Source organism: Saccostrea echinata, unplaced genomic scaffold (assembly GCF_033153115.1).
Source record: "Saccostrea echinata isolate AGI-Se365-2 ecotype Australia unplaced genomic scaffold, CSIRO_AGI_Sech_v1 ptg000006l, whole genome shotgun sequence".
Taxonomy (NCBI): domain Eukaryota; kingdom Metazoa; phylum Mollusca; class Bivalvia; order Ostreida; family Ostreidae; genus Saccostrea; species Saccostrea echinata.
The window spans coordinates 1,039,552-1,183,730 of NW_026889755.1; the positions used below are offsets into that span (position 1 = coordinate 1,039,552).

General features: G+C 32.8%; 1 protein-coding gene and 1 pseudogene across 1 annotated transcript; one reads left to right on the forward strand and one right to left on the reverse strand.

The window, feature by feature from the left end:
• Positions 1–29,089: 29,089 nt before the first annotated feature.
• Positions 29,090–74,808, forward strand: LOC133180134 (receptor-type tyrosine-protein phosphatase epsilon-like). The gene is made up of 25 exons (XM_061314709.1): positions 29,090–29,111; positions 29,874–30,095; positions 42,369–42,608; positions 42,926–43,066; positions 47,116–47,256; positions 47,434–47,574; positions 47,955–48,092; positions 48,301–48,415; positions 48,567–48,658; positions 49,245–49,429; positions 49,582–49,669; positions 49,762–49,835; positions 50,167–50,203; positions 58,613–58,710; positions 60,689–60,814; positions 67,900–68,048; positions 69,516–69,651; positions 71,295–71,453; positions 71,987–72,080; positions 72,257–72,327; positions 73,298–73,432; positions 73,570–73,689; positions 73,953–74,101; positions 74,320–74,455; positions 74,737–74,808. The coding sequence occupies exons 1-25, from the start codon at positions 29,090–29,092 to the stop codon at positions 74,806–74,808; spliced, it is 3,081 nt and encodes a 1,026-aa protein (XP_061170693.1).
• Positions 74,809–105,743: 30,935 nt separating this feature from the next.
• LOC133180215 (uncharacterized) lies at positions 105,744–107,103 on the reverse strand (annotated as a pseudogene).
• Positions 107,104–144,179: the final 37,076 nt, after the last annotated feature.

A 144,179-nucleotide genomic window follows, 5' to 3' on the forward strand; every position in this document is an offset into this window, starting at 1 on the left:
AAGACTTATAAAGATAGTGAATTACTATAAAAAAAAAATTACTATGTACAAGAAAAAAATTAATTAAAATATTATAATGGCTAGACGAAAGTGTGCCTTTCTCTCAAATACAGTGCTCTTTGCTTAGTGCTGTTTCTGATTCATTGTTGTTTTACGTCCCTTACGAGACTTCTTAACTTCCTCTATATGAGACGCCATCAGCTGTCGGTGATGGGCTCTACATTTAGACACTTACTTTATTCCTTAATAATAATTTTTTTTTAAATCTCTAAATACAGGTATATATTATACAAATTATCAAATTAATCAAAGTCATCGAAGTTAATTAAATCAGCGCATAAATGTGGTGTGAACTGTAAGTAAACCATACATCCAACCCGAGACTCTCTAGATTAAAGAGTTTATTAGCTACATATATGGGGCAATCTTTATTCCATGATCCCTTCAACTTCAGGGTGCACGGTTTTCAACCTCCTAAATACACCGTTGATTGAATCTTGATAATAATATAACAAACTAAAGTGATTGATTGCTGTGTTATGTCCCTTGAGAATTTTTTTTTAATTCATACGAGAAGTCACCTAACACCGGTAAGCGGTTTCAAATTATGATCTATATTAATTCATAAATAAATGTTTCGTTTAAATCAAACTTTGAATTTAGTAAAATATATTTACAATTGCAAATTTTCCCCTTATATTACGGTATCTGTCATTGGATAGATACAGGTTCTGCATGCCATAACTGTTAGATGTATTTTTCAGTGGCGTCATAAAGGGTCGATGCGCGTTCAAAAGATCAAACTTTGAGTTGAGTTTTGAAAATGAATACATTTCATGCGTAAAACATTATAGTCATGCAGATACATATCGTAAATCTGTCAAAATGTACAGATAAGTAATAAGGTATCGTTTGAAAAATCTATCGCACTTTATGAGATTTGATAATGTGACCAACTCGTATTTATATCCGGGTGATGCTTGAAAATGACACATTATTTCCATAATATCAATACAGATTTTCAAATTTAACAAAATCATTGAAGTGAAGTAAAATCAGCGTTCAGAAATGATATGGCCAGCATGTAAATGTCGCATTAAATTTGACACTCTCTAAACGTGTACATGTATATAATGAATTTATCAATTACATCTGAAATAATTTCGTTATTCCATAGGCCCTTCGGCTTTACAAATCGGGATAGATTCCCGTATCATATTGAACTAATACTACCTTGAGACAAAGAAAAATTGTTTTGTGAAAATTCTGAGATTTTATCATTGTAACAGTTTTGTTTCATATTAACCAGTTTTCAAATTCATTATTTCAGAAAACACATTGCACAGATCTGGAATGGAAAAAGAGGGGACTCAGAAGCGTATATGAACAGAATCCAAAACAGCTCAACACAACCTGATGATATACATAATTATCAAGAGCTTGATTTATCTGCAAATAACGAAAAAAAATATATCAATTTCGAATTAAAAAGAGTGTAAATTTTTTATGATAATAAATTCTTCCATCTAGCTAATTTGCTGAATTACGTTCATTTAAATATTTAGGACATGCACTTTTTTCTTCTTCCATTGGAAAATCTGTCGTTTGTAAGACTCAAAATTTCGTTTGCACAACACATTGTGTTGTTCATGCCTTAAAGTAAATCGCTTGCACGACTCAATATGTCTTCAATTTCTCAGGAGTTATTATTTATTTGCACAATATATTTTGTCTTTCATAGGACTTATTTTGTCTTTTGCAGAGATATATATAATAATATTGTTCGAAAGACTAAATATCCAGAGCACACGAAATAATATTTTGTTTGCAAGATATAACTTTCACAAGGTTATTCTGTTTTTTCTTAGATCTGTGATCCTTATTTAATAACCATTACTGTTTATAATTTTTTCTCGTATGATAATTTACGGTGGAAATGTTATTTAATAATATGCAAAAAAAAAAAAAAAAAATAAAATAATTTTCAGATTTTATTTGACAAAATTAAATATGTCAGAAAGGATAATACGTTGAAAGATGAAGAAAGCTTTCGATTCTATATTACATTGAATTAACTATAAGTAAAATTACCAGAAGCTTACTGATACACTTTAAACATTTGTCATCCAGAGATTTACTATTTTAATCCTTTTAATTACGAGTTCCATAAAAAAAAGAACTTTCTAAAGTTGAATTACATATACCTTGTACGTCATATCCATCGTCAAGCATATGAATGTAGATTATATCCATATAGATCTTTGATTAAGTAATAATATTTTCAAAACTGCTCAAATAATAATTATTTCAAAAAATAATAGGGGTAGTTAATGTTATAAATTTATGTTGGTCTGATATCGTTCATTTTTGTGGAACCATCCGTAACCGTCACGGTAGCTCAGTCGGTAGAGCGCTCGCCCCGTGATCGGGTGCCATGAGTTCGAATCTCGGCCGCGACTGACCTAAGTCGATAAAAAATAGGAAGCAACTGTGCCTTCGCCAAGCGTTCGGCACTTTGAAGTGAAAGTTGCGGGTCCTTCAGATGTGACCTTAAAAACCGAGGCCCCGTGTCAAGGTAGGCGTTGGCACGATAAAGATCCCTTACTGCTCATTGGCCCTGAGTGCCGAGTAAAAGTCTAATTTTGAAGCCCTTCACCGGTAAATGGTGACGTCTCTATATGAGTGAAAAATTCTCGAATGGGACGTTAAACAACATACAAATCAAACAATCCGTTTTGTCCATGTTGAAATTCTAGGAAGAATACTCCATTTTGTTTTTTTTTGTTCTTTGTGTTCAAATTAAAGAAAAGCAAGTAGTCTTTCACCTGTGTATTCAGTGTTACACGTAATACATGCACCAATAATACAATAACCTCTCAGATAAACTTTCATTGTGTTGAAAGTGTGAATTAGTCAGAAATCAATTTTTAAAAATATATATTCCATATAGCTTTCCATAAAGGGATTATTGCATTTTTGGCGATGAAACTGTTAGAGTCCATTACGCTAAAATTGATAGGAAAGATAAAAATAATGTAGAAAGTACTCTGGTAGAATGCAAACGTTGTTATCTTGTATATTAAAATAATTTTTGTATGTTCAGAAAAAGGCATTCAATATTACTGTGTCGTATATTTTACAAGTTGCAAGGTTATTTAATCTAAAGGACTGTCTTTCTGCAGTGCTGAAAAAATACAATAAAAATATGAGTATGAGATGATTTTGACTGGATTTATAAACCCTGTTTAAAACATATTTACTTTTGCACAAAATGTATCCATGGATTGAAAATACTTACAAGTAACATCATATAAAAATTAAGTTGACTTTCCTTCTATTGTGTACCTAAGCTTTTACCCATTTGACAAATATGGCTGCTAGAATGTTGTTCAGGTGCTATTTTGCAAACGGTAGAGGCATCAGTGAATCTTCAGACATTTTCTTTTAAATTCATTTGGACGACGATGAAGTTGGAATAGGAAAAAGCTTTTCTTAATTGACAGCAGTATCCGATGCACTTACTGTCAGAATCGGGATCCGAACAAGTATGTTCAGCTAAACAACTAAACCTTTTTTTTCAACTCCCAACGAGAGTGAGAGGATCCATCAATAGCAATACCAATTGGAGGTGATAAAACTATCCATTTGACATTGATATTATCTAGGTATCAACCATTTTTTCTCAGAAATTTGCATTTTCAAAAACACGTGCTACCTAGCTCGAATTTCCTCGACCACATACAATGTCGAGTACAACTAAAGAAGAACTTGCGTCTCTTAAAGACTTATCTAATGTTGATTTATCAATAACAAACCTTTACAATGAATACCCAGAGAACTGTATTCCTAATAAGCTCCGCCCGCCTACTGGCTCTAAAGCAAGACAGGCGGCATACGAAGAAATTAATCCACACCTTTATGAAGAACAAGCCAGAATGGTAGCATTTCGAACAAAACGGGAACGTGTATTTCCGTGGATAAGAGCTTTCCAAATTATCTACATAGAAAAGATGAAAATGTGTAACTCTGTCGAAGTCAAATGGTATAACAACCTAGAAAATTGGGATAGTAACAATACCCTAGCAACAAACTCTATTTGCAGAGATATTGGGAATGACTCTAGCCTACACTACAAGATAACATTCTTTGTTTCAAATGGTAGTATCCAAGTCCAAGGTATGAAAAAGATACATTTGTTACCAATTTCTTCCCACTGCTGAAAGAATTAGTGAATAGAATTAGTGAGTCAATCGAGAAAGAAGAAACCGTTCCAAAATCTGTAATTGAAAATCTACAAGGCCCAAACTCTGTCAGTTACTCGAACCAAGAACAATTGCTACACAGTGAACAAAGGCAAATTGTATCAGCCTCAATGCATGACTTTTAGAGATTTCAAGAAAGTATGGTCCTGGCTTTAGAGGAATTAAGCAAATCACACTCTGGGCTTGTGAAAACGTTAGAAACAAGACTCTTAAAAGGCCTGGAATCGCTTCAAACTACAGTTAGTACTCTTACTTCAGCCGTTGAAAACTTGAACAGCCAGAACAGTAAAATGTCAACAACACCGAGTAAATCGAAAAACCCTGAAAATTTAAATAAACTCAATAAAAAATAAGCTTAAGAAGTCAGATGAAATCAGGAATGACCTTCAAATAAAAGTTGCAAATCAACAACTTGAATTAAAAAACAAGGAGGCACAACTTAAAAATGAAAAAAAATCATGCATAATACATGCATACACCAACTCCTTGACATGTTAGAAGCAAACAAGTCAGAAAGCTCTACATTAGTGGAAAAACTGAAAAGCAAAAATGGGGAGTTACTTACCATGGCCATGGAAAATGAAAACAAACATCTCAAAGAAAAAAAAAAAGAGGCACTTTTTAAGGAGATTCTAGGTTTGAAGATGCATATTTCCAGTATGGAATCCAACAATGAGAAGTTTACACAGGTAGGAGATAAGAAAATTGAAGAAAATCACTCTTCACCATACGAGCTTCATAAGGGAAATCAAACTTCTCCTAAAACAAAACCCCCTAAACCCAAAGTCCTGTTGGGGGGGGGGGACTTCTAATACGAAGAAGATTAATCCAGACATTCTTAGTTCATCATTCAAAACGACAAAAAAACTTGCTTATACAATTGAAGAAACTAAGGATACCATATTAAGATATGAGGAAGCAGCACCAGATGTTGTCGTTCTTCATCACCTCACTAATGATGTAAAGACAAAAAGTCCTGAGATTTGTGTTAACGAGACAGAAGAAATTGTCAGCACCATCACTCAAAAAGTGTCAGCCAAAGTGGTTCTGTCGCTATGTACTCCTCGTAAAGATGACGAATTACACAGTGCAAATAGTGCTCCGATCAATGCCCTTCTAAAGAAAAAATACAAAGATGACTCATTTGTGTATATTAGTGATAACATAAACATGTCTACTAGGCATGCCAAAGTCCTAGAAAGAGACAATGTCCGTTTTACACAAGATGGTGTTGCCATGTTAGCCTCCAACATAAAAAGATCAACCCTTCTAGCATTAGGAATTGAGCAGTCTTCAATTCAGATAGAAAAAGACCAAGATTCTCGCCGTGCTTCACCAAAGAAGATGTACACGTACCATCGGAGATCGCGAAACTACCAGTACGCACCATCTGGACCATGGGAAAGGAGATCTTACCAACCTGCCAGCTATGGCTTTAACTATAATTACTAACTTTTTTAAAATCATCTTTTTAGGTTTTACCTATCAGTTACACAGATGATATATATAAACAGTGTTATGTGTTCTACTCCAGTATATGAATTATAGTAATACACTTGAATACTGCACCACCTCCACTTATCGGTGCAGCTGTACTCATGACCACCATGTTTATTTGCAGCTCCCTTTTTTCTCACATAATGTTGCTAGAATATATATTGTTTTATATGTATTGAAGGATGTTGTACCTTTTCTCTTGATTTGGGTTTGGAAATTTGGTAGTTTTTATCTAGAATGTATCAGATGTACAGCAAGACAAATGTTAAATGTGCTTTTTGGAATATTGGAGGATTGATATCAAAAGGTATGAACAAAATGGATGATGAGCTTTTTCTATCAAGAATTATAGATAAAGATTTAGTATTTCTTGTGGAAACACACATTGGACCAGATACAATTGTTGTACATGATGATTTTTACTGCCATACAATATGTAGAAGTAGATCTAATAATGGCAGATACTATGGAGGAATATCAATATTAATTAAGCATGAGATTAAAGATCATGTCTCTGTAGTTAAAAATACATGTTGTGAATACCAGTGGATCAAATTAGAGAAAACTTTTTTTTAAATTTTGATAGAGATTTGTATATATGTACTGTAAACAATCCCCCTGAAGGATCACCTGCAATTACAAAAAATAATATTGATATTTTGGAGCTTGTACAGAAAGATATTTTTCATTTTAAAGATTTAGGAAATATAATGCTTTGAGGAGATTTTAATGCTAGAACAGGAAGCGCAGTTGACTATATATTTGATGATAACATTCAATATTTACCTTTATTTGAAACATATAAAATTGATAATGATATTTCCAACAGAGTTAATAGGGACACTTGCATGGTTAAAAGAGGAAAAGAACTAGTAGATTTTTGTATTGCAAACCAACTCCGTATTATGAATGGAAGATGTTTTGGTGACATCTTTGGAAATTTCACTTGCCATAATTATCACGGTAGTAGTGTTGTTGATTATCTTTTAACTGATGAAGAAACTGTACAAAATATTTTGTTTTTTGAAGTATTAGATTTTATTTCCACATTATCTGACTGCCACTGTATGTTGTCATGGAATATTTTTTCTCAATATGGTTCTACTAATAGAGAAAATAGTATAGATAATAATCAATGCAAGACCCATTCATCCTTTAAATTGGGAGAAGACTCTGCTATACAATTTATAGAAGCATTACAGTCCCAAAAAATAAAAGACAATTTTGACAACTCCATGAGCATCAATGACATAGAGTCTATAGAATCAAGGGTAAAAAGTTTAAAAGATTCCCTGGAGGCTGCAGCCATTATGTCATTAAAACCAAATTTACCTAAAAATAAAACATGTAAAAGTAATAAAAGCCCTGCTAAACATAAAAATAAATGGTTTGATAATGAGCTGATACATATGCGTTCAAAACTAGTAAGGAAGGGAACTTTATTTGGCCACAAACCTAGAAATATTTATGTTAAGAATCAGTATTATAGAGCGTATAGAATTTATAACAAACTTACGAAAACAAAAATTTAGAACATACCATTGTAATATTATTAACAAGCTAAATACTTTAGGTTCAACTGATCCAAAAAAATATTGGAAACTTATAGGGGAATTAAGAAATGGAAACAAAGGCACAATTGATACATCAATCTCTAACAAGCATTCTGAGAGTATTGCATTAGCAATACTAGTCCCCTACCGGCAAGTGTAATCTGCTTCCCGTTAAGAATTGAAAATGCCATAATTCCGTCAAAAATTAATGAAGTGGGACGAAATGCAAACTAGGTCTATAACTAATCAAGGTAAAGCCACATCCCAAAAATCAACTCAATATCTACAAGCGTTTAGAAGAAAATTGCGGAAAACCCTTAAAAATTGAAAAGGCCGTAATTCCGTCAAAAATCAATGAAGCGGAACGAAAGGCAAACTTGATCTGTAACTCATCATGATACACCTACATACCAAAAATCAGCTCCATATCTGCAAGCGTTTAAGAAAAAAGTGCGGAAAACCAAGTGGGACAGACTGACAGACAGACAGACGGACAGACTCAGAGGAAACCTATAGTCCCCTCCGGTCTCACCGGTGGGGGACTAATAATGATTGGATAAACCACTTCAAAAAATTGAATAAAACTCATGAGGATTTCCATGATCAAGATCAGTTTCTCAAAGACCAACTAAAACAAACTGAGGAAACATCAACACCCATTTTTAATGAACTTGACTACAAAATATCTTTGAATGAAATAAATAAAGCAATCAGCAAACTAAAAAATGGTAAGGCAGCTGGGCCTGACAGAATTTGTAATGAAATGCTGAAACATGGTCAAATGTTTCTTATACCAGTCTTACTGAAAATCTTTAATGCTTGCTTATCTCTTGGCTATTATCCTTCTTCATGGTGTGAAGGATACATATCACTCGAGTATACAAATCTAACAGCACTAATGATCCCAACAATTATAGAGGAATCACAATTACCAGCACAATTGGCAAACTTTTTAATTATATTCTTAACTCAAGACTAGATAAATATTTACAATGTAAAAAAAAATCAATCCTTGTCAGATAGGATTTACAAAACAAGCTAGAACTTCAGATCATGTTTTTGTTTTGAAAACACTTATTGAAAAATATTGCAAATCAAAACAAGGGAAACTATATGCTTGCTTTGTTGACTTTCACAAGGCCTTTGATAGTATAAACCATGCTGGTTTGAAACTTAAACTATTAAAAGCAGGTATCAGCACAAAATTTTACTCAGTTGTTAAGGAAATGTATTCTAAAAGCTATTCGTCAATTAAACTGGGTAACAAATTAATTGGTCACTTTCTTATGTCGATACGATATATCCTGGTGAACTTGAGATAAAAGATACCACAGAGTCCGACACATCTGTTTCATATTTGGATATTTTACTTGAAAAAGACGTTAATGGTAATCTAACAACAAAGCTTTATGATAAACGTGATGACTTTAACTTTTCAATCGTCAACTTCCCTTACTTATGCAGCAATATACCTTCATCACCTGCATACAGGGTATATATCTCTCAGTTGATTCGATACGCAAGAGCATGTTCTACGTATGTACAATTTCTAAAACGAGATGAATTATTGACAAACAAGTTGATGAAACAAGAATATCAGCTCTCTCGTTTAAAGTCATCATTTCGTAAGTTCTATGGTCGATGCAATGACCTTATCAGCAAATACAATTTATCATTGAGTCAAATGCTGACTGACGTTTTTCATACTAATTGTTAGGCCATTATTTACACACTGAATTGTCGACGGATTTTTCCGTTATTTCCCGGTCATGACAAGGAGCACACGGCGGGTGTGACCGGTCGGCAGAGGATGCTCACTCCTCCATGGCACCTGATCCCACCTCTGATGTTTGGAGGTCCGTGTTTGCTCTGCTCCTATTTTGTATTGTATAATGGACTTTTGAGCATGAATACTGTTCGTTATCTCCATATATTTCATTTCACACATACATTGGGGTTAGACAAGGCGATAACTTGAGTCCAAACTTATTCAAGATTTACCTTAATGATCTACTTAATTATCTATCAAATTCTGAAAGTTTTGTAAAATTAAACAATGATTCATCTACATCTATTCATTGTCTCATGTATGCTGGTGACATGGTGCTTCTCTCCCCCACTGCTGAAGGTCTACAAGAAAAACTCAATATACTAAATACATACTGCAAGGACTGGTGTCTCAAAGTTAATTAACAGAAAACAAAAATTATAGTCTTCAATTCATCTGGCAAGCACATTAAAATCCCCTTCCATCTGAATAACAACAATATCGAATGTGTTAAACAGTACAAGTATTTGGATCTGACAGTTAATGCATCTGGAACATAACTAGCGCTAAAAATGATTGTTGTAATAAAGCAAAAAAAGCCTATTTCAAACTTCAAAAAGACTTTCTCACATTTAATCCATCAGTTAAAACTGCTTTAAATGTATTTGACCACACTATTAAACCCATTATCCTGTACTGTTCAGAGTTAAGGTTTTTTTTTTTTTTTGACCCATCAACTTCCAAATTTAAGAGAAATCCAAATATAACATTAGATAAAATATACCAAAGTTTAGAAGGCGAAAGTTTGCATCTTAAATTTTACAAACATTTATTAGTGGTTCATGGTAAAAGCAGCAACTTTGCTGTAAGATCTGAGCTAGGATGATTGAATGTACACTTTGATGTCATTAAAAATATGTTGTTATATTGGCATAGATTAGGTAATCTAGATGGGGATTTTCCCTTACTTAGTGAGGCTTATAAATGTTCCAAAACACTACACCAAAATGGAGTTACTTCATGGTATTCTTGTATTAACTTCTTACTTAACCATATTGATATTAAACTTAGTGATGTTTTAGGTATGTCACTCCCACGGTTTAAAATAAGCTTGAAAAAAATATTACTTAACTTCTATAAAATAACATGGGAAAAAGACAGGAATTTGCATAAAGATGGTAAATTATCTACCTTCACATGCCTAAAGACTAAATTTTGTTTTGAACCCTATCTAGATATTTTAACAAACAATCAACATAGATCAGTCATAACTAGGTTACGAATATCAGCTCACAGGCTTAAAATTGAAATTGGACGATATCAAAAAGTACCTGAAGATGAACGATTTTGTTCCCTTTGTGATCACAAGGAGATTCAGGATGAAATTCATTTTCTCCTTGTATGTCCTCATTTTAGAGTACAAAGACTTGAACTCATAAATATTTGTAATAATAAATGTAAAAATTTTCAGTCCCTATCATATGATAATCAATTTCTTTGGCTCATGACTAATGAAGACCCTGAGATCCTAAGATCACTTGCTAGATTCCTTGATAATCTACCTTAACTGAAAAATTTAAATATATTTATATACATGTAGGAATGGTAATATATCATCTCTTCTGTTCTTTGATATGCATATATGTATCTTTCCAGCTATTTGACTATATATTATTATTATATTACAATATGTATACTCGTATATATCTCTTGTAGATGCATTTATCAATGATTATACAATTAAGCACTGCTCATTATATTTAAGATCATGTTTGTTCTATCAATTGGATCTTCCTCCTTCTTTGTTTCATGTTTGTAAATCTTTTTTGCTCCTCCGGGGGCCCAAATTGGACTAATAAATCTTGTATCTTGTATAACATCTATAGATGAAGGAATACAAAAATTGTGAATAACATGGTCCTGCCCCTCTAGATCCATAGAGGTAGGGGCTACATGTAAAACATCAAAATAAGTGTTAACTTTAAAATCTTCTTATAAACTCCTGGACATCAAGCAGTCATCAAGCAGTCAAATTGTTGGCATGATTGTAATAAGCATTCATCGCTCTACCAAAACTGTGAAATTCATGCCCCAGGGTCAAGGGTTCTGGAGTTAGTGCAGGGTTCTGATGAAATTTAGTGAAAACGCATTAATTCTTTAAAAATTCTTCTCTCCCCCTGTACATTTAGCATATGAACTAGATGCATGGTTATAATGAGCAAGGGTGCCTCTTCCAAAACTATGAATTACATGACCCCTTGGTCAGGGGTTCTGATATTAGGGTGGGGCTCTATTAATCATAAGGTAAAAATGCATATATATGTGGCTCCAGGCTCAGAGGTTCTGGAAGGGGGTCTATTTATTATACAGTGAAATTGCTTTATTTCCTTGGAAATCATCTTCTCTGCTCCTTGTTTAAGCAAACAAACTAAGTGAATGGCTATGATGAGCAAGGGTGTCTATTCAAAAATTGTAAATTTCATAGCCCTTGGGTCAGGGAGTTTGGTGTTTTGGTAGGATTCTATTGATTATATATAGAAAATGCATTATTTCTTTGAAAATCTCCTCTGCTCTTTGATATTAATCAGATAACTTTAATGCATGGTTATAATGAGGAAGGATGTCTCCTCAAAAATAATGAAATTTGTGGTCCCAAGGTCAAAGGTTCTAGTGGGATGGGGCGGACTCTGTATAGTAGTAAAGTGTTATATAGTGAAAATGCATTATTTCTTTGATTTTTTCCCCCCTCTATTCCTTGGTATTAAGCAAACAAATTAAAATCAATAATATAAATGTAACTGTATAAATTTAAATGAATGTGCCTCTTCTCTGTTCCTTGGTATCTAGAAGGCAAACAGGCTACAAAATTGTAATAAGTGAAGGGAATGAAAGTTACTCCTCTTTGCTTAAATCGTATTAATCAAGAAATCTTTATATATAATGTAATTAAGGGGTTATTTGATTGAATGAGAATACAAGAAAGAATGTCATATATATATATATATATATATATATATATATATATATATATATATATATATATATATATATATATATATATATATATATATATATATATATATATATATATATAGAAACAAATAAAAATGAATGTTTGGCTTAAAAGAACAGAGCATGCTCAAAGTCAGATTCTTTAAGCATTAAGCATTAGAGATGACTGACAAAGATTATTTATATAGCAAAATGGCCAATTGCACAGAGTGTGTGTGCACCATGTAGTCTTGTTTAAAAATTTGACGAGTTATTGTCAGGTAGAGTCATGGAGTCCATAGTCTAGATGGTAAGAGACTGAAAGAAGTTGTTCTACATTTAATCAAAGTGACTTAGTGAACACAGAGATCCATGCTGACGAATGGAATTTTTAAAATTCTTTGACAACAAAGCTTCATCTATCCGTTATTTTGTTTTATAATTCTATTGATCCTTTACAATGAGAGACAAGTAAATTAATTCAGGTAGAAAAAAGGCATTTTCGACAAACTTAATATATCGTTGGTGAATAAGTGTCTTAATTTCAATTATATTTAGTATAAAAAATATCATCCAACTTACATGAAACACAAGATATTAACAATATTGTAACATTCAATAGGTAGGCTGTAGCTTAAACAAGAATTTTGGCAAAGAGTCCTGAAGTTCGTCTTAATTTTCCTCACCTAACTTTTTTTTCATTAACTTTTAGCAAATATAGTACTCCTTAGATATGATTTATATATTTTCCTCAGGTTAAGCTTCCTGATCAGTCATTTTCCTTTCTTTGAACTCTTATTTTCATTGATTCAAGAGAAATCAGTATGATTCTTCCCAGGAAAATCATTCTTTGGATACTTTTTGGTTTCAACAGCTTTATTCCATTATCTGGATACGGTATGTGATTTAATTAACTTGTTAAAATGTTTAAGTATGTTCGCGGTGAAAATAAGGGAAACGCGCACCATTACGTATTTGTTAATGGGTATTTTTAAATTTTTATGCTTAAAATTGCTCTAGACAATTAAGGATAATTTGCTACACTTCTATGGTATGACATTTAATGATTTCTATGATATTGTATTATACCCTGGATCCTATGATATGACATTCTTTAAATGAAAGAAAGATGTGTATAGTTTTTATAGCATTTCATGGTATCACACGAGACTGAAAATACATAGTCATGTTTCTGTTAATGATACTAGTAATTGTGAAAAAAAAAAGTTTTGTTAAAAAAATAATTTTTAAAATAATGTCAATTGAATTGCTGCATCAATGGTTTGCTTGTTTTTCTTCCTCAACAAAAATACGAGATATTTTCTCCGTTTACTATTTATAAACCATCTTTACTTTGTGCGAACTGTGTATATTAAATTGTAAATGACGATTACATGTAGTTAACGTAGGTCGCGGGTTTGCTGACGTCATTAAAACTGGGTACGCAATCTATATGGTTTGGGCGACTTTCTTGTGCACATTTGATTATGTCGTCACAATGAAAAAGAAATTTCATTACATCATTATCTAGCTATAACTTTTGTTGGAAATGGTAGTTTAGTGTAATATTATTTATAGAACAAACTGAAGTTATCAAATATGATGAAGGCTTATTACGATTCGAATCCAACACTGGAAGTATTAGAAAGCGTTTCATTATGTGTTATCAATCGCATCCCGGAGAGCTCGGAATTTTCGGCTTGTCGGAAAGGTCCGCGAAATTGCGATTGATTAGATATCACATGATATCGCGAAACGATATGGGCATAAGTTTCAACTGACCTCTTTTCCTTTGAACGTATCTAAATTAACAGTTTATTTAATTAATAAAGAAATCATTATATAAACAATCGCAAATACACCTATTACAATAAAAGTTTAACCTTTATTTTTAAAAAAGACATTTCAAAAATATATTTTAAGGTTTATCACAAATTAAAAACTGCTAAGGTACTATGAAACATAAACTAATACATTTTTTGAGCGACACTGACCTCCTGTAAGTAAACACAGGGACTTGGGATATGGATTCCCCCTTTCCATTTTTTCTCTTTAAATCTGGGGTCGAGTCACCTTTTTCCTATTTTTGTATTCTTAAACCGACAATTTACCCTTAGGCCGTAAAGATGCCCTTAGATGCGGGTGATTTAATCGAAATATTTACTGATCGGGGGCACATGAAAATTAAATGGAAATATGAAACGGAAGAAGAATGTGTAAAAAAAAAATATTGATGTCTGCATATTTCATGTTTTATTATGCTTTAGATAAATAATCATGCGAAGTTTAAGTTTAAGAAGTGAGTTAAACGACGAGAAAATCTCTCTTTTTATGTATCAGTCGAAACGATATATTTAGATACAGCTAAATTAAAGAGACAGAAGGTGTTACATTGTCGATAGCATATAGTACATGTTAGAATACAAAAATAGGAAAAAGGTGACTCGACCCAAGATTTAAAAAGACAAAAAAGGGGGGCATTTTATGTATCAGTCGAAAACGATATATTTAAGAACAGCTTAAAGAGACAAAAGGGTTACATTATTGATAACATATAGTACATATTAGAATTCAAACATAAGAAAAAGGTGATTCAACCCCAGATTTAAAAAGAAAAAATGGAAGGGGGCATTTTTATGTATCAGTCGAAAACCAAATATTTAAAAACAGCTTATAGAGACAAAAGGGTTACATTATTGATAACATATAGTACATATTAGAATTCAAAAATATGAAAAGGGTGACTCGACCCCAGATTTAAAAAGAAAAAAAATGGAAGGGGGGCGGTCGATTCCCCAAGTGCCTGTGTAAGTAACGGCTTACAATGCTGTTATCTACAGATTTTATTCGCTACTTTGCTTTCCATGTCCAACCAGTCGAATTAATGTTATATACATTGAACGTCTTTTGACCCCCCCCCCCCCCCGAAAAAAAAGATTTGCCTGTTGATTACGTCATGATCAGATAAAATTAATTTTTAGATTCTCGTCCCATTTACCCCTCTAAAAATGTCTCGTTCGTTTGGGTTTTTTTCTATTCTTATACGTAAAATCATAAAATCAAGTTCAGATTTTTTTTTAGTTATCCCCTGTCTGTATGTAAAAATAAATAAAAACATTTTTTTTTAATATATACTGAAAATACAATGTATTTAGCCGGGACAATATTTGGCTGAAATTCATTCATTTAGAAGTTATCGTAGCTATGAGCGCATTGCTGAAAATTCTAAATAAAAACATTTCATATGTATACTTGAATAAGAGGATAACCGTTTTCCGCCAGCACGCTGAAAAAATACACAGCCAAATGTAGGATACTTATCTACGAAAAAGAAAACAAAACAAAACAAAAAGAAAAGAAACGGTAAGAAAACAACACATAAAGAAAATACATTGAAAGAAAGAAACTAAAGGACTGATTGTCGTTTTACGTCCCTTGAGATAATTTTCACTAATATGAGACGTACAAAGAATATTAGAAGAGACACATGTCTAATAATCATCTCATTGCTATTGAATTATTATGAAACGATTCGTGGGTCATATGAAAGCAGATAGACGTGAATTATAAATATTTTAATTTGTTTTTCTGCTCTGTATACTGGATCGATATTCACGACGTCAAGCTTGACGTCGCGATATTTTATGACGTAGTTCTTAAAAATGTTAAATTTTGCGATATAAAAGCAATTATCCACATTTAAATTACGAGAAAACAAACCCGTAGACATTTTAATTTTTTCATATAGATTTATTTCAAATCAATTCTATTTTAAGATACTAAAGGGGGGACAATTTCGTCTGCACCATTTAAAAGTTAATGATATTTTTTGAGAAAAAATCTTGCCTAAAAACGAGCCGAAATCGACGTTTTTCCTATATAATTCAATACAATAACGTTGAAAATGTTACTACAACAATGACATCTTTGGGATTTAATTACATAGAAACGAAGCAGACGAATTTTATAAAATTTTCAGAGAATGTTAAACAAAGGTAGAGGAATCATATAACTAATTTTCATGGTATGTTTTCGGACACTTTTAAAAGGCCTGCAAACCCGCGACCTACGTTAAATCATGTGTATAATGAGTATTGATTTTAGACTATAAGTCACATAAAAATTACCGTTTTCTCTCCCGAGCATGAAAGCTTATAACTAAAAAAACTTTTTTTTAAAAATGGGAGAACATTCAAAAAAGCATTATTATACGATGGAAAAGTAATCAGACGTAATCGATCACTTTTTTTAATGGTTGTAATTAAAGATTAGTTTCAAAATCCTATGTAAATGTAATTTCATAGATTTCTTTTAAAAGTGATCGACTCCATACCTGGCCAGGGGCTATGAACTTCACAACTTTGAGAGAGAATTAAATGATTAATATAATCATGCCAACAGATTGACTGTTTGATGTCCAGGGAAAAAAAAAAGATTTTTAAAGATTGCATTAATTTTGATGGACATCCTTCAGGCCCAAGGGGGATAGAGACCATTGAATTCATATTTTTTGTTTCCTTTTACCCGTAGATGCTTTATTCCCAAGCTTTTTGGAATTGGTTAAGCAGTATCAGAGAAGTAGCTGAATATGCTAATGTAAACAAACACAGGTCTAACAAAAATGGATATATAGCAATAGATTCACATGAGTGACTCCGGTGGCGTAAAATATTAAATCTGCACTATCTTAGAATGCGTGCATATTTAAATGATTAATCTTTTTTGTTCCTGAGAATATGACTTTTAAAGACATGTTTTTATTTATTCAAACCTAACACCATGCCCCTTAATGTAACCCCATCCTACCTACTGAGGTGAAAAAAACCACAACACTTTAAACTGATTGACTAAACAATTTTGCATTAGATATTGACATATCTGTATGTTTTTGTTCTGTTGTTGTTGTTTTTTACAATGACATTCTAAGTCTTTGTCTAGTGGAAAATATTCGTGATAATGAAGGTGATATTTTATGGCATCAGATAAATGATCTGTTTATGATTAACAGAAATATTGTGTATTGGTTACTGTTATGTAATTTTACATCACTGTTCAACAGACCTGTTTTGAGTGAGGAAGGAAATTTAAAAACCTTTATTAGCCAGATCTTACAGTAATTGTATGAAAGCATATAGGCTTGTCAATTCAGTTTGCTAGATAATATCTTTCATAAATTCGGACATAGTTGCACTGATGGAAAGTACTTTCTTTTGTTTACCCGATATTATGGTTCTGAATATATTATACAATTAAGAACTTCAGTGTAGGTCGATATGTGGTTATAATGACCCATTTCAATTGATATTGCCCGAAGACACTTAACGTGATAACGACCGAGCTTGCAAGGTCGCTATCATTTTCTGTGTTTGAGGTCAATATCACTTGACATGGGTCCTTATGACCAAATATTGACCGTTCACTGAAGTCCATAAAAGCTATACTATATAATTACTCAAAGCGAATAATCTGAAACAGTCCTAAGTGCACAGACTTGGCTGTCACACACACACACACACACACACACACACACACACACACACACACACACACACACACATATATATATATATATATATATATATATATATATATATATATATATATATATAAAGCACTAAAAACCAACAACACTGTATATCCTAAGTGTCGGATCTACTTAAAAGATACAAGGTCACGGATGGAAATTTATATAAAGCACTAAAAATGACCAACGACACGAACAATAATAATTGTCAAATTTTCGGGACAACCTGTCCCTTCCTCAGGACAAAGAAAAAAGTTAAGAAGTCATAAAAAGAAGTCTGGGATAGTAAATCCATACAAATTCCTTCTACCGAGTCCCTTGCCAAGCTCCTTGAACATGTTGACAAGTATAACAACTTCATGTTTAATGGAGAACATTACCTGAAGGTTAATGGCACTGCTATGGGTACGAAAATGGCACCATCTTATGCCAATATTTTCATGGGCAGACTGGAACGCAACTTGCTACTTCAAGCACCATTTAGGCCCCTTAGCTGGTTGCGTTTCATTGACGATATAGAGATGAAGTGGGTGGAATGTCGCGAGAGCCTCGAGGCATTCATTTCGTTTGCCAACACCTTTCATCAGTCTATCAAATTTACAGTATACGTATTTAATTCGAAAAACATATTCCTAGATACTACATCTACCCTGACTGATGGTGAAATCGAGTTCAGTCTCCACACGAAACCCACAGATTCCCATCTGTATCTTATGCCAACTAGCTGTCATCCCCCACACACATTTAAGGGTGTGCCTAAGGGTCTATCCACCAGAATTCGGCGCATCTGTTCATCCCCTGCCTTATATCAAGAACAAAGCGGTCTCCTTAAGTCCCACTTATGCAAGAGAGGCTACAATGCCCGCACCGTACAAACAGCTATTGATGAGATGGCGGGACATGACAGGCAAAACCTATTACGCTACAAGGAAAAAGACAATAGCGGCAGGGTCCCTCTGGTAACCACATACCATCCCGTCCTTAAGAACCTCAGCGGTATCCTTCAAAAGAATCTGCCAATTCTCCACTCAAATAAACGAATGGCAGAGGTCTTTAAGGAGCCCCCATTGGCTGCAAACAGACGCCCGAGGAACCTGAATGACATGGTAGTAAGAACCAGATTGGACAATCCATTACCTAACGGGGGCTTTAAAACTTGCTCTGACAGAAGATGTCTTCTCTGTAAGTACAGCTCTGACACAGACAGTTTTAACAGCCCCGTTACAGGCCGCAGCTACAAAATACTAGGGAATATGTCCTGTCAAACAGACAACTGCATTTATCTCATCAGTTGCAAAGTTTGCTCCAAACAGTATGTTGGTGAAACAGGAGATCTCCGCAGGAGAGTCAATAATCACCGTTCTACCATTAGGACCAAAAAACTCAATGAACCCGTTGGGGATCATTTCAACCTTGAAGGTCACAAATGGGAGGACATGACAGTAGTGGTTATTGACCATAATCCAAGAAGGACAGACGCGCAGAGAAAAGACAAGGAAAAGTTCTGGATGCACAGGCTGAAGTCATTCCGCCCTAATGGTATTAACAAACTTAATGACTTCACCAGGATGAACATGAACTAGACCCAATCCCGGATTGTAACAAACAAGTCCATTCTCTCTATATAGTGTAAACTTCACCGTTAATTCGTATTAGTAATCCTGGAACAACCTACCCAAATATTTACATCTCACATTTTTGTTTATTTCTTTTTTCCGATTTCCAAATTTATAATATATCCAAATTCATATTTCAAAATTGTCCTTCCATATTATCTTTCTTTATTTTCTTTTTATCATGTAGAGTTACGCTATTTTGAGAGAATAAGACAATGTACGACTTACTGTTGGCCGTAATTAATTAGCGATAATTAATTCGTTCAATTATGTAAATCACACTTCACCAGACTACACCCGATAGACCGGACGCAATTCATAGCGCTCCGGATTTCTTTGTTCACAACTGTTTATAAACTCCAAATGAAACATGTAACACTGTAAATATTTAGTGTTTGGTAGTTTAGTAGTAGTGCTAGTTGTTTTTGCTTCTCTATTTCCTTTGTTTTTATGACTTCTTAACTTTTTTCTTTGTCCTGAGGAAGGGACAGGTTGTCCCGAAAATTTGACAATTATTATTGTTCGTGTCGTTGGTCATTTTTAGTACTTTATATATATATATATATATATATATATATATATATATATATATATATATATATATATATATATATATATATATATATATATATACGAGAGGTGATCAAAAAGTTCGCGAACTATTTGGATAACTTACATAATATTATTCAAAATGGGATTTTGAGTTTACTCTTTTTCAAAGTAGGCCCCTCTTGCTTTTATGCACTTTTGCCATCGGTCTGCCCATGCCCGAAACACGTCATCCAAGCCATCACGTGACATGCTTCTTAGCGCCTTGTTCACAGCAGTACCAAGATCTTCTCGGGACTCATATTTCTCTCCCCGTAGGTTATCTTTCAAAACTGGAAATAGCCAGAAGTCACAAATTGCAAAATCTGGGCTGTAAGGGGAGTGAGTTAGGTTTTCTATGCCCAGTGTTTCCATGGTGTCCATCACAACCCGACTTTTATGGCTAGGCGCGTTATCCTGGTGCAAAATGAATCCAGCTCGTATCAGATCAGGGCGCTTTCTCTTTACTGCTTTCATCAAATCTGATTTGATAACCCGCGCATAGTAATCTCCAGTAACTGAAGTTTTAGGTGGTACCATATGATTTAGAATAATTCCGTTGATGTCACAGAAAACAATGAGCATAACCTTCCCTGCAGACTTCGTTACACGTGCTTTCAATAGTGATGGAGAGGAAGAATGCTTCCAAATTGAACTTTGTTGTTTACTTTCTGGTTCATAGAAATGTACCCATGTTTCATCACACGTTATAATTCTATTCATGAAAAAATTTCCTTCTTTTGCATATCTACTGACGTATGACTTGCAAACATTTACCCGCATCTTCATTTGTTCTGGCAGCAGGAGGCGAGGAACCCACCTTGCACAAACTCGCCGCATTTTAAGCTTACTCGTTAAAATCTCCTGAACAGTTCCATAAGACATGCTAAGATCATCAGCTATTTCTCTAATAGTAACTCTTCTATCTTCCATCACAAACTGTTCAACCTGAGATACATTTGTCTCTGTACTAACGTTCAGTGGGCACCCAGATCGATCATCATCTTTCACAGTCTCCCTTCCCTCAATAAAACGTTTCATCCACTTACTTATTGAACTTTTTGCAAGCCCACTATCCCCATATACTTTATGTAAATCATTGTAAATTTCCGTGAAGAATTTTCCGAGTTTTACGTAAAACTTTATTATTGTTCTCTGCTCAAGTATGACTGACTCATCCATTTTGTAACAGTCGCCTCTATATTGACGTCATTTTTACATCATGACGTCATAAATATGATGCAAATTACAACATAACTCATGCTACATCAAGCACATTTTTAGGACTATATGTGTGCCAAAATTCATTCTGCTCTGAACTATGGATAGATAGATATGGAGTTAGTTCGCGAACTTTTTGATCACCCTCGTATATATATATATATATATATATATATATATATATATATATATATATATATATATATATATATATATATATATATATATCCAAAATTGAAATAAAGTCTCAGTAATCGGATTACAATATTAAACAAATATAAAAAGAAAACACAAGAATCCTCCGTAAAGCTTTAGCGCTTTCATTAAAAATCCTCAGAAGCTTTACATTACAAAAATGTATACAACGGTAACATAGTAACAATGATTATGACGTTAAACTAAGCGGAACGTTTAATGTCTATATTGTGACGTCATAGATAAAATACTGCAATGATGATGAAAAAGTTCGGGAAAATCATAGGTAGTTTATAAGAGACTATTAAGTTTTGGCTTTAGAATACAAATAAAATGTTTTTCTTTTTCCCGTCTCTGGATATCACTGGCACATCTGAGTTTATAAAAAGGGAAAATGTTAAATCGTTTTTTTCCACAAGTTTCCAGGTGTGCACTTAACTGGATTTGTCTATATTCAGGTGTACTGATGTGTTGCTTATGTACACGTACACGGGCACGGAGACTGTTGCCAGTTTCACCAATATAATATTCTTTGCATCCAGGACATATGATGGCGTATATGACATCTTTCGTATCACATGACATGTTGGCATTAACTTTAAATTCACGCCCGTTAAAACTATAACTCGTCCCTTCTGTAATGTAGTCACATGTGCCGCAGCGAGGGTCCGTACACTTTGACACTGTATAATTATGGTCAGCGAATTGGGAGGAACAAAGTATTCTCTTAAGGTTTTTAGGCTGACGTTTACTGCTGATAAAACGACAGTTTTTGTATGTAGTTTTCGTTTGTTCATCCTCTCTAAGTAAGCTATTTAATTCATAAACAATTGAATTGATGTTTTTATTTCTCGGATTGTACGTGTGAACAAAGGGTATAGTTTCTCCGTCCTTCGCACGTCGTGTGTTTGAAAGTAATTGTGTTCTATCACACTCCTTGGCTTTCATAATACTATTATCTACCAGTTGCTCTGGGTATTTTTGGCTCAATAAATACAATTTTAATTCCTCCAAACGGATATCCCTTATATCAAAAGATAATACCAGGTTAAATACGGATATATACTATAAGCCGACAGATACACACCAATATCTGCATTTCGGATCGTGCCATCCCCACCATACTAAAACGGCTATACCATATAATCTCGCAAGAAGGATCTGTACCATTGTGAGCAATATTAATACGAGGGATATCCGTTTGGAGGAATTAAAATTGTATTTATTGAGCCAAAAATACCCAGAGCAACTGGTAGATAATAGTATTATGAAAGCCAAGGAGTGTGATAGAACACAATTACTTTCAAACACACGACGTGCGAAGGACGGAGAAACTATACCCTTTGTTCACACGTACAATCCGAGAAATAAAAACATCAATTCAATTGTTTATGAATTAAATAGCTTACTTAGAGAGGATGAACAAACGAAAACTACATACAAAAACTGTCGTTTTATCAGCAGTAAACGTCAGCCTAAAAACCTTAAGAGAATACTTTGTTCCTCCCAATTCGCTGACCATAATTATACAGTGTCAAAGTGTACGGACCCTCGCTGCGGCACATGTGACTACATTACAGAAGGGACGAGTTATAGTTTTAACGGGCGTGAATTTAAAGTTAATGCCAACATGTCATGTGATACGAAAGATGTCATATACGCCATCATATGTCCTGGATGCAAAGAATATTATATTGGTGAAACTGGCAACAGTCTCCGTGCCCGTGTACGTGTACATAAGCAACACATCAGTACACCTGAATATAGACAAATCCAGTTAAGTGCACACCTGGAAACTTGTGGAAAAAAACGATTTAACATTTTCCCTTTTTATAAACTCAGATGTGCCAGTGATATCCAGAGACGGGAAAAAGAAAAACATTTTATTTGTATTCTAAAGCCAAAACTTAATAGTCTCTTATAAACTACCTATGATTTTCCCGAACTTTTTCATCATCATTGCAGTATTTTATCTATGACGTCACAATATAGACATTAAACGTTCCGCTTAGTTTAACGTCATAATCATTGTTACTATGTTACCGTTGTATACATTTTTGTAATGTAAAGCTTCTGAAGATTTTTAATGAAAGCGCTAAAGCTTTACGGAGGATTCTTGTGTTTTCTTTTTATATTTGTTTAATATATATATATATATATATATATATATATTGAATTACTCGGATTGTAAATTATTGCATTTAAAGATCAAGTCAATTTTTTCTCATCAAACATAGCTAGTGAATGACGTCTTTGACAGCCAAGGGCTTTACTATTCTTCTCATAATCCCTTGTGTTCAAAAGTCATATTTTTTTCTGGAGCTGTGACTGGAGTTTAGTGACATCATTTGGCCAGTCAGCAAGTGCCATAGTTTATGACGATATCTTCATTCAGGATATTTCTTTACTCTATAGTTTCTGATATAAAAAAATAAAAGGTGTAAACAATAATTCATAGATAAAATTCCATTCTTTAAACCTGAACAAAATTCGAAAAAGGACTCTGTCCGCCTTATTTGTCACATGCTGTCGTTCTATCTGAGACCCATATTAGCCATACACTTTGACATGGTTCAGTATAATCAGTGATCACCTGTGTAGACGGACATATTCTACATAACTGCTGTGAAACACACGGTAGCGACAAAAGTAACTGTGTGCTTCTTCCACCGCAGGAAGGAAAGTTGCTCAAAAAACAACAATTGAACAGTTCAGTGCAGTACAAACAAACACAAAAACACGTAAATGCATGCAGTAAAATGTAACCAAAGCTAATGTACGAGGGGTGATCAAAAAGTTCGCGAACTAATTGAATAACTTCTTTAAAAGAAATAGAACGAAGTTTCAGTGTTTATTATTTATTTAAAGTAGTCCTCTCCAATTTTAATGCACATCTGCTATTGTTCTGCCCTAGCGCGAATCACGTGATCCAGCCAGTCACGTGACATGCTCCGAAGCAGTCTGTTCAGAGAAGCAAAACGATCTTTCCGAGTCTTATATTTCTTACCATGCAAGTTATTTTTTTATAACAAAAACAATCCATCTCTCAGAAATGGCCAAATCTCGGCAATAGGATGGGTGGATAAGGGTATCCCTTCCCACAATTAGTATGGTGACCCATCACAACCCGAGTCCTATGTCTCGGGAGAGTCGTTTTTCCAATGTGGATAAAGTATGGGCGCCTTCTTTTTATCATATCTCATATGTTTAAAGTCTAAAGTAAACAATATTTTAGAGATTGAATAATTATGTTATTGTTAAGATATACAACCATTTTTTCTAATTGTTACTTGACGATGTTTCATAAAAAAATTGTTCAACTAAGGACACATCTTTTGCCCGGCTTGCTTTCGCTGGGCAACAGAACAAACATCATTTTTAACAGTCTCCCTGTCTTTACTTAAACAATCAATCCAATTAATGATTGAACTTCTGGTAAGTCTTTTGTCTTCATAAACCTTGTACAAATTATCATTTTTCTACTGCAAAGGAATTTCCAAGATATACGTTAAACTTTACAGCCGTTCGTTGCTCGAGTATGACTGAGTCAACCATTTTTTGTCACAAGTGACCTACATATTGACGTCATTGTCACATTGTGACGTCACAAACACGGAACAAAACATTATTTAACATATGTTGTTTATAGAACATGTGTATGACTATTTGTGTGCCAAATTTCATTCTGATCTGAATTGTGGTTTTGTAAATATAGAGATAGTTCGCGAACTTTTTGATCACCCCTCGTAAAATAACCAATACGAGCACGTGTGGTCCATTCCAAGAAAGCAAGTGTAACGAATGCAAATGTTATACCCAAATTTTGATGTAGGAGATAATAAACTAATATGACGTATGCCTATTTACGGGGAGTGCTCAGTTTGCATCATCCACTTTGAAGACTATGTGCATTTAATCATAATCTATATTGCAGATATAGACTTGCAAACTTACTAACAAAAGAACCTATCTGTTTGTTAAATATTCTTCAGATACTTCATGTCATATTTTTATTTTTATCAATGTTGCAAGCTGTGATTCGAGATCATGTGACGTATACATTTCTGATTGTACTTAACTGTATACATTATGAAGATTGCCTTTTCTAAACCATATTAAATTAATAGTATATGTCACTAAGATTGAAGTACATGTTATCACATCTTAAAAATCTTACAAATTCTATTTCGGTTCACTTTACGCTCTTCCCCGCAGTCACGCATTTTAACGCATATACCATTTCCTATTTCTAACCAAAATCACGCATATACCGTTTCCCCGCAATCACGCATTTTTCACGCACTTTCAAAAGTAAATTTAATCTTCAATTTAATGCCAATTCCCTTCTACTTTATACTTCCTAAAATCTCATAAAATAAGAAAGGTTATAATCTTATTAAAATATTACGTCATAATTATTTACGCTAAACTTTAGAGAAACTCGTACCTTGCTATGAAGTGCTTGCGGGGAAAAGGTAACTTCATATTTCTGTGACGTGAGCATTAAGTGTATGATGCGTCACAGTTCAGTAAGTTGTAAAGAGTTAAGTTATAAATATATTGCATGGCAACCAAGATATACAAAATAAAAAAAAAGAACAATTCATTTTTGTAATACCTCTGAAGATTTTGTTGTTCATAATTTCATGTGTCAGTTATTAGATGATATGTCCATAATAATTGCAGCATTTTAAAATGTATATGTACTTTCAATTTAAGGCAGAATTCTGTATAGATATGACATTAACCCCCTGAGAACAGAACATAAGTGTCAAGGTCAATATATAAGACAGTTATCTGTTCTATGTCCTATACATAATTTTGACCCGATATCTTACTATGATGGAAAGCACAAAAGTGACAGGAATGAGCGAAAAATTGAAATTGTTTTGCTTAGCAGCAACTTAAAGGTCATATATGAAAACAAAAATGGTAGATGTATATTGCAGTTCAGTAAGGTAAGATGCCTTCTAGGGAGTATATTCAGAATTTTTATTTCAACGTCCATTGTTGTAAACTTTTAGCAGAAATATTGTGTTAAAGAAGCAGGAAAAGTGTTAAAGAAGATGATAAATTTTTGCACTTATTTGATGTTTGACTTCCAAAAATAGATAAAATGAGGTCAAACTTGATAACAATTTATCTGATGCACATCCCTTTTGATATTATTTTCCCATATCTGACTTTAAAATGTGATGGAATGCACAAATATGATGAACAAAAAACAAGAAATAATGCCCGAAAATTGAAAAATACTCTTTTGCTTAGCAACCCTTTTTACGTCATTTTATACAGAATTGGAAAAAAAATCATCTGATTAATGTAGTTAAGTTTAATGCCTTTTTGTGATTAAATTCCAAACTTCCTATTTCTTCATACATCATTGTAAATTCCTAGACTGAACATAATAAAGTGCCCAAAAAATTCGAAAAAAATGCACTTACATGTATTTGATCATTTGCGAATCACGTCACATTGTGCCTAGCAGATACATTTGACCACTGATCTGACATAATGTCATAGTGTCTGTACACATTTGAGTGATTAGCATAATTTTCCTTTGTTTTCCACTCAAAAATAGCACAAGTACATGTACCTATATCTGACCTCCAACATGTGGCCTGTGACTTAATTCTGCCCTTACGCATGCCTCAAAATTTAATTCGAATTAGCTTCGCTTAGCGTTCACACGGAGCTATGCGAAGTAATTTAATGCGCAGTAAACTAATTCGAATTAAACTAATTCGCATTAAATTCCCCGTGTGAACGCTGTTCAAATTTAACTCGCAGTAACTTACGTTTAATTCGAATTAAACTCTCCGTGTGAACAAGGCATTAGAATGCTTTAATTTTTTTAACTTTGGCTTTGCTATTTTTTTTTAATCCAAAGTTAAGTAATTAAGGTAGGTCGCGGGTTTACTGCTTAAAAATTCTTACGAGAAAACATATCCTGAAAATTTGATATAATGTTCCTTAGAATTTATAGTATTTTATCTGTAATTTTTATTAAATTTGTCTACGTAGTTTTAATGCTGTATCACTGTAAACGCAGTATAGTTTTTAGTACTATTTTTACGCTTTACTATTGAAATATATAGAAATATGACGTTTTTAAGCCAACTTTGCGGAAAGAGTTTCTTTAAAAAAATGGATAATTTTTTGAAGACGTAGACGAATTAGTCAGGAATTTCAAAATATCCAGATGAGATAAAATTAAAACTATTGAGATAAAAAAAATCAATATGTCTTCTCGCTAGTTTTTTTGCTAAATAATTTAAAAGTTTGCTTTTATATTGCCAAAATGTTGCGTTTATGGCGTTATTTATGACTACAACGTCATGTGGTGAACGTAATCACGTTTACATACGAGTATAAATATCTTTACATTTGGAATATGCAAGATCTAAAAGGTGACATAGTTGCAAAATGTAATTTTATTCATCATTTCACTTCTTGCGGAAACATGTAAGGATGACCAGCAACTTATTTACACTACACAGTGTAGTATTCATATTCTGCCCACAAAGTCAGAATGAACGGTATATTATTTTTGACATTTCTAGTGTATTAGAATTAACATGCATCGACAACACGGCGAGTGATAACATATTAATTCATTTATTTTTTTTGATGTTCATGTTCAGTAGGATTTCAGGCATAACACATGAATTTGATCACTTTGAACATTCGAAAACGGCGAGGAAAAAACATCCCAATAGTGAGAAAAAGCGCGGGGGGGGGGGGGGGAGTGTTACCGGCAATGTTCTTTCTAGATTAGTTGCAAGCTGGTATATAGCCCTAACTCTCAAACATTTCTTAATTTCGAATTCTCTCAATCAAATTTCCATACGCAAAATGTAAAACACTTGCATTGAGCTTATACACAGAGAGCTTTTCTTATATAGAAAAAAATGTACTTGATACTTGTAAATTGTTTACAGTGTCATATAGGTCTGATAGTCTGGGTGTTTGTAAAAAAAATATTTTTTAAATGCATTTCACAATTTGTTAGCCTGCATATACATAGTGACTACACGAGATTCAAATACAAAATAAACAAATAATAATTATGATGATTGAAATATTGATGATAAAAAACAGGAAAATACATGTACTGTAATTAAATTTCATCCATTTTTAGTGTTGAGGATTGATTCCATCCTGAAAAAGTTTCGCCCCGGCAAACATGGTGTAATACGCACTTCCCTTTGAGGTGCAAATTACGTGCGCACATACAACCCTTCAAGTTTTTGGCTAAAAAATTTACAATAATTTTTTTCTTTTTGTATACCATAACTTTTACGCTGACTCATTTTGATTGACTTTTAGCAGTTTATTAACACTTACCTTGTAAATTATTCCTTTCATTTGTTATCGTATTTAGTTTGTTCTAAGACATTACGCATACTCACATCTGAATTCAGACTGTCATTTAATAATACCCGATCTTGGGTCATACATGTACATGTACGAGGTTTACGTACAATAGCATGCACTTTGAATTAATCTACTTGATTCGTACCTGTAGACTAATGATGAAGTTATTTTCAGAGAATTATACGGGAAACAACACAACGTCGCCTTTGTGACGTAACTGACGTCATAATCAAATGTGCACAAAACAACCGCTCGAATCGTCGAAATTGTGTACCAAAATTGATGACAAAAGCAAACCCGCGACCTATCTTAACCTACATTTCCACTAGTATGGTCAGTTGCGATGTACCTGAATAGTCATAGAATACCATCTGTAAGAAATACCGTACAAAATGGTATCTATCATGCCTAGCTTTCTCTTTGGATAAAAGTTAGAATCAATTTATAATAATATGTCAAAAAGTCTCCTAAGTCACTTAAAACGCGCCGGTAGAGAAATGGTTAAAGGAAGAAAATCCAGTACTAAAACAGGAAATATTTTAATCCCGAATGTAAAACCTATGAAAAAATTCCAAAAGTTATCATTTGTTTTGATTGCTCATTGTTTAGTAGCACTATAATTACTCTAAAATATGCATTTGAAGCAGATTAGGGTAAAAAGTTTTTTTTTTTTTTTTTTTTTTTTTTTTTTTTTTTTTTTTTTTTTTTTTGAGCTGTGTACTTCTACATAAAATCCTGCCCCCGCATTGTGGTCCCACCATGCCTTTGGCTATTATTTGAAGAAAAATGAAATAATACTTATGTAATAGGCTTTCACATCAGTTTAGTGGTTATTGAGATATCAGCACTATTTTGACACCCTTTTAAGTAATTTTTTTTTCAAGGATTTGACCAATTATTAAAAAAAATAACTTAAATTTCTTTAGCTTAAAATGTTCTGCACAAAGCTTAGTTAAGATTTGTTTAGTCGTTTTGGGGGAGAAATTAAAAATTTGAAATTTTACTGACTAGGAAGACCGACGAACAGACGGTGAACGACAAATCATAAAAAAAAAAAAATTCTTGAGCTTTCGCTTAAGGTGAGTTTTAAATAAATATCGTCACCTAGAAAGCAAGACAATTTAATGCAATATATCAAAATCATTGCAGAAACCATTCAATGAAATTTATATGCATGAGAATTATTCAAAGACATCAAAAATATATATGTAAAACCTTTATCATGATTTTTAAAGGTTTCTCGAAAAAAGAATTGAATATACATCTACTCTATAAATACAGATGTTTTATCTTCTAAAAAACCGGCATTTCAAAGTACAACTTCATTAGCGGTCGGTTCTGAAGCCGATAATGCTGTGGATGGGAATTATGGTACTTGTGCAGAGACTACTCCAATAGGCCCTAATACCGAAAGAGAAAGCGTGTGGTGGTACGTCAATCTGGGAAATATAAGCAGTGTTTACAACATACACATACAGTTTAGAGACATGGGGGAGAGTTATGGTGAGTTTTTGTATTCCATTTTGTATTTCTAAGTTGTGTATAGGAATTCCGTTTAATTATGTAAACATTTTTAAAACTGTCATTTCAAAATCAAATGACATTTCACTTCTACACAGTGTTCCTGCCTAATCATAAAACAAGCTCAGACTACTCTACAAAGTACCTTAAAAACAATGGAATATAATTGTTTTTCTTATTGAAGATCAAATTACCAAATCATATTAAAGAAAGTTATGGTTTCTCCGTATTTTCTTTTTTAAGCTTTCCATCATCATACAATTTTAAGTACTAGAACAAAACAATGCTTGCAAGCATTACAGTCTATTAAATTCGATGCCTGTTGCAATTCATTGCATGAAGCAAGGAAGTTTTAGACAATGGTCAGATAAATTTTAAAGAAATTTGCAAAAAATGAAATATATAAAATAAAATAAAGTCTAGACAAAAGAAAATGAAAAAAGAGCAGAAAAGTATACGGATTATTTCTTTATTCGGAAATCGTTTTTATAATCCCAAGTGTAATAGCCAAAAAGGACTTCTGGGACCGTTTTAAAAAATGAAATCACTTAATATTTCAATTCCTAAAACTTCATTAAATAAAGTTGTTGAGAATTTCCTCGTTTCTTTTTAAAGCTATCAACTAAAGGGGGCTTGTTCCTTCAATATAAGATCCAGTCGCACCAAAATATAAGATCCAGTCGCACCAAGTTTAAAAAAAAATTAAGAAGTTGTTTGATCTGATGTTGCCAAAAAAAGCGTTTGTATCACTGTAAAAAATCAAAAAAATATAAATGTATTCACTAAGACTATTAAAGTGCCTTAGTACTGTAAATATACCTAAATTAACACACTAAAAAATTAGTTCAATTTTCACACATAAATTTTATGCAATGTATGTAGAGCCAAGTATGTAATGTTTCCATATATAAACATGTAAGTAGATTAGAGGACGAGAACGAATGTTCTCCTTATACAGAGAAATGAAATCTTTTTTTATAAAATTCCATTAAACAGAAAATATGCTATGAAATACCTGTACTATATTCCAGAAAAAAACAATTAAATATGTCAAAATAATCCTTCCTATTGGTATTTTTCTTCTTAAAGTACATCAAAATTTTATACCATCAAAGATACGGGCATACTGGTTTTGTACTGTCGATATCTTTGTCTCTCTAAAACTAACGTTTGAACCTATTTGATACTTCAATATTCGCAAGGGTGTGAACACGTATCAGATATCCATCACATGTAAGAAGTAAATGTAAATACACATATAAATAATGCATTGCAAGCACAAGCTTACGTTCCATTTATGATATGTGTTCTTTCTTAACGGTTTTGAAATTATAACAAATAGACTAGTAATCTTGTTCGAAAGATGTACCACATTCGACAGGAATAAAGTCAGTTTAAAAAAAAAAGAATACTTTCTTTATAGAAAATTAACCGATAAAGGAACCAATGTAATCATGCATTATCTTACTTTGTTAAAAAAGATTACTGCAATTAATTCATTGTTAATGTGTGCATTAATTAATGTGACCAATTGACCACCTGGTATATAGCATCTATAGCAGTGTTAGGTGTGTGTCTGTCATCTGTAAACTTTTCGCATTTTCGACTTCTTCTCAATAACAACTGTGCCAATTTCAACTAAATGCCACAAAGCATACTTGGGTAAAGAGGATTTAAGTTTGTTCACAGTCCTGAAGTGCTGCGCCCTCTTTCAAGGGGAGATAACATAACTAGGAATTCGTGAAAATTTGGTGGCATCTTTTAAAATTCTTCTTCTCAAAAACCACTTGGAAAGAAAAGCTGAAACTTATGTGAAACCTTCATTATATACTCTAGGTTCAAGTTTTTTTTCCATATCATAGCCCCGCGGGTTAGAGTGAAGCCACAAGAGGGAGTCGAAGTTTTACAAAGGAATATAAAGGAAAAGTTTTTAAAAATCTTCTTCTCGAGAACAGCAAAGCAATGATAAATCATATTATAAAAGAAGTATCATCAGGTAGTGTAGATTCAAATTCGTTCCAATCATGACCCAGGGGGGGTAGGTCGGGCCAAAACAGGGGGTCAAAATTTTACAGGAGAATATATAGGTGTAATGGTGAAGTTGCATTTGAGTAAAACGCATTGAAGAATTACTTGACAACCCATGGAATGGTCTAGCCAAAACCAAAGGGTACATGTATAAAAGGCTTCTCAGGGAAGATCAGGCATTCAGAAGCTAGTTGAAGAAGTTGGACGTTGAATCAGCAATAAAAAAGTTTAGGTATTCCATCCCTAATAGCAACAGATTCAATGAAATGGAATACATAACAGATGTGTAGGGATTGGACACTCAGTATATTTAGACATAATTCCCGTTTATTAGAAATAAGCATGTAAGGGTGGTATGTGCTCTCATTTATGACCTTGAAGTTTGACAAGAGTTATCTCCCTCTGTTTTTAATTAATAAAAATCAATTTAAAAAAAAAAAACTTCTCTGGTAAAAAATCGTCTTCAATTGTCATTCTATTTCAAATGTTTTAATGCATTTCTCCACCACAGTATCTATTAATATTCTTATTGTTTGAATTTTTATTATTAAGGAAGCTCTAAACACCAACAATGAGGAAAATTTAAGACTTTAAAGAAATATATACTATAACTTAGTGCACTAACAATTTTTTAAAAATATTTTCATACAAGGATGCCACCTTTTTTTAAGAAAAAATTACAAAAATAAGGAAATATGTATGAAAGTGAAAAAAAATTATTTATTAGATATTTAAATTACTTTGAAATCTCTTAAAGTCTTAGACCAGGGTTACATCAATCAACATATAAAAAAAATAATAAACACACAGAATGACAATGACAAATTCATAAATATTTGACATTTCATACAACAGATTATGAAAAATGAAATGATAATCACACATATCTTTTTTAAATATGAAATTTCTGAAATTTTCTAAAAATAAAAAAACAAAGGTTTGGCCATATGGTGTACAAAAATTCATATCTTACATGGTGGAGCCAGGTATATAAGAGAGATAAAAAATGAAATAATATATTTGCAACTATGAAAAACAAAGGGAGGTAACTCTTTACAACTGACTAGATAAATAATTGGACACTGAATTGATTATTTTCTTACATTTTGTAACTCTTGCTTTTCCATTTACAATTTCTTGAAACAAGTTTTTTACTCCATCTTCACCATTTCATGAGTGTGCTAATTTAATATATTTCATATTTCAACCTGATTTTGCAATTTTATTTGCCATGAATTCTGTAATAACCTTTCCCTGAACTAAGACTTCAAGAGATTTCAAATTGTCATTCTTTACTAGAGAAAATGTTTGATGCTGTAAAACATAATTGTAAACTGCACTTTGCCTCAACAGAGTGTTGAAAGGAATGTTATGAAAAATCACTAAATTTTGTAGGTCCATAGCATCCGTTAGGGCACAATGAGAAACTCCTGTCGATTGGATACCTGCTTCTCTCAAAAGAGACTCCTGAGAAAAGCTGCCAGTTTGTGTCTTTACATTAGAATTTTTAAAAACCTCCAAAGTGTCTATAAAACCGGCAATACATGTATTCATAACAATATTTTGTGATGTAATGCTTTGCATAAATAATGGAAAGTCAAACCGGAATCCATTGTGGCTTACAAGAATATTAGAATTTGTGTCCGATAGCCACTCTGAAAACTTTTGGAGTGCTGATTTCAAGTCTGTTGTTGTAAGTTCTTGATCTCTGTAGTACAGTTCATTGTCAATCATATGTAGACCAGTTCATTGTCAATCATATGTAGACCAGTTCATTGTCAATCATATGTAGACCAGTCACACAAGTTGCTTTTGCAGATATTGTACCATTGGGTTTTATGTACTTCTGAAAGATGTCATGTCCTCTTTCAGCTCCTATTTCCAATATTTCTGATGATGAACCTATAAAACATATCTAAAACAATGTATCTTGAAAAAAAAAGATATATATATATATATATATATATATATATATATATATATATATATATATATATATATATATATATATATATATATATATATATAAAATTATATATATAATGTCTTATGGAAATATATGTATAACTTTTCTACATTGTGTAAAAATTTACCTAAACCTGATGTTTCTAGGTCAAAGTAAACAAGTGTGCAATCGGTATTTGTTACTGGTATTCTCTCTGGTTCAACAGAGGCACTTGAAATGGAATTGATGTCCTGATCCTCATCCATTTCCTCTAGTCCAACTGATGCTTCATACGTTTTTCCTTCACGCACTTCTTTACTACCCTGATCTTGACTTGAGGATTTCCTAATTTCACATCTCCTTTTCTTGTACTCTGCACTACTCTGTCTAATCCTCTGTAACTTTCTCTTTCTGTCCATCTTTTCAACCGCCATTTCAGTATAGGCTCCAGGTGACATATTCAATTGGTCATTGACCTGTAAATATACATGTAAACAAAAATATTACTCTTATTATTTCATGTACATAAAATGAGAAGATATGATTACTTTATATTACATAATTTTTTGCATTATACATATATACCTACTTCTTGTATATAAGATTTTCCAATGGTTTTCTGTGCAACAGCTGCAGCAATTCTGAAACTTGTACTTTCTGATCCTGACAGGAAGAGGTTCTTTGGATGTTTTGAGGCAACAATGTGATTAAAAGTTTCGCACGCTTGTGTGGATCCCAGATCAGATAGTTTTTCAGCTTGTTGAGCATATGTCTGAATAATTGCTTCCAAATCCTTTTTCAGCTCTAGGCATGTTAGATACCTGCTGTATGGAAGATTCCTTGGAATGTAATTTGCAGGATACCGCTTATATTTACACCATGAAGGGCATGCCAGATGGTCTCCATACATATGAGGAATAATACACAATAAAGATTTTTTCAACTCTTCAGGCTTTTTCTGGTGCTGGGCAAGCACATAAGAAAAACATTTCTTTAGATGTGTTATGGTTTTTCCTCTCAGTTGTTGATACTTTTTTACTCTTTGCAAATCATATAGTTTATTTGAAAATGTTTTCTTTAGGTGGATTCTGTCACTGAATTTTGTAATAGTTTGATCACATTCTTTCCTTGCACGTGAAATGGTGGTACTATCATCATCTATTACTAATTCATGAGGATGAATATTCTCTTTTTCCAAGTCTTTCAACATGCCCACAATCATGTCTGGCTCCATAGCTTTGGCTGAGCCATCCCAATTCTTTCTGTAAAGTAAAATATAAAAATAAGCATGCAGAAACACGAATTCTGTGAGCCAATGCTCACTAGTAATACCCCTGCTTTGATGTGAATATACACTATGTGAATATACACAAGTTTAGTTACAGACAGACATACAGATAAACAAGAAGTTGACATCAGATCCAAACAGAAATGAATCATACCATATTGCATGCCTAAACAAAGAGTGTGTAAACTTTCATGCATTTGCAAAGAGTAGTTACTGAGAAAACTGCGACAAAAATTTGTTATGTATGGTACAGACAGACGTACAGATAAACAGGAAATTGACATCAGATTCGTACAAAAATGAATCCCACAATATGGCAAGGCTAAACAAAGAATGTGCTAAAATTTCAAGCATCTGCAATGAGTAGTTGCTGAAAAAACTGCAAGGAAAATTGTTATGGACAGACAGACACACACACACAGAACTAGACACACAAGGGTAAAACAGCATACCCCCCTCTCCTTCGGAGCAGGGGTATAAAAAGATAAATATTACATTGATTTGCAATAACCTTCACCATTTACTGACACTGATTTTTTTAACTATGCTTTTCTTTTTTTACACATTATACATTTGATATTTGATACTTATCAACATTTTACCTGCAATCATGGTCAATGGGCTGAATGCCTTTTCTTTTTGCATTTTCATATAGTCTGCATTTTCTGCATCTATAATCATATCGCGATATCTTCCCAGATTTATCACCTATTAGTACACTGTGACCTGTGGTTTATAAAAATAAATAGAGATATATTCATAAGTCACTTCGTAAATACGTTTTCTTTCACGAAAAGAAATTTAAAAAAAAATATGTTTCTTCTTCAATGCATACCTGAATAGCTGTTATATTTTCTCCCACTGGATCTAGTTTGCCATCCAGCATCAGCTGCAACTCTTATTTCAACTTTTCTAAAAATATATGATAAAAAGAATTACACATTCACATAAGAATTTGAAAGAAAATATGGATTGAGATTGTGAAGCTTGGTATATATTTTTAATAAAACTATTTTTTTTAAATTACCCATCATTCATTTTTAATTCTTCATCAAGAACATCATTACAACTTTTTTGGGCAACAGATTCGATGGCCTTTCCTGCTTCTCTGTCTCTTTTCTTTACTGTTTCAGCTGCTACACCAGGGATATTCAGTGAAGCAAATAACATTTGTAAAACAGAAAACCCTATTCCACTGTTGGCAATACCAACAAGACATGAATGGTGAAAATAAAATACATGTATTATTCACTATCAAATATGTTGTCAAAAATGTTCATATTGCAAAGTTTTCTGAAATTACCTGCACCAAGCTTTGTGTTCACATCCTAAATGTTTTTTTCATGTCGTTTTCCTGTGGGAATGTTTGAAATGTAACTGCATATGGTACACTACAAAATTAATGAAATATTTCATATGAAACATGATGAACACTAACAAACTGAAGTATTGTTGTTATTAGCATTAATTTTTATTTTGATGAAGATGAATTTGACATTTACCTTTATGTACAAAATACTTCCAAGGCCATAATGCCTCTCTTGAATACAATCCCAAAGATGTAATACAGCCCCACATTTCTTGCATCATTTCTGTAGATGTGCTGCTAGCACACCCAATTCTACCACTCGACGACCCTTTGAATGATACATGTATTTGATTGGAACTAATATTAATACTCAAATAAATAACAACATGTAAATAACATTATATAATAATTAATCAAAATAGAAACGGAAGGTGATGAAAACTAAAGAACATTTTCGCATTCCACACGTTTCATGCCCATTTTATTACCAGTGTTAATACAAAAGACAAAAAACTTGTGGCTTGCAGAAAGCCTAAAAAATAAAGAAAAGATAGGCATTATTTAGGAAAGCTTTATAATATTATCAAACACTTCACATGTTTAATTAACTTACAATGCTACATATCATATGAGCAAATAAAGAAATACCTCATTCCAATCAAGCAGATTCTTTGTAATATCTGGATGTAAAGTGTCTTCCTCATTAACGTCGTCTACAGACAGATCATCGCCACTGTAATATCTATCGTACATATCTATTTCTTCCTCATCCTCCTCGTCATATTCTGACCAACCCTCGTCAACGCTGATACTCAAAATACTGTTAGCATGAATAGGAACTGATGGTCTTGCATAACCATGATCCATCCTTAACAAAATTTCAATAAATATAATAATAACAAAACATTCTACTTCTAAGGACGCAATGATATTGTTTTACAACTTTCCGAAAGCCTTATTAGCAACGATTATCGTAAAGTTTACCTTGAATCCTCTAACGTTTTTCTTTCCGTTGCCTCAGTTGAAGGAACTGAAGTTGTAGCAGACTTAAATTTTGACCGAAATCTTCCGCTTTTATACCGTCTTCTCAAAATAGACGAAGTGTTGTCAGACTTGTCTGCCATGATTTCGTCGCCCTCACAAATTTACACTATTTCTACCTTTTTCACCCTAAAGAGCGGTAAGGGGGGTAATTCATTTTCATATTTTTTGAATATTATCGGAATTTTTTCCCGAATAAATACAAAGGGCGGATCACTCCAACTACCAAAAATTACCGACCCACCGGAAAACTCTTTAGCGTGCAGTGTTTAGAGCTTCCTTAAAAAAATTTCTTCTCCCCATAGACTTTCAATGCAATAATTGTTAATTAATTACTGCTTTGTTAATTACATTTTTGAAACTTTCTCTTGGTAAATCCTTTTCGACTGTAAAATGCTTTAAACTAATATCAGAATGTTATGTACGTGATGGACATTTAAGGATAGAGAATTTGGTCATATTAGGGATGGAAAACTTAGGAGTAAGAGCAAAATAAAAGTGTAAAAGATGTAAAACACCAGTGGCAAGTATCCTAAGGAACTGATTTTAAATTCTAGGTGTAGTAAACCTGAAGAAGATTGAGACACCCGGTTCTTATGTGTCAATGGGAACCTAAATGAGAAACACGGTGCAAGTATTACCTTACCCAGTCTCCGTCTCCAGATAAGAGAAAATTTAAGTACTGTGTGATATACCCTCAGACAGAGTAAAAGGAAAACCTATATATCCCTTGTAAGAATCCGAGCATACACGTTATATAGAAATATCTATAAAATCTTCTTCTCAAGAACAAGTAAGCAATGAAGTTTGAAACCCCAAGCACCAACTGTTCAAAAGTTATGGTCAAGGTTAAAATATTTCAAAGGTAGGTCAAACTTCAAGGTCAAGGTCAAAAGGTCAAAGTTGTTGGTATCCAAAGGAAGGCCTTGTCACAAAGAATACACATGTGAAGTTTGAAACCCCAAGCACCAACTGTTCAGAAGTTATGGCCAAGGTTAAAGTCTCTTAAAAGTTAAATTTTGCAAAAGTGGGTCAAACTCCAAGGTCAAAAGTTCAAATTTTATGATACCCAAAGAAAGGTCTTGTCACAAGGAATACACATGTGATATATGAAAGACATAGCTCCAACCAATCAAAAGTTATAGGCAAGGTTAAAGTTGACAACAGACAGACAGACAAACAGACAAACAGACAGACAGACAGGATAAAAACAATATACCCCCGGGATCTTTCGATCCGGGGGCATAAAAATCTTTAAGATTTTTCTGCTTAAGAACAGCAAAGCCATCATTAGTAATATTTATATGGAAGCACCCTGGGGTAGTGAAAAATTAAAGTCCCCCCTTTAATACTGAATTGATTTCTGCTTCTTCCTAGCCAATTTGCTCAGGTGAGCAAAGTGGCTCTTGGGCCTCTTGTTTCAATGAGCATCGTTTATGGTTTTATATCTTTAAATCATTCAGTTTGTATTGGGTAGTAAAATTAAAAAGACATATATATATTGCCATCTACTTAAAAACTGTGGAAATAATTAAGAAGAACTAAAGATTAAAAAAAAATGATAAAAATCGGCTGTGCGGAGTAAATGAAAACAAAAACCTATACATGAATAACTAGCGACAACGGTAGCATCCGTTCCTTTAGAGACGATATTTTCTTTGGCTATACAATAAATACAAAGCTGTAACATTTGCATTCCCAAGATCTGTACAGAATTTGTAATTATTTGTAAATATATATATATATATATATATATATATATATATATATATATATATATATATATATATATATATATATATATATATATATAAGGGATGTCAAATCGGTCAATTTTTGATAATCGGTTACTCGGACGTTTTTCCGATCGAGTACCCGGGTACTCAGTAAAAATGTAAAAACAAGTTTGTTAATTTTTAATTGTTAATTTGTAAAACCTCAAAGCCGTTTTAATCACGTTTTATGAATGTATATGAACATGGAGTCCAACGGAAATTTATTTATTAGATAAACACAAATGACGCAATTAATACATCAAAAATTACAAATGGTTTACAGTTCTTGTTTAGGATCTATTTCATCAACGCAAAAGGAGGAGAATCTGTTACGCAGGTTTGTGATGATTAGACTGGAACGGAAGTTGTTTGGATCGCTAGTCTACACTATGGAAACTTTTTGAATCTACTTATTTTGAAGTGGGTAGCGGCATTTCTATGCACGTCCGATTTCGCTGCCGTATATAAACTAAATAATGTAAAAATGATTTGAAGATAAAAGACCATATTAAACGATGTTCACTGAAAAACAATCATTGAAGCCATCAAAAAAGTTCAGGACCACAATAGGTAATATATATATATATATTAGATTTTTTTCGGTCAACAAATGATCATTAGATCTCTCTTCGGTGTGAAGAATGTTTTTAATTAGCCTTAAATCGCGCTTACCTTTTTAACCTAATATTTATTTGAAAGCATGTAAACTGCAGACGATACCACCGCTTTTGGCTTCATACATAAAGAACTCATATAATAATAATAATACTATTCACAGTAGCGATCATTGTTTTTTCATTATAAACAAGAGATTTCTTGAACTGGAGTGCTGAAAATCAATGTAAATATTCAAATGTTGGAGCGAGGTGAACTTCAAGACCAAACTGCTTCTAGGTCAATGCGTGTCACAACATAGCAATACGGCGGGCCGTTCGTGTAATAAATGCAATTCTATTCGGAATGTTAGTCTCAAATGTAAATATAAGTAATAAACAATATTGTTAAAATGTTCACTGGCCTTTCGGGCTTTACAGCATTTGATCACTCGACCAACCTAGTTCTTTTCCTAAATAGCAAACTACATGTACATATATTTTATTTCAATTCCAACAGACAGAATAAGAAAAACATGAAACATTCATGCCTGTAAAGTCGAACATTGATAATTTTCCAGAGGAGATGTCACACAAGTTTATTTTGTATTGTCACCATAATCAAAACTATGTCTGAACTTCCACTTAATTTTCAATGTTTGTCTAATAAAAATATTTTAATAGATAACGACAAAAGACAAACATACTAATTCACAGTGCTCAACGGTGATTTATTTAATATCATTTAAGAATTACAGGACATCAGGGTACTGACATGGTGTGTTAAAAACAGTAATTTAAACTTCACAAACTGACCAATTACCCCGCTATCTTGCTGCTAGACCTTTCATCATCCGAAGTTCTATTTTAATTAAATTTTCTACGTCACATGAAAATCACTTGCTTACTGTACTTTTCTTCTGCCTATATCGTTAATATATGTGTCTATGTCCGAGTGTTCCCATGATTTTCACAAAACTTATTAAATGACCGAATTTTGACGATGATCATCATGATCAAGAAATCATCAATAAAAACACTAAATATCCAGTAAAATCAATTAAACTTTTACACAAAGATTTATAAAAGTTCAAGCAATCGTAATTATGATATCATTTCCACAGTGAGTATCAAGAATTGAAATGATAATGATTAATAAAATGTCTCCTCCCCCCCCCCCCCCCCACACACACACATTTACAACCGTCCGTTTCAAATCTAATAGTGTTACTAATCATGAATTTTTAAAATATCTTTTTATTAAGAAAATTCAAGAAGCCTCTATATTTTCACCTGTAATTTTCAATCACTTCCATTATAAAATGAATAAAATAAAATGAAATTCCATATTTATTTGAAATCATACATTTCGTGGAGGACATGAATTCGTAGGTCTCACCACACTACGAAAACAGTGCAATACTTAACTCCCATGAAAATTAATGGTTTCACTTTATTTTTTATAGCATAAGTTTGGTAAAAATGGATCCACTCATATATATAAAAATGTCATATTGCAAAGTACACGCGCAGACCTTGAGGTGGTGTATAGAAGTGTATAAAACAAATATCGAGTCAACACAATTCTTCTGAAAACAATCATTGGAATTAATTCAATTAAACGTTATTCACTGCTGATAAGCTTTAGGTGATCCTATATATGTCTGGCTCGAGGTCAAGTCTCAAAGGTACCATACATTGTATGATCATTAAGGCCATTCCAAGTTTTTTCTATGTTTAGCGTCTACCCATCTTTCAAATACCTATCTACCTATTCGCAAAAAACACACAAACCAAAAAGTAAAACACAAGTCTTTATAGTTATAAAAATGATGTCATCCAAAGGATTTGATTCCATTAATCTATTTTTCTATATCTATTCTATAGGAATATCTATTCTTCAGCAAAATCAAAGTTTTAAATGCTTACAATATTCCAAATATGACATATTTTAGACAAATACTTAGATTAATTCACAGAATTCAGTGATTTCGACCAGAATAAACAATTCCAGGACTCCTGATTTTGTTTGTTTTTTCTGATATGGGGTGTCAAAAACCAAGGCGCACGCGGACGCTAAACATGGAAAAACTTGGAATGGCCTAAGATATAAAACTGCAATAAACGCATATAGAATAGAAGCAAATTTCCGCAATCTGATAAACAAATTAGTATAACTACAGAGAATAATCATATTAAAAGATCGATTTATAATAATTTAATAAGCCTGTGATATTTTACTTATGAAACATGTTCAAATGCTTTTGTTCTATTAGTCCTGAGACAGAGGGGGAGATTTGCTGGATTTTCTCTTTATCTCTCAAACTCTACTAAAAAACAAGACGGATATATGTGTTACAAAGACGGACCGGAGTTACCTCCATTAAATTTTACATCAAACTGTATCGGATATGGTCGATATGTCATCTACTACAATGAAAGACTGAGTGGAGTGACGTACCCAAAGGAATATGAAATGCAGTCTTACTCTCAATTGTGTGAGGTTGTAGTTAAAGGTAAAAATAAAGAAGTCATTTCTTCTTTTGTTGTTGTTGTTGTTATTGTTTTCTTGTTTCTAAATGTCGAAACATTTCCTAAACAGGGTGCTCTAGAGGAAAGTATGGAATAAATTGTGATCTGAATTGTCCCACTAATTGCTTTGGAACTGGATGCGACATTATCCATGGAAAGTGTATGAAATGCAAACCTGGATGGGAGGGAGAAAACTGCCAAACTTGTGAGGTTTATTTTTATGAGAAAATAAACATATTTCGGATATTTGTAATTGTTATCCCCTACATTGTTTCAACATTTTTTCTTGTTGTTTAAATAGCTTGCCCTAGAGGGTCACACGGTCAAGAGTGTAAATTTCAGTGCTCGGGACATTGCAAAGATAGAACTCCTTGTGATCACGTTACAGGTGAATGCGTAAGAGGCTGTGTTTCGGGATGGACTGGGACTATGTGCAACAAAAGTAAGACTGCAATGTATTCTTTTTAAGTGACAAGTACATTTTGAAAATTTGAAGTTGATTCAGACATGAAACATCCTTATTTGCAATTGTATATTTCTATAAATAATGAATATTAATAGAATAAATAGATAAAACAAAAGGTCATATTCATCAATTCTATAAATATATCATCGACGATACCGAGAAAGTATTGTGTTTCATTCAGTCATAAAATTAATACCAGCATATAGTATGATATGAATGACTTCGCTGTATGCATTTTCCAAAGCACGATTAAGGGCCAACCATTTAATTTTTTGTTTGTATCATTTACGTTAAATTCACTTTTTACTCAACTGAGCCAAAGGCACAAGTGAGCTTTTCTGATCAAAATTTGTCCGTAGTCTGTCGTTTTGTCCTTGTCGTCGTTGTTGCCGTCGTTGTCGTAAACTTTTCACAATTTCATCTTCTAAGAACCACTGAACCAATTTCAACCAAACTTGGCACAGGGTATCCTTGGGTGAAGCGGATTCAAGTTGTTTAAATGAAGAGCCACGCCTTCTTCCAATGGGAGATACATTGTAATAATGATTTAGTGAAAAATTTATGGTATCTTTTAAAAATCTTCTCAAGAACCACTTGGTTAGAAAATATCAAACTGTTGTGGAATCATCTTCAGGTAGTTTAAATTAAGTTTGTTTAAATCATGACTCCAAGGGATAGGGTGGGGCCACAATGGATGATCAAAGTTTTACATAGGATTTCATAGGAAAAAATCTGTAAAAATGTTTTCAAGAACAGCAAAGTCATTATTGATCATATTTGATTGCGGCCATGACAAAAGGGCCTTATGGCATTTTTACTAAAACAGAGAAATAACAAAGATGTGATGTTGCAGATTGACGGTGAACGTCGACGCAGATTTTTTTTTTATCCACGTGTTTTGACGTTTCGACCTGTCGATCTAGCTTTTGTAGTTGTTTCTAACATATGGATAATTTATTTTCCTTTATATATTTAATTTATATCTGAATCTCCTAGTCCACTGATTTTCATAGTTATGAAATATTTAGAATTTTATTCGAGACTGGTTTCTTAGCTACATACATATATTATATGTCTCTGATCTACATGCAGGCTTATATAGCTAGGCCTACCTATAACTTTTCTATGGAAGCTGAAGACAGGTGTTTTTCTGATTGCATATATAAATAAACAAATGCGATTTGGATATTTAGACCAGGTTATATGTTAGACACGGGTAATGTTAAAAAATTGCAGAAGAATATTCTTTTCGTTTATAAGATCCGCTCCACCATTCTCAACATGTACATCGTGATCATGTAAACATTGAATTCGTAGGTGTATTTTGCTTAAACTTTTGTTAAATGTTTTGTAACAAAAATTGAAACTTAACAAACTTCTTCCATTGGAAAAGAATTATTTTCAAGTTTTCACAAATTTAGCAAAAATACGTTAGAATGACAGACCAGATATTAGTATTTTCTGTAAATAAAAACAGGAGAGATAACTCTGACAATCGATGAACTAGTAAGAGGGGTACCAGAGAAGGACATTTCATTTCATTTCAGCTCACCATGCTCACAGGAATTTGCTCCCGAAATATAAAAGATATCTTTTATCACTTTTAATTGATAGCATCATAATAATTTTTTGAATAAAAATATTTTTGCACGCTTTGGGAACAAGGTCTTGTTCAAGTAGAATAGAAGAAAATACAGAATGAGAACTAAATGCAAAATTGAACCAGACTTTCAAAATGTTTTTTTTTTTAATCTGTAATCTATGGCTATCAACTTTTACATGAAATAATCGATTTTTTTAAATTTAAATAATAATCATAACCATAATTTAATAAAGTAAAATAAAATGAAACTTTTAAAATATTATTTTGTCTTACTTTGTTGTTGCACAAAGTCACACCAATTTAGAGTGATTAAAGCAAACAAAAACAACCGAATGAAATAAAACTGTTCTAACTTAAATAAAAGAAGGAACAGGTCTATGTAAATCTGATATGAGAGAGAAATGTAAATCTGATGTGAGAGAGAAAGAGAGAGAGAGAGAGATTTACATTGAATCCATTTTTTTTAACAATTAGAAATGTGAAACTTTAATGAAAAAATGAATTTTCAAAACATATACAATACTGTAACATGAAAAGAAAACTTTTTTCGTTTTCTAAACTACATTAATGGCTATTTATTTTCAATATTTCGAAAACACAACTCTTTGGTATTTATGTATTGCTTTTTTTTATATAGTTCAAAAGGTTTAAGCTTTATCTGGAAATTTTAATCACTAAAGTCATGAACAAGTTATCATTGTCATTAATCGTATCAAAGCATTGCATGTCTTTACAGTTTAATTATCATGCTTAAATCTCGATTCATCACTGATCTTATAATCTCAGTAATCAGTTTGGAATAATATATTGTTAAACTTGTCATCGAATTATGCATAAATATGATTTTATTTGTTTTGATTAAAAAATCACTGTTGAGTTTAGGATAAGGTTTTATTTATACATGCAGCCAGAAAATTAAATATAATGCTGAAAGTACACGGCACAAAAGGGGAACAATATGCTTGCATTTTTGTTTATTTTGGCGGCAGTGCAAGGGCCGTGGGGGGGGGGGTATATTTCCGGAATCTGTAAAGCTTTACAAGGCTTAGCATATCCAATTCCTTGGCATTGAACCAGAATGGAATTCATACTTCGTACTTACATGTGTACCACCTTACGAAAATCTGTCATTTCAAAACTCAGTCAGTTGTCAAGAAATATTACAAAACAGTCGCATTATTTAACTGACCATATATTTAGACATTTCCAAATAATTAATTTTTTAAATCCCCCCTCCTCACAAAATCTATGAATTAAACTGCATGATTCATAAATTTAGATTTGATATGGAAGCATTCTTAGGTAGTATAAAATCAAATTTGTTCAAATAATGACCCCCAGGGGTAGGGTGGGGCCACAATGGGTGATCGAAGTTTTATATAGGATTACATTGGAAAAATTTTAAAAATCTTCTTCTCAAGAACAGCAAAGCCATGATAGGTCATATTTATATGGAAGCATCTTCTGGAAGTGTTTGTTCAAATCATGACCCCTAGGGGTTGTGTGGGGCCACAATGGGTGTTCAAAGTTTTACATAGGATAACATAGGAAAAATCTTTAAAAATCTTCTTCTTAAGATCAGTTCAGCCATTATTGATCATATTTATATGGAGGCATCCTCAGGTAGTGTAGATTCTAGTTTGTTCAAATAATATCCCCCAGGGGTAGGGTGGAGCCAGAATGAACGATCAAAGTTTTACATAAGATTACATAAGAAACATCTTCTCAAGAACAGTAAATTAAGTCATGATTTGTCATATTATTATAGAAGGCATCCTCAGGTATTGTAGATTCAATTTTGCTCAAATCATGACTCTCCAGGAGTAGAGATGGGCCACAACAGGGGATCACAGTTATACAAATGAATATAAAGGATATATCAATAAAAATGTTCTTCTCAATAACAGGAAGGCCATGATAAGTCATACTACTCCAGAAACATCTTCAGGTAGTGTAGATTCAAGTGTGTACAAATCATATCCCCGGGGTAGGCCAAGGCCACAATGGTAGATCAAACGTATAGGAAAAATGCTTAAAAATCTAATTAAGCCATGATTAGTCAAAGTTACATGTATATGGAAGCATCCTCAGGTAGTGTAGATTAAAGTTTGTTCAAATCACGCCCCCCCCTCCCCCAATCACTTTTATATTTGAACTTTTCAATACTGAAAAGATTTCTGCTTTTTTCCTAGCCAAAGTGCTCAGGTGAGCGATGTGGTCCATGGGCCTCTTGTGTATATATATATTGGAATATGTATAACTATTTCAAAGATTTGTTAAATATGTTTTACTGATGTTTAGCGTAACGAATAAAATGAAAGAAATTTATTTTTCACAAATGGTTTATACATCTTTATATTATATATGAAAATTAAGTCATGCCATCCATTCACCATTAGTACATGTAATTATCTAATTACAGCTTGTGACACTGGACGTTATGGTATAAATTGTACTTCCTACTGCAGTGGACATTGCTTGAATGACAAACCATGTAACAAAGAAACTGGGCACTGTGACTCGGGATGTAGTAATGGATATACTGGATATTTTTGTATAAATGGTAGGTAAATAATTACTGACATTATATAAATACTCGAATCTGCAGTATGTACATACAATTACTTATTTTAAATAGTGAACAATTTGATGGTTAGGAAGGGAATACAAAATATTGAGTACTATGTAGTACGAGTACCTGCTTGTTGTAGCTTTTACAGCAAATTGCTCACCTTTACAGAATGTAAACCTGGATGGTTTGGAAAAGAATGCAAAGAGCGTTGTAGTGGACACTGTGCTGAAAATAGCCATTGTAATCATAAAGACGGGATTTGTTCTCTTGGATGTAAAGATGGCTATACTGGAAAAACTTGTATCACACGTAATATATGTAACCTCTTATAAGCAACTTGTTTTGAAAGAATTTTATATGTTTACATTTCACCATTTGTTTTAATCATCTTATCAGATATTGAATCATAATAAAGAATGGTGTTCAATTTTAAGCCATATTTTAGCGTGTAGAGTCAACCATTATGGTAGAAATTGCTCTGGTGTTTGTTCTTCAAAATGCACAAGTGCATGTAGCCATACTAATGGTTCTTGTGTCTGCAGTTTCGGTTGGATGGGTTCTCCGTACTGCAACAAAAGTAAATAATTATATATATTTACATATGCAAAAAAATCTTTAACATATAAATGTATTTTCAGTTTATGAAATTTATATGAAATACTTACCATGCCTGCAAATCATTCTTTTAGGCTGTCATCCTACCACATATGGCAAAAATTGTGCTCATACCTGCAGCCGAAGTTGTGTCAATGACACTTGTGATAGATTTAACGGAAGTTGTTTTGCAGAATGCAAAAAACCATTTCATGGAGAATTTTGTAATCAGAGTGGGTGTTTTTTTAATTTCTTAGTCTTCTTTGTAGAATTTATTTAATATTCTAACAGTTAAAAAACATATTTTCTTTTTAATTTACCTTAAAATCCAATTTCAATTCAATGAACAGAACTTCAGAATTTATTGAAACAACTTTTGTTCAGTACATTTCCCTCTGTTACTAAAGATTATTCACACATATCATTGTCTTTTTTGTTAAGGAACTTCTCTTCTCATTACTGAAAGCACTTCTGTAAAAGCACTGACAGTTGGAGGGGTTCTTGGTGCAATTACTGTTGTTACCATCCTCTTTGTATTGATTGTCTTAACCATGAGGTACTTGTCTTTTTTTCTGCAGTAAAATTAATGTAAAACAAAGTGAGTGATGTCTTATCATCGATTTCTGAGCTATCTTTAATTTGATTTTTACGTTAAGTAACGAACAATTTTATATATTTTCATGTTTTTTGTCTTATGTTTCCTGTAGGTTACGAAACAAAAAGTATAAGAACACAAAACCTGTCTCGTCAGAAAGAAAGCCTATGATGGAATTAAACAATAAATTACCATCAAGAGAAGGTAAACATTTTTTGTAATTGTATTTTCAATAAATATTCTTCATACAAAATTTATAATTAAAATATGCATCGGTTGTTTAATAATATGGTATGAAAAGATTAAATTACATGTATCACCGGGGAGAGTAAGTGTATAACTTTCCGGCAACAATCAAGGATAAAAATGCTAACGATGGAATAGCACTTTATTATAAGCTTAGGTCGGTAGGGCGAATTCTGGAAATCCAAATATTACACCCGAACAATCCAGAACCTAGGGCTTGACTGATTAACAATGTTGCATGTAACATATAAATGATAAAATATAACAATGACAATTAGCACAGTTCTGACCATGAGTGACAGATGGCAAGTAGATAGAATAACTCATGAAATGTTGAGAAAATAATTAAATTGATCCATTTTAAGTTACATCGTAATTAGCATAATTAAAGGCTTTATTGCTGTTTAAAGTACATGTAATTACAATTGTTTAAAAGAATATTTCAAAGTCAGCTAAAACATGTCCCTAAAAATTGTTTTAATCAAAATTTATACCGTGATTCATTCATATGTGATATACCAGTTATTTTTATCTTATTTGAAAGAAAGACAAGTTAGTGAGGATTTAAGCATTATGCAGACAAATGATTTTACTGATGCCGGGCGGATCCCGAATGAACCAGCTAAAAGAGGACGACCAACTAATAAGACTATATCTGTGGCAAATTTACATTCCATTCTATCCAAAATGTCAGCAACTGAAAATCAAGGCTTTAAGCAGGAATATCGTGTATGCTACACTTTCATTTGTGAAAGTTTTCACTCATTTTTCTATGTTGGAGCTTTAAAATCAATGTATTCTGTTAATTAAAAGAAAATTAGTATCACATTCATTATTATTAATATTTATTATTATTATATATGCTTTTCCTTTTGACGTAGGATATCCCGAAAGGCGAATTTCATCCCTGTGAAGAAGGCAAAAAAACCGAAAACAAAGTGAAGAATAGATATACTACCACATTCCCATGTAAGTATGTCTATGATTTATTTATACATAAAATGTATTGATACCGGTACTTTGTAACACAAATATATATTCATATTTTAATTATTTCTTAGATGACCACTCCCGTGTTGAATTGAAGACGTTAAAACCAAATGAAGGAAATTATATCAATGCTAACTATATTGAAGTAAGTAACTGTATGATCACTGATACATCTTTCTTAACATCTTCTAGTGAGGTAATATTTACATCATCTGAATATCATCTTTATTTCTTCTGAAAACCACGGTCGTTTATCGATACACGTACTTGAACGCCACTGAGTAAACTATAATTTTTTGGGGCATTAGCTTTTCCATCAATGAAACATGCAATGGAGTACACATAAATAATGCAATAATTTATAAATTATATTGGAAAACCTTTACAAAACAATAATATCATATAATAATCATGGATGATATCGCTAATATTCATGAATATATCATTGATGTGAAAATTTTATTTATTTCTATTAGGATGTACTTGGGAAAGTATCCTACATTGCAACACAAGGTATGTGATTAGTCTCACTAAATTGAACATTTTCAATGAATATCTATTGATGATTAGTGGGTTTTTTTTTTCAAAATTATGTAAGAAAGTTTTTCCCCTTAATTTAAGAAAGAAAGCTTCATGGTCATAGTTTGGGATAATTCTATTTGTGCGTTTGTTGTTTTAGAGTGAAAATTTTTTTGCTTAATTCATTTGAAAATGTATTTTGCCTTTTCCAAAATTAATTATTTTTTATACTTTGCCAAAACCGCAATCAACAATTTTTAGACTATGCTTAATTGCAATAATGATTTCCGTTTCCATCTAGCGCCCTTGATCTTAATGTCCTATCATTTAAGATGTCGATATGTTGTGTTGCTCTGAATGCACAAAGGGGCCAATATGTCTTTTTTGAAACGTTCACGATCATTAATCTTCTTACTTCCAACTCGGAAGTTCACTTGTTTTGTTAATCGGTTTTCTCTCATACTTCTTTGAATCATACAAGAAACATGATTTTCACATTAAGTGGTCATGTACATTGCAATTTTTTGACATTATTTTGTAGAATAGGAATATGACTATCGACCTGACACTGAAGTCCTTTTTTACTTAAAGTTCAAAGGACTTTGTTTATAACATGTTACAAGACCTTTCATGAATCATAGCCAATTTGCAATTTTAAACTTGAACTTTGAGCAAAGTTGAGCTTTTTTTAACACCCGTTGTCCTGCAAGTACTACATGTGGACTCTTGTGAGAAGCGCTGAGTTTTACAGTCAAAGACGAAAGCTCATTTGTGATATAAATATTTGAACTAGAAAGATAGAAGATAATTGTAGGCCAAAAATAAGTAGATTTTACATTGTCTAGGAAGGGATCGACAATCACCCTATTTCCAACCCCTTCCCGTCTAATTCATGCTAAGTCTTCCTTCCGGATTGAATTTCCTTCTTTAATTGATTCCTTCAGAAATTTAGATTGAAAGTAGGTACTGCACCTCAAATGTAAGGTATTCTGAGTCAGGTTATTATGCCTTCCATCATCTCTAGTGTTAAGTGTATACCGGTATATCATTTGAGCGCCCCAAACATTATGACTGTAACCACTATTAAGGTATTCTTATCTTTTATTAATTCCGTGCCTCTGTATATAATGCAAGTTTAAATGTCAAAGTAAAAGTCAACAGTTCTCGCAAAAATTCACTAATTGTTTATCTGTCCGTCCGTCTATAAACTTTTTTTATGTCCCGTAATCGAAGATTCGGGGGCATAAAGTATGTCTGTCTGTTTGTCTGTCCGCAAAAACTTTAACCTTGCCCATAACTTTTGATTGGATAGAGCCCTTGCTTTCATATATCACATGTGTATTTCGTGTGACAAGACCTTATCTTGGATACCATCGTATTTGACCTTTTGACATAGGAGTTTGACCCAGTTTTGCAAAATTCTATCAAACTTTAATCTTTAAACTTTTGAACAGTTTGGGCTACGGATTTCATATTTCACAAGTGTATTTCCTGAGACGAAACCTTCCTTTGAATACCAACAACTTTGATCCTTTGACCTTGACCTTGGAGTTTGACCTACTTTAAAAAAAATGAACTTTGCTCATAACTTTTTAACAGTTGGTGCTGGGGCTTAAATACTTCACATGTGTATTCCTTTTGACGAAACCTTCCTTCGGATACCAAACAGGTTGACTCTTTGACATTGACCTTAGAGTTTGACCTACTTTTCAAAAACTTTAACTTTGGCCGTAACTTTTCAATGATTGCTGCTAGGGCTTTCAAATTTCCCATATGTACATATGTATTAAGTTTCTTGTGACAATGCCTTTCCATAGGTACCATTAGATTTGACCCTTGGACCTTCACCTTGACGTTTGACTTACTTTTGGATAAAATTTAACCTTCTGCATAACTTTTCAATGGATGGTGTAAGGGCTTTCATATTTCACAGATATATTCCTCAAGATAAGACCTTCCTTAGGTTACCAACATTTTTGTTCTCTTGGTCTTAAGTTTAACTTGCATTTGAGAAAGTTGCTAGACGAGGACATCAGTGTTTTACAAACACACTTCGTTTTCATTTAAGTGTTCTTTCCTCCATTATATTTGGAACAAATTGTTTCGCCATTAAAAAATACAAATTTGTTTCCCCCCCCCCCCCACCCCCTGGTTTTGCGTCTATCGTTAAGACGTTTCCTATCGAATCGTGTTTGAATCTAATATCGTGCGTGTGTCCTATCCTGTACTGTATCAAGTCGAAACAACATGACTGTATCATCAGCTTATTTTTCAGACACTGTGGTGTCATTAATATTGAGTTCAATGAAATATAATGAATGCAACTGAATATTGTTAACAAGTAAATCGTCGATCTATTTAAATGCCGAATTTGAGAAAAACAGCAAGAGAGTTATTTCATGAAGGAGTTTCTGAATAAATTCTGCTTCACATGAAAATAAAAACAGTTCTGATAATAGTTTGGACAAAAAATGTATTTCGCACTACTTTTAGCTGCCATGTTTTGACGTTGTTAGTCGGCGAAAGAGATTCGGCAAAGTGGTAAACACCAAAGATAAAAAAAAAAAAAAAAAACATTTGATAGGAAGAATTCCATATGGTTCCAATTCTATTGTATTCGTTGTATGTTTTAAGATTGAACAAATAAAACTTTAGATAAAACAATGAAACATCTTCCTTAATATAAATAAAAGATCTATATTATTGATTCCAAATGAAAAATTCTAATATTAAATGAAATATGAAGATAACGAACAATATTCAATCTCGAAAGTCCAATGAAACGATGCAAATTTTAGGCAGAGCAAACACTGACCTCAAAATTTAGAGGTGGAATCAGGTGCCATGGAGCAGTGAGCATCCCCTGCCGACTGGTCACACCCGCCGAGTGCTCCTTGTCATGATCGGGTAATAACGGAGGAATCCCGTAGACAGTTCAGTGTATACGAGGGGTGATCAAAAAGTTCGCGACTAATTGAATTACTTCTCTAAAAAATAAAATGAGGTTTCAGTGTTCATTATTTTTTAAAGTAGTCCTCTCCGAATTTAATGCACATTTGCCATTGTTTTGCCAATGCGCGAATCACATGATCCAGGCGGTCACGTGACATGTTTCGTAGCGGTCTGTTCACAGAAGCTAAGAGATTTTTCCGAGTCTTATATTTCTTACCATGCAAGTAATTTTTTATAACAAGAACAGACCATCTGTCAGTAATGGCCAAATCTCGGCAATAGGATAGGTGGATAAAGATATTCCTTCCAAGAATTAGCATGGTGACCTTCAAAACCCGAGTCCTCTGTCTCAGGAGCGTCGTTTATCCAATGTGGAAAAAGTATGGGCGCCTTATTTTTTTCATATTTCATATGTTTAATGTCTAAAGTAAACGATATTTTAGGGATTTGATAATTATATTATTGCTCAGATATTCAACTATTTTTCTTACTGTAACTTGGCGATCTTTTAAAACAAATTTCTCAACTAAGGACATCTTTTTACCGGCTTGCTTTCGCTGGACAACAGAACAAACATCATTTTTAACCATCTCCCTGCCTTCACTAAAACATTCAATCCAATTAATGATTGAACTTCTGGTAAGTCGTTTGTCTTCATAAACCTTGTACAAATTATTATATTCTACTGCAAAAGAATTTCCGAGATATACGTTAAACTTTACAGCCGTTCGTTGCTCGAGTACGACTGAGTTAACCATTTTTTGACACAAGTGACCTATATACTGACGTCATTTTCACATTGTGACTTAACAAACACGAAGCAAAGCATTATTTAACATTTGCTGTTTATAGAACATGTGTATGACTATGTGTGTGCAAAATTTAATTCTGATTTGAATTGTGGTTTTTTAAACATACAGATAGTTCGCGAACTTTTTGATCACCCCTCGTAATAATGGCCTAACAATTAGTATGAAAAACGTTAGTCAGCATTTGACTCAATGATAGGTTGTATGTGCTGACAAGGTCATTGTATCGACCGTAAAACTTGCGAAAAGGTGACTTCAAACGGGACTGTTGATATCCTTGTTTCATCAGCTTGTTTATCAATAGCTTGCCTGTTTTAAAAATTGTTCATACGTAGAGCATACTCTTGTGTATCGAATCAACTAAGAGACATAAACCCCATATGCAGTTGATAAGGGTATATTGCCACATAAGTAAGGGAAGTTGACAATTGAAAAGTTGAAGTCGTCACGTTTATCATAAAGCTTTGTTGTTAGTCTACCATTAACGTCTTCTTCTAGTAAAATATCTAAATATGAAACAGATGTGTCAGAATCTGTGGTATCTTTTATTTCAAGCTCACTGGGATCTATCGAGTCGACTTATGAATGAAAGTAACTATTTTTAATTGATAATACGTCGTCGATATATCGAAATGTCGAGTTGAAGGCAACAGTAAGTGTTTTCTTCTTCTCATGTAGAAGTTTTTGAATAAATTCTGCTTCATATGAATACAAAAATAGGTCTGCTAATAAGGGGGTGCAATTGGCTCCCATGGGAATTCCAACAGATTGTTGGAGGACCTGATCTCCAAAACCTACGTAGATATTGTCAATCAGAAACTGAAGAATCACCAGTGCTTTAAAAAACTTTTTTTTTTCAAAAATGTCCGGCAGTCAAGGTCAAAAGAAAAGGGCTAATGCTAGGAGTGCATCTGCAAATGTCAGTGCTAATGTCAGTGTTAGTGATGATACAATCTGTGAAAAACAATCGGAGGGTGACGAGATCTTGAAAAGTATATTGGCGGATCTAAAGTCTCTGAAGGAAAGTGTCAAAAAACTGTGAAAAAGGATGACCTGAAAATTATTGTTAGTACCATCGTTAAAGAAATCATTTCTAATCACAATAAAGAAATGGAAGAAATGTACGAGGAGAAAATAAGATCGTTACATGAAACTATTGACAATCAAAGATCCGACATAGAAAATCTAAAAGCAGAAAACAATGAAATTAAGCAAATTGCTAAATCAGCACTAGCCAAATCTAACTGGAATGAACAATATTCGAGAAAAAATAACATTAAGATACATGGGGTGAAAGAAAATAAGGGAGAAAATGTCATGAAGGTTGCACAAGATATTATTAAAGAAAACACTGGAGTGGAAGTTACGGAGAATGATATCATAGCTATACATCGTATTCCGGGAAGACAAGGGTATCAACAGCCAATCCTGATGAAAATGAAAAACAATACAGCCAAGACCAGGATTATGATACATAGATCAACAATGAAAAAAACACGAATTCTTCGATTCGCCTCAGTGACGATGTGACCTACTTGAACAGCAAACTTATAAACGATCTTCTCGAAAACCCCAGGATCAAGGCTGCATGGTATTTTAATGGACACATCTATGGTCAAGTGCGGAGTGAAAAGGTTGTGTTTGATATTTTTGATGATATTGAGGAAAAATTAAATCTCAAAGACGAACAGGAGTGAAACCTCTAATCCGGAAATTATTCCATTACGCACGGGTTCTTTATATTATAATGATCATATAAACAACCGGTTGTGAGCTATACGACATTCCATGTGGTCAATGGTATGAAAATTGCCAGTGAAGTCTTCTACAGACATTACTGTGACGCGAAATATTTTTTTTTATTTTTCTTTTCATGTTTTCTTTCTCATACACTCTTTTCCTCTCTTTTTCCTTATGGCATGTTTTCAGAATAAGTATCATAAAACCAAACATTTACACAGAATGAATTCCAGTTGGTGTCAATACTCTATGCCGGAACTCTGTTTTGATGGAAGTTAAAATATTATCAGTTAGTTGTCAAGGTCTGGGTGATGTTGCAAAGCGTAGAGATGTTTTTCATTATTTAAAAACACTAAAATATAACTTATACTGTTTACAAGACACTCTTTTCTCATCTGAAATTGAAAATGAAGTGAGAAACTTGTGGGGTTATGAATGCTTTTTTTGTTCTTTTACGAGTAATTCCAGAGGTGTTGCATTTCTCGTAAATAACAACTCTGATTTCAAGGTCATATCAGAGAAAGGTGATAAAGATGGAAATTTTCATATTATAAAACCTTGTATTCAGGGTCATGAATTAGTAATATGTAAGGTGTACGGTCCAAATAGTGATTCTTCCTGATTTTTTTGAAAATATTGAAACATATATAGAGGACATGAATTGTAGTAATGTTATATGGTGTGGAGATTTTAACTTAGTGTTGAATCCAGAATTAGACTATTTTAACTACAAACATGTAAATAATCCAAAGGCTAGAACTAAATTGCTAGAGATCATGGAGGGCAATGGATATATAGACCCTTTTAGACAACTTCATGAAAAAGATCGAAGGTATTCTTGGCGTAAAAAAAACCTTTCAAACAAAGTCGACTTGATTTTTTTGTCATGTCAGAAACATTCCTGCCCTGCGTAAATAAATGTGACATTGAAACTAGCTATAGATCAGATCACTCCATGATTTCTTTGGTGTTAAAATTTTATGACTTTAAAAAAGGACGAGGTTTTTGGAAGTTTAATAACTCTCTATTAAGGGACAAAGAGTACTTAGATTGCATTAAAGAGGTAATCAATAATGTTAAAATGCAGTATGCTGTACCAGTTTATGAAAGAAAATACATAGATTCTCTTCACGATAAAGATGTATGTTTTACTATAAATGATCAATTGTTTCTCGAAACTCTTAAAATGAAAATGAGGGGCAAAAGTATTTCATACTCTTCCTACTTAAAAAGGAAAACTGATAATGCAGAAAAAAAATTGAGAGAAGAAATAAAACACCTGGAAGAAAATCTTACAGATGAAAATGTTCTAGATTTAGAAAACAAAAAACAACAATTTGAAAGCTTAAGAAGACATGAATTATAAGGTATATGTGTAAGAAGTAGGGCACGATGGGTAGACGAAGGAGAAAAACCTACAAGATATTTCTGTTTTCTAGAATCTAGGAACTATACTAGTAAAATAATACCTATGCTAGAATTAGACACAGGAGAGATAATTCATGATCAAGCACAAATTTTAGAAGAAACAAAGAAATTTTATGAGAAATTATATTCTGAATCTGTTTTAAGTCAAAATTTGAAAGAGTTTGAGTCTGATCTAAAAACTGAGGATACTCCAAAGTTATCTAATGCAGAAGCTGAAGAATTAGAAGGTGTTATAACTTTACAAGAGGCTTCTAGCACTCTAAGTAAAATGAAATCAGACAAATCACTAGGTTCTGATGGTTTTTCAACAGAATTTTTTAAAGTTTTTTGGAAATACCTTGGACATCTTGTTGTCAGATCAATTAACTATGCATATGAGAATAATCTACTGTCTATCACACAGAGACATGGTATAATAACACTTTTACCAAAGGGAGATAAGCCAAGACATTTTCTCAAAAACTGGCGGCCAATAACACTCCTAAATACTGTATACAAAATTGCATCAGGTACTATTGCTAATAGGATAAAAATTATGCTTGACAAATTAATAAATAGCGATCAAACTGGCTTTATTTCCAATAGGTACATAGGAGAAAATACACGTTTGATTTATGATATTATGCAGTATACAGAAGAGGAAAATATACCAGGCTTGTTGCTATTGATTGACTTTGAGAAAGCTTTTGATACCATTCCATGAAAATTCATTCAGAACTCCCTGAAGTTTTTTAACTTTGGTCCCTCAGTACAAAAATGGGTGGAATTGTTTTATACTAATATAAGTTCCACGATTAATCAGAGTGGTAACTTTTCACAAAGTTTTAACATTCAGAGAGGCTGTAGACAAGGGGATCCTCTATCACCCTATATCTTTATCTTGTGTGCAGAAATTTTAGCAATTCTGATAAGAAAAAATAAAAAAAAAATCAAGGGAATAACTGTAAAGAACATGGAAAAGAAAATATCACAACTAGCAGATGATACTTCAATTCTGTTAGATGGTAGTAAAGAATCACTGACAGAAGTAATGAAAATATTAAAGAAACTGAAGAATCTTTTTACTATCAACTTCAATGTACTCGTGTGTACAATCAGAGTACTTTTTAACAAAATAGTTCTGTAAATGACCAATGACAAGGTAAGTATATTTACGCGTTTCATTTTTATTGAAAAAGCAGCTGTCTATGATGTCAAAAAGCCTGGACTTTAATTTATCATGGCTAATGGTTGTATAAAGTGTTGAAAAGTTGTACGTTTTGATACTATTGATTTAAGTAAAATTTTGTGATTTCAAAATTCTTTTTGATAAGAAAATAAAAAGCGAAAGAAATGTCTGTGGCGCCTTAAAACAAAATCCTTTTTTTAAAGTTAAGTAAGCTATTATTAGCTTATTTGTAGATACACGTATATTAATATACACTAGGAACTCTAATATTTATGAGTTACAGGTGAATTGTCAATCTGTTTTAAGGTCCCAAACCAAAGACAATTTCTGATTTCTGGAAAATGATTTGGCAGGAGAATGTGTCAGTCATAGTCTGTTTGACAAACTTAAAAGAAGGAGAAAAGGTTTGTTACAAATTACTGTTAATCTCTGAAATACATAATGAAACCATTCTTCATAAAAATGTCAAATACATCAAACTTTTGCTTATTTTTCAAGTTACGTTTGATGAATTACTTCTAAAATTACATTTAAGCTAAGACCTCACTGTCGTTTTAAGGAAGGACATTTGTGTTTATGTTAATAAGAGACACACGTGTAACTTAAATAACTTGTATTTCCAAGATATATTTCAGCAAGTAATTATACCTCCCGCAAACGAAGTTTAGGTGGGGTATGTAGGAATCACCATGTCGGTCTGTCCGTGTAATCTTGTCTATAACTTTGTTAAAGAGAAACATTGGAAGCTCACGTTTTTGGTATAATACTTTTGTCCGGACCAGAACATTTGAATGGAGAATCACTATAAGGTCATACTTTGTACAAAATTGCTTATTTCCCAACGGCCTGTCAGACCTTGACCCATGGTAATTCTTGCAAGTTCAAGGTCACTGGTAAAAAGGTATAAAGTTTTTTTCCGGGCTACATGTAGTTTTTAATTGAGAATCACTGTAAAGAAATATTTGGTACAGGAATTACTTATGATCAGATGACGTGTCATGACCTTGACCCAGGGCATATCAGCACCTTCAGGGTCAGTAACAGAAAGGGTATAACACTTTTGTCTGGGCTAAATCTTTTATCCTGTAATGGAGAATACTAGTAGTTATTACCTATTACAGAGATCGTTATATGTCTCAATGGCTTGGATAATCATTGGAAGCTCCTGTTACAAAGATTGCATCGGATCCAAGAGCGAGTCTTGACGATATGTCAATGTCATACGGGCAAGATTAAGGTCACTGGCATCAAAGAATATAAAACTTTTGTCCGGGTCATAGCTTTGTAATGGGAATCAATGGAAGGTCAAAGTAAGCACAATTATTGGATATATCCAAACAGTTTTTATGACCTTGACTTAAGGTCATTCCGGCAAGTTCAACGTCACTGACAGAAAAAAAAAATCTTGTCTGGGTAAAAACTTTGTTTTTGTAGTGAAGAATCACTGGAAGCTCATACTTGGTACAGAGATTGCTTATAATCAAATAGTAAGTCTTCACCAAGGTCAATCCAGCAAGTTCAAGGTCAATGGCAGAAAAAATAAATAATCCCTGTCTTGGTATAACCTTGTTGTGGAAAATCACTGGAAGTTCATACTTTGTACAAATATTGCATATGATCCAAAGGTGTCTCTTTACATTAACTCAAGATCATTTCTGCAAGTTCAAGGTCACTGGCATAAAAAGGTATAAAACTTTTGTCCGGGCCATAAATTTTAAAAGGAGAATTACTGGAAGGTCATACTTGGTAGAGATATTGCATATGATACGACGGCGAGTCATTACCTTCATCCAATGGCATTCCAGCAAGTTCAAGGTCAATGGCAGAAAAAATAAATAATTTGTGTCTGGGTATAACCTTGTTATGGAGAATTCTTGGAAGCCCATAATTTGTACAAATATTATTTATGTCTTTTTGGTTTGTCAGGACCTTAACACAAGGTCATTCCGGCAAGTTCAAGGTCAATGCAGAAAAGTATAAAATTATTGTCTTCCCCTTTAACATTGTAATAAATAATCATTGGTAGCTCCTACGTAGAACAGCGATTGTTTATAACCGGAACTTGTGTGATGATCTTGACTCAAAGTCATCCAAGCACGTTCAAGGTCACTGGTGTATAGACGTTTAAAGTTCATAACATGTCTATGAATTGAGGAACATTGCATTTCCATATTTCACTGCAAGATTACTAATGGTCTGAAAATGTGCCTTTTTTAAACAAAGGTTCCTTTGACAAGTTTGAGCTCACACTTACAAATTTTAATGGGTATTTTAAAAAAGAATGCGATATGGCATTATTTTTTTTTCGTTCACTCACAGTACCTCTAGTTTTTTATTTATATATGTCTGTTTGATTTTTTTCTTGTTTTATTTTTATTCTAGACTAAGTGTGCGCAATATTGGCCAGAAATTAACGACAAACTGATTGGTGATATTCAAGTAAAGAATCTAGAAGAGAAAAGTCACGCTAATTACACAATAAGACGATTCAATATCAACAAACGTATGGTAAGGCCTCGGAATTACTTTCATGTTTTTTAATGAATTTATTTTGGTAAAAATCAGGTTCCAATGTTTGACTACTTTGTTTACTTTATACTCTTAGTTTTTGTAATCATTAAAAAAATAAACTAGTCGACACATTCTTGCACCAGTATTACATGGAGACTGACAGTGATAAATCACTATTCCGTGTTAAGGCAAAAATTTATATTATCCAGCGATAACCTCAATAGGGTTACAGTTCTAAATTTTCGCATTTACGTGTATCATATTGAGTACATCATCACAGGTTACAAACAAAAGTATAAAGTAGGTTTGACTTAATTGACTTAGGTAAAGAAGGAAGTTATATAGATTTTCCTTATCGACGGTGAACTCTTTAATACTTTAACATCACTTTTAAAAATCCTTTAAATTTATTTTTATTATAAGTGTGATCAAAATATATTGCTTTGATATGAATGATGTAAATAATTGTGAACTGATAATCCTTTAAAGCCTTTGATTGCCATTTATTTTAAGGTTATATTTTAAGGTTAGTTGTCAATATATAACTGCATATGTTGACAATGTGGTAGAGGGACAATAAAAGGGCGTTTTATATATTATTTATAAGGAAATTCTGATAAAGTCCATGAGGCCAACGAGGTAAAATAATTGTACAATCTTTCTCATGCTTTGTAAATTCATTAAAGTCCTTGTTAAAAGTCCCCATAAAAATTACACTAAAAATATTTGAAATCAAAATGAAAATGCAGTGAAGTCAAATAAATATGACTGACAAACTTTACCTTAACTATGATCAGAAAAGAATACTGCATGTTGGAGTATCTGTTAGCAAAGTTATGATAAATGAATTTAACCGTGTTATTTAGTCCGCTATTATACATTCGTCTTATTTATTTTTTCTTTCACTGGATTTTTCGGACGTCTTTTTTTCAAATAGTACCATCCTTGAAATCTGAAATTTAAAAAAAGTCATCATAAAATCCAAAAAAATTATTATATACGAGTATGTAAGGGTTATACGAATAAATAAGATTGTCCATTGTAAATTTTTCGCATTTGAATTTTGACGAGGAAATATAAAATATGAAGATAACGCAGCAATAATCATAGTCAAACTCCACTGAAGCACGATAATTAATGAGCACAGAAAACATTTAATGGGATCAAATCAGATGCTATAAAAAAAAAAACCCATCTCCTTGTCGACCTGTCATACCCGTCGTGTGTTCTTTGTTGTGATTGTGTAAACTGAGAAATCCGTAGTAAACGCAGTGTGAATCTAATGGCTTAAACAATTTATATGAAAAACATAAGTCACCTTTCGACTTAAGGCCAGACTTTAATTAGAAACAATATCATATTATTTTGCAAAATCCCGACCTTAAAAGAGATTTCAGATATACTTTTATCATTAACGTGTTTGACAGTAGCCTGCCTCGTTTGATAAAATGTTGGTACATAGAACATGCTCTTGCGCATTGAATCAACTGTTATACATAAACCTCAATTTTAGGGGATAATGGTATATTATAATATAAAAAAACGGAAGTTAACGATAGAAAACTTAAAGTCATTCGTTTGTCATATAGTATAATTGTTAGTTTGCTATTAATGTCCTTCTGTAGTTAAATTTCTTAATAAGAAGCAGTTGTGTCAGATTCTGCAGAGCATGGAAATAGTCAAATCAAAAGTATATCACAAGAAGCAAGTCGATCCATAATTAACAGTGTCGTCGTCACAAAATATTTCTTAAATGTATTTTTAACAAACGTTAACATGACAAATCGACATTAAGGAAGTCTTAATTTAATTTTGTCAGTACTGTCTCAGAATTATGGAAACCAATTTCAACAATAATGAAAAGTGAGTAAATGTTACGCAACCCTTATAAAGTCCTGATAAAAGATTATCTTTATCGGTTATTTGCAAAATCTGTGATAATCCAAAATATACATTCATGGTAAATCAATGAAAAAGAAGGCAAGTTATTCTGTTTTTTTTTTTTTTTTTTTTTTTTTTTTTCCCTAGCTTATTGAATTTTCAATCAAATTAAGAAAGATTGAATTTGAAGTCATAATTATTTAAATGATTCATGTTTTGTGTATTTTTGTTGTTATGGATTTATTGACGGAAAATTAAATCCATCCTAGTGTACACAGAGGCACGGAAGGCCCTCCAAATACAGTATATGTGAGATCATACAAACTATACCTAGGAATCAGATATAATCATATTTAATACTAAGTATGAAGTACAATGAGGCCGACACCAAAATGCAATTAACGTCCCTGTGAATTGATTTTTAATCTGACAAAAAGAAATAATATTTAAAAGATGAACATGTGTTGTTAACTGAATGGAAACTCTGAATTTTATATACATCACAGAGCCAGCGGACTCAATCAATGGATACAAGTAAATATGTAATTTTTTTTAACATGTTTTATTTATAACTCACAAACTTTGAAAAACGTCCGTCCAGCAAAACTGTAGGTTTGAAAGGAGCCAGGGTGCAAAGCATAGGCAGAATTATAATTTCTAGATTTTGATTGAACAAACTCTGCTCTACTTAGACATGGAACAAAATAACCATTATCATGCAGTACCATACAATATTTTAGACTCAAACATTCAAGGAAGATGCATAATGATAACTTTAAAAATTATCAAATAAACTTTATTTATTTTGATTGCATCATACGTTCATCGTTAATTGAAATCTAAGGAAAACAACATCTTGGATGTTTTAAGTTTGAATTCTTGCAAGGATAAAAGATCTAACATATCTATGATTCAGTCCTGTAAACTTTTTAGTAAAAGAAAACAAGTGTGGTCAGTTAAAAACAAAGTCGAAAGTCTTCATTCTTTGCCACTATAAACAAGTACGTTGTTGAAGCCTACCTTTTTATTTCTTTTCCAATGTCCTTTATGATTGTATCCATTTTGAGTTTTGCAACACACCCAATGTAATAATGTATCGGCCATCATTTTTTGATATATAGCATATGCAAACTGCTTTAAGAAGAAGACTGCAGCTTATGCAATGCGAAAATTCAACAATAACGAATAAGCATATGTAAATCAGAGGTGAGAATCACGCGTGCGCACCTCTTTTATACTTTCCGATTAAGGGAAGGTATCAAAGTACTTCGAATTTCCTTTAAATGTGTATTCCCTGATGCTTTAAATTAGAATTTATCCGAAAACTGCTCGACACAAACGTGTATACGATGTAATGATTTAAAATCGTGTAATACCGAATGTTTCTTTTTTTATATAAGATATTCTACAGGTATCGGAATGTAAGCATAAGTGTTTTCACAAGTTTTTTGAAATTATTTAGAAATTTAACTTAGACAACTTCTCAAAGTTACTCAGTTTCAACTGTTATCATCCAAACAGTGGTCAAATACATTGCCATATTTCTCCACTAATTGTTGCGTGACAATGAATTTTAACGAGAATTCGGTCAAAAAAGTATGCAAAGAAATACAAAAAATGGAGGGTTAAACGCTCCAATAAGTGTAAGAAGGACGAAGCATTAGAAAATGAGAATAATTTTCTTTTATGGTTTCAGTTTGTCTCTGTCCATCTCTAGGAGTTAAGGAAACCTCCTAATTTGAGTGTTAAGAATTTAAAGATTATTTTCGTGAAGAAAGAAAAAAATGCGTATACACATATTTTGAGATACGAATATATATCATTTTTGTCCTTTTCCTTCAAAAAACAATTTCGTGAAATTTCAGTGAAACGTATTTAGACATTTTTTTTAGTGACATAAGGCACAAAATATTCCTAAAAATGTCCTTCATTAATGCATGTTTAGTGATTTTAACGTGAAAATCAAAACAAGTACACGACTATACACAGGCGTTTACTTACTCTAATTTTCAAATAAAAAATCTGCACAAGAAATATATTGTAACAACATTTGAAAAAAGGGACAATTGCGGCAGTCATGTTTAAAATCATTATAACCTCTTTTTCATACAAATAAAATGCTCCTTAAGTCTTTCCATAGGAAAAAGTAAAATTGACGTTATCAGGGGGTAAAATCAACACTTAAGAAAGTTATGATGAATTGGTGTCTTATTCAGTGAAATGTGAAAACCCTATAAAATGGTCGTTCTAAGACTGATTATATATCTTTAAAAAATAGCTATGGGTTATTGCTTTGGTAATCGTTCGGAATTCAAGTGTGGACTTTCAGACTCGAATTCTATTGTAAAACACTTACTCGCAGTAATTAAATAAGTATTTGCCTAAAATGAAGAAAAGAAGACCTTTGATGTTATATGGTATATGGTCTTTGTTTCTTCCTGCTTTCACTGAAAGTGGAGGATATTAATTTCGGTCTCTCTGTCCGTCCGTCTTTCTCTCTATCTCTAACACGTTCGTTTCCACGCGATATGCAGACAAGCTTTTGAATGTTTGAAATGAAATTTACATGATTTCCTATGGCCTAAAAATACCCCTTTTGATTTTGAGGTCAAAGGCCAAGGTCATAAATTCTGTCTGTTTCAACACGTTTCCGCACGATATATTGAGAGGACGCCTTTGCATGAGCTTTTGCAAAGAAATTTTATACCACATCCCCTTATGGCCTAAGGAAGATCCCTATTGATTTTAAGGTCAAAAGATCAAAGGTCAAGATCGTAATTCATACATTTTGTCTGCATGTTCGTGCACACTTTTGTTTCCGGGCGATATCTCAAGAGGCTTTTGAGCTTTTGCAATGAAATGTTATACCATAACTCCCTATGGCTTCCTATAGCCCCGCTCGCCCCTCTCAAAGAGTCCCGACACGTTTCTTTTATTTTGGTCTTTTTTTCAAAAGTCAATTGGAAATTTGTTGGCATCGATCACGCTCAAAGTTTTAGAGTTTATTACATATAATATAGGTTGTCGGCGGACCTCGTATTCTTATTACATTTAGAACTGTTTGGTAAAGGCTAAATTAGACCTATGTGTTGTGTAAATTTGGACAATATCGAACGTAAATGTAGACATGTATATGTGACCTGCTCTTTGTATTTAATTTGCTTCAATGTGAAGCGACCGTTCACGGTAGCTCAGTCGGTAGAGCACTCGCTTCGTGATCGGGAGGTCGTGAGTTCGAATCTCGGCCGCGACTGACCTAAGTCGATAAAAAATGGGTAGCAACTGTTCCTTCGCCATGCGCTCGGCACTTTGAAGTGAAAGTTGCGGGTCCTTCGGATGAGACCTTAAAAACCGAGGCCCCGTGTCACGGCAGGCGTTGGCACGATAAAGATCCCTCACTGCTCAATGGCCCTGAGTGCCGAGCAAAGGTCAAAATTTGAAGCCCTTCACCGGTATATGGTGACGTCTCTATATGAGTGAAAAATTCTCGAATGGGACGTAAAACAACATACAATCAATCAATGTGAAGCGCCTCGTTGGTCTAGGGGTAGGATTCTCGCTTAACTTGTGAGAGTTCCCAAGTTCAAATCCCGGACGATTTGTTATTTTTTTTAATTTATTTATTTATTTTTTTTTTTTTTTTTTTGACTTAATAAATACTAGTATTCAACATATGAAATGAAGAAGTTATAACGTCTGGCGTGTACAAACTTTCTCATAAAATCATTATTACAGCGTGATGAATATTTTATATAGAAAGAATCTTCTGTACATATTTTAAAGAATAAGCAATCGATTCTATATATTTTACACCTGAACCCACCTCTGATGTTTTGGAGGTCCGTGTCTGCTCTGCTCCTATTTTGTATTGTTAAATGAATTTCTGAGTTTGAATACTGTTCGTTATCTCCATATATTTCATATTTTTTTTTTTATTTGCTTCAGTATGTACTTTTAATAATTCTGCAATCCAGGGGAAGGGTTCCAACCCATATATATATATATTTTTTTATTTGCTTCAGTATGTACTTTTAATAATTCTGCAAATAGAACCCACCCACCCCCCGATCTGCGCATGCTCCTTTTTTTCCTTAAGAGGGGGACACAAATTCTCTGAGTTAGCTTGTTACTGTTTTCTTCGGGTTTATTTATTCATTGATCTATATTTTGCTGCTGCTCTCATAACAAACAGAAAATTATGTTGCGGTATTTTGTTAAATTATAAAACTGTGGGGTTATCCACAACTCCTTGTCATAAAGTTCATAAAACTAAACATTGTGTTTATTAAAGATAATATCTATCAATATGACATCTGCTTAATATGCATACCTTACAAAACTCTACACATACATGTAGGACTTGTCATTCAAGCATAATTTTTGTAACAAAAAAATCTTTGACATATTCTTTTCCTTAAGTGAGGACTGATATATCATATTAATATAATATACACTTGAAACAGTCTGTTTGCGCTCTGCAGTAAGAAATCGGCTGGTGATCTGTTCCACTTTGAAACGACTCGAGGTCATAAACAGCCAACAATATATTCATTTGATCTGCTTTGTGTCCGGCTTTCTAAATGTGAAAGTAATTAAAAGGAAATAATGAACAATCTAAGCTTTAAGCCTACAATTTCTATCATATTCCAAAAAGTCTTCGTCTGCATTGTAACAAAAATTAAAATAAATGCATCTATGACGTATAATCCAATACTGTAAATTTAATATATCGTATTCAGAGTACATGATATTAAGCGAAATTGATTTTACAAGTTAGCGTAGATTTTTTTAGCCCTTTCTGAATGTACTAGATATAAATGTATCCATACAAGACATTTAGCGATGTACCTGATTTATTTATTTTTACGTCAAAGGCGCTAAATACAATACATAGCCAAATGTAATATGCTTACAGTTATATACAAGTAGATGGAGCAATCATCAGGTACAATTTTTTTTTTTTTTTACGTTACCGCATAAGTAAGAGAAATATTCCAACGTTGGAAACAATATTAATTTTTATAAATCAAATTAACTTACAACATTTTTTTGATTTCTATAGTTATCATTTTCTAAGGAAAGAAGGCGTTTTTACATTTATTGTTACTAATATGAAATAAACCTTATATCTAACATTACTCATATTCGTTATTGCATCTTTTAATAACACCTTATGTATGGTTTGCATTATGGAATTACAGGAAAAAACATCTAGGGATATAGTGATGTTTCACTACACACGATGGCCAGACCATGGAGTCCCTGATCCACTTAGTCTTGTTGTGTTCCATCGTCACGTGATGCGAGTATCAGCACAATACCCTGGAAAATACACAGTGGTCCACTGCAGGTTGTATTAAAATTACCTCTCTCTCTCTCTCTCTCTCTCATTATGAGATCATTCAGTATTCATAATTCTAACAATCAGAGTTCTTTAGAATTTTTCCAACGAAATCTTAATACACATTAAGCATTTAACGTTCTTGTAAATCATTTAGCAAGAAATAAACAAATTTTGAACATTTTGATTTAAAAAGACCGATATCCCTACTAGTATTTTTTTCTTTAATTTCTTGAACGCAGTGTACCTAGAATACTTAGGGTTCTTTTTCAGTTGCCTTTGTTTCTTAAATATCTTTCCTAATTTCATTTCTGAATATTTTTTGCTAAAGAATCTGGTCAGTTTCAAAGAGAATTTGGATGTTAAAATAATATAGGCTTTGATAAAATATTTGGTCATTTTAAATCCCCTGCTGCTTTGCACATGTATGTTCAATGTTAAAGTAATCAAAGAACACGTTATACGTCACTTGCCGGAAATAAGTAATCGGTAGTGAGGCAAGAAATCACGTGGTGATTTTTTTATATCCAATAGGAAGCAATACTTGTGTACAATAAAGAAACAGAAAACATAAGAAAAACAGATTTTTCTCTCTTTTCAACCATGACCGCATGCTTGTTTGTTCTTTTTCACACAAGTTTATACATGTAGTTATGTATTAAAATTATAGAAATAAGGATAACCCCGCCATCTAAACCAGATTCAAACTTCATGCTTACAAGAATTTTATTAATGTAAATACGTAAAGATGCCTTTAAAATGTTGACCATTCCTGGAATTAAAACAAAAATTTTCGTTTTGAAATTCTATTTTGTTACAAATTTAGTATGTCCGTACGTGCAGTCATCCTCTGTTACAATGTATTTGTATGAAAGGTTAAACCCGAATAAATTATATACAGATCAGAGAAAGAGGTTTTCAGATGAGTCAATTAGACACAATCTCACAGGATAAAATTCTGCCTTTCAGTTAACTAAAAGATCACTGAAAGTCTACTGAAAAGTTACTGAATGGCAGAGAATTGTCATTCAGTTACCTTTCCAGACCATCCAGTGGCCATTCAATTGACTGAATGGTGTATGTTCATCCAGTGTCTGCTGCTCAATGTATACGTATAACTGGATTCTGTAGTATGATTTGTATTCCTATATGTCAATGATTTCAGTGTGAAAGAACTGAATAAACAGATATTTTAGTGCATAAATAACAGTCGATTTTCGATAAACATTAACTTTTTTCGTGGTGAAACTATAAATGAATAAAATCAACTTCTTCGTATTGAAAACAAATAATACCATCAGCCAGTTTTAAATGATTTTGACTAGCTTTACAAATGAGATCGACAGCGACAATTACCCGCTTCACGGACCAAATTCACGAGATAACTTCCATTTTAAAAATGAAAGTATTTTAATAAAAAAGCATATATATTTTATGAACTTCATGTCAGTTTTGTTTCGCTTGTAATATTTACAGCGCAGGAATTGGCAGAACCGGAACGTACATTGCATTAGACGCCCTCTACCGAGAAGGGGCGAGAAATGGTAAAGTTAATGTACCAATGTACGTCAGGACAATGAGAAAAGACAGAATGAACATGATACAAGGCGATGTGAGTGTGTTTAGAAGAACTACTTATTTCTGGCCTTTCTTTAATTTTTATTTATTCAACAGGCATTGTAGACGATATCCATCCATAAATCCAGCGTTTGTAGTCAGTTCTAGCGGTATGCATACATTTCTCATCATTTGATGTAAAATCAATACTTTTCAGACATTTTGCTCTACATTTCCCTACACGCTGTACAAGTCAGAAGACAGTACAGAAAAGAAATTCTTGAAGAAATTTATAATGTGATAGAAACGAACATCTCTTATTTCATTGATACAAGATATCAGTTCCCATTGTTCTTATTTTCAATAATCCTTTTCCCTTCTTTAGCTTGAACCTTTTAAATGGATCCCTGTCTATTTTTTTTTTTTAAATTCACACGTTTTAATCATATTTTCGAATATAAAGATCTTTTGAACACCCAACAAAACAAATTTAAAATAATCTCTAGGAATCCCCATTACAAAAATGTAGATATTGGCTGTACAGTTCAGAGGATGTTTTTGAAATGTATACATTTTAAGTATTTACTTTATCTATAATCTATTTCTAAAGCTGATTTAAAACGCCCTTTAGCTTTGTTTTTGAACAAAATAGCTTTATTATTCACTTATTGCAATGTGTTGTAAATTTTACTCTATAGAATTGGAAGAAACACTATATAGAATGATATATCAAGGTACAAAACCTTCTGCGTTTATTGTACTCAAAAAGCATTTAACTTCAGATAGCAAATACAGAAAGAGGGTTACTTTATTGACATAATATTTCCTGTATTGAATTATCTGCATGGAGATGTTTATCAAGTCACGTAGCTGCTCCACTTAAAATAATTTCCTCGAGTGTAAATTTCCTTTTAAACTCTTCCTTAATTAAAGAAAACAAACATAAAGACATTCTTTAATTGTCCAATCCTTTAACTCGTCAAACAAAGCGATGTGATTTTCTTAATTGTATGAATTTGAAATTTTCTTTAAGGACAATTTATAGCAAATGATATCCATGGGAAGAAACACTCAAATACAACAAAAAACTGTTGACACACCTTCCTTATAATGTCAATGTACAAACTTGTATATCTATCAAATGAATTGTAAAGAAGATGAGAAAAGGAAATAAATATGTGTGAAAAATGTACTGCATTGAAGGCTAACTCTTTCTGATTATTTAACAGGAATTCTTTCCGCAATGGTTTGACAAATTGAAGTCCTCGTTTACAAGTACCTTGTAATTTTTGCTACTTTTTTTCCTAACCTTTTGTTTTTATTTGCACTTTATATAATGTAATTATATTCTAAGACATCTTTCTCACAACTAATTTACAATGTAGAGGTACACAATTCTCTTATAAATGAGTGTATGTAAGTATTTATCAGAAATAAAATGGTTACAAATTATTCAAATGCGCTGTAGGAATACAAAAACAACCAATGAGAAGAATACCTTGCTAATTACTTTCCTCATTTTTGAAAAATTTCTAAGTAGGCTATAATTAATTATATTTTCTAAATTCTGATAAATAGCCAGCCACAATACGTGCATTTTGAATGAAGAAAGAGTAAATGTAAAATACGCAATTTTCTCTTTGTGAAATATTAAGATCTCCGTATTTTCACTTAATTCCTGATTTTGTTAATTTTCAGGATCAATATAAAGCAGTCTACCTCGCCCTTTGTGAATCGTTCAATGGAAAATCCAGATGTCTGACTACAGAGTCATTTTTACGACAACTACAAGAACAGTCTTGTTATACCAATTGTGGAGAAGCAGCGGCAAAATCTTCTTTGTCGTCAGAGCTCCAGGTTATTTACACGACCCTTTCAAACAAAAAACACATTCTTTAATTTATTTTTCAAAAAAGCTTCATTTGAATAAAAAAATAAGTAATAACAAGCATTTTTAAGGACTGTCTTGGTTTTTTTAATTGTTATTTTTATCATTATTATTATTATTTTTTTTTTAGGGTCCTCTCTTTTTTTTCCCAAATTGTTCAATGTATTGTATTTTGAAAGAAAACTCTTTAAAGCGTCGATATTTAAATAAATGTAGGAAAACACATACACACATTAATACATTAAAAAAAAATAATTTTAAAATTAAAAAAAGTCAGACTAAGAATTACTTTCTTTTTGTTCCTCTACTCAGCTGTTTTGCAGTTTAAAAAAAAGGGTTGATCATAATCTGCTAAACTGTTAAAAACTGAGGAAACCATTACAATCACTGATAAAGTAAATCAAGTTAATTAAAACAAAATTTTTATCATAATCATTGCCACAAAAATGTTTTTTCTTTCTCGACCTAATGCTCGTTAATGATGTATCACGATCTTTTATAGGAGTTACTGTCTCTCCGGAAGAAATACGAAGAAAAGGATTATGAAACTGGACGCATGAATAAATCAGCCAACTATACATACAGCGTTTTGCCACGTAGATTTCAAATTATTTTTAACCTGATTTCTATCAAATTCAGTTTTGAAAAACATTGAAACACATGCATTTAATGATTTTAATTAAGTAAATTTACCAAGAAAAATATATTTAAAAAAAATATAATTTAAATTACAACAAATTAATGTAAATCTCTCTTCACACTTTTTCCCCAGTTGACGAATATCTGTGTCATTTGTCTTATTCAAAGGGAAGAAACACCTACTACAACGCCGTTATACTTCAGGTCTGATTTAATTTCCAAATCATACAGGGTGCCCCAAGATATATGATACCATTTGAAATACCTGCCACAAACACATCACTTGGCTAATTTCTTTGATATATGTCTCTAAAAATATTTAATTAAATACAATTTTTTACCAACAAAATATTCCAAAAATAATTCTTACAGGTCCTAACAAATTACATCAAACTTTTGCAAAAAACTTCAATTTCAATCAAAATGGATTATCAAAAGAGCTGGCCACCCTCATTTTGAAACTTTACTTATCAATTCTAGTCTTAGGTTACTGCTGCTAAACCCAAACCAGAATCCTTAACATATATAAAAGGTTTACCTCTGATGAAAATCCAGAAGTTACTACCGAGACAGGCACTGTTGTCTCAATTTAAAGAATTTTATGAAATGACTTGACATTATCATTACATAGATAGAACGTCATTTAGAGGTCATCATTTAAAAACCATAGCAATTTTCAAAGTGAACTCATTTTGTTGTTTTCTTTTTAATGACTGTCAAATTATGTAAATTAAATTGGACAGTATATGCAATATTTACAATGCATTTGTTGTAGTTCAATATTCATTACATTAGGTTTTACAGAATCTTGAAATGGTATCATATATTCTTGGACACCCTGTATGAAACGCTTTTTACTGAAAGAAAACAAACACTTTAATAATATTGATAAAATATAACTTTTAAACGTCGGCGAGATTGATCAAAACACTGTAATGCACAATAAAAGAACTGTATATACACAAATACATATCTCAAAATGTTCGTTTCCATGATATCCTTGGATATATGCGATGTTTATAAACGACATGAAACGTTAAGTAAAAGTAAATTATAATGCTATAACTAGCGTAAACATTAGTACATTTTAACATTAGTCATTATTGGATTACAATATTTACATTTAGGATTTAAAGGAAAAAGATATTTTTAAAAAGTTCTATTTGTCTTCCAGTCCTTTACAGAAAATGACAACCTGATCAGCGCTCAGTACCCACTTCCTGTCTACACAGAAGACTTTCTCAGACTCATCAAGGATTTTGACGTCAATGTGGCCGTTTTTCTGTGTCCGTTGAAGGATTTGAAATCCGTAAGATATGTTATTATTCAAGAAAAGAGTAGCACTGCTCTCCTTCATTATTCTTGAAATATTATAGATAGGAAAATATCAAATACTGGTTATATATGATTAGTTAATAAAATGATTATTTTTCGAATTTCTCCCAGTCTTCTATATGGGTTCCATCAAAAACTGATCATAAGACTGTTGGAAACTTTTCCATTAAGCTAGCTGCGTCAACAAATTCAACAATTTTTTCAACAAGAAACATCGTGCTACAGCACATGGTAGGTTGTATTTTGACAATTTATATACAAAGCCATCATATAATAAAAATGAAACTGTACGGAAAGCTTCGATGTAATTTAGTTGAACAAGAAAGGATTTCCATTTAATATGTACATGTTCCTTTGAAGAAAACAGTGCCTTAGCTAAAGCAATAATGTTTCTGTGCCTCTTATTCATTTTTCAAACTATGAACAAAATTTTGTGATATTGTTATTTATCGTAATGTATTCATTTATCTAATTCATCAATTTCCTAATTGCAGGGAATAAGTGACACAAAGGTAGTTGTACTAGAATGCAAAACATGGAAAGAAGGTAAAAAGACAATGAACAAAAGAGCTTTGCTGGATGTTGTTAAAGAAGCAAAATCTGAAAAGGTCAACCACGAAGGAAAAATTCTAATTTTGTCCAGGTAATGCAATATTGTAGTATGTACTCAAGCTTTTCAGCAGCGAGCTGCTTTTTGAACTCAAACTTATAATTAAGACTCTTTGTAGATTATGTAGGTTCACATGTACACGTATATGTACAAAATCATTCCATATTTACCATAATTTCTTTAAATTTAAGGGTATTCAGCAAAAATAAATTGTTCTTATCCTTAAATCATATAATGGTTTATCTTGAAAGTGATGGAGCCACACGTTGTGGAGCATTTGCTGTTGTCTATAACGCTCTAGAACAACTCTCAATGGACCAGGAAGTGGACATCTTCACCATCACACGGCAACTACAGATCCGTAGACCGGAGTTTGTATCAGCTTTGGTATGTGCATATGTATTTCTATCCTTTTGAATTATGAATGCTTTCAGCAAAGTAATACTTATTCAAGGAGATTACAAATTTGTATGTTAGATGTTAGATCTTTTTTTCCCAAATATAGATTACCAGTTCAGTGATGATTGTTACAATTCCTGAGACAATGTATTTTTTTTTAAAATAAAGATATCCATGTAGCTACAATCATAATTTGCAATTTTGTGATGATATAAAACAAACTAAACACTTCAATCTTTATTATTTTTTATTTTATATTTTACTTTCAGGACGAATACCAGCTTTGTTATGATACTGTTGCAGAATACATCCAGAATGACAGCGTTTATGCGAACTGCTAGAATACTAAGCTAAATTTTCATCAACAAAATCTAGTTCTTGTTTAAATCACAGGAACGGAATGGATACGTTGATTGACGATGTTTTGAATGCAAAATTGTGAAATCATAATGAATTTCGATGGGTCAAAAAATTGAAGATCAAATCAGATGTTAAATTTGTAATAAAACATTACTTTACTATTTTATTATTTTTAAAAATATAATAACATTTCTTGACCAGGACATAATTTATTGTTTTATTTATAATTAATTCATAAATTTATGAAAACTTTTGTAATAGTTTTTCAGCATATTTTAACTTTTTTGACAGACACTTCTCAATTAACTGCTTTGCAATAAAGAACACATTGACTCTTGCATTATACATGACTGTTTTTTTTTTAAATGGTATTCATTTGTCTTTATTTTATTATGAATAAGATGCATTATGTATTGCAAAATCTGCCTTTATTAAATTTGAATTTTATGATCAATAAATGAAAGCTAATATTACTGATCTGGATGCTGGTTCAATATGAATTCACACTGTATGATACAAGGTTCTTTGTAAATTTATCCTGATGACTTGCTTATTAACAAATCATTACTCTGTGAAATGCATCTTAAAAAATAAACTTATTACAATCATAAAAACCAAAATGTCTGATTTTTACTTTTTGTGTACTCTTAATCATTATTTAAAAATCAGTTATTTCTTAAACTGCATGGTATTCAAATCTTCTTGTACATATATAATAAGTGTACCATTCTATCGGGTATTTAAATTTGGAATGTCTAAATGTAAACAGATACAGATTCATATTCTAACATGTTTAAAAATCACAATCATACGTTACCAGCACAGAGACTTTTGAATCAATGAAAGATGAATTACATGCCTACCAAGAATTAAAGGTCTTCAAAGATAAAGAGAACTGTCTTATTATTCCATCACCTAGAGATGATCCAAATACCTATCAAAAATTACGTATCTCCAGGGATAAGGGAACTTACCTTAATATGGAACTAGAGGGAATTTAGACTTCTCTATCGAACCAGTTATTTGACTGGTAGTTTATAAGATAGGACAATCTTTTAAAAAAAATCCAAATCGAGTACTAGTAAAAGAATAAAGATTGATGTTAGACATCAGTTTCTTCAAGCTGTAATTTTTTTTGGTTTAGGTAATTTTTCTAACTTTCTCGTTCACTGTTTCAATTACATTCAATTCTATCTTGGTCAATATAGACTTCTATAGGGATTTAAAACTTCCGATAATTTTGATGCCCTCAATAAAAAAAGTCATTTTCAAATGTGTTTATCGAAGAACATGTTAAAAGGCACTCTGTTTCATTCTAAGTTTGATTTTGAACCAACTGCATGTCCCTTAATGAAGAAATGTGTTGTATATAAAATTCTTTCGTAACGAATTTGGTTCTTTTACTATATTTTAACAATCAGACACAGGGCACCCTTGTTTTATCAATATTTCTTTTTCATGCTATTTTCATGATTTATTTTATTAAAAATGTTTCATATATCATTATTCAATTTACATATTTATCAATCTGTCTTTTAAATTGAATTTTAATATAAAATTATACGGTAAAGAGTCAAAAGCTTTTCTTCGAATCAAGAAACAGTGGCGGGTCGTTGAAATTTTTGCCTATGTAATACTCAGAAACATCTAATATCAATAAGGGAGTAACTTTGCATACAATTTATAACTGTATTTGCAGTTTTTTGGTAAACAATTAGAGAGACCGTGGGAAAATATTGTCTAATCTATATTTTTATGATATTTATGTCCGTGTCATTACTACTCGAAGCTGTTGTGCTAGATAACATTTTTCTTCAATGTTAAAATGATATTTTTTGAGCGGCAGTGAACAGTTATCACGAATATTATTATCATTCTGTTTCATAATGGAAAAGTGTTAAAATATTGCTTCTGTTTGAACTGTATATACTACTTCTCAGACTTAGTATAATTCTTTTTTTTTTTCATTTAATTAAATTAATATTACAAAGTCTATAATTATCCTTCAGAATTATAGAGTCATTCTGATTGGTTTAAAGCATGTCATATGTGGGGAGAAAATTCGTGCAGTCTCCTTCATGCGCAGGCTGACAGCTGTGTTGTCTCACTTCAGATGACAATGAAATGGCACAAGCAAACCTGCAGGGTGACAACTGTGTTAACTCCCATTAGATGAAAATAAGTTAACTGTCGTAAGCGAGATAACTCATATTTATTATTATATATCTTATATGCGGGATCGGTAAACAATGAATTCTAACGTTGACGTCAAAGTTATCTGCTGACATGTTTTGAAAATGTGGAATCGGAGCAGTGGGTAGGAGAACAAAAGAGGTCATTTTCTACTCCATCTTAATAATTAACAACCTTATTCAGACCTGATAATTGGTGATGTATCTCTTCTAAACAGTCCATAATTGTAAATTGTCCGTAGGTGTACATGTACCTGTAAAATCTTATTTTCTCGTAAAATGAATTATTTTCAAGGCTCTTCTCATAAGAAAGAAAATATCCTTTAAATAACTCTATTCTAAAAACTACTGTTGGTAAGAAATGTTACACTTGAGCTAATTTTATAATATATAAATGTGCATTTTAAAAACAAGATAGAATTCGGTAGTTGTTATAGTGAGGCCCCTACTTCCCACAGTCTGAAATCCATGTGCTCTTTTCATTAGTTTTTCAAATCTTTGCTTGAAAAATAAAATTCTGTTGGGCATTTTTTAAATCAAGAAAATCAAAAATCAGGCTAGTATCAAAGTGTACCGTAAATTTAGATGTTTAGAAACGACATAAAACGACTTTTCATTCAAAATAAAGTATTTTGCTTATAAGGTGTGTGAGAAGCTACGGCATTCAAAGCACTAAAACAGGGACAGAGAGGTCGAAAAGTTCTTATTTTGACGTAACAAACGTGGAAGTGCAACGTCATTAAGCATTAAAAAAAATCACGATAAAATTGAACTGTATGTAGCTACATGTTTTGTAAGGGCTCTTCCATTATTTGTAACTTACCCGAAGAATGTGTTTATTTTATATTAAATTTCTGAATGAGAGCCACAAATACCTTTTTATCGTTAAAGGTTATACATCTATGAGTCAAAACTCATTGAAATTTAATTAAATCACATTAAATGAAATGATTTTGATTGAATTTACATATACATTGGGTTGTTATATTATTTCAGGCAACAAATTGCAAACTTATAACACAACAACCGATATTCAAACAATCCAAACGGACGACATCCTTGATTATCAGTCAACTGGCAAGTCTGATGATAAAAGATATTATATACTAATTCGTAAAAAGGGATTAAAGTTTTAATGACACATTTACAGTTAATTTGTGTACATTACAAGTCTTTTTTTTTCTCAAGGTATTGTAACGTGTTTTGGGTCCGATGATTTGGACCAGTCTGGGAGGATGTATAAAAATGATCAAAATTACAAGAATTATGTACAAAAGCTAATATAAGAACGAGTCAATATATACATATACATATATCTAGGGTTATCTATCCCTTTAATATAAAAACTAATAACAGGTAATTTCTTAAGGACAGGGCTCTGTCCTGTATATCTGTCCGTGGGACGTGTCTCTGGGATGTGTTCTGTAGGCTGTGTCCCAAGACGGCTGTGTCCTTTTGATCTTATACAGGCTGCAGCCAGGTACTAGATATATATCCACCGCTCGTATATACAGTTAAATGCCACTGTATTTTCCGTAACAAGCTAGAAAACAAAATACAACACTGGGCAGTTGTATTTAACACTATAATTCTTTTTATTAACTCTAACCACCGTACCTGTTAGCAACCTTCTCCTTCGACAGCCAAACACAGAATGACAATTCTACCTCGGATGCGCTCTTATATATACACCAGCGACACCCGGACTAACCTCGGATTCCATCATACCCCTAATGATAAAGCCCGTCTATAATTGAATCCCGAGCCCGATCGTCACATTACCCACGCCTCAATGTATCATGTGTCCCCACATGACAAAATAATAACATAAACAATTTTTTTTTCTCTTTTTTTTTTTTTTTTTCAATATAACAGATGAATGATCAAACATGAGATGTATGATGAGTGATGAGTATTTATCACCTTCCTGGTGATTATGTATCATTATCTAGCAAACATGAAATTATACAGAATGTCTACAAATGTTCTCTGATGACTATTCACCATTTACATATCAAAAAGTTCTTCACTTTCTCTAATACGCTTGATTCTCTGTCCGTTCTCATTGTACTTAGTTACAGTCACCTCTTTCACCCGTCGATGATATCCCTCTGTCTGAGTACCCTGATCTACAAGTTTGGTCTGCCTTATTACTGGGTCAGGCATGGTAGAAAGTGTCTGGACACCTACTTCTACACACTTCCTCTCTACCAATTCCTTCTCATATCACGCTGTAAGGAACGCATGTTCTTTTCAACTGTTTCTATGAAATGATCGAGTTTCGAGGCCTTAGACGAGTCCTCTGTATTCTCACTCATCACCCTGACTGCATCTATACGACGGCTCTCTGCTCTGTTGTATGCTTCTAGTTCAACAGCTCTCTGTATTGCATCATTTAAGTTCATAGGTCTCGCCTGCTTAATCTTGAGACGCATTTCTGAGTTGTGCAACCCATCTAAGAATTGTTCTGTCGCGAGTATTTCCCGGACGTCATCAGGAGCAGTTGGGTAGGCTAAATTTATGAGTCTTCTTATGTCTTGACCCATCTCCGGCAAACTTTCAGATGCCTTTTGTCTTCTGTCTCTGAGCTGTGCTCTGTATAGCTCTGTCTGGTTTAAAGGCGCAAACCTATCCTGTAGGGCTTTGACTAGTTTACCGTAGTTCTGTCGTCCCTCTCTAGGCTGATTTCCTAATACTCCTTGTGCTTGGCCTCTAAGGGATGCAGCCAAGTACAATCCCTTCTCAGTCTCTGTCCACTCATTTAAAAGACAGACTGATTCGAAATGCGACAGATAATCGTTCCACAAACCTGACCCATCATATGTAGCTGGCTTTATAAAATTTCTGGATCGGGCTTGTCCTGGGTTTGTATCCTTCCTTGGCTTGGGAGCACGCATGGGAGCTCGAACATTAGGTACAGAACTTTCATCATCATCAGTACGTGCGCAAACATCATCACTGACATATCCACTAACACTATCTCTCCGTCTCTCATGCGGAGTACTGGTACTCATGCCTGGTCTGTGTCTCAGGACGCCTGGAGTCCGTGTACCAGGGGAATTCCTACCCATGACAGAGTCATGTATCTCTCTATTTAAACGAATTATTTCCCTTTCCAAAAAATCAACATCAGCTTGTAAATCTGTCATTCTTATGAATGTAATAAAATGCTATCAATGAAATTAACTTAAAACAACGACCGATCCAAATCCCGACGCTGCCGCCAATTTTTGTAACGTGTTTTGGGTCCGAAGATTTGGACCAGTCTGGGAGGATGTATAAAAATGATCAAAATTACAAGAATTATGTACAAAAGCTAATATAAGAACGAGTCAATATATACATATACATATATCTAGGGTTATCTATCCCTTTAATATAAAAACTAATAACAGGTAATTTCTTAAGGACAGGGCTCTGTCCTGTATATCTGTCCGTGGGACGTGTCTCTGGGATGTGTTCTGTAGGCTGTGTCCTTTTGATCTTATACAGGCTGCAGCCAGGTACTAGATATATATCCACCGCTCGTATATACAGTTAAATGCCACTGTATTTTCCGTAACAAGCTAGAAAACAAAATACAACACTGGGCAGTTGTATTTAACACTATAATTCTTTTTATTAACTCTAACCACCGTACCTGTTAGCAACCTTCTCCTTCGACAGCCAAACACAGAATGACAATTCTACCTCGGATGCGCTCTTATATATACACCAGCGACACCCGGACTAACCTCGGATTCCATCATACCCCTAATGATAAAGCCCGTCTATAATTGAATCCCGAGCCCGATCGTCACAGTATCTGTTATACAGGTTAGGCATAAATACATGTAAATCTATTTCGATAGTAAGAAAGAATTTTATTGCAGATCAAACATTTTGACAGCAAATATGAATAACAATGTCTTAATAGTTCAAATCAATAAAATGTGAAAATTCAAACAAAATAATTCTCGAACACTTTTACCTATTCTATGTATACAAATTATGACTTATGTTCAACTGTCCTCAAGTATATGTATCATATACCATGTATCACCAAAAGTTAGAATAATATTACTTCAGCTTTTCATTTTCATAAATGACACCGTTTGTCTCTTCCTAATAAAAAGGAAAAAAAATACGGATTGGATGAAAGAATGTGTTTCAGTCCAACAATTCAAATTGTGATTCATTGTGTTATTCTCTTCTACTAAAAAGTAAAACAAATTTTTTACACAGAGTCTTTCTCATTTGTTTCATATGTGGGTGTTTTACTGACTATAAAAGATGAAGGTCAGCTTAAAAATAATATTAAAACAATATTAAAATTATTAATGAAAAGAGGCTTCAAAAAGTATATTCCTAAGAAAAACAAGATACTGTACCTTAGATTACCAAGTTGAACCAGATGGAATAATGAAGGGACCCTACATTAATTATGGCGGCCAATGGCGATCTTGCTTAATCGCTTTGAAGGAAACCATCTATAACCTTTTTTTTCAAAACCTGGCAGCTACTAACCTACAATGTAAGTCTATAGAATATAGGTAGCAACTGTTCCTTCGCCAAGCGTTCGGCACTTTGAAGTGAAAGTTGCGGGTCTCTCTGATGAGACCTTAAAAAGCCAGGCCAAGTGTTGGCACAATAAAGATCCCTCATTGCTGAATAACACTGATTGCCGAGTAAAGGTCACAATTTGAAGTCATTTACCGGCATACGGTGACGTCTCTATATGAGTAAAAATTTCTCGAAAGGGACGTAAAACAACATAAAATCAACTAATCTCTATTCTTGTATGAAGTCAGCACTTCGTAAATTCTATGGTCGTTATAAAGGTTATCATTAAAACCTATCATTGGTTCGCATTTTAGCTGACATGTTTCACATCAGTTACCTGGTATTAGACTTTTGATTTTATACATGTATTAATATGACAACTGAATATTCTTCCTGATCAGTACATAGGGCTCATGGCTGATATGACTGGTCGACAGATGTCTATACGTCCTAGGCACCTGACCTGACTGTGGGCATAATATATAAAACTGTTGTAGTGGGACAGAATATTTAATGGGGGATTGGCATCGGCCCTAAGTTGGCCCAATACCATGAATCTGGCAAAGCATCATGGGTAGACAGCATCAGGACTACTTGTCGTAATATCCGCTTCATTTTTCTTCTGACACAAGCGTAATGAGACCGATACCTTGCACATCTGCATCCAGTTTGTAAGTATTTATATATGTTTGCTTTGACACGGCTTAATTAACGTAAGTTTAAACGATGTCGTGTACAAATCTGTGTAAAACAGACACTGGGAAGTGCAGAAGCCAGGTGATGTAGGGTTAACACTGTCGAGCACATGGTCAAACGTTGAAAATGTTGAAGTTAAAACAAAATTAATTCAGAACTAAAACGTAAATTGGGTGCTTTCATTTAAAATTTGTTCATTGTATCGACAAATTTTCTATACATGTATTTTACTCTGAATAGTCATTAGTGATTTCTATAGGGCGACCATTTAAACCTATGCAGGTACTTTTTGAAACAATTTTTCATTCAAAAGGTTTTTAAAAAAATCCAATCTCATATTTTTTTCCGCGTGCATTTGTACTGTCGTTAAAATATATAGGAAGCATCTTTAATACAGTCAGTTAATTTAATTAAATTTTTTATTTTCATGTAGAGAACCTGAATATTTGACAAGTAACATGGGTTCCATCTGCTCTGTTAGTTGAGACCCCCCCCCCCCCCCTCCCCCTTTACAAACCATTCTCCCTCTAACAAGGCAGTATTAAATATTTCTCACAAAAAAATCTATTCATATAAAATATACTATGCCCTTTAATGAAGAATGTGACAGGTTCAAATAATAAGATTTCTTCATGATCTTAAATTTGTTGAATTATCACTTTTAGCTAGTACGCTCTAGTTCTATAATTTAGGTCCTCCTCGCAATTTTTTTAATATCTTTTTGTTGTATCAAGCTATCTATCTTTCGTTGTTTTGTTTTGTTTTGGTTTTTTTTTTCTTTTTTCCTTTTTTTTTTTAATTATTATTTTATTTTATTTTTTAATCCATCAGGAACTAGAAATTTTATGCAGTGATTTTCATTCTATGAAATACGTATCTTTCTTCGTTAGTACGATGTACGTAATTACTGGTAACAGCTAGATCAATTTAAAAAAAATAATAATCTGCTTATACTCGGTCAGTCAGTTAAAAAACGAAATTAAACAAAACTTGATATTACTTGGTTGTTCTAAAACACCGTGTAAAATATTCACATGTCCACCATGTGTAGAAGTTTCAAGTTTCGTTTTTAGAATCGGGTCAAATATTAGTACATTTTGAATTTCTTACGATATGCATTTAGTAAAATTAGTAAATCTAGATTTAACCTTGTAAAGAGAGTATAATATGTGATGTCCATTCCATTTCTTGTTGTATGAGACCAATGTACTCAAAGTACATGCGACATGATTCAATTAGTTATTCAGACTGTCGCAGAAAAAATGGGGATGAAAGACTGTTAACTAAGCTGATAGGCGCAAGGTTGATTCTTTATTTTTAAGTTCCATAAGTAATACATGTAATAATTACTAAATATCTATAATATACATGAATAAATTATTTCAGAGAATCAAGGAACAATACAAAATCAGCTATTATAATAACATTTATTCATGAGTGCGATCAGCATGTTACCGGCTGACTTTCATAATTCAGAACATTTTTTTTCTCGGATTCAGCGATGTGGAGTTTTCGCGTTTCTGAATTGTGAAAAGTTGATGCTAATATCATTACACAAATTGCTAAATCACTAAACCATCTTTCTTAAAAAAAAACAAAACAAAAAAACTCGTATAAATTTTGCATAATTATTTATTAGATAAAGTCGAAGTCTTACTTTTTAATTTCTCGTCTCCGTTTTACAGGCCCTTAAACACTGTTAACAGAGATTCAAATGAATTTACATGTAGCACCCTCCCTCCGGATATTCTTTAAACTTTATCTCAAGAAATGTACGTAAAACTAGCAAATGAAATTAAATAATGAGCAAAGATCTACGTGAATTAAAATAAATTTATTTCATTTTTACATGTTTATGTTACTTCATTTAATTAATAAGTTTGTACATGTATATAACTTCGTTTCTTTTCTTCTTTTTTTTTATTTTGTACTGTGTCCTATTTTGCTAAACATTTTTCTATCAATTTTAAGTGTCAACAAAATCGATAACAAATATTAATTCTTTTGTGCGTCCATAAAGACTGTTCCTGCTCCAAGTAGCAAGCACATGTACATTGTAGGTAGTTTGTATATTATTAACACCGGTGGCCGCAGACGCAGAACAAGTAACAGGTAATTAGTGCCCATTGTTACGCAGACCACTACAACTTACATAGAATATACATGTGGTATCCCGTTCTGCCCCAGTGCCTATGACATGTACACAATAAAGCCATATCTTCGATTTCTGATCAATTTCAACGTGTATTCCATTCAGATCTGTGACCTTATAATATTAAAATCAATCACCTTAATAATCCATTATTTACATTTAGTAGGTCCCATTTCTTATTATCCATTCCATAAAATTAAATTAAATGAATGACATTTTTACAAATTATTGAATAAAAATGTCTAAGGTGGTGACTTGTGAAATTGTAAGAGACCAACTTCAAAATTACATGTACGAGGGGTGATCAAAAAGTCCGCGAACTATCTCTATATTTACAAAACCACAATTCAGATCAGAATGAAATTTGATACACATAAAGTCATACACACGTTCTATAAATAGCAGATGATATGTAATATTTTGTTCCATGTTTGTGACGTCACAATGTGAAAATGACGTCAATATGTAGGGCACTTGTGACAAAAAATGGTTGACTCAGTCGTATTCGAACATTGCAGGGCTGTAAAGTTTAACGTATATCTTGGAAACCCCTTTGTAGTAGCATATAATAATTTACAAGGTTCATAAAGACAAAAAACTTGCCAGAAGTTCAATTATTAATTGGATTGATTGTTTTAGTGAAGGAATGGAGATGGTTAAAAAATTATGTGTCTTCTGTTGCCCAGTGAAAGCAAGCTTGGGAAGAGATGTGTCGTTGGTTGTGCAATTTGGTATGAAAGATCGCCAAGTTACAGTTTAAAAAATAGTTGAATATTCTAACAGTAATATAATAATCAAATCCCTAAAATATCGTTTACTTTAGACTTTAAACATATCAGATATGATAAAAAGAAGGCGGCCATATTTTATCCACATTGGAAAAACGACGCTCCCAAGACAGATGACTCGGGTTGTGATGGTCACCATGCTCATTTTGGGAAAGGATATCCCTATCCATCCATCCAATTGCCGAGATTTGGCCATTTCGGACAAATGGACTGTTTTTGATATAAAAAAAATAACTTGCATGGTAAGAAATATAAGACTCGGAAAAATTTCGTAGATTCTGTGAACAGAACGCTACGGAGCATGTCACGTGACCGCCTGGATCACGTGATTCGCGCATGGGCAAAACAGTGGCAGATGTGCATTAAAATCGGAGAGAACTATTTTAGAAAATAATAAACATTGAAACCTAATTTTATTTCTTATATGGAAATAATTCAATTAGTTCGCGAACTTTTTGATCACCCCTCGTACACGTGTATACCATTGCACTTACACTATAATTCTGACAAAAAAATTTTGATCCGCCCCCATCTGCCGGTTGCACATGTATAAACATGTAGCAGAGTTATATTCTGGGACGATCTACGAATGCTTGCATTACGTATTCCTAAAATAAATAAGAAATGTGCCTCCAGACGGAACATATTCACCCCTGTTTTCATCTCTCAATTTATTTTAAGAAAAAAAGGCACAAAATTTATCAGTTTCGGGCAGATTTACAGGGGGGAAAAAGATCAGAAAGACCGAACATGAAATTTGAAAAAAAAAATAATAAAAAATAAACTATGCATATCTTTGGGAAAGAATAAAAAAAAAATTGCTATCATGTAAGGCCATCTTTAAAAAGAAAATGATTGTTTGTCCTCTCTTGACCGAGTGAAAAAAAGGTCCGAATCAAAATTTTTCTATTCTGCTGGAATTTTTTTTTTATCCCGATTTCTTCCCACCCATTAATAACTATTTCCACTTCAGTGTTTTTTTAATGAAAAAATTCACCAACCTCCTTACCCAAATTTCTTGAGTAGGGCTATCAATCCTTTAATTTTTTTTAAGCCCTAATGTTTTAGTATTACAATGCCATATGTTAAAATGAAATCTTCATGCAAAAGGAATATTCCATTTATTCTGCTTACAGACAAACATGTACTATTTTCACACATTCTTGGAAAACATTTGCCTTTACTGACAATTTTATTTAATGGCTAACTTTTAAATTAATTATAATTGTCAAGATTTTTACAACCGTATTGTAATCGAGATCAGTGTCATATTTTTTGTCACAAGCAGTAAATCTAAAGAAATATGAAAATGTTGTTGTGAAAATTAAATAAAAAGAAAGTCATGAATGAAGAAGGTTTTAACAAACCTAAGCTATATTTTAGCACCTTCTCAGCTCAAGAACAATGGCCACAGTAATTATCAGTAAATCTCAGCATCGACAGCACATCAACAGTATTTATCAGTATTTATTAGACTCAACAGTAAAGACGACAGTAATTATCAGTATTTATCAGAAACAACTAAAATTATAATTATATATAATTATATAATTATACAGTTGAACTTCAGTATCTTGAACACTGATATCTAGAATACCATGCATATGTCGAAGTGATACGGACGTTCCAACCTCTTATTCTTATAAGTATTTTACCCTGGATATCTTGAATCATCGGATATCTTGAAGTTTTTTTTTGGCCTCACTGAGTTTGAGATACAAGGTTTGAGTGTATTTTAAATTATATTTTAAATTACTTAGCATTCTCGAGGAAATGAAATTCAAGTGTATGCTAATTCAGAATTACTACAGCTGCTATCCAAAAAAGTTTGCCTAAACATCTCTTCTGAAGATTACCAGCTTCTGCAGCAAATGAAGCTTCCTCTGGAATCTGAAGCTGATATGGGAAAAATGGAAAAACAACTTCTTCTAGACAAAGATGTTTACGCCAAACTGGTGTGCAAAGAAGCATTAAAAAAGCTTTACAATTATTCTTAAAATTGATCCTGCATCGGGAGCTCTTTTATTGGTTTTTTTTTAATTGTTTGATGCTTACCACTCTTTAAAACAGATTTTAAATTTTGATAATGCTTATTTTTTTTCTGTAAAGAAGAAATACTTAAAATTTCGAATTGGTACCTATATATTCACTTGTTTTTACTGGTCTATAGGTTCTTCATTTGGCTACCATTGGTGGAGACACTACTGAAACCTGTGTCAGAAGAATTCTCAAGACACTCATGACAAACTCCCTTGCCATTAAATATAATTGGATTGGGAAGGGGGAATATAATTCCAATCAATTCCAAGGATTGTCTATAAGGTCAGTCATTGAAAGTAAGTAAAATTTAAAAGGTATTTTTTCTACCAGTAATTCTAGTATGAATATGCTTAGCAAGAATGATGAAAACTCACTGACTTGTTATTCTTGTTTAATTCTTATACATTTACATTTTAAAATTTCTTTGTCTCAGATAAAATTACAAATAGTAAAAAATACTTTATTTCTACATAAATCTCCTGGTTCATCAATAAGCGTGAAAAAAAGAAAAAAAAAACATGTATTGGGCGGGACAAAAAGAGACAGAAGCGGGGCTTGTAGCACGTGAATTGGCGGAATCAAGAGCATGTAAATAAAAGGAATATAAGGAATAACTGTCAGATTTTTTGGTGTCATGACGATGATCAAGCGATTGGTTTGCGTGATAATTTTATGCATAAACGCCGACGGCGTTTATGCAAATTATCACACAAGCCAATTGCTTGATCACATCATTAACAAAAAAAAAAAATAGACAGTTATTCCTTAATTGACAGCTTAAACAAATTTAATCGTACTTTTCCTCTTTACTGAGAAAAGTAACAAATGTATTGAAGTACCAAATGCAACAATTTTAGAGAGTGTTCGAAAAAAACAGAGCTACGGCAGATTCCACAAACAAAGACATTAAGAACACTATCAAAGAATGTCTAAGGTATGCCAAGGACAGGGATGAGGGAGGAAGAAACGGGCAGAGAAGAAAAGGAGAGATGAGGAGACTCTGGAGAGGAATCAGATGGAAAGTGGCAGTGCCTAACTTTTTTCTGTTATATACTGTGGCATACCTGTAGTTCTACCCTTTTGTGTGTCTGTTTTTCGGTAACAAACACGTTGCAGATGCCCGAATCATTATTTTGTTTAAGTTTTGTTTGCTTGTTTGTATGTTGTATGGTATTAAAGGGTCTTTACCAGTAAAAGTGTAGTACAAACTGTACTGAAAAGTATATTTAAGTGGAAAATTCTCGAGAGGGACGTTAAACAATATACAAACAAACAAACAAACGAATTCTTGATTAAAGCAATTTGGCAAAGGGGAATAACTCTAAACCCTTCCATTCATGTAGCATCTGTATATGGTATTTAGGCAAAGGCAAACATTCGAATATCAAACCAAAGCCAGGTCATCTGACGAAATCTATTAAAGATGCTGCAGCCATATGCGAAACAGACAGTGAGCTATAGTTGGAGGATATATAATGTTCGATCATGCAAGATGGTGTTTGATATTTATGCATACACTTTCGAGTTATGTGAACTTTGTACAACAATTAACGACTGAATAAAAATTGATTCAAATACTAGTTAGCAATGCTAAAGTAATGCATTATTTTGCTTAATGAAATGACAAGGCTTGTCTATGAATAGAAAGAGGGGTTTTTTTTTCCTTTTTAATTGTTGAGTCCGCCGTGTTATTGGCAAGGCAAATATGGCTCTTTATAAGGCATAACAAGAAATAAACAGACGCGGAAAACAAGCTTAAAAAGATTATATGTTATGTTATTTTTCATGTATTTAAATATTGTTAACGTAACCCACAGTATATCGTCTTCCCGGTCAAATAACATTAATGCAAAGAGTATAAATAAAATGAATTTATCTATGTTTAAAATATTGATTATCTCTTCTGGATTTATAAGAACATGTGAATATGGTAGGTACATCTTCATTAATTTCAATTCATTTATAGTTGTGTATTTTTTTTTTAATATTTCATTCTTTTTGAATAATGCATATAATGTCTAACTATGCTAACCTGTTACAATTATGAATGAGATTTTTGTTTTTAAAGGACATAGGACACACTCGTACAAACAAAAGATAAAATGCATGAATTTGTACATGTACAGCTTTTTGGATATATTTGACAGTAAATGATGCATTCTTTGAAACATTAAGCGATTGCTTTTTTACCTTAATAACCTGTAGGTTTTATTTATCACGTTACAAAACAAGATTGAAAAACTTAATTGATAAATAAAACAACATTTGACTACTGTATACTTATTTATTGTTCTTATATTAATACATATTTATAATAAGCTCTTACATCAAACCTGAAAGTCTCCGTGCATGGTTTGACTTGTTTCTACCTAAAGCTTTTTTTAATTTTGGTGATAAAAATACCACGATAATGAACTTGAACTGGCGTCATGTTCGATATCACCAAAGGGGAGTAACCAGAATACTATGATTTTGCATATTTTTTAGAGTTGTCTTTTATTCATTAGATGGAATATAGAAATAACGAACAGCAATCCATCGTCGCAAACCACGGCCAAAATGTACGATCCTCTCCCATTCTGGCCGTGGTCGAATGAAAAGAGGATATTTCGCAGCTCATTAAAATATTGACCAATGCGAGTAAAGCATAGTCGGAAAATGAACTTTGACGCGACAATTCAATACCCAATCGCAGTATACGAAAAATTTCTTGTATACTGTTGATGACAGTTGTTGATTTCAATTGCGATGGAAACAAATATTGTCATTGGCTGAACATGACGTCACAACATAGACGCGTAAATATTCAAAATTACGACACTTTTTGTGATCAAACAGCCACGGGTAGGAGAGAGCTTTATGCGGACTCCTGACCGTGGCGATGACAGTAATCCAGCTCAGAAATTTATTAAAAAAATACAAATCGGGAGCAGAGCAAACCTCTAAAAACATCAGATATTGGAACACGTGCCACGGAGGAGTAAGCATCCCCTGTCGACCGGTCACATCCACCATGTGCTCATTGTCATGATCGGATAAAAGGATTGATTGCTTGTTTGATTATTGTTTAACGCCGAGTCGGCAAAATTTCAGCCATATTTCGGCGGAAAATTAAGTGGTTGTTTTTTTTTTTTTGTTTTTTTTTTTAATTCTACTTTCACACATATTACACAAATACACACAAATGTATATAAAAATAAATGTACAAGACCATATGAAATAAAGAGAAAAGGGAGACTATGTATAAAACTAGTGTGAAAGTTTACAAGGAGAGAGAGAGAGAGAGAGAGAGAGAGAGTAGAAAGAGATGGGAGAGGGGCACATACTTCATGTAAAACTCTTGTATACGTAATAATTTGTGATTAGCAAATTTTAAAGTTTTTCAACTATTTCCTGCCAGTGTCTTTCAAATTCATCATATTTACAGTTTTTTAACAAGAGGAACTTTTCTACTCTAATTCTTTCGGTAATAGCAATTTTTAAAGCCTCAATATTTAATTTTATAGTTTTGGCGATCTTACTTGCAAAAATATGTTGTTTTATTATCAGAATTAGTAAATTTTCTAGCTTGTATAAGTTTCTATTTGTAAATTTACCAAATAAAATTGATTGCCTATCAAAGCAAACAGACCTGTTCAATTTTTGCAAAATCCATTCCTCAATCTCTAACCAAACTTCTTTTACTAGAGAACATTCAACAAAAAGATGATCAATAGTTTCAATATCCTTCCCACAGAAGGAGCATAATGGTGAATCAATTAGTTTTAATTTAAAAAGATGGCATTTTGTGGGAATTATTCTATGCAAAATTTGGAATTGTAGCCATTGGAGTTTTGATTCTTGGGCTGTTTTGAAAGGTAGCTCAAAAATTTTTACCCAATATACTTCACTAAATTCTTCTCCATTTTCACTCCATTTTATAACTGAAGTAATATTACCCTTTTTATTATTAATGAGAACATTATACATATCTTTACATACTTTTTTACTCTTTAAAAATATTCCAAGGGTGGCTGGAATAAGTGGTCTAGAAATTGGCTTTATTTTGTAATTCTTAAAACAGGTTAGCCTCTTTCTAATTGCCATCCTTAATCCTGCATATTCAACATAGTTTGTGTTTATCTTAATGTTATTTTGTATGAATTCAAAACTGTAGAAATCCCCATTTGGATCTAGCAAGTCATTGATAAAAGCAAAGCCTGAATTAAAGTAACTTTTAATGAAAATTGACCGGCCACCGATAGTCACATCTGGATTATGCCATATGTGTTCTTGAGGAGGAGTTACATGTAAACCATCCATAGCTTTAGTCGGATATACTTTACACCAACTGGAAAATACATCTTTCCAAAACTTATTTTTCATGATACTACTCAGATTCTTAATAAAATCGATTCCGAACATCCAAAGATGATTTATACTTGTTTCCAATTCTGTTTCAAGTAATTTAACCCATTTAGCATTTGAACACATAACCCGTCTTATCCAACTGGATTTTAATGATGTAAAAAAATCTTTATAATCTATCATTTTCAATTAAGTTTATTTGACCGGTATCTGAAAGATTTTGGTTTCTCTGGCGGCCCCCAGTCAGCATACTCTTTTTCGAAATCCAGAGAAACGAACTTTTTCGTGTCAAGGGGTTGTTATCCTTGACACGGGGCACCATTTAAGGTCCTATCCGTCGGAAAAATCCGTAGACAATTCAGTGTTTAAATAATGACCTAACAATTTGAATGAAAAACGTCAGTCAGCACTCGACTTCATGATATATAGATTGTATTTGCTAAAAAGATTGTATCGACCATAGAACTTGCGAAATGATGACTTCAAACGAGACATCGTCGTATTTCTGTTTATCCCTGTTATCCCTGTTTCATCAACTTGTCTTTCAATAGCTTGCCTCGTTTTAGAAATTCCTTCACACCATTTATGCTACAATGATCAGTAAAATACTGTTTATACTGCAAAGAAATATATTACTAAATTAATGTTTTATAATAGAATGAGGCATTGAAAGAAAGGAAAGAAGTTCATAGGAAAAAATCCTTTATTTCTTACTTACTTATCTGCATTCAAATTTAGTCTTATCAGTCAAAGAAAAATACATACTGTGAAATAACTAGTTTTCTTTGTTTTTGAGGTATGAAGAGACCCACAAATTCATGGTCATCACTTAAATGTAAATTTTATACACATAACTACTCAGCAATTTCTTATCCACGAAATAAAATTCCAGAAATCCATATATTCCCTCGAAAATAAGTGATTTTACAGTACATACATAAATGATTAATGAATGGGGAGGGGGGGGGGGCAGTGTAACCAAAAAAAAAAAAAAGATTTTACATGTATAAGTCTAGAGCCTCAGTTCAAATTGGTTTAAGTTGTCATAAGTGACTATTGAGTTCCTTGACATCTTGTTTTAGAAACAAAGGTCCAGTCATTCATAAATAAAACAAACATGTACATATGAACACTGGTGTGTTCCCGTTTTGCACACATTTGATAATTAGGTATAGAACAATAGGTGTGAATTATGTTTTGATAGTAATTATAGTCTGATCTTCGTCTGGGACTTACCTGGAATTACCTTATTTTACCAATGCATTATAATAAATATTTAAGGGAATACATTATGAGAATTTTACTTATCCAACCGAAGATGAAGTTGGTAGTTTAGACAAACATCCCTATCGCATTTCACCATGTTTCTTTATTTCATAAAGATAAAATGAATAAGTAAATGAATTCAATCTTAAATTAACCTGAATAGTTAGTATCATGTGAATATAATTATAGTTTTGTGTTATTATGTTCCCCAAACGAAGTTTGGGAACATATTGTTTTTACTCTGTTTCTTATTCTTATTATTATGTTCCCCAAACGAAGTTTGGGAACATATTGTTTTTACTCTGTTTCTTCTTCTTCTTCTTCTTATTATTATTATTATTCTTTTTTTCTACTTTCTTCTCCGGTACTTTTTTGTCCGCGAGTGTTCTCATAGAACCACTCATCCGATTGACATGAAACCTTTTTAGGGTTAATAGGCATGTTTTGTAGGTGTTCGGAACGAAGGTCATTTTGCGCGCACATGCATGCACGTGCGCTCGCGTGCAATGAGTGAAATGACTGATATACTTGATGAAGCCGTAACTTTGATATTTCTTGATGAATTGCTTTGAAACTCAAAATATAAAGATACATTAGTAGGCTAGACAAGATAACATGGTCAAATTAGCGTGAACTCACGCGCATGCACGTGCGCTCTTCTCTGATTGGCTGATACAAAAATCTCAATAATTTCCTTGTTTTTTGACAAAATACTTTGAAATTTAGAATATAAGTATATATTATAAGGTGCTACAACATGTTATATAGGAAATTTCTTGAAAACAGGTGCATGCAGGTGTGCTGCAATCTGATTGGTTGAAACTTTAAATGTCTATAACTCCCTTGGTTTTCAACAAAACAGGATGAAATTTATGACATGGATAGGCACTTAGAGCTCCTACATTATAATACTATCAAAATTGAATGCAAGGACCTGCATGTGCGTATGCTGAATTCTGATTGGCTAATACTTAAAGGGTTACATCTCTCTTATTTTTCAGTGAAATTCTTTAATATTTAACACAACTGTATGTATTGTGAGACACTATAAGAAAATTAAAGTGAAAAATGTAGAAAACATGTGCAAGCACATGCGCTGAAATTTGATTGGCTAATACCCATATGGCTATATCGGAGTAGTTTTCCAATGAAATACCCTTAAAAATAAAGTGTCCATCTATATTACAAAAGTATTGTCTAATTTATTGAAGCTTGTAGAAAATGGGGCATCATAAGGGATTTGGGGAGCCATTTGGGGAACATCTGTAACGGTTCCCGTTACAATTAGCACTAGTTATTATTATTATTTTTTTTTTTTTTCTACTTTCTTCTCCGGTACTTTTTTGTCCGAGAGTGTTCTCATAGAACCACTCATCCGATTGACATGAAACCTTTTTAGGGTTAATAGGCATGTTGTGCAGGTGTTCGGAACGAAGGTCATTTTGCGCGCACATGCATGCACGTGCGCGCGCGTGCAATGAGTGAAATGACTGATATACTTGATGAAGCCGTAACTTTTACATTTCTTGATGAATTGCTTTGAAACTCAAAATATAAAGATATATTAGTAGTCTAGACAAGATAACATGGTCAAATTAGCGTGAACTCATGCGCATGCACGTGCGCTCTTCTCTGATTGGCTGATACAAAAATCTCAATAATTTCCTTGTTTTTTGACAAAATACTTTGAAATTTAGAATATACGTATATATTTTAAGGTGCTACAACATGTTATATAGGAAATTTTTTGAAGACACGCACATGCAGGTGTGCTGCAATCTGATTGGTTGAAACTTTAAATGTCTATAACTCTCTTGGTTTTCAACAAAACAGGATGAAATTTACGACATGGATAGGCACATAAAGCTCCTACATTATGACACTATCAAAATTGAATGCAAAGCCACGCATGCGCGTATGCTGAATTCTGATTGGCTAATACTTAAAGGATTACATCTCTCTTATTTTTCAATGAGATTCTTTAATATTTAACACACATGTATGTATTGTGAGACACTATAAGAATATAAATGTGAAAAATGTAGAAAACATGTGCAAGCACATGCGCTGAAACTTGATTGGCTAATACCCATATGGCTATATCGGAGTAGTTTTCCAATGGAAAAACCTTAAAAATAAAGTGTCCATCTATATTACAAAAGCATTGTCTAATTTATTGAAGCTTGTAGGGAATTTGGCATCATAAGGGATTGGGGAGCCGTTTGGGGAACATCTGTAACGGTTCCCGTTACAATTAGCACTAGTTATTATTCTTTTTTTCAACTTTCTTCCCCGGTACTTTTTTGTCCGGGAGTGTTCTAATAGAACCACTCATCCGATTGACATGAAACCCTTTTAGGGTTAATAGGCATGTTGTGTACGAGGGGTTATCAAAAAGTTCGTGGACTGACGCGATAAAATTAATAATATGTAGTCTTTGCTTACAAAATTTATGCGGAACATAAAACAACAAAAGTTTAAGAAATGTTGAAAATTTTAGCTTGATACGTTGATAATTTGCCAAATTATTCTAAAATTAAAAAGACTTTATGTGATCACCCGGCGCTGTCGCCGTTTAGTGTCGTGACGTCCACTTAACGTCATTGTTTCTTAATGTCCGCTCTCTCTACCTCATACACTTATCTTGATGAGATTACCTGGAGTTAAGTAAGGACTTAAACCCGTCTTATTTATATGAATTTACAATGTCATGAGCAGCTGTTTTCAATGCATATAATATTGTAAATGGATCTTTATATGGGGAAAGATCCTCACTTGATTATGCCAGTATACTTAGCTTGTTGGAGTTCAATTTCTACCACACATGATCAACGTCACTTTTCGACGTGACTGACTTTTGACACCCTGACTACAAATCGACACTAACTGTGCATATTTCATCTCTCTGAATCTTTTTGGGCATTAAAAAACAAGTACTCTGGATGCATTTTACTTTTCTGTAGCCAGTTTAAACATTCCTTAGGTCAATACCAGTTTTTCCAGGAGCGAAACTCTATAGAGTGTTTGAAAAAGAAACCCCTCCCCCTTTTTGACGTTATTTTCAAGCCCATAATTGTTTGGACACTCCATATAAAATTTACGATAAAATTTCATAGAAATTATAGAATGGGGTAAAAATTGCAAATTTTACTGAACAAATGTGTCGTACCACATGCCTGAATATTAACGAGATTTTTTGATGACAAATACTCATATCTAACGAGTTTTTCTCAGTTACACTCAGGTAGAAAAAAACGTCATATTAGAGGTTGCGCCGCCTGGACATACCTTTGCTTACAAAAACACTAACAATTTAATTAAAAATAAAAATTATGATTTATGGTTTATTCTATAGATAGAAAAGATGATGCTAACTAAATGTGTAAAAATTCATTGATGTACCTAAAGCGGTTTTAATTTTATGACGCTAGTCCACGAACTTTTTGATAACCCCTCGTAGGTGTTCGGAACGAAGGTCATTTTGCGCGCGCGTGCAATGAGTGAAATGACTGATATACTTGATGAAGCCATATCTTTTATATTTCTTGATGAATTGCTTTGAAACTCAAAATATAAAGATACATTAGTAGTCTAGACAAGATGACATGGTCAAATTAGCGTGAAGTCACGCGCATGCACGTACGCTCTTCTCTGATTGGCTGATACAAAAATCTTAATAATTTCCTTGTTTTTTGACAAAGTACTTTGAAATTTAGAATATAAGTGCATATTATAAGGTGCTACAACATGTTATATAGGAAATTTCTTGAAAACACACGCATGCAGGTGTGCTGCAATCTGATTGGTTGAAACTTTAAATGTCTATAACTCCCTTGGTTTTCAACAAAACAGGATGAAATTTACGACATGGATAGGCACATAGGGCTCCTACATTATGATACTATCAAAATTGAATGCAAGACCATGCATGCGCATATGCTGAATTCTGATTGGCTAATACTTAATTTCAATGAAATTCTTTAATATTTAACACAAATGTATGTATTGTTAGACAATATAAGAAAATTAATGTGAAAAATGTAGAAAACATGTGCAAGCACATGCGCTGAAATTTGATTGGCTAATACCCATATGGCTATATCGGAGTAGTTTTCTAATGAAATACCCTTAAAAATAAAGTGTCCATCTATCTTACAAAAGTATTGTCCAATTTATTGAAGCTTATGGGGAATGGGGCATCATAAGGGATTGAGGAGCCGTTTGGGGAACATCTGTAACGGTTCCCGTTACAATTAGCACTAGTTTTTTAATGTTTTAAAATGATTTTTTCAAGAATAAAGTCAAAATATCAAATGCAAAATTAACATTTTTTCTTCCTATTCTTTCCGTAGATTCTCTTTCTCCAAATTCACAACTATGATATAGACAATAACAATTAAGTAATTATCTTACCTGGACAAATTCCCATTTTGCACATATTTTTTTTTCAGTACCTGAAATTCAAATGTGTGCAAAACGGGAACAAACCATGAACATTGTACACGTATATTCAAATATACTGTTAATATCATACATGCATTGTTTAAACAAGCATTAAAAAGAAGTTGACCCTCACTTTTCAGATGAATTGGCAACTGGTCAAAAAGCAAAGCAAACCTCCATTTTCTCCTGCATCCCTGATAACTGTCATCTCTTTGAGGCAAATCATGCTGTAGATGGAGACAACAGTACATGTATGAGGGGGAATGCAGTTCAAAACTCATCTGATTGTTGGCAAGTGGACCTAGGAAATGTATACAGTGTGTACACAATACGGATCTTGTTCAAAGATTACAAGGAAATTGGTGATTATGGTTGGTAAAACTTTTAAAGGATTGTACTTTTGCAGTCATTAGCATTTGCACGTATGGATGGATGGATAGATGCAACTGGATTGATTGATTGTATGTTGTTTTATGTCCCATTTGAAATTTTTTTACTCATAAAGAGATGACACTGAATACCGATGAAGGGCTTCAAATTTAGACCTATACTTAGCACTCAGGGCCATTGAGCAGTGAGGGCTCTTTGTCGTGCCAACGCATGCCGTGACATAGGACCTCGATTTTTAAGATTAAGGTCTCATCCGAAGGACCCGAACATTTCACCCCAAAATGCCAAGCGCTTGGCAAAGTAACAGGTGCTACATATTTTTTTTCTATCAACTATGGCCAGTCGCGGCCGGGGTTTGAACCCACGACCTTCCGATTACGTATCTAATGCTCAACCAACAAATACATGTAATAAAATTAATATTTTCAGAATTTTGTCAGAAAAGCGGAGTAGACTGTAGGGGTAGAAAGGTTATTTTTCTTAAATGTCTTTCTGATCAACAATTTGAATATGTATTGCATTGCTCTGTGTTTTGTATGAAAGCACATTTACATATCCGATGTTTGGAAAATCCTGCATAGGTGTGGACGTCGGAAAAACTTTCAGTGAGTGCTGAGACCTTCCCTTTACATCATGTATCATAAAGGCTACATTTGAAAGCTCTACAAGTTAATTTCTAACTGTATCAAAAATTGTTTTTATTTCGTTTATAAACACTTCTTTATTTTTCAATACAAATATAAAAGCTTACTTTTCAGTCAAACCTTTAAATTACAGAAAAAAAACATTCAGTGTCACCTGAATATGAGCAGAACATATGATAAATACATGTACATGCATTACGCCATCTATTTAAGGAGTGTAATATTAACCAATCCGATAGTTCTATGTATTTGACTATCGTCGAATATGTTACTGAAAATCTCGCACGTATCTGTAATATAAATTGTTAAATTTAGCCGTCCTTGAAATAACTAAATACAGAAGTACTCTTTGGAAATTGAGTATTTTTAGAATCAGAGAATATTCCTTCAAAAGGCGTTCAAACAAAAGAAATACTGGGAAATTTCCAAAAGATAATTATAAGGAAATGATGATCTTTTTTTTAAAAGGCCATTTACAAAAATCCTTCAAGTCACTGGCTGGCAATACCGATATCAGTAAAGATATGTACAATTAGCTTTCCTCTTCTAAATTTTGATCATTCTGTTTCTTTAGAATATTATAACGCATGCACTCTGCATAATTGTGAACTAAGAATTTAATACATCACAATGACAAGCATATTTTCTAATCACATATTTTTTTATTCAATCCACTACTACCAATATCTTGGTCTATCGAGCTATTTTAGGTAATCATTTTTGAAAAAAAATATTTTAAAAAAATCTTACAGATTAGACTGGGCTTCGCTCTGCAGGAACAAACGAGCTCCTGCTTAACAAATCTGTAATGATTAATAATTTTCCCTTTACGATGTTTCTCCAATGTAAAAAGCTCGATTTAACAATTACTCATGTTTAGAAGTAAGATTAGAGATCATGTAATGTAAAAAAAAAATCCTATTTTAAAAAACAAAATAAACTGAGGTAAACATTTAGCAATGCAGCTTATCAGCAAGAATGAAGAGACAAAAAACATCAATGATTTAATTTTTATAAAATATCAAATAAGTCATGCACCAATATTCTTTCAGTGTTTAGACAAAGAGGACGAATGGCGGGTTTCTCATTGTATTTATCAAACACAACAGATTTTAATAATGGATTACTTTGCTATAAAGACGGACCTGAGTTGCCTCCTCTGGACTTCACCACCCATTGTGTAGGATATGGTCGATATATCACATTTTACAACGATCGCTGGTTTGAAAACACTTATCCAGCTGGATATACGTTTATGTTAACTGAATTATGTGAAGTAAACGTTCAAGGTAATAATATCGGAACACGCATTCTTTTGCATAGAAAATTAAATAATTCATAGTGTTTTTCCCAATATCTTTATACCTTAAAGTAGGAAAAACCTTATACAATTATTGCTGTTTTGAGGTCAATACGATGATTTAGCCACCTTGGAAGTACAATATTCACCTCGCCTGATTATGTTATTATATGATTAAATGATACAAACTCTTTAAACATTATATGCCATCTTACTTTGAAGTCCTAGCCAAACACAATGAGAGAAGCGAAGTTAAAATCAAATTTAGTTGCGATATAGAATAAACAATTAAATTTAATGTCGGACACAAAGGATCGATTTTGAAAGGGGAGTTATAAAGAAATATATTGACAACTAACCTAAAAGGAAAAAATACTAGTCATCCCAAAACGAGGTAAATTCTACAAACTCTAAATTTTTGCGTGTAAGGGTCAAGTGGTGCATTACCGGGGGGGGGGGGGGGGGCAACCAACCTTACAAAGAACATTTTTATACTAAATTAAAAGTAATACTTACGGTTCATGAAAAAAGTGTGAGGAGAAGCAGTCCCACATGCATCCCCCCATTCTATGTATCTGAATAGCTATGTTCACCTGAGTGGAAATCAGATGCAAGTGAAATAATTTTTCAGAACTACATGTATAGATATTTGTATCAATTTCGGATTCCCCGATCTATTTGTAGTTCAATGCAGAAAAAAATAAACCCTTACGTTCATCTGGAAGGTCACGTGCAGGTAAACATAACGTAATATTTTATCTACAATGTTGGATCTCAGCAAATTAAAGAGCTTAAAATTATTCAATTATTTCATAATTTTTGTTTCTAGGTTGTAATAACTCCTATATGTACGGTTCAGAGTGTAATCTACCCTGCTCAAGGAATTGTCAAGATCACCATTGTTATATTACAAATGGAAGCTGCCTGGGATGCAACACTGGATGGAGGGGAGAAACCTGTAATAAATGTAATTTTTTTTTTATTCAATTTTTTTTTATTGAAATCATTTAGAATTATATATAATTTTACGTTGTTCGATATAAAATAAGCATTTAATATACAGAGAATAGTAATCATTAAAAAAAAATAAAACTCATGGACGTCCCTGAAATCCTGTATTGGTATAATTTGTTCAAAGCACCTATGGGAATTATTGTATTTCGTAGGAATTAAATTTCCAGGTTTTCCCCAATAATTGTTACCCAGGATTATACAAACGCGATATATACATGTAGAGAGAGGGAGAGAAAGGAGAGAGGGAGAGAGAATAATACATACCCTTTTCCATATCACATCATGTATAAGCCCGAGACACCAATATGAGAATGTGAATGTGTATCATATACATGTATATTCGGCTTTCAATACACGACTTTGTGCATGTAATTTAGTGTCCTAAATTGTGTTGTTGTTTTTTGTTTGTTTTTTTTGGACTCTAAATTTTCAAATAAATGACTTTAAAGAATGATAGAATTTATCAAGTTTTGATTTAACATCAATGCTGGAGTCTTTACAGGTATCATTACTTGTAATTACAAGCACACTTTAACAGTAAAAGAAAAGAGAAAAAGAAATAAAGATCTATGTTTACCTTGGGGTAAAAAAAAAATTAAGATCAATAAATTAATTAAAGTTCAGAACGTGTTTTTGAAGACATGTATTATAAAATACATGCATATATTATCTGTCTCAGTCTTGAAATATTTTCATTTAATTAACTCTTTACAACTTATTGAACTGTGACGCAACATACACTTAATGTTCACGTCATAGAAATATGACGTTACCTTTTCCCCGCAAGCACTTTATAGCGAGGTACAAGTTTCTCTAAAGTTTAGCGTAATTAATTATGACGTAATATTTTAATAAGATTATAACGAACGAGTCTAAAGGCAGCTCCCTGCACACATGTGACCATAATTGTGACGTCACACACAAAGCGAAAGTAACCTTGGCTGCTTCTGTCGAACGTATATTATTCTCGTGAATAAATCAAAACTGCTGTCTGTTTCCAGTAAGTTTTATCTTAGAATATTTTTGTACTACTCAATATATCAAATATTTATAATATTTTTGGAATGCGAACACAATGCATAATTGCTCAAAAATACCAAGACCGAGAGAGCTAAACAGACACCCCCCCCCCCCCCCCCCGGCCGGCTTTACCTTGCAGTTAACCTATTAATATCTCCAGAACCCCCAAATAATTAAAAAATATCCCTATGTTTACAAAAAGAAAACTTGTTGTAGTCTATGGTATATAGTATAACCCCCTCCCCCCGGCCTGTACCTTTCGTGTACAGGGCATTCCTACGTATTGGGGGTGCCCTGTAAACGAAACCAGTGCCGGTGCCCCCCCCCCCTCCCAACACACACATAAAGACACGTACTCACAATATATACAATGAAGGAAAGAAAAGAGGCAAGTTTTATTTTATCTCAGAACCCATATATATTGGGACTAAGGCTGTCAACAAAATAATGATAAATGTATATGCATATTAATTAAGTGGGTAAGATTTCTCTTTTATGCATGACCCACAAGAGCACAAATATATATGATTATATATACATGTATATACATTGGAAGGGAATTTTTACAGGTTCTAAAATATACCCGGTAGATGGAGAGGAATATACACACAAGTCTGTGTATATAAATATATCCAAAAGGTTGAACAAAATGTAGTAACTTAAGGGTTTTCAACACAGTCATGATAATTTTACATATATTTTACATATATTGACTGTTTAATATTGTTAATATGATTGTCAGATCTATTTTTCCCCCAAACTTTTTCCCTTTACCCTTTCCTAATAATTTGAAGGAATTGTCAGAATAAAATTCATTATTTTATCAGTACAATGTACAATAGTCCTATTATTAATAAATAGTCAAAATTTAAATTACTGCAAGTGATAAAGTTCTGACTGAGGTGGGAAGACCAATCCAGCTTCATAATTTCAGAACTGCTTCACACACACTCATATTTGTTATAATTTGATATAATTTCATATAACTGTCACCTTTCAGTCTGAGTGACACTGTGAGCATTGTAGTAGAGAAGTCTTTGTAATAGGTTCACCTATATAATTATATAAAATCCAAATGCATCAGTATATTATCAAATTAACAATCAGCACCTCTTTGACTTTTTATAACATGGTTTAAATAAATAAAAAAAAAAGATTGTGTAATACTGATATTTAAATGTTCTCTTTGGGCCTCATCAGTCAGGTAAGAGAACACATATTTATAACCTGAGACCTTCCTGGTGCATAAATGGTTCAAAACATATGAAACTTTTCTCAGAAAATTATAGTATTTTTTTTAAATCTACAAATTTGAAGCACCAAGAAGGTTTCGGCCCTTTTAAATAATAATAATAGAAACAGTGTGCTAAGAATTGTCTACATTTTGGAAGATTATCAAAGAAAATTAACATGTAATCTTTAGTTAAATTTACAGTAGATGGTACATACATGTGATATTTTTATTTAAATGCAAATATGCTTTCATGAAAATTTTTAAAACAAACATTTTCTTGAAGGAAATGTAAATTTTCACTATGATTTCACACTTAATTTAAGACACATTTAAACATCCACGGGTATTTAATATACTAATTAAATAGTGGATTCATGTAAAAATCGTTTTCAAAATAAATGTATTAATTAAAGATAAACTATTAAATAAGTATTGTCAACATTGTAAAAAAAAAACTGAAACCTTTGAAAAAAAAAAAAAAAAGAACTGTTCTGAAAAAGGGCCTATCAAAGGTTTCAGAAGAAAAGCATGCAAAAAATAATCAAGTAAAGAATGACTTGTATATCAATTTCACCTAAAGATGTTATCCTGTTAAAAAACATGGTGCCAGCCTTCAAATTTATTTCAATAAAAATGTAATTTAATAAAATCTTTTAATCTTACCTATCATATGGATCCTGTGTTAGAATTTTCTTTATCATCAAACCTATCAATGTTCAACATGTTCAAGTACATATAGTAACTGATTCAATGTATCATTTCAATACATTAACTTTACTTACAGGTACCTGCAGTCAAGCAGTTTCGTATCAAGTATTGCTTTTTAAAATATACACATACAGTATCATTGAGAAATATTTTGCTCAACATTTGGCTTGAATTAACATGGGTATGTATTAGGTATATGAATTTTCTAAGAGGGTCTATATGGAAAAATTAAGCAGTAAGATCTGAAGACTGGCAGATTAAATTCTTGAGATAAAAAATTAAAGTACAATATTCATAATAGCTAGTACAAGTTTTCTTTTTTAACCATATATGGTATGTAGCTTGAGAAAGAAACTTTTGGTAAGCCATCTTTAAAGGGTAGATAAATATCTTGCTTTAGCACCAAACTTTGGTTGACTTTTGAGATGTTTTGCTTTTTTTTTCGGGGAGGGTGGGTTGGTTAGATTGAAGAATAAATGTATTCCTTACAAAATTACCTTGATTACTTAACATTTGAGATGTTGATTTTAAGAAACTTTTTATCGATCAAGAATGAAAAGTGGTCTATTGATGCAGATCATTATAAGTCAAAATCTCTATATACAATGATATTTTTTATGTATGAAAACTCAACCTACCACGAGTGACAGACACTGAATGCAGGGTTTTCACTGTACAACATTTTAGGCAATATATGATATACAAAGTCAGCAAAAAGATCTAAACATTAATTTACAATCAGAAAGCTAACACAAGTTTTTGGTTCAGGATAAATAAATAAAATAAACAATGGGAACAGTAAGTAATGTCAATAGAAAAAATAACAATAAATAAAAAAGAAAAAGCAATTTTCAAAATTGAAATGCATAAGCTAATGAATTAGCCTTTAAACATCTAACAAATTATCAGTGAATATCACCCAGAGACCAAGAGAATGATGCAGAACAGGGGCCTCAGACTTCAGATGGAAATTTGTCCTTCAACCCTTGCCAACCTGCTACTGGGCTGACTTTCTGTCCTACAAACATTCTCTCAAGACTCTGATCCTATCCACTGCCCTATGATTTCATCCTCTAAAAACCCTTATCCTCACAAATTATCAGTGAATATCACCCAGAGACCAAGAGAATGATGCAGAACAGGGGCCTCAGACTTCAGATGGAAATTTGTCCTTCAACCCTTGCCAACCTGCTACTGGGCTGACTTTCTGTCCTACAAACATTCTCTCAAGACTCTGATCCTATCCACTGCCCTATGATTTCATCCTCTAAAAACCCTTATCCTCACAAATTATCAGTGAATATCACCCAGAGACCAAGAGAAAGAAGCAGATCAATCATTTAAAGAACCTAAACCTAACTACAGATGTCATAAATGGACTAATACCCCCATTGTTTTGGTGATTTTGTTCCATCATCAAAACTATGTACCAGATTATGTGATCCTGGCCTTAATCAACTCTTTTCAGGAGCAACCTTTGTGCTAAGTATGAGTTGTAATGTATCCTTGAAACAAGACAGGCAATGGGCCACAATGCTCACCTGAGTAACCAAAGCCTAATTAACAAATTAAAATCCCCTTTGTAAATGAGAGTCTATGCTAACTTGAATTAAAAATTGGCCAGGTGGTTCTCAAGAAGAAATTGAAAAAGTGAAAAGTTTACAGTCAGATGGAAAGACGCTAGGCAACAAGTGATCAGAAAAGCTCACTTGAGTTTTCAGCTCAAGTGTGGTAAAATTTATTTACCAGGTCCAAAAACATTATATTGAAGGTGATGTGACCTTTACAATGGTATATGATCTCATTTCAGGGACATGACACCGTCATGTCAAGAGCAATCTTTGTGCCAAGTCTGAACCTCCATAAGTTCTTTTCTAAAATGTTACTCAGTACCAGTCAGAAATGTAAGTTGGATGGATAGACAGAAGGACATGGTGACTCACATTCCTTATATACCCCTAAAATGTAACTCTGAAGGAATTTCTAAACCCCATTTTACTCCCCATCTTTCTCAGCTGCATCTGAAAAAAAGTTAAATTTCTTGTTACAGGTAATCATTCAAAACAATAGCAAAAAGAGCAGCCAAATGAGATAGCAGATATTTGTAATTGATACCATTTCCTTCTCCTCCATTTGTGAATACAATGACCTGCTTCTTGCCATTCATGGTGGTAACAATCCTCCTCCCAAGCATAGAGGGTGGTACTCTCATCCATGTTGGCTGACCCAATCCAGTTCCAACACTACATTTCAGTATAAAATGTGATCATATTGTACTTGCTTTTTAAAACAAGCTCATAAAAACCTTACAAATTACAGTTCAGAAGAGAAGGTTATGTGCACAAGACATGTTAAATATACCTGAATACACTTTGCTGTGGTGGCTGTGTAGGAAGTGTGTTTGTTGTTTGGGGAACTAATCTTAGGGGAGGCTATGGTGCCACAGATGGTCCAGGCAAGGAAACAGGCACTGGGGAGACTTGAGATGATCTGTAATTGTTGATAAAGTATTGAATAAAACTGTTATTTTTCATATACATTTATAAATGGTGATTTTAAAAAATGATTAAAAAACAGTAATTTCCAATGTCACAGCATCATGTTCTGTGGCATTGAAGCCCTAACCTCCATACACACTAACATATTTTTGGTTAACATCTTGTTCAATTTGCATAACATCATCTTGGCATTCAAGATTTTAAATAGGTCTGAAATACATGCTTTGCCTAAAAACTTATTCCTGTAAGAGAGGACTTACCCTGAGTCATTAGGGAGAAGATTCCTCATTTCCTCAACAGTTGGTTTCTTAAAATGGGGGTTTGGAATCCTACCAGGCTTTTTAGAAGTTAGTCTAAATCGAGGCTGTAATAAATTTTTTGCATTAGCAGAAATCTTCTCTGTCTTTTTGAAATCCTTTATAGAATTGTGAATTTTATTGCTACCCTCATTTGCCGAAATGATATGGTCTTAAGCACATAAAATATTATCTAGTCTGTGTTTTTTAACTGAAGGATTGTTCCTAATCTGTTCAGCAATTATGTTTAATTTTTTTTCAATCTGTTGAATCTTTTGATCAGAATAATCCTGCACACATATTGAGGTACCCGTATCATTATCTGTTAAATGTTGTTCTGGTGTAAAATCTACATCTGTATTAGATGGTTTATTTGTATGTATATTCAAATTGACAACTGCATGTATTTTGTGCAAATGTTTACAGGCATGACCATTTTTGTAATCTGGGCAAGAACATGAAAAAAGATGTTTACACAGGTTAACACAAGGAAATTTTTTGCACTTGTTGAAACAATACAACTCATTGCATGTGCCAACTAGTTTCCTGATGTCATATGTAGAATCTGATGATGTTACTGTAAAAAATTGTCATTAATTTGTAAAATACATGAGTCATCAATATCTAAACTTTTTTGATGACGATCAGCATTATCTATATTTTCTCCTGAGGGCAAATTAAATCTCATACGACGTAAACGTGTCATGAATAGATTTTTTTCAATTTGTAAGAGGGTATCAAACAAAACATCAATCCGTCTATTGCGTTTACCTTAAAAAAATACTGTTTTTAGTTGATTGTGGAAACTTTCAACAAACATATTTGTATGTACATGGCCAAATTCCCCTTTCCTATAACACTTTGCCCAAATTTCTTTTCTACTCAAGTAGTAATTTTGAAAATATTGTAGAAATTCTGGATTTATTTCTTCTAATTTTTTTTGACAATTCCTGGACATAACGAGAAAAAAGAATTTCAGACTCTGCTTGTAAAGAAGCACACAAGTAAGCATAAATTTCTGCTTGTAATTTTTGGTCCTTAATAAGTTGTCGAATCTTTTTCTTCTAATTTTCATGAACATGCCAATGACAGAGAAAATGTCTGATGTCCCCCCCAAAAATTTTCTTAGCAGCATTCCAACCTGAATTGTCATCATCAGTCATAAGAATATTAATTTTTGTATCAGGGGCTTTTATTTTGACAGAATTCAAAAAGACAGAGATAACTTCTTCACTCTCCCTGTTACTTATACAAAATGCAACAGGGTAACCATGCCTAAATTCATCTAAGACCAAAAGAGTAATCAATTTAAAAGAATAATCATTTGTTTTGTGGGTCGAATCCATACAAAGTATAACGGGAGCAAATTTTTCAAACATTTCAAGCTGCTGCTTGGTCATTAGAGCAAGCATAAAATCCTCCTTCTGAAACCCTGTTGACGGATCATTGATATTTTGCTGCTTATACAATAAAACTGGATCATATAATTCAGTTCTTAATTCATTTACTTTCAGAAATGTTGAAGTGGCATCATCAGAATGTCTTATAACAGATGAATCAACAATAGTTTTCTTCAAATTATGTATAGTTTTTCTATCCAACAAATGATAATATTTTAATTTACTTAAGTCATCAAGTTGGTTGCGTTCACCTACATTTTCTCTAATTTTGTCTAGTATAGTGTTAATTGGAATTTTGAGAGCTAACATTGTGCAAATTTCTGACTTGATAGAATCTGGTAAAGGTAAGAATTTACTTTCTTCAAAAGAAATTGAGTGTGTATGTGACTTAATATACTTCACTGAAACAGAACCATCTGATTTAATTTTGACAGACATTCTAGAAGGGCATAACTTTTGAATTTTGCAAGACCCTTTTATGTTTTCTTTGCGTTTTCCTGAATAATTCTTACCCTTTTTCAAATGAACCCGTTTTACCCCATCCCTGTGACAAACAAGAGTATAGGACTGACTGCCATCCTTATTGATTTTATTTTTCCTCTGCTTCACATACCTACAGTGAATTCTAATACTCTCCTGCTCTTTGAACTGATCAAATAAATCTATGCTTTCAAAACTGAGATTCTCAACTTCTATACATGCTCCATGAAAACTTTTAAGATGGTCAACTAAAACATCCACATTATGAAATGTCAAAGAACATGATGAAATAGAGCAAGGAATTTTGTTTTTATTTTCTTTATCATGAACCAACTTTTGGTGTCGCATCATTGTTGCTTTGTTGTAGAAAATTCTTTCGCATCTAGGGCATTTTGTCTGAGACCCTGAATTTACATTAGTTCCTACATTTTGTCTTCCATAAGAATGTTCAATATTTTGATTTTGAATTTTGTAGTTCTTAATATCTTCTAACACATCTAAACTGATTGGTTTGCAAGTTTTTGAATCAGACCTCCAATTGTAATTACTTTTATCATTGTTTGAAATCCTGTTGGTGTTTTCTGATGACCTAGTAGGGGTTGTTTGTTTTTTTTAATGCTGTGTTCTCTACTACAGTTTCATAATGCCCACCTCCAGCCCTTGTCCAAACCAAATGAATAATGTGATCTGAATTATGATAATTGTGTTCTAATGTCCTAACCTCTGGACTTTGAGAATCCCCTCCAATGGTTACAAGTATATTTAAACCTAACACTCTTGACAAAGCCACTATTGATTCTTGTCCGGCAAATGTTCCTAATTGTCTTAAATTATTGAGAAACGTAACAATTTCTGAGTCGGTCATGGGCATTTCACCATCTCCGTACAAATAAAACCCGAAGTCTTCTAAGTTTTGTTGAATATGATTTACAGCTAATTCCCTTAAAGAGCTATGATGGTCTTCAGTGCCATACAAACCAAAACTAATCGAACGAAACAAACAGTTACCATCTCCTTGGATATGGGATCTATACAAACCATACTGATGTAAATACTCATCCTGTTGAATTAGTTGTATCTGATGTTCATCTACATAATCTAGTTGTACACTCTGCCTTTCGGTTATTTCTTTCAAAATGTTCTCCATAGACTCTGATTCAAGTTCCTTATAATACAGAAAAGAACTTTTTGATGCAGCATGAAAAAATCATGTACAGTGAAACTTGTAGTTCCATAGAAATTGGCCGGATTAGACAACATTCCGGATTAAACAACATTTTAAACAGTTGAATTTACTCAAAGGGACTAAAAGTTGTCATTGCAATACACAAGATTTTGGATTATACAATATCCAGATTAGACAAGTTTCACTGTAAATATATATTATGAAAATATTGCAGTGATCTAACTTAAAGAAGAAAACATTCTGTTTTTTTCTGTTAACATTACATTCAAGAATTTAAACATGTTAAATACTGATACTATAAAATAAGTTATCATTACTTCATCAGCAAAATTATAAAATAACTCTTTTTTTAAGTGAGAGAAACAACATGTAACAGTGAGGTTAAACACATTCTTTCTCTTTGTGCAAAAATTCAGTCATGCAGTGTGCTACAACTCATTACTGTAATTAGGCTCTAAGTCATACATAAATTTACTGTATACAGGGAAATTTTCGCCTCCGTTTTATTTTCGCCCCTTTCGCCCTACCCTCATTTGGGTGAATTTAAAACGGGGCGAATTAGAGGAATACAGTATTATTTCTTAAACAAAACTATGACTGGGCGAATTTAAAACGGGGCAAACCTGTTTGCAAGTGTGAAAGGGCGAAAATAACACGGGGCGAAAATAACCCTGTATACAGTATTCAACTTTGGCAGTGATGGGAATTGAACCCATGTCTTAGACTGTCCGTACACTACCTGTAATGATGTTAATCCGGTGCAGTGGTGTTAGGAAATGTTAGAATAGAAAGTATTCAAGATTAAGGGTTATCAGAGATTTTAGCAAGAAGAGATAGAGCTGTTAAATATATTATCAGGTTATAAAGAAATTAAGAAAACTAACTTGTTCCAAGAAACAAATATGTCACCTGCTTTATAGCATCATTAAGCATTCAAATAAATCTAAGGGTATAAAAACGAGAGGCTTCTGGGCCACAACGCTCACCTGAGTCTATATGGCCCTATTGTTCTTCGTCAGCAGATTTATTCTCCTATATATTCATATGTAAGGCTTTTATCGCCTGTTCTAGCCACAACCTACCCCTACTGGGTTTGTTCTTGAAAAGATTTTTTAAAAAAATTTCAACATATTCCTATGTAAAATTTTGACCCCCCTTTGTGGCCCCAACCTACCCCCGGGGGTCATGATTTGAACAAACTTAAATCTACACTACCTGAGGATAATTTCAGTAGGACTAATTGTGGCTTTTTTGTTCTTGAGAGATTTTTAGAGATTTTTCCTATAATTCTATATATTCCTATGTAAAAACCTTGATCCTCCATTGTGGCCCCACTCTACCTCTGGAGGTCATGATTTGAACAAACTTGATTTTACACTATGTATTGAAGGTTTCACATAAGTTTCAATTTTTTTGGCCCAATGGTTCTTGAGAAGAAGATTTAAGAGATATTTTTACCAATTCTTAATTGTCTCCCCTTGGAAGAGGGTGTGGCCCTTCATTTGAACAAACTTGAATTCCTTTAAACAAAGGATGCTTTGTGGCAAGTTTGGTCGAAATTGGCCCTGTTGATCTTGAGAAGAAGTCGAAAATGTGAAAAGTTTACAGACAGACAGACGGATGGATAGACGGACAGCTAGATGGACGCCAGACAAAATGTGTTCAGAAAAGCTGACTTAAGCTTTCAGCTCAGGTGAGCTAAAAAACATACACCTATTAGGGGTGAAACGATACACCTCCTTCATGGTTCGATACGTATTGTATAATTATGTCTCGGTTCGGTTATTTTCGATACGATACATTTTGATAGAAGGAAACAAATTCAACGTTGTTTTGTGCTTTCTTTTTCTAAATCTAGTCACATATTTTATGAATTTTATTTGCAAATTGACTAGAAGAAATTGATTAAAATTATTTGACTGTCAAAAATTATTTTACAAGCTATCAGTCATCAAAAATTTACGTTTTCTATACTTATTTATACCGAGTAACGTGTTTTACCCTATGCCAAACCCGACTGAATAACGATCCCGACCGAAAAATGAACCGAACCGAAAATGAGAGATTTTGCACCGTGTATCAAACCGAGAAAAAATACCGCCGTGAATCGATACCGCGGTGAACCGTTTCACTCCTAACACCTATAGTAAGACCCAGTAGAATATCATTCTAATGCAATTGTTTTGAAAAACAATTTTGATTGGCTATTAGACTGGTGTTTGAAGCAGTTAAACAAGTATTAAGGAGAGTGAAAGCTTTTGATTGTGACGTCATAATAGAATGATCAATGCAAAAAGACAACCCTTTATGACATGTTTCAAAACGCAAAAAATATGATATAAACATCAAACAAAATTTATAAATTGCATTAGAATGGGAATATATATCTTCTAAATTAGTATTTGTGACAAACAGATGCCAGGTAAAGTGATCCCTAAGTGTTGCTCTGCTCTGCAGGCAACACAATTAGGTCCCTTTATACTACACATATAGACCTCATCCCATACCATCACCATCAAAAATAAAATATTTTAAGCATGTCTTCACAAATATAAAGTAAATGTGCATAAAACATGATTTAAAAAGTGTGCATAGCAAATATATATTGTTATTTCTGTCTTAAGAATGTTAATAAAGGTTACAGACAGAGATGTGTATAAATATAAATTGTTATTCTTAAAATCAAACCCAAGTGCCCTTCTCCAAAAACCTGAAATAGTTCAAAACATCTTCACCTAAATTAGGTATTTCAATCATCCTTCACAAAAACATTACAATTGTTTATGATAGTATCAGCCTGACAGACAGACAGACAGACGGATGGACATGAATGCTAAAACATAATACATCCTGTCTTAAGATGGGCATACAAAAATGAATCCCACCTATGAATCCAATGATCAAATGAATCCAAAAAAGAATGCCTAAAAAAAGAGGTTGCCAAAATTTCAAGCATCTGCCTTGAGTAGTTGCTGAGAAAACTGTGATGGAAATTTTGTAGAGACAGATGCACAGATAAACAGGAAGTTAACATCGGATTCATACAAAAATGAATGCCAACATATGGCATGCCTAAACAAAGAGTTTACTAAAATTGCAAGCATCTGCAAAGAGTAGTTGCTGAGAAAACTGTGAAGAAAATTTGTTACAGATGGACAGACAGTTGGTTAGACACACACACACATAGATGCACTAAGGTAAAAAACAGTATACCCCCTCTCCTTCGGAGCAGGGGTATAACTAAAGCTGTCCCAAGGTGTAATGATTAATACTTCTGCAAGGCAAACAAAAAATAGCTTAAACAAGAGGCCCAGGGGCCACATCACTCACCTGAGCACTGTGGTGAGGAAAAAAGAAAAAATCAGTTTAGTATTAAAAAGCTTAAATGCATAAGTGGTTCCAACCAACCCCTAAAAGGGAGTGGGGGGTATGATTTGAACAAAATTTGATTTACACTAACTAAGGATGCTTACATAATTTTTTGACTAACTGTGACTTTAGTCACTTTAGTCTACAAGTTTAAACTTTCATTATAGCCCCACCCTATCCCTGGAGGTCATGATTTGAACAAACTTGAATCTACACTATCTGAGGATGCTTCCATATAAATATGACAAACAGTGACTTTGCTGTTCTTGAGAAGATTTTTGAAAATTTTTCCTATGTATTCCTATGCAACACTTTGATCACTCACATAAATATGACCAGTCATAGCTTTGCTGTTCCTGAGAAGATTTTTGAAGATTTTTCCTATATACACATATGTTAAACTTTGATCGTCCATTTTGGCCCCACCCTACCCCTGAGGGTCATGCTTTGAACAAACTTGAATCTACACTACCTGAAGATAATTCCATATGAGTTTCATCTTTCCTGGCCCATTGGTTCTTGAGAAGAAGATTTTTCAATAATGCCATTTATTTTTTGCTATTTTGTAATTATCTCCCCTTGGAGGAGGGCAAGGCCCTTCATTTGAACAAACTTGAATCTCCTTCACCCAAGGATGCATTGTGCCAAGTTTGATTGAAATTGGCCCAGAAGTTCTGAAGAAGATGAAAATGTGAAAGGTTTACGACAACAGCAACAACGAGGACGACAGACAACGGACAAATTTTGATCAGAAAAGCTCACTTGAGCCTTCAGTTCAGGTGAGCTAAACAAGAGGCCCAAGGGCCTTAACAGTCACAGTCACCTGAGTACAATACAACAATATACAGGATCCATAGAGTATTAAAATGAAATGAAAGGTGAAGCTTTGTTTCCCAGAAGCAAGAAAAATAGGGTGATCAGGATCAACAAAATAATTAGTCAACTATTCATTAACAGTTCATAAATAAGGTTCTAATCTGTTCTAATCCATTTATCACTATCACCATACAGTATATTAACAAACTATCAGTGCTTTTGTACTATTTTAATTCCGTGTTGACAGTTGTAATCTCTTACATTGGCCTCTCTTGGTCTTTGATGAACATTTAATAAGACAAGTTATTTTTGTCTCATTTTTATTTATCTATTACTTACAAGTCCACATGATCATTAAAACTATGAAAATACTTTTTGTATTATACAATAAAAATTCTTGCATAATTCTCTTATTCTATTAATTTTTCAAGTACATTATTTACAGTGATTAATTATCAAAAGTAAACGGCAAAGGGGAATAACTCCGCTCAGTAGAATGCAAATTAATTGAGCCCTGGCTAGGACCAGAACACTTGACCAAATGGTCCAGATCTTCAAAAATCTGGTAAAAATACCCTTCCTTATTACATTGTACAACTTTAAAATTTTACACTTTTTGCCTCTGATATGCCCAAGTGCAGAGAAGATTTTTTTAAGAAATAATGCATTTTCACTACAGATTCACTATATTATCAATAGAGCCCCCCCCCCCCTTCACCACCGAGAAACACCAGAGCCCCTCACCCTGGGACCAGAAGTTTCAAGTTTGCTCATCATAAGTAATCACTTTGTTTAAGTGCTTAACATTAAGGAGCAGACAGGATTATTTAATAGAATTAATGCATTTTCACAACATTATCAACAGCCCCACCCTTATACCAGCACATCTGACCCAGGGGTCATGCAATTCACTACTCTGGAAGAAGCACTCTTGCTCATCATAACTATATACTTAGCTTCTTTGCTTTTTAACCAGAAGCAGAAAAGAATATTTTCAAAGAAATTTTGATTTTTCCCTATATAATCAATAGATCCCCCCCCCCACCTTTTGACCAGAACCCTTGACCCTGGGGCCATGAAATTCACAATTTTAGAAGAGGCATCCATGCGTATCATAACAATGTACAAGTTTGTTTAAATAGTACCCAGGGGCAGAGAAGAAGATTTTCAAAGAAATAATTCACCTTCACTGTAGGAGCTATATAGCCCCACCCTAGCACCAGAACCCCTGTCCCTGGGGCCATGAATTTCACAATTTTGGAAGAGGTGTCCTTGCTTATCATAACAATGTACTTAGTTTGTTTGAATAATACCCAGAAGCAGAGAAGAAGATTTTTAAAGCATTAATGCATTTTCACTATATAATAAATAGAGCCCCGCCCTAACATCAGAACCCCTGACCCAGGGGCCATGAAATTCACAATTTTGGTAGAGTCGCTCTTGCTTATCATAACTATATATTTAATTTGTTTTTTATACAGTTTCACTGTATGATCATTAGAGTCACACCCTAACACCAGAACCCCTGACCCTTGGGCCATGAATTTCACAATTTTGGTAGAGGGCTCAATGCTTATTACAATCATGTCATCAGTTTGACTGCTTGATGTCCAGGAGTAAAGAAGAAGATTTTTAAAGATTGCATTAATTTTGATGGTTTTAGCCCCACCCCTCGGGCCCCAGGGGGCAGGGACCATGAAATTCACAAATTTTGTTCCCCTTTACACATAGATGCCATATGCAAAAATTGGCTGAAATTGGTTCAGCGGTTTCAGAGAAGAAGCTGAAAATGTTCAAATGTTAACACACGACGGACGACGACGGACGAAAACAGATAGCAATAGGTCACCTGAGTGACATTTTCATTCGGACTAATAAAATCTGTGGCTAATTAGTCCGAACGGACTAATAAAATTTTCTGGAAAAAATCAATAAATTACCAATGTTCGATTCTCGACAACTTTCACTGGAAAACCCCGCATATATTTTTAACTTTCTAGTTTCTTGGCAGGAAGTTTGATAATTCCGAGTCAATTCGATGCTCAATTTTAGGACTGATTGGTATGAAATTAAATATTTTAGCGATCCTGGTTTAGTATGCAGATAAAGAAAGATGTCTGACATTTGGATGTAACGTACATGTATAGAGAAAAAAGAAGGAGATCGAGAATACGATTGTAGTTCCTGATTGCGAGATTTCAACGAATCTTGGAATAAAACATTTCACGTAAACGCTTGGTTTATTTCAAAAAAAGTATAAAAAGTACATTGCAATCTTTAATTAACCTTTACAAAACATTGAAGTGTGTGTGTGTGTCTACAGACTCATAAAATGGCGTGCAGACTTGTAAATGTAAAGAAGCACTAGTCCGGCCGGACTAAAGCCTACAAATGTAAGTGTCGAACCCTGTTGAACCTGTTGAAAGTTTTAGAAAAATTTTAATTTTTCTGTGAGATAATTTTTCTTGGCATAAAGATTCCAAACTGCATAGGAAGCTGGAGTTTTATTTGGATAAAAACTATTTACACTGGATATTTTGGAAATATTTTAGTCAGTATAAGCTTAAGGACACATCACTTGCACTTGTTAAAGGATTTGTGTACATTTCTCTCCTGTTTTTGACTGTTTTAAAATAGCATGCTATTTCAATTTTTCCCTTGTGTATTTATCGGTAAGAGAGATCAGAGGGTATAGGTATTCCTACAAGTTAAAGCTTCAGTTAACCTCCCTTCACTCCTTATATACCTCGCTAATGTGGTGCCAAGTGAAAAGCATCTTGCTGTGAATTTCTAGCATGCTGGAGTAAGGGGATAGGATGTCCCTCTGTTCTGACCTGACCTTACAGTTACTTCATAATAATCATTTGCCCTTAATTTATCAGAATGTGACAGATAAAGCATCTGAATTTTCTGAGAAATGCAAGAAAAAAATTTACAAGAGATTCAGTGTACTGCCCTGTCACACAACTGCTTCAGTAAAAATCATATCTAACAACAGACCACAGACATCCTTTGTTCATCTGATAGGCATATATTTTGAAAATGGGGATAATTTTTTAACATGATGAACTGAAATGTTAAATTCAACCATAGAAATATATATTCCATCAACAGATCAAATAAAATCAATAAAATAGTGTTATACTCATATGAATAAACATATAATAATCACTATTAATATTGTTATCAAACAACTAATTTTTTTTCTTCAAATTGTTTAGTACAGTATTGTGTATCTAAACTATTGCACTTAATATCATATTAAATGCTTTAAAAGGTTGTATTTTCAATGAGAAAAAACAAAAAAGTTATCGAAAAACTTATTCAAGCGATAAAATTAAAAATCTGATTTAAAATGAACGTACCACAAAGAAAGTAACTAGCACAATCATGACTGTGCATTTTCACCGTTCACGATCCAAAGCGAAATCGGAAGTTGCAATGCGCATGCGCAACTGTGAAGCAGGGAGCTGCCGAAAGTTGAATCTGATTATAACTTTTCTTATTTTATGAGATTTCAGCAAGTATAAATTAGAAGGGAATTGGCATTAAATTGAAGATTAAATTTACTTTTGAAAGTGCGTGAAAATGCGTGATTGCGGGGAAACGATATATGCGTGATTTTGCGTTAGAAATAGGAAATGGTATATGCGTTAAAATGCGTGACTGTGGGGAAGAGAGTTAATACCAATTCAAAAAAAAAAACAAAAAAAAGTTTGATATTTGCTTTTCTTCTGTTCTTTCTTTTGCTAAATAACGTTATTATTTTTTAAAATATACAGTGGTGTCATTAATTTTGCCTAGAATAATTTTCTTATTGCGTGAAAAAAATTAAATCTTCAGTTTTTCTTGACTCTAACATATTTCCATAATTTCCAGATTTCCAATCATTTTCCTTTGAAGTGAAATATGATTTTTATGCCCCGGTCGGATCGCAAGATCGCGGGGGTATATTGTTTTTGTCCTGTCTGTCTGTTTGTCTGTCTGTCCGTTGTCAACTTTAACCTAGCCCATAACTATTGCGCTGTCAAGGATAAGGCTTTAATATTTTACATGAGTGTTCATTATGACAAGACCTTTTCCTTGTGTACCACCATATATGACCTTTTGACATTGTCTTTGGAGTTTGACCCAGTTTTGCAAAATTTTAACAATTTTTAACATTGGCCATAACTTTTGAACAGTAGGCGCTAAGGCTTTCATACTTCACATGTGTAATCCTTGTGACAAGACCTTTCTTTGGATACCAACAGCTTTGACCCTTTGACCTTGGAGTTTGACCTACTTTTGGAAAACTTTAACCTTGGCCATAACTTTTGAACGATTGGTGCTTCGGCTTTCATATTTTACCTGTGTATTAATTGGGAGAAGGCCTTTCCTTTGGCACCATTAATTTTGACCTTGACCTTGATGTTTGACCTACTTTTGAAAAAAAAACTTTAACCTTTTCCATATCTATTCAATGGTTGCTGCTAAGCCTTTCATATTTCACAGGTTTATTTCTCGAGACAAGACCTCACTTTGGGTATCAAAATATTTGATTTGCATTTAAGAAAGTTTAACATTTGCTATAGGTTGCCATTCGGGGGCATCAATGTTTCACAAACATATCTTGTTTTTTTTTTTTTGTTTTTTGTTTTTTGTTTTTGTTTTTGTTTTTTTTTTTTTGGAGGGGGGGGGGGTATTTTGAATCATCATCCTTCAAAAAAGTTGTATGTCAATTTGGTTGAAAATAGCCAAAGTGTCCTGGAGGGGAAAGTGAAAATGCAAAAAAAAAAAATAATAATAATAATAATAAATAAATAAATAAATAAAAAAGAAATTATAAAAAGAAAATCACTGGGTCCGACTGAGAAAAATGTATGAAAACATCCTCGAAAGTGTAAATCTTATTGAATTATCGACCACTATGCTAGCATTAGGTCACATGTGGGGTATAAATTACATCATCTTGAAACAACGTAGTATAAAAGTTTTCTATCATAGCTTCCAGGCCAGTATGGAGTCATAGTGAAGGAGAATGATTGTAAATAAGGATGAATATGAAGGCGAATCCTTAAAAAAAACTCCCAATAGTAACACATTCCATTTTTTCGTATTGAAAAACATCAGAATTTATTGTTGCATGATCGAACTATATTCAAATTGCAGCTTCAGATGGAGTTGGTTACAATTGGATATCAAACCTTTACATCAAAACATATTGGAGACAATTTTATAATAATAAATAAATAATATATAAATTTTCTTCTATACAACAGAAACCGTTCACGTAAGCTCAGTCGGTAGAGCGCTCGCTCCGTGATCGGGAAGTCGTGAGTTCAAATCTCGGCCGCGACTGACCTAAGTCGATAAAAAATGGGTAGCAACTGTTCCTTCGCCATGCGCTCGGCACATGGAAGTGAAAGTTACGGGTCCTTTGGATGAGATCTTAAAAACCGAGGCCCCGTGTCACTGCAGACGTTGGCACTATAAAGATCCCTCACTGCTCAATGGCCCTGAGAGCCGAGTAAAGGTCAAAATTTGAAGCCCTTCACCGGTATATGGTGACGTCTCTATTATGAGTGAAAAATTCTCGAATGGGACGTTAAACAACATACAATCATCTATACAACAGAAGGGCCATGATTAGTCAACTGAGTACGAAAGGATATAGTAGAGATGTTAGGGGGTGGAAATGTTAGTATGGAGCCAGAAAAGCAAAATATCATTTAACATAGGAAGATTCTTAGAATGAATCATGAGCATTTTTAAATACAAACGTTAATAAGTCAAATAGGTTATCTAAAAAAGAAAGAAACAAAAAAGAACATTTGGCCTCTGGGACAACAATAAAAGTACAGAGTTTAATACCGAGGTTTATCCATTCCTGGAAAATCATATTTCCATTTGATAAACTTGACCTCATTTTTTGATATGCTGCTTATTGAGCTTGTTAAAATCTGCGACTCTATCTCAATTCCTACAATTTGAGTTTTTATTTTTATCTTTTTATTTATTTATTTTTTTTTTTTTTGAGAATTACATGAAACTAGTCACCTATTGGCCTCTTGAAATCTGACTAAGAGTCTAATCTGTCTTGCTTTTCTAAGCATATGCTCCTGGATCCTATGGAATTGAATGTAAACAACAATGCCAAGGATATTGCAAAAACAACGTCCTTTGCAACCACACAACCGGTAAATGTGACGAGGATTGTGACTATGGATGGTCAGGAGCGGATTGTGACGAAGGTCAAGGCGCTTCATTAATGTTTTCTCTTAAATCACAAAAAATGAGCTTTTTGATTAACTATAAGATAGGAGGGGGGGGGGGGGTTAACCCTATTGTAGCGAATTGTGGTAGAACAAGTGAGGTAAAATCTATTGAAAAGAAAATTATGAAACTTGACGATGTGTACGTTACCAGATAATCTGCAAAAGCAAAAAATAGGCAATCTAACTATTGAGTAAATTATTATTTTTTTTTTTTCTTCATTGACGTCATTACAAGACATAACTACTATTACAATTCTTTCAGTCTGTCCTTTTGGAACATACGGTCTACATTGCCGGTTTAACTGTAGTGGAAATTGTTGGAACGATAGTAATTGTAACTTCATGTCAGGGAAGTGTGATTTTGGATGTAAGCCGGGGTATTTAGGAGAACATTGCAGAGAAGGTATCAAAGATATTTAATTAATGAAAAAAAATAAATGTATATATCTTGGCATGGGTAATTCCTTTGCAAGACAATTGATCCGTTAAAGTTGGCTATTTGTTAAGAAATGCATATAAAAAGTCAAAATATACATAATGATATAAAAATTTTAAACAGAATGTTTACCAGGACTTTTCGGAAAAGACTGTATCAATAATTGCAGTGGCCAGTGTAGAAACAATGAAACTTGTCATCACGTTGATGGAGTTTGTCCTAGAGGATGTAACAATGGATACCGTGGAAAATTGTGTGACAGAAGTTTGTAGATTTTTTTTTTAATTTTTGAGTTATAAGTTACATACTGATTTAGTCGCTGTGCTTGTATTTCCCTGGCATTTACATATGCATAACATTTATGAAACTAATTATAGCTTGTCCCGTCGGTCAGTTTGGAATCAACTGCTCAAAAACTTGCTCCAGAAATTGTATAGACAACTGTTCGCATACAGTCGGCTCATGTTCCTGCGCACCTGATTGGATGGAGTCCCCAAACTGCTCAAGACGTAAGCAAGAAAATATTTATATACCTTGATTTTTTTTACACAAAGACTTTACCTTAAAAGTTCTATTTACTTTCTTAGAAAATAAATTTAAAAAATCCTGATATAATGCCTTATTTAAGACGTATCCATCATCGATAATTAATTTTAAACGTAAATACCTGTAGTGTTCTATTTATAGAATGTGCACCGGGAGCGCATGGTATAAACTGCCAATACACGTGTAGTGGTCATTGTATAAATGATGAAATTTGTAGTAGATTTGATGGACATTGTCCCATGGGTTGTAAGACAGCATATGCTGGATTAACCTGTGACTCTCAGTGTAAGTTCTATTTGGAATAATATAAGCTGTTTTAGAAATAAAGATATTCAACATATTTTTGTTTTCGTAAATCTGTCCAGATACGCTTCTAGTGTTTCATATTTTTAGAAAATGCTTTTTCAAGAGAATATATATAAAAGAGAAGGGTGGGTGGCTCCAATTCTTACTTGGACTTCTGAAGCTAACCACCTTTTTTTATGGACAGGAGGTTTTTGATACTAATTTGTTTTAATCATACCATTTTATAGTAAGGGGCTAGTCATGTTATATTTTTAAATGTGTTGATACATAAGCATTCATGTCTTTTGATCCCATCTCTGTGTGTATATATTTTGCGTGCGTTTAATTTATTTTTTGAATTTTGCACCTCGTGTATTTTTTCTTTATGTTTATGAATAACTCGTGTTTTGTATTAATTCTTTTTGTTTATTACCGAATATCAGCCCAGTCATCATGAAAAGGCTGTATGAGCTAAGGGACATCAGTAATAAGTTAATAACATGGTGTTTCTTTTAGATAGCACTACTTCAAGTTTTTCAGCAATTGGACTTGGCATTTCAGTTGCTATAAATGCAGTAGGAACCCTGGCCTTTTTTATATATTTGACATCGAAAGGGTAATTCATTAATACATTTAGTCCTGATTTAAACTAAATATAACAATTAAGTTATAATAATGGTTATAAAAAATCAGTTTATTATAATAATGGTTATAAAAAAGATAGTTCACTTTCCCTTTCATCACTGATAATACTGGCAACCATTAATATGACCGTGATAATTATTAACCTCATATAATCCTTTTTTATGCCCCCGTATCGAAGATTCGGGGTATATAGTTTTTGCCCTGTCCGTCCGTCCGTCTGTCTGTTTGTCCGCAAAATTTTAACATTGCTCATAACTTTTGATTGGTTGAAGCTATGGCTTTCATATTCCACATGTGTATTTCTTGTGACAAGGCCTTTCTTTGGATACCATCATATTTGACTTTGACCTTGGAGGTGACCCAGTTTTACAAAATTTTTCCCAACTTCAACATTGGCTATAACTTTTGAACGGTTGACGCTAGGACTCTCATATTTCACATGTGTAATTCTTGTGAAAAGACCTTCCTTTGGATACCAACAACTTTGACCTTGACTTTGGAGTTTGACCTACTTTTGAAAAACTTTAACATTGGCCATATCTTTTGAACGGTTGCCTCCAGGGCTCTCATACTTCACATATGTTATCCTTGTGACAAGACCTTCCTTTGGATAAAAACAATTATAGCCCAATGACCTTGACCTTGGAATTGACCTACTTTTGAAAAAAAAACAACTTTAACCTTGGCAATATCTTTTAAATGGTTAGTGCTAGGGCTTTCACATTTCACACGTGTATCTCTTGTGAGAAGGCCTTTCCTTGGGCACCATTAATTTTGACCTTGACCTTGATGTTTGACTTACTTTTGAATTTTTTTTACCTTTTCCATATTTTTTCAATGGTTGCTTTCATATTTTACAAGTATATTCCTCGGTACAAGACCTTACTTTGGGTACCAACATATTTGATTTGCATTTGAGAAAGTTTGACCTTCGCTATAAGTTGCCATACGAGGGCATCAGTGTTTCACAAACACATCTTGTTTATTATAAAATTTTTCTGGTATAACTAAATGCTCTTTTTTTTATATAAAAATCTTATTTTATGTAGGTGTATATTCAACACTAACAGAAAACAAAGTAATATTTCTACCCAAAAGGAAGAAGCAAATGTGGGATATTCAAATACAGAAAAAGACAGAGTTTCATATCAACATTTGAGTGAGCTCGAGAACAAGAATTACCAAGAATTACAACTTGAGGGAAATCCTTATTTTGAGTTATCCTAAACACTTTAGTTAATGACAAACAAGGAATATCTAGAATCTAAGCTGTCTAATATCTAATTAAAATAAAAATATATCTTATGGACTGTTTAAATCGGTTTTTACATTTGTGTGTACATGTTGTGATTGATCCAAATCAATGTTACATGTAGACATTCTGTGTATTAGTATTTCTAATAAAAGATTGTATTATTGTAGAGTGTGCAGAAACAGAAAATAAAAATGCATTGAAAAAATATATTTGCAATGGCAACTCAAGAAGAAAGCAGAAATATAAATCAATTTCAAATTTTGGGTAACTGATTATACTTAAGAATTTTTAAAGGTAACAATACTGTGCATTCAATTGTAAAACATGATATCAATGTTATGTGATACCTGTATTCAGCAGTCATGTACTTTTAGATAATGAGAATTTAAAAAAAAATAAAGCTATATATTTCTATATATTCTAGGTTAGTAATTTCACAAAAATACTCCAGAAATGAAGTAAAACCCTGCTATAAAAGGTTTCTTTTCAATTATGTGATACATGTAAGTGAAAAGTAAGCATCGAGAATTGCAATTTGCATAATCGAAAAAAAACTTCCATTTTATATATAAAACATAATCATTTTATTTTCATTATCTAAAGATATAAATGATCTTTTATGTTGTCATTAATATTCAAAGTTTCATTCCAGTTTTAATCTATTTCAAATTCATGCTTAGGATTTCTATCCATTTTCATTCACAAAGTTGATATTTAAATGATATCACTGTAAAATGATTAGCTAATCACTTTTCTGATTGAGATCACGGCTCTGGTATTCATAATTTGCAGCTTAAACATCAGTTAGCAAATTTATTTTTGTAGGAGCACAGTGGTTTGTGTTAATCTGAGCGTTCTCTGTCATCAGGCTCCGGGGCATAAAACTCGGATGAGCTCACATTTAATCTCAGGCTCACTTTTCCATAATAATTTTTTTTAGTAAAAGTAAAACCGAGATTAAAAAAAAAAAAGTAAGCTCATCTAAGTTTTATGGCCCCAGAGCCAGGCTCTTAGCTAAAAGCTCAAAACTCAGTAAAAATATTGCTAAAAACTGGAATCGGACAATAAAGAGGCAAATAACGAGCTTTAAGGAGATTACAAGTCTCATTCGTTGTCCACTGAACCGTGATGTGTGAAAAGAGCTGTATCCAAATCGGATACCTTGCAAATTAAAGAAGTGTCGTCACCATAAAAATCTTCATGTCCGAAATGTCAGATAAGGCCTTCTGGAGAAACTGTTCTCAGAATAATATGTATAACTGTTACTTTTATTTTTTTTCCTTTTCTCAAAAATCACGACAAACACTTAAAACGGTATTTGCAGCAGATTGAACAGATTCACTTAAATTTATTCTGAATGACAATTTTTATATCTCAGTGATTTTTTTATTATTATTTTAAGTCCAAATGATATAACTTATATCATATTTTGTGGTTTTCAATAATTTTACTATGAAATAAGCAGATAATCAATTCTAGAGGAAGACTTGTAGTTTTATTCATGAACGGTAAGAATCCTGTTATTCAAGATACGGTTGTGGAAAAATGCATTGTTAAACTTAAGTTTAATAAAGAATATGTTTTGTTTGATAAAGAGGAAAGTTATATAATAGACCAAAAGTCCTGCTATATAATCTGAATAAAATTCTTCTATGAATGCCTATGATAACGTAACCGGTCATTAACCATGCTTATTAATCAACAAAAAAAAATTACAGTACCGACCGGACACAACTTAACACCAGAGCGAACCCAAAGTGCACCCCGGGTTCGCTTCCTGGGTTCGCTCGGGTCCGCTGCGGGTCCGCTTTCAGAAAATTTGGGACCGCTCTGGGTGCGCTTCGGGTTCGCTCTGCGTTCGCTCGGGGTCAGCTCTGGGTCCGCTAGAGCGAACCCAGCGTTCATTTTCCGGGATCGCTTTACGCATTTAGGCGTGAAGCGGACCCCGTTTTAATCTTGCCGCCAGTAAGCCCCGCCCCTCGTATATTCCAAATACAGTAGTGAAATCGACCGTTACTGTTTTTATGGCGATCGAAACATGTACATGTAAGTGACAATATGGAGAACGTTGACAATTTTTTAAGAATTTCACCGAACATTCGACGTACAATTATCACTTTTATTTTTCTTAACTTACATGCTAAGTATACCTCGAAAGAAAAAGAAGAAAAGGTGTTAGATTTATTTTCGATATATCGGATGGAGTGAAATTAATAAGAGTATCTTAATTAAAAAAAAAAAAACTTTCAAATTCATTTGTTTACATTTTTCATGCGTTTTTAAATAAGTTGGACCTTATTTTGCTAATATTTTTAGAATTAAACAGAAAAAAAAAACTAATTGCATTAGATTTAGAAAATATTAAGAAAAATTATCTGTTTTAAAATCATAATGTTAAAATAAATCTAAGTATAGCATATTATAGCTTTAGCTTATACATTGAAAACTCTCTTAATCAAAATGATGTCGCTTCTTCTCACAACTGGATGGAAGAAAAAAGGAGTTGGAAAAGTGAGGAATGCCAAAAAAATAGCCAGGCAGGCACATCAAAAAATCACAAAAAATGTCTGATTTGAAACAACCTTAAAGTCAGTTTCTGCTCAAACGTTTAGGATATAGAAATTGTACTCACATTAGGAACTGGACAACATTATATTGTTTTCTACTATTCTTTAATAGGCATTTATTGCATATTATGGCTCCTCCATAAATCCTACTTCCATGATATTCAGTGGTACATGTATTTTATATTTTTAAAATTTGTTTTCAAATAAATTTGATACCCCATCAATTAAAATGCTCTCTATACATGTCAAAGAATACTTTAGAATTATACCTTATAAATATTTTTTTTAACAAAACGTAAAATAATCTTTCATAATCACAGAATCACGATTAATATGTCGTGAGAAGATTTCTTTTTGTTTTTCCACCTAACAACATTTAACACCCCCTTGACAAAATTTCTTCTTTTTTAATATATTTAGTCAACTTGTCAGAATTTTATTACATATGGACACGTAGTTTTCCTTTCCTGTAACTCAATTAATGCTGCTATTGTAATGGATAAATTTTAAACACTTAATTTACAGTGTTTATTTCTATAAAGGTCAATATATCCATAGTGTATGGTTGTAATTGATTTGATTAATTTTAAACCTCTGAACTCATTATTTTAAACTGATTTTTGCTGCAGTGTTTATGAAGTCATCTTTTCAGAAATTAAGGAGAACCGAGGGATTCCCATAGTGGTTCTCAAGACTTCTTAGGTGAATAATTTGTAATCCTAAAGAAGCATGCAAGTTAATCAATATATTTGTCAATACGAATCTCCTTTGTAGTCTGGAGATGAATATATAGGTATGTTTTAATAGAAGAATAATAATAAAAGAAATATTAAATACATCAAGCGTTAAAAAATCTATTTGACGCTTACGAATGTTCAAATATAATTGTTAACCTTAATAGACATTTATCTAATTGTGTTACTCTTTTATACATTGATTGATAAAAATCAATATATTTCAATTCCTGGTACATTGCTGAATTTAGGTTTGTAAATACCTCTGATCGATGAAAAAGTTCTTACATATTATGACTTTGGCATTTGATAGCAATTGTTAAGCCTTTGTATTATCCTAAATTTGACTACGGATGACTTCGTTTACCTGATCAATACATAGTGATCATGGCGGATTGACCGATCGACAGGGGATGCTTACTCCTCCTATGCACCTGATCCCACATCTGGAATCTCGAGGGGCCCTTGCTTTTTGCCCATATTTGTATTATTTGACGGGGTTTTTTTTATGTTGATCACTTTTCGTTGTCTTCACCTATTTCATTCTTGAGTATTTCTGGAAAAGTTATATCCAGCAGATTATGAGGATTTCAAAGCAAAGATTGAAAAAGTATCTTTAAAAATAATATTTCTAAAGCAATTCATCAAGGACTTGAGATCACTAGATTGGAAAAATCAGAGAATACCTCCTCAAGTTTATACGTTAGTTATAAGGAGACACTCTTTATATTCTTACTGAAAGTCTTCAACCAGCATACGACCTAACTCTGACACATTTACGAAGAAATGAAAAGAATACTGTTAAAACACATTTTTATTCTTTCAAAAAAACTGTTGACCAAGTTTAATCGCCTGTGATTAATATCCACGACTTTGACATTCAAATATTTCTCACCGCGAAATAGTTATCTAATTCTGTATTTCTGAAAAAAAAAATTTCCTAAGTCTCAAAAATTAATAGTCCTTGAGAGATTTCAACCTAAAGAATCTAGAATAAAAGATGTCGCGAATAATAGTTGGCTTTTAGAAGAACAAAATTTTATTGACTACAATTTATCATTAATCTTATAACAAGTACAATACTCAACTAGCCCGAGTAACCTAACTCGGACAATGAGTAACAACAAAGGTAATGGAAACATAGATGGATCCCTGTATTTATACTATTTTGCATCTGCTAAATTAGTACTAATTGGTTAATAATTCTAAATATTTGATTGACTGAAATGTCAACTCTGATTGGCTACATATATAATGATTCGATTGGATGATTCAAGATCTATTTCAATCCACTATGCTAATTCAATTTCAATACAGTATGAATGTGAGCAAGGTACAACCAGTTTGAATAGTTAGGTTGTCCACTTGTGACGACAAAATTACCCCAGATGCATTTTATCTTTTCATACGCAACCTCTCATTAAAAAGATCTGCATTTTGGAGAGGCTTATTTAATATCCAGGCTGCACAAAAACCACAAAATCACTTTGAGTGCCAGTCATTGAAAGCCTACGCTCAATTGTGTTAGAGCTTGGATGAAGAGGCAGCGGTAGGAATATTCTTTTTTATAAGTCCCTGTTATTTTGCTATATAATAAATGTATAATCACTTTCAGAAGGGTCCTTGTAAACATCGCGAAAGGACGGAAGTAAAATTGAAAACTGTCATCAAATCTAAACTGTTTATATTCATATATTTCAATACACCAAAATTATTATACATTCTTGTATACACTAAGGCGTAGCAATTCTGAACCACCTGAAATATTTGTAAATAAATATAATTATTTATAAACCAAAAAAAAAGGTTATACCAAAATATAATTAGCTACCGTTACATTTACTTTGCTGCACAGTTGATGATAGTCATGCAGGTGACTTTTTGTGCTAATTTCAAACCCTCTTCTTTCTTTCTTAAATGTACGTTAAATGTAAGTAATATAAAAATGTAAATTAAATCATATAATCCTCATAATTATTTTCAAAAGTTTTTTATCAGGTCGTTGATACTAAACAGATTTGATCATTTTGTAATCATATTTTTGTTTTGCCCTGTTCACAGTTCACATTGTTTACAAGATTTTTTGTTGATTAATCACGTTTCGTATTAATCTTTATCTTTTATCAGAGGTAAACAAGGAAATATATTGCATGTATAGTAATTTATTAGTGACCTGAAAACTGTTGGTGAAAGCTTAAGTGTTTTGATCAACCGAAATGAAATATGTATATATATATATATATATATATATATATATATATATATATATATATATATATAGAGAGAGAGAGAGAGAGAGAGAGAGAGAGAGAGAGAGAGAGAGAGGCGTGTAAAGATTGATTATCAGCCATACAAGTATTGAAAGAGCTTTAAGATATGTAGGTATTAATTAGTCATTGAGAAATTTAAAATGTTCTCACTCATTTTTCTTCACTACGACACTGAAAGCACAACGTTTAAAAGGGAAGTCATAGACAACGGATTTTCCCCATTTACAAGATAATCGTGAAAAGCATATATTGTGCAGAGCAGAAATGTATGAGCACTGTAATGTATAGTATCTACATAACAATCATCAAGTTGTCTCCCTGACACTTAATTATGTTACACTAGAAGATTGTCGTCCTTCATATTTATTCGCTCTCTCCCGGATGTAATTGGCAATATAAAGTTGGTTTTAGATACATGTATAAAACCTGCTTTTAAGATGCCAGAATTGTTTCAATAAATTCAAGATATTATTTAAGAGAACCAAATGAGATATATTTGAGAAAAGAATTACATTCTGAATCCTCATGAGAACGTCATATTGTAAACTACTTTAATATTATGCTGATATTGAATATAAGTTCAAGAACTAAAGGTACTGTGTGCACTAAACTAACAAAAATGATATACCCCCACCCCCACCCCCATCCCCCATCTGCTCAAATATGATTTTAATGGCAAAGTCTATGTTTTGTTACCGAAAACCCCAAATATCTGTCCGATCAGAATATATAACTAAATTGAAAATTTCTGTTTTTTAACTATACTAACCGTTATTAATTGTAGCTTTACAATGATAAATGTCTAAATAAAATACATGTACAAGAAAGACTAGTGTCACAAATGCAAAAACGATTCTATCAGCAATACGATTTACTTGACAATGAAAATTTTTTTTCAGGAACAGTCTTCCATAATTATATATATTCAACAAATTATACTTCCCGGTGAAGAAAAGTAGTATAACAATTGTTTAGTTTGATCTTTTAAAACTTTTTTTTAAATGTGTACTTCAACCAAGATTTATCTTTGGAAACTTTGTTTCTTGTTTGGACTTATTAGTGCTTTTGGCTACGGTATGTGTTATATTTGTTCGTATTAATCATTAGTACAAGCAAAATAATCTGCAACCCCTTCTGGGTAAAAGTTTTAAAAAGTATATGTACTTACATGTATTATACATAATGCTACAGGACTGAATTAACATTTCGTTTTAGATAAGTTCTTTTATATGAACTGAATGGAAAAATCTTTGAAAGTCTTCTCAAAAACAACAGGACCAAAAATAAAATCTTAGCATCTTCTTGCAGTAAAGAATTAAATTCGCTTTGCGACCATCACATTAAGTATGCATTTAGAATTGAAATTTGATGAGCCATATGGCTGCAAGAAAAAATCTATAACAGTAATTTAAGGAACGGCATGTCCAGATAAGTCATACAAAATAAAACGTTTTTATATGTGGGCATCATAAATTGTTTAAGAAGTGAAGTCTGAGTGTCTACTCTGTAATCTGTCCCTAATTTGGCTCTAGGGTAGGATAAAGCAAAAATAAGATTTCAACATAAATATATAGCGAAAATTTATAATAATCTAAAATTAAGCTGAACTTTTATGTGTTATTTTTATTTTTTTTTCTGAGACGTTCTGCAAGGATGGACATTAACTTTCAGATTCACTTGCCCTTCGGGCAAGTGATCTCAACCTTTGACTTGTCCGAATGCAAAACTCGTTTGCCCAAAATTAGAAAAGAACTTAAGATGAAACAATTAATTTCTGTAAACGTTATGATAAGAAAAAATGTGATCAAATACCAGCTACCAGTCAGTGAAGAAAAAAATTGATGCTGCATTTGTACATAAATGTATACCACTGTACTTGTAAATTTAACCTTTTATTACACACTGCCATGCAGCAATAACCCTTTCCGTTTTATTTCCTTTTAGTAAAATTCATATTTTAAAAAATTATTTTCGGTAGGATCCTTTTGTGAATCGTGATTTTCAGAGATAACTGTGAAGCAATGCTAAAGGAAGATAGTTGCTACGAAACATACATCTTATCTAGATCAGGATACATTGTGTTACGCTGTACTTATATTCTGTGCGTGAATCAATAATCTTATTTCCTAATAAGAAATTAACAACATTTTGTTAGACGTAGAGCGTATTTACTACGAAGAAAAATAACGAACCCGATTTTTAAATGAATGGTATAATCCAGAATCCGAGGAATTCCGAATGAAAAAACATTGTCAATCAAGTGCGTAGCGGAAATCAAGCGTTCAATTTATTGTTTTATTTATAAATTAATGTAAACTAGATAAATATGTGCATTTGTATGAAAAAAAATTCACTTGCCCGATCGGACAAGTACGTCGACAGTTTCACTTGCCTGAACTAAGAATTTACTTGTCCCGGGCAATCGGACAACCGTTAATGTCGATCCTTTGTTCTTTTATTCCAAATCAGGGGTGCTATGGAATATCGAGATTGAATAATTAGTAGGGAGTGTCAAAAAGTTCGTAGACTGGTGAGAAAAAAAAAAATTAATGCTAAGACTGTTGTAATGAAATCTTTAAAGATAAAAAAAAAACAACAACAACAACAAAAACAAACAAATCAAAAAAGTCAACAGTAATTTTTCATCATATACAAAAGACGTTATCTGACAAAAAGGCGATATCGCCATTGAAGTTAATGACGTCATTGCTACTCAAAGTCTACATCCTCTAGATCAGCCACTACTTTTACTGTCTGAGGAAAGCGTATTGCAAATGAAGTGAAGAAGCGAACTTTTTGTTAGGTAGCAGAGATGATTAATTATCATACATTATTCTTCCTTCTTCTTGGTCACCTATCCCTAGTTGCGTATAAGAAGACAAAGGTTACGATTTGAAAGGCCAATCCTCTGCCGTTTTTGAAGTTTCTTTCTTGATATTATCTATGACTGATTCTACAAAAAAATTCTTTTCAAGAAAAATAATACTAAACATTAGAGTTCAGTAATTTCCGATTGAGTACATACAACGCCCTGTCGTTTGGATGTATTTTACGATATAATAGTAGTATATTAGACAAAAAGTTAGAAATCTTGATTTTAGAATAATATGTTCGGAAACATGTTCCTTATATTCCTTCTTTCAATTCTTTCTTTGTTGTTTGTTTAACACAACAATGATAATTTTGGTCAGTGTGGGTCATTAATGGCTGAACGAAAAAAAACACAGAGTGCAAAAAATGAAAGTGTGTCAGACTTTCAGAGTACCTTCTGAATTTGATAAGATTGAAGCTGCTGGGATGTTTCAAGCAGGCAGTACACAAAGCGTTGTTGCTACATATTTCAATATCAGATAAAGAGTAATTTCCAAAGTCAAAAGTTTTCAACAGACTGGAAATGTAGCGGAGGCCTCCAGATCAGGGGCCCGTTTAACAAAAGAACTTACGACTAAGGCCAAAATTAATTCTGGTGATAACTTTCTAATTTACATCAAATTAAAATTGGTATTATTATTTTTTAATGGAATGTTATAAAAAAAAATTATTCTAGCAATTTTGAACAGAATCGTTAATTTTGCAAAATTTTACAATCAACGAAAGCTTTTGGTCTTAGTCATTAGTTCTTTTGTAAAAGGGACCCCAAGTCTTCTGAGGGCTGCTACACATCGGCAAAACCGGTATCTAATGACCATGGTGCTGACGCATAGGTTTAAATCCTCTGTACAACTCAATTATGACTTCAGAGTGGCCACTGGAATAGGGGTGGAAGGACAAACTGTCCGAAAAAAGTGCATGCAAAATATTTTCATGCGTATTGACCCTCCAATCTTCCTCCTTTGACACAACAACATAGATTTGCCCGATTTTAATATTAATGGGCAAGGGAGCATTATCACTGCCACCTGTATCACAACATTACTCGTACTCTTCATACATACGTCACGGTTTTGCATGGACTTCCACGATGGTCGTAGAGGTGTTTGGCGCATGAAAGGAGAACGTTATGCTGATTGTTGCATTGCTGAACACAGCCGCTTTGGAGGGGCTCGAATATGGTTTGGGATTGAATTAGTATCTGACGAAGAAAAGCCTTGCACGTTACCGAAAGGATACATACAGTTGTTGGATAAAGGAATGGCATATTGGACCCTTTTGTAAGACCACATGCTTGAGTTATAAGAGATGCTTTTGTTTCAAAGGACGATAATGCACGACAAGCTCGTGTAGTTGGCGCTAATTAACAGCAGAAACCATTCCACGTATGAACTGGTCAAGCTTCTCTCCCGATCTTATTTCCATTAAGCATGCTTGGAACTTGCTTAATCCAGAGACATGAAAAAACAAAGATTCGCATCTCTTCGAAGTCTCGCGTGATCTCGCGTTCCCTATTGTTTACTTTTTTTCAAATCTTCTGCAACCTAAACCACGTAAAGCTTTAAAATATTCAGGTATTACAGAGTAAAAAAAGTAATTCATATTAACAAATTAGTTAGGATATTATATTTTCGAAAGCTTCTTTATCTAAAACAATAACAAAGAAGAAATCTGAAATTGCAACAGGTCGGTCATATCGCCGCGATTTTGACGACTTTCGATCATCACCGATTATTTACCTCTTTAATTTGCCTAGTTTGCTTTTAAAAATCAATAAAACTTTACAAATCATACACCCATAAATAATAGAAGTAATAGTAATTTTACTTAAGATAGAAATACAAGACCAATAAAGAGTTCTTCTTAGGATAATAACACGACCGTCGCATATTTCAGTAAACAAACATGGCGGAGTTGCGAATCTCTGGTTCTTTTTGTCTCTGCTTAAACATGCAATTTCCTACCACCCTTGCTAAATTGCCAGGAGCTTGCAACTGCACTGAAGAGAAGTTGGAGTCAAATTTCGATAAGGATACTTATTCGCGGTATGCAGAGTCAATGCTGAGCTGTTCTATGTATTCTTGCTGCTTGTGGTCATACTACATACTGTAACTAAGACTGAAAGAATGCATTTGAGACTGAGAAACTAAGTCTTAGTAAAACAAATCATTGCTGTGTATAGTTTATGTTATTAATTTGCCGATTGTAGTTATTGACGTCACAGCAGCTTTATGCATAAGTGTCCTTTGCAACAACATTTCTTTGAAATTATTATATACATGTACAGTAAGGCTTTACTTGTTTATATATGATAAGTATATATTATGTATGATATTGAAAATAATGCATTGTAAGATCCCCAATTTTTTGTCCAGTATACATGTATAAGCTATAAAACATTCTATTGGGACATACATATTTTACCTAATATTAATTATGATTATTATTGAATATACAAGTAATAATTTTATATCAATTAATGTACTTGCACTGGATTATGAAACTGAAAAATTCATACTAAGTGCATTAGTTTATTTTACTTCTCTGTTAACAAGAGAAAGAAAGGCAATTCTATCACATTTTTTATTCACAGATTATTTTCAATATAGATAAGGACATGCAAATTTAATTCAAAGATAATGGAAACTTTAACCATCACTTGTTACATTAAAACTTCTTTTTACACCTATATTATACCATATAAGTTAAATTTACTTTTTTACAACAATTAAGCAGATGTGGATCAGTTTGAGTTACAGGGTAAATGACCTAGAAGTATCTCTGTAATATATTAACTACTTAAAATAGTTTTAATGAGATCTCTTGCAATGGTATTTTGTAATTCAAGTATCTTTGAAAGAAAGATTCAGTTACACAATTACCGAGATTAAATCGGATTGTATTGCTTGTAACGTGTTGATGATTTACTAGATTACAAAATAAATTTGATTCTTGAATATTTTAGATGATTTATCTGCTGGTAAGAAAGCTTCCCAGGGTCTTCCTTATGGCAGTGGTTGGTTTCGTCAATTTCATTCAGCTGGCAATGCTGTAGATAGAGATTATGTTTCTTGCACGAGGACAAGAGATATAGGTTCTGCATCCCGCTACAGGGAAACATGGTGGAACGTAGATCTAGGAGACGTCTACAGTGTGTTTAGCATCAGAATTGTGTTTAAAGATTACGGAGAAAAATATGGTACGCTTCATTTTTTTTTTTTTTTTCATTTTATGAAACCCTCAAATTTATCGAGAAATAATGTAGATTTTTATTTAGTGATTACAGTAATATCTAAGAAGAATATGAATTTCAGTTTACTTGGATATTTTTGTTGAGACGTTATTGATTCATGTGATAAAAAATGATAATGTTAAGGATGACATATTTCCTCAGAGGACCAAACATTTCAACTGATAGGAATGAAAATCTACTTATTTTACATTTTAGTTCTATATGACTGCAATGTTATTTTTCACGTTGAAAAACAAGGTCAATAACCTTTCTTGCTAGTGGCTCCTGTCTGTGATAAATTCTTGGAAATACCTCATTTTTTAATACAAAGGAACAATACTTATCAACAAAATATAGGAAGTAACAACAAAACTCTGAATAAAAGAATTTATATATATATATATATATATATATATATATATATATATATATATATATATATATATATATATATATATATATATATATATATATATATATATATATATATATATATATATATATATATATATATATATAAAACACTTACAGTTTGAACTTACAAAACTCTGAATGAGCGAAACTCTTAAATGTTTATAGCCTCAGTTTACTTCTATTGCCCTTTATATACTGGTCAATGATCATATTCTTGAAATATATGTTTTCTAGTGTGGTTTTGTTCATAAGGGTGTTTCATGATACAGTCAAAACTGCCATAATGACCCACCATATAAAATGGCTCGTCAATTGTGACCGTAAAATCCCTTCTAAAGCCTTTTTAGGTCACATGAGTAAACTCAGATGACATGTTGCTATCTGTTTTCGTCCGTTTTCGTGCGACGTGGGTCGTGCAATGTGTGTTAACATTTTTAACTTCTTCTCTGAAACCGCTCAACCAATTTCAATCAATTTTAGCATATATCATCTATGGGTGAAGGGAAACAAAAATTGTGAATTCCATGATCCCTGCCCTCCTAGGGCTTGCGGGCTTGGGCCAAAACGACTAAAAGAAATGCAGTCTTTAAAAATCTTCTTTACTCCTGGTCATCAAGCAGTCAAATTGTTTGGCATGATTGTAATTAGAATTGAGCCCTCAACCAAAATTGTGAAATTCATGGCCCCAGGGTCAGAGGTTCTGGTGATAGGGTGGAGTTCTGTTGAATATATAGTGAAAATGCATTATTTCTTTAAAAATCTTCTCCGCTGCTCCTGGGTATTATGCAAACAAACTAAATGCTTAATTATGATGAGGAAGGTTGCCTCTTCCAAATTTGTGAATTTTATGGCCCCTGCCCTGGGTCAGGGATTCTGGTGTTAGGGCGGGATTCTTATGATCATATCGTAAAAATACATATATTCTTTAAAAATCTTCTCCTCTAGATAGGGTAGGTGTAAGGGATAGATAAGGTGAATCGTTATGATGACCAAAGGTGCCTCTTCCAAAATTGTAACATTTATGGCCCCAGGGTGAGGGGTTCTGTGGGAGGGGGGCTCTATTGATTATATAGTGGAAGTGCATTATTTCTTTGAAAATCTTCTCTGCTCCCGGGCATAAGGGCCGATGAACAAAGTACATAGCTATGATGATTGATTGATTGATTGTATGTTATTTTACGTCCCATTCGAGAATTTTTCACTCATATAGAGACATAACCATATACCGGTGAAGGGCTTCAAATTTTGACCTTCGACACTCAGGGCCATTGGGCAGTGAGGGATCTTTATCGTGCCAACGCTTTCGTGACAAGGGGTCTCGGTTTTAAAGGTCTCATCCGAAGGACCCGCAACTTACACTTCAAAGTGCCGAGCGCATGGCGAAGGAAGAGTTCCTACCCATTTTTTATCGACTTAGGTAAGTCGCGGCCGAGATTCGAACTCACGACCTCCCGATCACAAAGCGAGCGCTCTACCGACTGAGCTACCGTGAACGGTATAGTTATGATGAAGAAAGGTGCCTTTTCCAAATTTGTGAGTTTCATGGCCTCTGGGTCAAGGGTTCTGGTGTTAGGGCGGGGCTCTATAGATCATATAGTGAAAATGCATAAATTCTTTAAAATTCTTCTCCTCTCTCCCTGTATATAAAGAAGATAAATTAGGTGCATGGTTATGATGACCAAGGGTGCGTCTTCCAAATTCAAAATTTCTGGCCCAAGGGTGAGGGTGGGGGCTTTATTGATCATGTAGTGAAAGTGCATTATTTCTTTGAAATTCTTCATCTGTGCTCCTAGGTATTAAGCAGATAAAACATATGTCGTTATGATGAGCCTGGGTGCTTCTTCCAAAATTTTGAAAAATGTGGCCCCAGGGTCAGGGGTTCTGGTGTTACATTGTAGGGCGGGGCTCTATTGATTATATAGTGAAAGTGTATTATTTCTTTGAAGTCCACTTCTCTGTCCCTGGATATTAAGCAGATAAACCAAGTATATAGATATGATGAGCAAAGGCAACTCTTTCAAAATGTTGATTGTCTTGGCCCCTTGGTCAGGGAAATTTGTATATGGGTGAAGCTATATTGAATCTATAGTGAAAATGGATTATTTCCTTCTTCTCTGCTCCCGGGCTTAAGGGTCGATGTACTAATTACATGGTTATGATGAAGCACCCTCTTCAAAAATTGAGAGTTTCATTGGTCATGGGCTTTTGTATTAGGGTGAGGCTATATTGAATCTATAGTGGAAATGGATTATTTCCTTGAAAATCTTCATCTCTGCTCCGGGGCATCTAGGAGGTAAATAGAGTAAAAAAGGTTGTGATAAGCAGGGATGTTTTTACTAGATTTTGAAATTCTATACCTTTGGTAAATTTATTAATTTCTACTGAAAGAAGTCATTCCCCTTTGCTATTCACCTATGACAGTTAATCACTGTAAATAATGTAACTTAAAAGGTCAATTGAATAACAGAATTATACAAGAAATTTTTTTAAATATTTAATACAAAAGTACTTTCATAGTTTTTAATGGTCAGAAAAAGTTTAAATTAATGGATAAATGAAATTAGCACAAAAATCCATACCTTTGTACAATAAATTAAATAATCTTTCAAGAGAGGCCAGTGCGAGGGGAAATGAAATGTGTTAACTGATAGTGTTTTTTTTCTAGTCCGCATGAGGATAGTGACAAATTGGGGAAAGTACAGGCAAATAAGATCAACTTTTATGATTTGTTATTGAATACTTTACTAATATTTCGCTGATCCCTGATTATCCTATTTCTTTTGCTTTTGGGCAACACAACTTTATTTATCAGCTTATTCTGTTTCAATCTATGGATTATTACATTTTACTCAGGTGACCGTTAAGGCCCTTGGGCCTCTTGTTTCTATTAATTGTACCTGTATTAAACGACAACCTGTGTGACATGATTAACAACCGTGAATTGTGCAACCATTTTGAGCGATTAAATGCAATTTATCCTTGATTTAACAACCGTTTATTTCCGGTTACAAATGTCGGTTTTGGTCGAGCATGTATCATTTTTGGTTCAAACATCTACAAGCACGTTTTTGTATAATTGAATAATTATTTTATTACAGGTTTAACATGTCAAACAGAAATTCAATAAAAATATAATTATTTACGATTTGTTAGTTATTGAATTAACATTCGTAAAAACTTAATTTTTCTATTATTCACGTCCAAAGTTTGCGCACCATTTTGAAAAAAAAAAACGATGTTCGATTTCGATTTCTACACTTAGATTCGTAAACAGTGTATTGTCTCTGATTTTGCGCTAAATTGACCAATTAAATGACATTATGAATTAAATTGTTCATTTTCTGTTGTTTTATAATTAGATGGCAAATATCTAAGGCTAATGTTTATTAACGTGGGTCGTGTCAGGCTTGAGTTTTAGTTGGCTTAATATGTAACAACACGCCAGGCAACATCTACTTATCAAGGTTCTAATTGTACTAAATTGATTGAAATAACTAGTGACAAAAACGCAATTAGAGTAGTACTTGTCAATAAAAAGGAAATAATGATATTTGTCACAGATACTTGACAAAAATCATGAGTTTTATTTTGTAAATACGGTGCGGATAATACAAAATTATTTCTGATTCATATAAAATAATTTTCGTCTATGAAAAAAAATCTTTAAAGCAAGTTTAGTATGTAAATCTCAATATTTTTGATGCTAAATACTTGTCAAAAATCAAAATTGACTTGCACAGATAAAGGACACATTTTACTTATGAATGTACCTCAGAATATACAACCTACTTACAGTTGAACAATTCTTGGAGTTAAGAATATTCAAAATATGAAAAATAAAATTCAAAATACATGTACATACATTTTCCATCATTTTGCTAAAATTTGATCAATTTAAATGTTTGCCATTGAACACTGCAGTAAATACGCAATCTGTATTAAGTGACCACCGGTCATATGTGACCTTTTTTTCCTATCTCCGTTGGATGGTCTATTAATACGGGTTTGACGTATCCATAAGATTATGTACAATTACCAACTAAAATATTTAACACTGGACGAAATCTTAACCATTTATGAAAAAAGAGAGAGTGTTAAGTTTTAAATTGCGTCAATGTTGTTACGCTGAATTTCACAACGTCAAAAGCTCACATTACATGTCCTAAATGATCTCCGCCTATCTCAACTACAGGAGAAAGCTGCTTCTTGATTTTTTTTTTATAACTGTTGTAACATTTTTGCTGAGATACTCCACATCCACATTTCGTTCTTTTGAGCTCATTTATCATCTATGATCTTTGATTCTAGATCCTGTTTGTGAGAAACCCTCATAAAAAGGCTAAAGATTGAGATCTGCCAAATCTGGCAAATGCAGGGTCAAAGTCTTTCCTTGCGGTGTTACATTATTGATGATTTCTACTTTGATTACTTCGTATGATATACAGAAATATTGATATTACCAGCATCAATTTTTAAAGACATCTATATGTCACTTTTCTAAGAAGTTTGCTATGATTATACTATTTAAAGTTTCCACCACAAGAAAAAAGAGCAATTTCAAAATATGTTCAAATTTTAATCTCGGCATTTATGTCACAATTAAACATTATAATACCATGATTTGCTTTTTTCACTTGGAATATAAAATGCAGGAATTGATGTCTAAAATGATATATGGTTTGTTTTAGAAATATAATGTGTAAGAAAATTATTTAGAATTAACAACACTTGAGTGTAGCATATATTATGTAACACCCTATATTTTTTATATTCTTCATTGCATGCCATTCAATCACATGAATTAATGATGATGTTTAAAACATACAATGTATTATAAGATTTGCAAAATGATAATTTAAAAAATACACACAGGATTTCAAATTTCAGAATAATATCAAAAATATTTTGGGAACTAAAGAAAAATTGTAATTTAGTCGAATTTCTTCTGTATCACCATGAATTTAAAAATTTAAGTTTTTGCATATTTTTCTTCAAATAGAAAAATATTAAATTGTAACATTTAGAACAGTTTTTGACTTCAGGTATTGGACTTTACAGTCTAGAAGTAACTTTTATCTTTAATAGAACTCCAATATATTCAGCCCTATATACAATGTATGTAAATCGATTAGTGAAAAAAAAACAATATCAAGTACTCATGATCAGGCATACTAAGACATTTAATAAGAAGAATTAATATACTTTTATGTTAAATTTGTCAGAATGAATTAAATGTATTAGATGTACATGTATGTTAAAATCGCGCATTAAAAGATTGAGGGGCCATCTATCCTTCTGTATTCAATAATCCAGAAGTGAAAAAAGAATTAGAAAGATTACATGATCAGTACGTACTGGTCCCTGCTGACAAAGCAAGTAACAACATTGTCTTTGTTTGTAAGGCTCGTTATATTAAATGTATTTTAGAGGAACTTGGATTTAATTCTACAAGTGATAATCCAACTTATACTCATAGTTCCCTTTCTAAGGAAGAAATTCTTCAAAATCATATGTCAGTTTTGAATATTTTTGATATTCCAAACAACCGAAATGAATTTGAATTACCATATCTAAATCCTTACAAACAAAGATATATAGCGCGGGTTCCAGTAAATGTTCTACCAAGCCTCTTTGCTTACTCCTTACTAAAATATTTACTGTAATGAAGAAGAAACTTCAAGAGTACTGTGCAACAATAAATTCGAGAAGTGGTGTAAATCAGATGTGGATATTTAAAAATTCCAAGGAACTTTTGGAAAATTTGAAATCACAAGATTTTACCCAAATCAACAGCTTAAAAACTTACGACTTTTCAACTTTATACACAACCATTCCCCACGATAAATTAAAGTGTCCAAGCTTTTTGATATCATTGACAGCTACTTTTTCAATAAAAATAGAACTCGTAGATTTACATACATGTATCTTGTCATTGGAAATTTGCAAAATTATTTTGTTAAAAAACATTCTGATTGTTCACACAAGTACTCTTAAGTCGACATTAAAAAGATGCTTGAGTTTCTGATTGACAATATCTATGTGGTTTTTGGAGACCAGGTCTTCCAACAATCTATTGAAATTCCCATGGGTACCAATTGTGCCCCGTTATTAGCAGACTTTTTTTGTATTCATATGAAGCAGAGTTTGTCCAAAAAGAAGAAAACTTTTGCTGTGGCCTTCAACACGACATTTAGATATATCGACGACGTATTGTCAGTTAACAATGGTTATTTCCATTCTTCTGTCGATACGATATATCCCGGTGAGCTTGAGATAAAAGAAACCACAGAGTCTGACACATCTGCTTCATATTTGGATATTTTACTTGAAAAAGACGTTAATGGTAACCTAACAACCAAGCTTTATGATAAACGTGATGTCTTTAACTTTTCAATCGTCAACTTCCCTTACTTATACAGCAATATACCTTCATCACCTGCATACGGGGTTTATATCTCTCAGTTAATTCGATACACAGGAGCATTCTCTACGTATGTACAATTTCTAAAACAAGGTAAATTTTTTGACAAACAAGTTGATGAGAAGAATATCAGCAGTCTCGTTTAAAGTCATCATTCCGTAAGTTCTATGGTCGATACAATGACCTTGTCAGCAAATACAATTTATCATCGAGTCAAATGCTGACTGACGTTTTTCATACTTATTGTTAGGCCATTATTTACAAACTGAATTGTCGACGGATTTTACCGTTATTTCCCGATCATGACAAGGAGCACACGGCGGGTGTGACCGGTCGGCAGTGGATGCTCACTCCTCCATGGCACCTGATCTCACGCTGGTATGTTAACGAGGTTCGTTCCTGAGCTTTTCAGCAGATTTTTTGTCTAGAACTCTATTTAAAATATTCTGCATAATGTTTTAGTTCTTACAATAAATTTTGATTTTGTAATGCTAATTAAACTATATTCAATTAAAACCCCATGATTAAATTCCATACCGAAAGCATTAAATGGGGAACTATATTTTGTGACGGAAGGTTTTATAGAAGAAAATAATCAATTTTTCTCTTTCGAAATATTTACAGTATTGTTAAGCTTGGATTCCTATTTTTGCATGCAGCCTGCACACAGAGTTATTTTGTGCAGTGATATGTTTTATGCTGGTCCTAATTAATATATTAATTTAACCGTCATGAATTCTATCATCATATTGGAGAAAAGTAGCAAATATATCGTGAAAGTCCTGGAGAAAAAATAGCCCATTTTAGGCTAAAAATTAACACTATTTTAGTTATATCTAAAATTAACATCACAGACCCCCACTTTTAATTTTATTTTCTGAATATACAAGATAATTTCATTCATTCTGCTTAAATTCAGAAATGTCATTACTTTCAAAAAATAAATTTATTGCTTGATAAATTTTTAATGCCAGAAAAATGACATTTCTTGAGTACAGAAAGGTCAAAAAATTAATTATGCGGAGTAATTTGAAACTTTTTTTTTGTTGTCACAAATTTTAAAGAGTCTATTCAAGTCAAAAAAAGATTGTGTTTGTTCCCATAATTTATTTGGATAAAAAAATATTAGAGGAAAACTTTGAAAAATTGATTTATGAGTTAGACGTTATTACAGTGCAAAAAGGTCATATTAAATGCTCCGTAGCTTACTTGAAAACAACAAACGACAGACGAAATATGCTTGCAAGTGCAGAAATAACGATACTTTAGATGATAAAGGACTCTTTGAGTATCAAACAAACAATAAGGAGTCGGTAAATCATTTAGGAAGCTTTCTTATTGAGAACAATCGTAGCGGGGAGTTTGAAAGCTTTACAAACGTGAACGTAAAGCTGATCGACGAATTCATGTGCTGACATCCAAATCAATAAGACATTCAGTATAATAAAATAAATGGTACCTGTTTTGGAGGGTAACAGTTGAAATTGACACCTCAAGGAAAACCATTGTCAACCGACATAATCGTTGAAATCACATTCGTTTGACCGGTCGAGAGGTATTACTTGTCTCAAGTACCTGATCACCCTCCTGGTGCTCTTTGAGTGTTTCATATTTGCTTGAATTTTCCTTTTTTTATTTTAAAATTAGAGACTGAACGTTATTTTCAAATTTCATAAACATAAAATGAAATTTGTATATATATATATATATATATATATATATATATATATATATATATATATATATATATATATATATATATATATATTTTCTGAATCGACAGTCTTTATGTCTAATACATTAATATTTCAGTTTTACGACAAAGAGGCCGATTTGCAGGATTTTCTCTGTATCTATCGAACACTAGCAATAAAGATGATGGGTATATGTGTTACAAAGACGGTCCAAATTTACCTCCCTTAAACTTCACAACTACTTGTAGCGGATATGCCCGATATGTAATCTATTACAACGAAAGACGATACAACTACACATATCCTGAGGGATATCAATCCTCATCTTACACTGAACTTTGTGAGGTTATAGTGTACGGTACGTTCCATAAAATGATCGGATGTTACAATCTTAAGCAATATTTTGCGTAGCAACTTTCTATGCTATAAAATATCATGGTTAGCACTACTGGACGAAAAAAGTGCTGAGAATCCCAAATTTTACTGATAATGTTTGATAATTACTGATACGGTGCTGTTCTTGCTGATAAATACTGATATTTACTGTTATTATTACTGTCGTTGCTGATAATTTTAGTTGTTTCTGATAAATACTGATAATTACTGTCGTCTTTACTGTGGAGTCTGATAAATACTGTTGATGTGCTGTCGATGCTGAGATTTACTGATAATTACTGTGGTCATTGTTTTTCATCTTGGAAGGGACTAAAATAGCCTAAGAAATGATTATTTGTTTCAAAGAAAGTATTTTATCAACAAATTCATTACAGTATTCTAACAAAAAAAAATTATTCTAGAAAAAAAGTCACATTTTATTTGTTTTCATATTTCATGTATTAATTTTATTATAATCATTTTTACATCATAATGTTAAAATAAATCATAAATGTTTGTGTTTTTCTTT

What these genes read in the sequence shown, in the direction of transcription:
- LOC133180134 (XM_061314709.1), top strand. Translation starts at nt 29,090, where the DNA reads ATGGTTAAAGGAAGAAAATCCA. An exon ending in GTGTGAGGTTGTAGTTAAAG is followed by an intron (nt 42,609 to 42,925) that starts GTAAAAATAAAG and finishes TTGTTTAAATAG; the next exon opens with CTTGCCCTAGAGGGTCACAC. An exon ending in TACATACAGCGTTTTGCCAC is followed by an intron (nt 72,081 to 72,256) that starts GTAGATTTCAAA and finishes CTTTTTCCCCAG; the next exon opens with TTGACGAATATCTGTGTCAT.